Raw genomic sequence first — 144,179 nt, forward strand, 5'->3', positions numbered from 1 at the left:
GAGCACCAGCTAATCACAGCCGGTGCTCTATAAACCGATTACAGCCATTCAGTGATGTCATTCACTGAATGGCTGTGATCGATCAAGCGTCTGCTGTGATTGGTGGACACTCTATCCAATCACAGTGCTTACTTACACAACGCTGACGGTGGGGGAATTTAAAGCCGAGCAAAGAGATGACAGTGGGGAGAATTCTCAAACAGCTTGCCGCATTGCTGGGAAGACCATCGCGCCAGGGGACACAGACGCCAGCTGGGAGGTGAGTATGGTGGGGTTTTTTTTGTTGTTTTTTTTCACTTCACTCAAGTATAAGCCGAGGGGGTCTTTTTCAGCATAAAAAATGTGCTGAAAAACTAGGCTTATATTTGAGTATATATGGTATATTATTTTTTTTCCAAACTGTTTGGGACAAAGAAAAACAATGTGAGAAAACCGTTTTCTTTTATAATCTATTTTTTTTAATTGAAAATACACCTACAAAGTACAATTCTTCAATCCACACTGGGTACATGAAAACAGAACCAGTAAAGGACATGTGGAAAGAAACTTCTATCGTACCCGATTCATGAAAACAGTTAGTTACATGACACAAAGACAAATGATTTAAACAATTTTTTTTTAAACAAATGACAAATTTCAACATTAGGACTTTATCAAAATGTTCATAAAATTCAAAAATGCAGTTACTCTCTAAAGTTAACTTTTGTACATAAAATCTCTTTGTATCTATTATAAAAATATCTCTACTTACATTTCATAAGATCTGTATTTCTCTATTCATATTAGCAAAATAGAACCTTTACATTGTACTGTATATCTCTGACTTGTGTAATGCCTGTAGATGTTTTTTTTTTTAAAAAAAAGGTACCCAGTTAAAACTTTCTAGCATGCGGAGATATTTCTGAGATAGTACATTCTCTGCACTTAAAAAAAAAAAAAAAAAAAAATCTCTTCTCTCACATATTATATATACAAAACAGGTATTACATAACCTTCGAAGAACAAAGGTTGAGATACATTTGGGTTCAATGTCTGGTGAGTATTTGTATCACATTTAAAAAATAAATGTTAATTAACTTGATGGACAGAAATATTAAAAATGTTGGTATATAGATGCTCGAATATATTTCCTACTTAAATACCAAAGGGTATTGGAATTCCGTAAGGGCTCATGCATATGGTTATAATGCGGGTCCATTTTGCATTACTCCATGATACAGCGCTCATAATGTCTTATTTTACACTGCGGTCCACAGAGGCTTTTTCTCAATCCGAGAGAAAAATATGAGGCCTGTATTAGGGTGTGTCATGTGTATTAGGGTGTGTCATGTGTTTTCTGAGCCAAAGCCAGAAGTGCATTCAGAATGAAGGACATCTACTTGGTCTTGCTGGATCCACTTCTGGCTTTGGCTTTAAAAAAAAAAAACAGTATGAAAAACCACGGTTATAGAAGTATTCTTCCCTAGAGGTATTCCCATCTGCATGTACCCTACGGAAAACACTATAAAATTACCTTCTCTCTTATAATTTTATAATCCTAAAACTACATATACACAGGGTGGTAGGGACACTGGCCTTCTAGAACACCACATTATAGGACGTATGGCAGGAAAAATTGCATGTGAAGGACATACATGTGTTTTTTTTTTCAAGACTATCTTCTGCCTTTTGTTGCCTGTGGGGAAAAAAACTGTAAAGCAAAACTACAGTGGTCACTCACTGGTATGGGCCCATATTCCACTTCTAGGACCCAGATCCTATAAGGAACCATAAATTCTAAGGCAATATTCAGGGCTTAATTAACATCAGTGAAGGTCCCCAGGACAAAAAGCAAATTCATGTGATCCCAGACTATACCTAACCCCCTATGTCAACCAAATATAACCGAGGGAGCACTGCATGACTCTCTCCACTAAAGTCTATGAAAGTTGAGCTTTGTTTACATTAGTCAAGTAACTGGACCCAAAAACTGGGGTCAGAACGCAACTTGCCCTTAAATCTGCTCTACCACTTGACCCACCCACTTTTCATTTGTTTACCATTTAATTGACCAATGTGTTTACGCTGGTCAAGTGTACATGATTTTCTTGAAGTGCCTCTTTAGTTGACCATTTACTAGACTAATGTAAACTAGCATTTGACTCCCTTAGACTTCAAAACAGAGAGCCACACTCATGTTCAGCCACTGTTCCACCACTTCTTGAATGGTAGGGATTAGCAAACTGCCTTCAGGGAGGGTAGATGGTGAAGGCCCTTTAGCTCCACAAGGTGGTAGAGTCTCCAGGATATATGTCCTCCCCATAATCCAGTCCTGGCTATATAACCGAGAATGCTATGGACCTATCCATAAAAAAAGGTGGCATATTCCAATACATAGTGCATCAGAGAGATATTTTTCCGTATGGCAGTACATGTACAGGTAATATGCAACCATGGGATTCGGTGTACCACAATATAGGGCTCAAGACTTTGACCTGTGCATGGGTCCTAATACACAAAATCCTAGATCTGATCACAGTGGCAAAACTCCACCATTTAAATGCCACATATGAATATAGTCGAAAAAAAATTCTACATAGACACAGTTGGCATAAACACAACATTAAAGTCAATTAGAAAACAAAAAAGACTCGTCATATTCCCAGTTTGAGACCAAGAGACAATTCAAGGGGGGGTCTAGGATTTCTCTGGGTGGGTGATGTATGAAAACTCATCATAACAGACTGGTGCAAAAAGCTTGAGTCCCATAGACATGAATAGGATCCGTCAGGATCAGATTTTTTTGTTTTTTTGAACACACCCGAAGAATGATTTTGACTCAAGCAGCATCAATATATTGAAAAAACTGCAGTAGCCTTAGCTGCCACCAAGTATTATTGTACCTGATAAGGCAAAGGGAGATGAAGCCTTCAAGTAAATACAGTAAAAATGAATAAAAAATTCCAGCAAAACCCATCATATAATGACAATATAATCAATTGAAATATTTTGGGATTTACAATAAGTTTCCAATAGGGGGTATTTAATAAAAATACAATATCCCTTTTAAAATGTGTACAATTCACAGTAATGGTATTTTAACTGGAGCTCGCATTTAAAGGAGCTGTCCACATTGGACAATCTCTTTCTTTTAGAAGACTCTGTGCATCCTAAGGCTAGAACCTCTAGGAGCGCAGCAGCAAGTGTTGAATTTCCCTGCAGCACCACTTGAGGGGATATGAAGTACTACACAGTGCCTCTTGAAATGAGTGGAGTGCTTGTGAAATGTAGGGATGTGCTGGGTCCTCCAGAAAGGGAGACGCTTCTCTAAGTTGGCTACTTGATAGTAAAAGTTTCTCAAAGTAACAGTGAATTTGGTCCTAGAAATTTCATTTCCTTGGGTAAATTTAGAAGGATTACTACGAGATACTTTTAACATCTTAAGAGCCCCATTTAAAAAGCCCACTGAGAACGGTCTCTTCAAAATCTATGTGGCACGATATTAGAGGCGAATTTGACTTTAGAGAGCTGGGATGTACATAGAGAAAACGGGACCTTTACATGCCTTGACTCATACCATTACATTCCTCTATTTGGGTCAAGAGTGATTTTTCAAGTACCAAACTATCCATCCTTTGTAGGGTTGGTGGATGCCTTCCCTACTCTAGTTTCCTACCTCTTGTTTGCTAATATCACAGAGTCTGTGAAAGACAAACTTTCTCAACTTCCCTCCACCCAACTGGGATAGGACCCCTTCTCCATTTGCTCCCATAGAAGTTCCATGGCCTCTATGATACATATTCCCTTATTAGAGAGTACACTTGTAATTATTACCAATTATTGTAAAGTCCCATCCCTTAGGTTCCCAGTAGATGGTACCCAACATAAAAACCTCTAACAGAACAGGTCCCCCATCTATTATCTGCCATTTAAAATACTGGTGTCTTCTTAAGTAGCAGGGTCTGGTGCGAATACTACCACTGCACCCCCTATCACTATGCTATCGGTTCCCAGTCCATATAAAGAGATAAAAAAACATATTAATAAAATAAAACTCTTGTACAAACATGGCAATATCATCACCTGGTTAGCATAAACTGGTCAAAACCATGTTGGCAAAAATATTATTTAAAGAAACAGGTATTGTGGCACCGGCGATTGGTGGTTGTCTGGTTACACCCAGTGTCACACTGGCACCAGACGATATGTTTGAAAGTTAAGACAAAAATGGAATGGATGCGTTTCCGGTCAGAAGATATTGAAGGATGCCTACATCTTAGTTTCGCTGTCTATGGGTTTATCGGTTTCGTTTTCCTGTGCGATCAGCTGATATGGTTTCTTCATTTCATTTTCCTCAATCACAGAGTTGCCCATTTCAGCATCACCTTTCTTCAGCTCATGTCTGGACAGATGCTCCACTATTCCAGCACCAAGAGAGTCCCCAAGAACGTTTGTGGTGGTACGGAGCCGATCCCTGTAATTAAATAACATGGCCATGTTAGGAAAACTAGTACGTAGTAAGGAAGTCTCCAGCTTTTATCATCATGTCATTTTTAGGTCCAACATCATGTGCTAGTTAATATACAGGGTGTAGTCATTAAGCCTGAGCTCAATACTGGTGTCCTGTATTGAAATAACAATGGCCTACTTGAATAGGAAGGCATGGCTGCGCTATATAATGGTATGGCACATGGGCACATAGGGCCCCCAGAACATGGATTTCAATTTTGGTTATTGCCCCTGTGAGAGATAGAGAGTTAAACTTGCAAAGTTGAGGATAGCATGTGAGAAGCAGAAATCTGTTTTCCGCGTCTTTCTAAGTACTGTAGACCACTTACTAAAGTAAGGAAAGCATACTCTGAGTGGCGGCCTTCAGTACATGCATGGAGCCATTTGATAGTGGAATCCAGGGATAACGCTATCTTTACAAGACCGTGTTAGTGAACGGCGAAGCGCCAATTCAGTGCAGGTGCAATGAAAATTATTAGTAAGAGCGTGACCCGATCAGAAAACAATGCAAATTACAGCAGGAACGAGGGGATTGGAAATTGGCGCAATCGCTTTATTGGATCGGTTTTCATTCCAGGGACTCTCAACACAGATCGGTACTTGAATCTCCAGCAGATGACTGTGGATGACTTCCTGGATGATCTGCCCTTATTGTAGCAGAAAGAAACCATTACATGTACGCTTTTCTTACTTCAGTCATAACAGCGGTGCCACGGGACTTAGAGAGACATGGAAAACGGATTTCTGCTTCTCACATGCTACTCTTCAACTTTGCAGTTGGGTTTTACTCTCTCTTACAGGAGCCACAACACAAATTGAAATCCATGTTCTGGGGCTCCCAGAGGTCCGTGTATCATACCATTGTGTAGCACATTCATGCCTTCCTATTCAAGTACGCTATTGTTATTTCAATATTAGGACATCAGAACTGAGATATAGCACTGGATCTGGCTTTTTTGACTACATCCTGTATAGCAATCGGTACTCTGTTTTTAATATGGAGCCACATACGAGATAAGTGTCCAAATGCTAAGCCAACTGCTTGTTAAAAGCTTTTTATTATTAAAACAAAACCCCGTCACCCAACTGAGGCCTGCCTAAAATAAAAAAAATGAGGGTATACTCCCCTCATCTGGAGCCATAGAATGAAGCTGACAGCTAGCTCTGGTATCGGCAGCGATTTCTGAGTAGACCGGCTGAATGGAAGTACGTGACCACTGCAGCCAACCAGACTCTGCAGCATCACTGTGGTCGCTCCTGGCATCAACACTTATATCTTGGCCACCAGGATGCCAGGAATTTGGGGACAATTGTCTGCAGTGGTCACAAGCTACCGCCTAGTCAGTCCACCTGGAAGTCACCGTCAATGCCAGCGCTGGCTGTCAGTTACATCCCAAGGCCCCAGAAGAGAGAAGTATACCCTTGTTTGTTATTTTAGGCAGGGACCAGCTGGGGGACAGGGTTGTGTTTTAATGACAAAACCAATTTAAGCCTATAGCTATTTCATTTGTCTCCACCATAAACATGCATGCTAGGCTGAATGTGGAATTCAGGCATGGTGGAACCCAACATGCTCGATCTTTTTCTTGGCAAAAGTACTTTCATTGGAGAATCAGGAGAGAGTCATATACATTAGATCCTTGGCAGATCCCACATATATTGTACAATTTCTATTTTATATATATATGACCAGTTATAGATAGATTGCACTCAAAATGACACCCAGAAGGGTGGTTTTGGTCTTGGGGTAGGATCTCCTTCTCTTCCTAGCACACATGTTCTCTGCCGATCCATGTAAAAGTGAAAAGGGGGATCTATACAACACCTGGTCTGAGGACACTTTCCTGTTGGCATGACACAGGACTTATTGTAACGCTCACCTTTTCTTCTCCGGACAATCATTCTTCCAGATGTCCCAAACAGTCTGAAATGGGCTTTAGAGAAAATACAGATGGTCGTGCGCTTGATAGGCGCTCTGCATAGGCAGCCCTAAAGGACCTTCAGAAGGCCCCCGGCTGTCTAGCAACAGCACAGTGTCCCGCGATCTGACCGGACAGGCTTCTTAGGCTTGATAGAAGCCTGCCCGGTCCCTGCATGGTATGATGTAATGCCATAACATTACATTATACTGTGCAGGACAGATTGTTCACATCTTGCGAAGTTCGTAACTCGAACGTTCGCAAGTCGAGGACTATCTGTACTATGCAGAGTTTGGACTGCAGGACTAGGGTAAAGTTATTTTCTCTGATGAAACCCACTTCAGATTGTTTGGGACATCTGGAAGAATGATTGTCCGGGGAAGAAAAGGCGAGTCCTGTGTCATGCCAACAGTAAAGCATCCTCAAAGCATTTATGTGTGGGGTCACTGTTCACCCAAGGGAGTGGCTTAACTCACAATTGTGTCTAAGAACACTGCCCTGAATGGTATTTAAACATCCACCAAGGGCAACTTCTCCCAACCGTCCAGGGCCAATTTGGTGATGAACAACTTTTTTTGCTTTGTATGCTTTATAAAAATAGTTGTAAAGGTAGAAATAGTCTTTATGGTTAGTACCACAACATTTTGGACACTTTTCGTAGCAGGCCTGGTGATGAGACCCTGGATAAAAATTATCTATTGCTTTCCCAGAGACTTGATAGGAACCTCATCACCTTCCATGGAGGTTTGCAACAAAAACATCTAACCTGTCCAGCAAATAATTTATTTGGTCAATACTTACAAAAACCAATCAACTGCAATGATCAAGGTGATGTCTTCTGTTGGCAATCCCACCGATGTCAGCACAATAACCATGGTGACAAGGCCGGCTTGTGGGATCCCAGCGGCTCCAATACTTGCAGCTGTGGCCGTGATACTACAAATGGAGAACAGATTATTTTACACCCTGAGAACATCATCATAAATTATGATAAAACAACTGAAACCAGAAAGCAAGTGTAATTTTACGTTTTCCAATTTAGGGTCCTTTTACACAGAGCGAGAAATCGTTTGAATGAGCGAACAAGGATCGTTTGCTTTAAAATGCAGTCAGTTGATAGATACAGATAATTGTTTCCATTTTTTTGGCATTTGCTTGTTTACATGATTGTTGGTCATTCAGGGCACTAGAACAGTGAATGGGGACCACTGAACGATTACTTTACTTGTAACAACTTGCGAATGACTGAACAATTATTTTTGTGTGTGCATAAAATGAATGCCGAATGATAAGTGAATAAGTTACTATTTGTTGTTTAATCGTTGGGTGTGTTTACACTAAACGATCATTCAAATTCGCACAATCTATCGCTTTTTTGAATGACAATCGTTTTGTGTAAAAGGGCCCTTAGCTGCATTTCCTACATAATGTCTTGCACCATCTTCCCTTTTGTCTTGACTGTTATTTATTTTTCATTTTCTAAAGGCTTTGTCAGTTCTCCTACCAGAGTACAGCAGATTATGGGACTATGGGTGGGGGGTGTTAAAGCTATACACTTTTCTATGGTTTGATTTCCTATTCTCCTTTAAAAAGTTGCTTAACTGCTGTCACAACTCAAATGAAGCCTGAGAGTCCTGCTTCTCCCACCAAGTCATAGAGAAAGCCTTTAAGTCCTGCTTCCCCACCACTCAGAGAAAGCATACGAGTCTTGCTTCTCCCGCCCACTCATATAGAAAGCCTGTGAGTCCTGCTTCCCCATCTACTCATATAGAAAGCCGGTGAGTCCTGCTTCCTCCACCCACTCATATAGAAAGCCTGTGAGTCCTGCTTCCTCCACCCACTCATAGAGAAAGCCTGTGAGTCCTGCTTCTCCATCTACTCATATAGAAAGCCTGTGAGTCCTGCTTCCTCCACTCACTCATAGAGAAAGCCTGTGAATCCTGCTTCCTCCACTCACTCATAGAGAAAGCCTGTGAGTCCTGCTTCCCCATCTACTCATAGAGAAAGCCTGTGAGTCCTGCTTCTCCATCTACTCATATAGAAAGCCTGTGAGTCCTGCTTCCTCCACTCACTCATAGAGAAAGCCTGTGAATCCTGCTTCCTCCACTCACTCATAGAGAAAGCCTGTGAGTCCTGCTTCCCCATCTACTCATAGAGAAAGCCTGTAAGTCCTGCTTCCTCCACCCACTCATAGAGAAAGCCTGTGAGTCCTGCTTCCCCATCTACTCATATAGAAAGCCTTTAAGTCCTGCTTCCTCCACCCACTCAGAGAAAGTCTGTGAATCCTGCTTCACCCACCAACTCATATAGAAAGCCTGTGAGTCCTGCTTCCCCATCTACTCATATAGAAAGCCGGTGAGTCCTGCTTCCTCCACCCACTCATATAGAAAGCCTGTGAGTCCTGCTTCCTCCACCCACTCATATAGAAAGCCGGTGAGTCCTGCTTCCTCCACCCACTCATAGAGAAAGCCGGTGAGTCCTGCTTCCTCCACCCACTCATAGAGAAAGCCTGTGAGTCCTGCTTCCTCCACCCACTCATAGAGAAAGCCTGTGAGTCCTGCTTCCCCATCTACTCATATAGAAAGCCTGTGAGTCCTGCTTCCCCATCTACTCATATAGAAAGCCTGTGAGTCCTGCTTCCTCCACTTACTCATAGAGAAAGCCTGTGAGTCCTGCTTCCTCCACCCACTCATAGAGAAAGCCTGTGAGTCCTGCTTCTCCATCTACTCATATAGAAAGCCTGCGAGTCCTGCTTCCTCCACTCACTCATAGAGAAAGCCTGTGAATCCTGCTTCCTCCACTCACTCATAGAGAAAGCCTGTGAGTCCTGCTTCCCCATCTACTCATAGAGAAAGCCTGTAAGTCCTGCTTCCTCCACCCACTCATAGAGAAAGCCTGTGAGTCCTGCTTCTCCATCTACTCATATAGAAAGCCTGTGAGTCCTGCTTCCTCCACTCACTCATAGAGAAAGCCTGTGAATCCTGCTTCCTCCACTCACTCATAGAGAAAGCCTGTGAGTCCTGCTTCCCCATCTACTCATAGAGAAAGCCTGTAAGTCCTGCTTCCTCCACCCACTCATAGAGAAAGCCTTTGAGTCCTGCTTCCCCATCTACTCATAAAGAAAGCCTTTAAGCCCTGCTTCCTCCACCCACTCAGAGAAAGTCTGTGAATCCTGCTTCCCCCACCAACTCATATAGAAAGCCTGTGAGTCCTGCTTTCCCTACCCGCTCATATATAGAAAGTCTATGAGTCCTGCTTCCCCCACCCACTCCTATAGAAAACCTGTGAGTCCTGCTTCCCCCACCCACTCCTATAGAAAGCCTGTAAGTCCTGCTTCCCCCACCCACTCAGAGAGCCTGTGAGTCCTGCTTCCCCCACCCACTCATATAGAAAGCCTGTGAGTCCTGCTTCCCCCACCCACCCCTATAGAAAGCCTGTGAGTCCTGCTTCCCCCACCCACTCATAGAAAGCTTGTGAGTTCTGCTTCCCCCACCCACTCATATAGAAAGCCTGTGAGTCCTGCTTCCCCCACTCACTCATACAGAAAGCTTGTGAGTCCTGCTTCCACCACTCACTCATAGAGAAAGCCTGTGAGTCCTGCTTCCCCCACCCACTCCTGGAGAAAGCCTGTAAGTCCTGCTTCCCCCACCCACTCATAGAGAAAACCTGTGAGTCCTGAAATCAACTTGTGTAATATGAGCGAAAACTTGCATGAACATTATAAAAACATCATTGGTCCATCACTTCTCTGTTTTAATAAGTTAAATCTGAATATTAATTACAAATGTACATGCTGGCCAGGAATGCTGAAAGATTTTTGCTCTGATGTCTGAAGAATTGTGAATGCAGCTCCGGCTGCTCTAATAATTGCATTAATTACCTGATTGTAATAATCTGTCCAAAATTAAGGTCAAAATTGTTGACTTGAGCAATGAAAATAGCAGCCAAAGCTTCATAGAGGGCAGTACCATCCATATTGATTGTAGCGCCCACTGGTAGAACAAACCGGGTCACCCTTTTATCCACCTTGTTGTTTTCTTCCAGACACTTAAATGTAATCGGTAACGTTGCAGAGCTAGAAAGAGAAAATGGAACATGTAAGCAACATGGTGGGGTGATAGAGAAGAATAGAGTCAACTCAGGATAGCATTTACTAATTACTAAGGCTCTGTCCACAACACACTGCCTTTTTCGCCGCTGAGCTTCATTACAGCAAAACTCTCGACATGGTTACTGAGATTTTGTGCAAGCCACAACATGAACGAAATGAGGAAATGAATGAAGAAACCAACAAAAATAAGAAATCTCGCTGAGAAACAGGGAACCTTCGCCTCTGGCTGATTGCTTGAATTCTAGAGGTTTGGAGCTTAAAGGGGTTTTCCAGGCAGCACTGGCCGTCAGTACCATGATACACCAGGGTCGGAGTGGAAGCTGCTGCTCCAACCCCTGTGTAATGCCGGCGCTCATAATTCCAGGTACAGCTCTCAATTGAATCAATTAGAGCTGCACTTGTAATTGCAGGCTGGGGATTTCAATGAGAGTTGAGCCTGCAATCATGAGCACCGGCTGTAGCACAGGGGTCAGAGCTGCGGTATCCCAGCATTGACAGCTGGTGCTGTCTGAAAACCCCCTTTAACATTACTTGGTCTTCATTGCAGATGTTGCCCTATGGAAGGTTTCTTCTGCTACAAGCCACTACCTAGCCAGTAAACTCGTATCCTAAAAGTGCCCATACACATAAGTTGAATGTTGGTCATAACCATTGATTTTGCCGAGACAAAGTGACCTAATACAAATAGATGTTCACATGGGAGATAAGCTGTCAGAGGTGTCTGGTAATGGCTTCTGTGCCTCTACGCATTGAAAAGACGTATGCTTGGCTGAGCTAAATGTACATGTCTACTAAACGCTCACTGCATTAGGAGCAGCTGGCGCATGACATCTTGTGGTTAGTAACGTGGTACTACATGACAGGGGAGTCGTGATCTGCTCTCAGGTAATGTGCTGACCTCTCCTCTGCACAACAAAAGGCAAAATCTGCCAGTCATTGGTAAATGTGGTGACGAGTGACTGACTGTGGATCAATTGTTGATGCCCAGAGGTGGGGTGCCAGTATTTCTTAAACAGTCGCACTTGCTGGCTATATCCAAACCACAGTATCAAGAGTGTACAAAAACTAGTTGAACCATGCACAGACATCTATCAGAAGATCATACAGCGGCAGGTTATGTGTGGTTGATCCTAGAGGCTAGCATCAGGTGGCTCATCTGGTATCTCAGCAATGACATGCCACAGTGGACCCACTGAGCCTACAGTACAACAGCTGGGAAGTTAGACAAATTTCCAGAATAACCATGCGGTGTACCTTGCGTTGACTAGTGTTCGAAAGCAAAAAAAAAAAAAAAAATAGAAGAGGATGACCCTGATCACCCTGTGTCATCATCAACACCAACTTGCATGGTCTCAGAAAAGACATCATTGGACCTTGGACACATGGCAGAAGGTTGTCTGGAGTGAGGAGTCCTGTTTTCTGCTGAACCATATGGATGGCCGGGTCCACATCTTGCATAAATAGCATGTAGCCATATCCCATGTGTGTACCATTGGGTTTAACAGGCTGGTGGTGGCATTGTCATGGTCTAGGGAATGTATTCCTGGCATGGCCTAGGACAATTGGGTATCATACCGCAATCCTTGAATGGTGAATGCTACAGGGACCTGTTAGCTGACTATCTGCACTCATATCTTCCGGAAGTCTTCCCCAATCACACTGCCATCTTTCAATGCTCTGTGTTAGCTAGAGTCACTAGGAAATGTTAGGAGGAACACAACAATGAATTCTCCACACTGCCTTGGCCCTCATATTCACCGGACTGTAGCAACAACAACATATTTGGGATATGCTGAAAACGTCAGTGTGATCTGCTGCCATTTATCCATAAAATGTGGGCCAAATAATGGAGCTTCTGCAACAGGCATGCGTCAACTTGAGTATGGAGGATGTTCTCCACCTTGTGGAATCTGTTCCCTGACGTCTGAAAGCAGCGATCACCCAAAAAGGTGGACCAACCTGTTATTGAATAGGTATTATCTTATGTGATAGAGGGGTCTTTGTTTCTCCCTTAGAAACCAGGGCTTGAATGTAACTGCTACCTTGGCACCCCAGAAAACTATGCCTCTGGAGGCAGGTCATAACACTACTACTGGGCCCAGCAGGAAGGGGTGGGTCTGATGCAGAGTCTGAAACTAGCTTTGGGTGCTGGCCATTTTTGCCACTTGAGTAGCCCCTCCTGTCTCTTTCTAGATCTACAATGGTGTGCATACGGTGGTAGATGATATCTGACAATGGTAGTGAGAGCTTTCTGGCTGACACAGGGCACTGAGTACATGTGCACAGGAAGGTAGTGGAGTATGTAACTGCTGGGGATTCTATATGACCATATACAGATAGTCCCCGACTTGCGAACATTCGACTTACGAATTTCGCTAGATACGAACTATCTGTTTTGCACAGTATGATGTAATGCTATGGCATTACATCATACTGTGCAGGGACCGGACAGGCTTCTATCAAGCCTGATAGAAGCCAGTCCGGTCACATCGCGGTTGCTGGGCAGCCGGGGGCCTTCTGAAAGGCCCTAGGGCTGTCTATGCAGAGCGCCTAGCAAGCCGTGCGCTTGATAGGCACTCTGCATAGGCAGCCCTGGGGCCTTTCAGGAGGTCCCCGGCTGCCTAGCAACCACATCGTGGGACGCTGTACGGGCCCCCTGAACGTCGGGTGCAGGCTGTTTCTTACAGCGGGCACCTGGCGGCAGCAGTTCCGACGAGCCGCGCTGCTCGTCAGAACTGTTAACACTTTAAATACCGCTGTCAGAGCGGTATTTAAAGTGTTAACAGTTCCGACAAGCAGCGCGGCTCGTCGGAACTGCTGCCGCCGGGTGCCCGCTGTAAGAACAGCCGGCACCCGACGTTTTATGGAGCGGGGTCCACCCGCGATTCCCTCCATACAACCATTTGTTCGACTTGCGAACAAAACGGACTTGCGAACGGGCTCCCGGAACGGAACCTGTTCGCAAGTCGGGGACTAACTGTACTATCAGAGCCTCTGTACCCAACTGATTTTTAGTGGATGGGAGTATAAGTGAAAGAGGATACCAAGAATATAGGTTTGTCATAAGGAAAGTTTGAATAAGGGCTTACCTCGAAGAGGTGCCCAGAGCTGTGATTAAGGCTTGCAGCAATCCTCCAATGAACACCCAAGGGTTTTTACGAGTGACAAGAAAGTAAAGCATGGGAAGAACAATAATGGCGTGGATAAGCAATCCTATAATGACAGTGATGGTGTACATTCCAAGCTGTCCTCCAACAACGCCCATATCTTCCATCTCTGCAATCTTCCCAGCAATCAAGAAGAGGATTCCCACTGGTGCATACCTAGGAACAAAGTAATTCTACATTATATATCAACTTCAGAATTTTAGTTTACCATAATATATTATCTTAGGAGTATTCATGGAAAAAGAATAAGTGTGAAAAAGTATAAGAGGTTTGCCCGGGGCTAAGGGGTGGAGCCTATCCAAAGAGGGTTTTGACCAAATTACATTCATTGTTGCTCAGCAGTGAGGTCACGTGACAAGCCAGCATGCACGGGAAACTGCTACATGATGTATTCTAAGCGGGATGGACAAAAGCAGAGCAACTAATGAATATTTATGTGCAGATAGAAACACAGAGTTCATATATCCAATTCGCTATCTTTAATATGGCATCTATGAAGTCATATCCCATTGTTAGCAAAGACTTTGCCCTGGACCTTCCAGCCTACCAGTCGTAAAAATGGCCGCTGATAGAGGGGCATGTAACCAGATATATCCATCAGCAACCTGCACTGAAAAACACTATGCATTCACTAGTTTCCTGGATGTCTAGGACCCTCACAAGCACAGATGACAACAGTTGTAATCTTAGTACCCAGCTTTAATCTCTTAAGCTTTGCAGGTCCTGAAAATCCAGGCGGTTCAGAGGAAAAGCTCTGCTAACAAGGAAGCATGGCTTCGTAAGGTAGTAATGGAGCTCCCTGCTTCCTCAACTGAATAATAAGTAGCTTTGGTGACGCGAAAGGGCGCTCGGAGCTGTAGGCCGAAACTCAGCCCCTTCTATGACATGGGCAGTGATGTAGCTAGCGCATGATCAGTTCCTAAGACCCGGCAGCACAAGGGGAGGGTGAGCTCCTCTGTGCAACCTTCGGGTGATGAGGCTAGCAGGTCACCCACTTAAGAATGTGAGAAGGGGGCTGAATAAATAATACTGGAGGGAAGCCATTGAAGCAATCCCCTTCAAGAGTGCAGGGAGGTCCAGGAGAAAAGCCCCAGAGTAAAGGCCGTTGCAACAGCTACTGCAACAGGTGAAGGTGGAAGTAAAGTCAAGCCAAGTGTAGCAAAGGGGCCTAGCGGCCAAATCAACCTTCTGACCAGAGGCCCAATGGTGAGTGCAATAAGTGAGGCCAGGAGACCCTCAGAGAAGTCTGAGGGAGAAATGGCCTCTATGGCTGTAGTGAGTGAACGTTGGGTGCTAAGAACTTGGAGTCCAGTATAGAATCAGCACATGGATGAAGACAGGGAGTCTCCCTCCTCGCAATGACCAAGGTAGCAACTGTACAGATGGGAATGGCCTGAAAGACAGAAAGCAAGTAACTGTGTGGCACATGCAGAGTTATTGGTGGCCTTGTGGTACACATCCTGCAGAGTGCAAGTCCATAGACAAGGAGAGAGGTCCGTGGTTCTTTGCCAAAGGAAGCTTTGTTTGGGGAACCAAAAGTAAGCCACAAGCAACTAAGTGAACGCACTGCCGAAGGTTGCCACACAGCCGTACTGGAAATTGCTTCTGTATTGGGGAGGTACTTCTCGGGACTACAAGACTGGTGAGAGACTTTGGGGTACTCATATTTGTGCTTGAGGCTGGAAGGCCTGTGTCTAATAGAGAGTGTACTGTACAGGGTACTAGGCTCGCGAGTGATTAGTTTGCAATGTTTGCAGTAACCATGCCCTCTTCAGAAGTGAGAAAGATGTATATAAGATTTTGCAGTAAAAGTTGTGTGCATAAATCTCATTTTCTACATCTGCACTGCATGGGTTGCACTTTGGCATGTCTATGCCAGTCCCATGCCCCGTTACGAAAGGTATTCTCCAGAAATATTGTTTCTAAGATAGGAGAGGAGCTATATTTTGCCACATGGAGTACCCCCATATAGGAAGTTATATGTCTCTGCTATGCCCATCAGCCTTTTTGTATCATCAGCACGAATCGATACTCACCACATAATTACTCCCACCAATCTCATAATTGCCTCATTGAGGCTGTCAAAGAAGTCCTTCAAGGCTTTGCCATGTTCTTTCATGTTTCCTATCACCAGACCAAAGCACATTGAGAACACCACAAGTCCCAGTGCATTAACTCCATTCACTGCCCCTGGGACGGGCACCATCTCTTCTCGAAATTTGGTCAATGTCTCCATGGCATCTGAGACATTGTTCATGACGGAGGACAACAAGCTTTCATTTTCTGGCACAGGAATCTTGAACTGTTTCTTCTCGTAGTAGGTCTTGAACTAAACAATAAAAACAGCAAGGTTTAGGAAAACAATATACACATTTATATAAAATGTACACTCTAATCTAGTGAATCATTGCTATAGGTCAGTTTTAATTGCTCCAAATACATCTAAACTAAAAACGAAGCAACTTTGCATCTAGTCATGGTATAAAACAAACAACCGTTTTGTATCTACAGCTCCTGTGCAGACCTATGTGTCTCCATAGTTACAGACTACAAACAAACCCCTGTAGTCTGATCCTGCAGTCACACTCTCTTCCATATTCCTTACTTCTTGCAAACACACATTTGTTAATACATGTGTGGATACACATTGGTCTGCATATGAGTTGTATATACAAGCTCTGTCATAAGCCTTTTTATTGGCTTGTTATATCAGTTTCTAGGTGACAAGCGATATGGCTGCCATTACAGTTCCAATAAGGATTATTACTCAACTTCCAATATCTAAATAGGCCATTAATGCTGTAATAGACTGGCTTCTGGAATATGATAATAGGTAAAACAGCTTTGTATACTATGTATAGATCATATAGAGGTTACTATGAAAATCGCACCTGTTTGAAGCACGCTTCCACCATATTCGGAGGGAACATATTCCTGTCAAAAAGATGACGACAGAGCTAAATGTTACAAACACATACAAAGAACTGTCATAAACAACCAGTATCATAATGTAATATACTGAATGATTGCTTTCTTAAAGCCCCCACTAGTAGCCCGATGGGCCACCTTCCGCCTTCAAAACCGTAGAAATTCGTTGTGGCATACAGTATATCCCACTAGGTGATTAAACAATTCTGCAAGAATATCAGCCCCTGCAGACAGGAAGCATCTTGTAGTTGCTGCAGACATGTTCTGATCAGCTGACAGGAAGGGGTCATCCATTCATGCTGCTTGTACCAAATTCTGGTCTCCCATCAGCACGGGGCAACAGAGATCTGGATCCATCTGACCAGGAGATGTTTCTCCGCTGCTCAGTGATAACGTTTTTTGCACTCTTTTGCCCCATGAAGTCTCACCTTTCTGTTTCTCTTAAGACCCTTTTACTCATAACGATTATCGCTCAAAATTCAATGAATGGCTGTGATTGGTTCATCGAGCACGGGCTCTGGTTGGCTGAGCCACAGCACTCGAGAACCAATGAGAGGCAGCGCTTCCTGGAGGAAGGTTTTTTCAAAGCCCTGACCAGGAAACTCTGCCAGAGGACTTCAAACGAGTGCCGGAGATACAGATGAGACGTGCGGCAGAGCTGGACAGCGCCTCTTGGTATTTTTGTTCATGCAGCTAGGGCTTATTTTAGGGGAAACAGTAGGATTTCCTACTGTAAAAGTTGCATCGCACCGCACGAAAACCTGGTTTTCATGCAATGCGATGCAACACAAAGGAAGGCTCCATAGGGAAACATAGGGGTGCAAATTGCGGCAATATTCAGCAACCTGCAAATTTTTTTCTTGCAATATAGCAGGCTACAAAACATTACTAATGTGAAGGAACTCAATGAAAAGCATGTGATTTATAGCACTATCGCATCACGAGAAAATCGCGCTACTTTGTCACCCGTGTGAAACCAGCCTAAGAGCAATTCCCAACATCCTCCTCTAACCCCTTTTGGTAACAAGTTTTTTCCAGTCACATGATCCCCTATAGCTGCATGTTTTTACTCGATCACGCCATTTTCTGTATACATATCACACTGTCACAGGAGAAAACCCCACATGGTCAGCAGTGACTACTTGTGGCAGCACTCATCTTCAGAGGGAACACAGGAAGCTATGTTTTTTCTCATAGGGAAACTTAAAAAGTTTGCATTTATGGAATATCCATCTGCCAATAATAATATAATAATCCCACTCCCAGTAGCCTTTTTACCAAGGGAAGTTAGATTTACATAAGCTTTCATAAACGCCTGCCCCAGATCTGGTGTGTGTTCAGCCGCTTTTTGCTATAGGATTCTCTATAGGACTTCAAAAGCACCAAAAAAAAAATAAAAACACAAAAACTAACAAAATAAAAATAAGCCTCCAAAATCACTTGTAAAACAAAAGTCTAGAAGCCGAGGACTGTGCAGAGACCCCAATTATATAGGAAACGCGATCAGAAAATGATACAGCCACAGATTATGTGCCAATATTTAATTTTTGGGAGCTTTTTTCTCACCTACTCAGTTAAATGTTTTATTTTTTTTCCACGACTGTCCAATAATCCAGAATATCTAATAATCTGGTGCCGTATTAGACTGTATTCAAATTTGGCAGTTTTGGTGCATTTACGAACCACATAAAAAAAACGCATAAAAAAAAAAAGCACATTTTCCGCAGTTCAGAAACGTACTAAAAACACCAAGTGTGAATGCAGCCTTAAAGAAAATTAGAGCTATCCATAGATATTAACGCACCTGATTAAATCAAGAAACGCGTCAGCAGCGGCAACTTGCTCGATTTTGCCCTCTCGATGCATTTTTTCTTTGCTGCCCTTTCCGGGGTGGATGATAATGACGATGATAATTCCAATGATGACAGCAATGACTGTTGTTGTCATGTAGTAGACCACGGCTCTTATTCCCATTTTCCCAGAAGCCTTACTGTCCAGGGCGGCCATGCCTGAAAGGAGAAAAAGTCATTTACATTTGCTATCGGGGTGCTGAGGGTGTGGTTGCACCTGGGCCACAGAGCCCAATGGGTCCCAAAAGGTCCTTCTGTGACCTAGAATGACACCAGTATTATAAATGGCATATGACAGGGGCCTGGTATAGACTAAAAGAGTTTTCCTTGACTTTTACTATTATTGACCTATTCTCAGAACTCAGCACTATCTGCTTCTAACGCTGTTCACACAGCGGGCCCAGCGATCAGCTTTTTGGGGAGGGTATCCCTAGCTGTCAACCCCTATCGACCAAATATTGATGACCATACCTGAGGAGAGGTCATCAACTGTAAAAGACCTGGAGAATCCCATGAAGTTACCCCTCTTCTCACCCCTAGTTGATTCACAATTTTTTGTCATTTTTAACAATTAATCAGGTATTACAGTTGCATGTAAAAAAGAAGGGGCACTAATAACGGTTATAAACCATAAGTGCACCTTCCCCAGAGTCCACTACCCCCCAAAAAATAGTATATTGTAAGCTGTGATATAGACAGACATAGCGGCTGTAGTACCATGTTGGGCCACCTCTAGCATGGATGCAAGTTGAGATACGGGCAGGCATGGAGGCACCAGTACCGTGTTGGGCCACTTCTAGCTTGAATACAAGATGTGATACGGGCAGGCATGGAGGCATACAGATTCCATATGGTATACTGTGGCATATCGGGTACACATTTGCTGTAACTGAGCCTCTACACCGTGAAAAACTCGTAGGCTGTGGAAGTTGGCATCCCAGATGGTCCCATACATGTTCTACTGGCGATCAGGTGACCGGGCAGCCACGGAAGTGTGACAATGTTGTGGGGACATTCCTGTGACCCCCTTGTGTGTGCGGCCGAGCATTATCCTGCTGGATGCCTCTTGAAAGCCACCATGAGAGACAACACCCCCTCAAATTGTTAACTGGGTGAAATCTCTTCTCTACGTCGTAGAGGTGTCTATTGGTCAACAAGCTCTACACAAGCGGAAGAAGAGGTCACTACACACAAGGAGCCTCCGAGAGCCTTTTATAGGCCAAGGGGGGAACCACTTTTAGGACTTCAGGTGACAAGACCGTTTATCTAATCACGCCATACCGCTAATGATTTGCATATCTGCCTGAGATGTAACTGCATGCAGAGTTTTGCAGCAAAAAGACAACTTCTTCTAGGAACAGGATTGTTTTTTTTGACAAAGAGTGTAGTTGGGAAGTTCTGTTGTAGTTTTTGAATTAGGACCCAAGAGCTTCAAGTTACACCTCTAAATTTGCCCATCCAGTACAGAAGAGTCTTGTCTTTGCTTCCCACTTCACACACTTTGCATGACCCTTGGGCCAATTCCCACTTTTGTTTGCAAATCCTCTGGGGAGAGGAATCCTGCAAGGTTTTCTTGCCCAGTAGCAAAGGGAATGGGGTGAACACCCTCTCTCCCGGGGGCCCCATAGCAGCCACATGATCTGTGAAAAGCTGGATACAAGCGCATACACACTATAGAGGCAGACAAAGCAGCTGTTATAATGGTCCTTGGAGAGAGGAATTCAGCTGTGATTGATCCCACCCAATTGGCTACTTGGGTTGGCAAATCAGTGCAGGACTGCCCGCCCCAGAGGAACTGCGTCAAAGGGAGAATTAGCCCAATAGTCATGGAGGGGAAAACAAATACCAGGCTCTTCTGTCAACAGGAGTCCCATTTTGATCTCTGCAAGAAGGCATGCTCTCATCTAATGCAATTTAGTGACGACACTGAATTTACGAAGTAATTTATATACTATTGTTGATAGTTCGGGATGCTGGACAATTTGGGCTTTTGCCTTCAATATGGGGAAGAACATTGAAGAGCTGAGAACTCTTAAGTGAGGACATCCAAATAGAAAACATTCTGTTCAGCGTCTATTCACCCAGGTTTTGTTCTGGGCTGATGTAGAGTGAAACTGGATTTTTTTCCCTACCCCGGAGCCCACAGAAGGGCTTGTTATGTCTTTATATCGGCTCAGCGTGACCGTTTCACACTCACTTAAGGAGAAAGGGGCCAGAAGCCCAATAGAAAGAGAGGGGATTGAGGGAGATTTTTCTTGTTTTGCAAGTTCTGTTTGTCCCTCACGTCATCCCTTTTCACCATTCGAGTGTGTGTGAGGCAGCGCGGGGAGAAAAATCGCCCGGGCTACACTTGGAGTTGCTGTGGCAACAAGAGAGGCATCGTTGTTTGTGGTGTCCATTGGCGCTGCAAGTTTCCCAGGGCCCGTCAGAGACGAGAGAGGGGAGGTGGTGGGGGCCACCGTGCATGGCGATGAATACACTATTAGGGATGTGGGAGAGAGATTTGTTGGGGATTAAAGGAGAACATACATCTACTCACAACAATGGAGGCTTTAGCTAGCTGCCTGTGAAAGTGAGATCGGCTGACATGACGGATACAGAACAAACTTATTGCACCTCCATCAAGTCAGATTTCATTCAGCACTGGCAGTAGTTAGTACCTTATATAACACTGAGCATTTGTGACAGTCGCAGTTACGACACAACTCTGCATTGTCCGTCACAATGTACAATATGTTTATATAGTACGGTCTACATTGACTTGTTAATGAGCATGCTTAAAAATCAGCCTGGACTCCATACTGACTCCTTGCAGCAAACTAGAAGAGAGATTTGTGTAGCTTCTGCTGATGTGTTTAGCTCACAGAGCATTGTCTACACTGGATGCAATTGTATCCACTTCTCAGCTAAAAGCAGGACTAACTATGTACAATGTATCAGTCTGCAGTCCAGGCTGTTTATCTCACAGAGCATTGTCTACACTGGTTACAATTGTATCCACTTCTCAGCTGAGAACAAGACTAGCTATGTACAATGTATCAGTCTGGAGTCCGGGCTGTTTAACTCACAGAGCATTATCTACACTGGATAGGACTAGCTATGTATAAGTTTACTGCCTCTGAATATAAACAGCAGTGTGTTCATGCATTGACAGTAAACACATCCCATCTAGACAATGCTCTGTGCTACAATATATCAAGCCAGAGTTTGGGCTGTTTAGCTCACAGAGCATTGTCTAGATGGGATGTGTTTACTGTCAATGCATAAAAACACTGCTCTTTATATTCAGAGGCAGTAAACTTATACATAGCCAGTCTTGCTCTCAGCTGACGAAGTGGATACAATTGTATCCAATGTAGACAATGCTCTATGAGCTAAACACATTGGCAGCAGCTGTACAATCCTATCTTCTAATTTGCTACAATATGTCAGTCTGGAGTTTGGGCTGTTTAGCTCAAACTAGCAGAGAGGTTTGTACAGCTGCTGCTGATGTGTTTAGCTCACAGAGCATTGTCTACATTGGATACAATTGTACCCACTTCTCAGCTGAGAGCAGGACTAGCTATGTACAATGTATCAGTCTGGAGTCAAGGCTGTTTAGCTCACAGAGCATTGTCTACACTGGATATAATTGTATCCACTTCTCAGCTGAGAGCAGGACTAGCTATGTACAATGTATCAGTCTGGAGTCCCGGCTGTTTAGCTCACAGAGCATTTGTCTAGATGGGATACCACTATATCCACTTCTCAGCTGAGAACAGGACTAGCTATGTACAATGTATTATTGCAGTTTAAATTAAGTCTACATATTATTACACTTACTGAGGATTGTCCCACCAGAGTTTCTCAAACTTCCAGCAACCTAACATGGTCATTGTGACATCTCAGAAGTTTAGATCTATAGAGATCAGAGTGCTGAGACCCCAAATGATCACTAAAATAAGGAGTAGAAGCTGCCAGCTGAGTATGTGCCCAATCATTTTTTTTTGCTCTTCTCAGAGCAGTATGCTGGATCAATAGAAAGTCTAAAACTGTACACTGCTTGCCAGTCAAAGCCCAAGGGGCACATCACTTAGTACTTCTGCCTCTTCATTTCAGTGATCGTGGGGGTTTCCACACCTGGGCTCCTACCCATCGAAACTCTGACATGTAAGAAGTTTGCTGAAAGTTTAGTTACACTTTAAACACATCAGCATGCACTACTAGCAGTGATTAGGCCCCAGTAGAAGACAACTGAGAAGTCCTAGGGTAGAATTCGAGAAAATTCCCATCTGCAAGAACAGATTTGTAACAAGGATGCATTCATACACTGACAGCAAGCAGAGGTTTTCAAAAACGGATAAATTGAAAAAAATATTTCTATTTCTGTCTCCTATTACTCTTTTAAAACATTACTTTTTGATATTTGCCCGATTGCAAAATTTATGTTCTGATGCAGAGAGATGTATTCGTTGATCACATCTTGTCTGCTTCAACTTCTGCAAACTTCCAAAATGACCGAGTACCCAAATTCATTTGGCAAGACCAACATTGTGAAGAGCTGTGAAACAACATTGTAAGCCAGGAAATTTCTGCCAAGATGCCAACTCTAACAGCCTCAGCCAATGTGCCCTGGCAACTCTGGAGTCTTGAGTAAAAGAGAGAGCTGCAGAATGGCTAATAACAGCAGCAGCCCCTAATGACTGCCACATAATCCCAAATGTGATGGCGATGAAAAAAGTTTGAAAAATTGCTCTTGCGCCGTCTCAACAAACAACTTTTTTACCAGAAAGTTCTAGGTTCCATACTGTGTACCGGGATGGCTTCCTCTGGTCGTCTGTGGAGCTGCTGTAGCCGGCGGGGACGACCAGAGGAAGCCATCCCGGTACACAGTATGGAACCTAGAACTTTCTGGTAAAAAAGTTGTTTGTTGAGACGGCGCAAGAGCAATTTTTCAAACTTTTTTCATCGCCATCACGTTTCCGTGGGTCCAATTCACCATTTGGACACAGAGGCTCTGCAGCAGACTCCAACAACTCAGGAACCAGGACAACACCAGAGGAGTAAGACCCTTCAGAGGTCTGACAAGCAAACTTGGACTAGGAGGTGTTGGTAGGACCCCTCTCCACAGGGGTTTCCACCATACACCGGGTAAGTCCCATTTTATTTTATTTTATTTTATAGTACATTTCCTTTAAACTTTATTTTTATTCACCTATTCGGATCACCCAGTGACACACCCCCCAGTTAACCAGTTGAAGCGCCTCCCTGACTATCTGTTTACATAATCCCAAATAACACTCACAGGACCCCCGGTTACACAGATCACTATAGGACCCTAGTTAACATTGACCACCATGGGACCACTAATGGTGACAACCATAGGACCCCAAGTAATACTGACTACCATAAAACCTCCAGTATTATTGACTACCAACACCACTAACTTCCATAGAAGCCCTAATAATATCCACAAGATCCCCAATAATAGTGACCATCATTAGACACTTGGTAACAACCATAGAACTCCCCAAACAACACCCACAAGACTCCCAATAACACCAACAACCATAGTAACACAGAAAACCATGGTGCCCTCAATGACAACCATAGGACCCCCAGTAACATTGATTGCCATAAGACCACCCAGTAATACTTTTTGCTGATAACACTAACTTCCATAGAAGTCTCAATAAAACCCCCAAAACCCCCAATAACAGTGGCAACCATAGGAGCACCAATAACACTGAAAACTAAAACTATAGGACTCCCAGTAACACTGACTGCCAGTGTTACTGGGGATAGAAACCCCAATAATACCCGCAGAACCCAACACTGACAACCATGGGGCTCCCAGTAAAACCCGCAGGACTCCCAATAATAAATGACCATCAGTAACACTAACTTTCAAAGACACCCCAATAATACCCACAAGACTCCTCTAATAACACTCATAGGACCCACAGTAACAATAACCATCATAGGACCCCCTAATAAACAGTGACCACCATAGAACCCACAGTAACTGACCACCATAGGAACAACAAAAGTGGCAACCATTGAACCCCCAACAACATTAGCAGCCAAATATTCCTAGTAGCCGTGGCCCCTCTTCCACACTGGACCGAATAAATGGAGGACTCCGGCAGTGGCAGGAACTTAGCAGCTAGAAGTCACTCAATGGCACCATCTGATTGGTGATTCTCCCCCCCCCTCACCCCATGCACGACATGTCATTGGTTCGACACTCATGTGCTGAGAAAATGACCACTGTTAAGAAGAAGACGATGACGAAGACAGGAAAGAAGACGACAAAGAAGACAAAAGAAAACGAAGAAGGAAAACAAAGAAGTAGTAAAACATGAAAAATACAAAGGAAGAAAGAAGAAGAAAAAATGAGAAGGAGAAGGAAAAAGAAATAGAAGAAAAAAATATATATTCTTTTTCCGACTTTCTTTCTTTTCCTTCTTTTAGCAGGTCGGCTGAGATGAAGTTCCCAAGGTTCTCATTGAATCTTATTTTTAACAATGTTCAACCTGAAGCAGGGTTCTACAGTTTTGGTTTGCTCAACACTAGCCCGTAGGCTGCAGGGTTCTCCATAGCTGTCACTCATCGGCTGTACCCAACCTTTCAGAATCCAGGGCCCTTGACAACTCCCATGCCTGGAAAGGCCATCAGTAGTTGATGGGACATGGGTCCTCCAGTCGGGACCCCCGTTCATCAACTGAACGTCCATCTGGCAGACGCCTGTCCATCAATTACTGATGGCCTATCCAAAAAAAAAGCCTGGAATACCCCTTTAAGTGCACCCAATTTCTCCTGATAAAAATTCAATACATTGCCATGACATGCTAGCAAAACCCTCAACAAGCAGCAATTCACATTGCCACCACGAGGTGGCCACAATAGACACATATAGGATGGACATTTCCCAGCAGAGTATCACAAAATGCTTTTTTTTTTCAAAACGCGTTATCTCTCACTACACACCAGTATGTAGAGTAGAGAGCAAAGGTAATGAAGGGCATATCTGTAATATTTATTATCTATATTTTTTCTTTAAAAAGGAAAAGAAAAATCGTGCACCCATATAAGGGGCTAGCACTGGCCACGCTCCCCCTGGCAGTAAAGTGGCTCATATCTGCTGTGACATGCCATGCTAAGCTACACCCCCCATCAGGCATGAGTTCCAGCCGGGAAGAGGGGGGAGCTGTCAGAGGGGCTCAGGGTACAGAATAAAGGCCCTTTCTTCCCTGCCAGTCCCCCGGCAGGAAGGGGTTATGAGAGGCACTGTGAGAGCCAGAAGGAGGCTCCGCTCTATCCTTGACGTTGGGCTGCTAACCACCACCACCTTCGAGAAATGACATAAAAAAAAAAAAAAAGAGGACATTTCACTTCCACCCCGCTTAAATGTCCTGGGACTCACTACGACTACCTCTGTGCTGGGGCTGTGAAAGAGGACTAAGCCCAGTCCCCTGGTGATGTCACAGCAGCAATGCAGCAGTGACACAACCCAGGAGAATGGCTCAGAGAACATGGCAGTGGGCATTGTGGGGATTGCAGAATATGCTTCACGTGAGACCACAATCTCTGCGAGAGGCTGGCAGCAGGAGGTGGCTTGAATAGACATAGCGGCGCGAGTCACAAACGCGATTGTTCATCCTGCTGGGAGATGGTTAGGGGCCAGGTGGTGGGAAAGCCTTAAATTAAATGACTGCAGGTGATGGCAACTTAGACTGCTGTGAAAGGGCCCTGATGACCATGGGGCTGAAAGGAGAGACGGGCCCTGATCAGGAAAAAGGACAAGCAGCGTGAAAGGAAAAGGAGGCTCCCTTCCCATTGTGACTTGTTTCCAAAGCAGAAGATGACACCATGGATCCAGATATACAGCTGCAGGACCTGTAATGAATACATTTACATATAACAGAAAATTACGGCAAGATCCGTGTAATTAGAAACTTCCATGGCAAATTCCACAGCATTTCCGCTACATGTAAATGTACCCTAAGACTGGTCCAACGACAATTAAGTGTGCGCACATTAGGGACTATGGACGGACTAACATGGACTGGGGAAGTATCTCCCCGCAGAAATTATAATTATGTGGCAATTATTACACAATATTTATGGTCAACTGGTTTATGAAAAAATTGACGTTTGATATTAATATGTGTAAAACACTGCATAACTAAGTGAAGTCATGTACTGATGTCAGGTGTATATGTTGTACCAGGGAAGACAAAGCATTTCGGAAGTAGTGGCGTTAGGCGCCAACAAGAGAATATGGGTAACGGAAGTATATAATAGATGTCCCTCTGCACCTATGGTGCATTGAGTGTGCAGTGACGTGGAACAACTAAGTTAGTGATGCACTCTGGCACCTATTGTGCGTGAAGCTGCGACATCATGGCGCAGAGCTTTAGGAAGGTAGTATGGAATATGACAAATATGGAGAACTATGAGAACAGTGGTTAGTAATGACGAGTGAAAATTGAAGTACCCTGTCAGCTCAATGGCAATTATAGAGATGCACCCTACACTTGTGGTTCGTTTCGTCAGTACGGTGTTTTTCAGTACTCAAATACCCCCTGGGCTTACAGTAAAGCCAAATTGTGTAGTAACTGGAGAGTCAAATTATCATTACGAAGCACGTAACAAGAATGCAAGATTAGGAATTCACCAATAGACAATAGGCACAGAATGGTAATCAGAGAATGGGAGAAATGGATGAATATGATCATGGCAGTCAGGTAATGGAGTAGATGGCTGTTGGTGAACAGAAAAACTGACTATAAGTTACCCTAACTCTAGCTTTCCCCAAGTCTCTCCCTAATTTATTTCAACACTGACCCTAACACCAGACAGGACTGTCTCAGAGTAAAACTAAATATAGGCTTAATAGCACTGGCATAAGTATAGATGATGCAGGGGATGCAGTTGCACCCGGGCCCAGGAGATTTGGGGGTCCATAAGGCCTCCCTTCTGCATATAGGGAGCCCAGTATTATGAATTAAGCATTATAGTTGGGGGCCCTGTTACAGGTTTTGCATTGGAGCCCAGGAGCTTCAAGTTACACATCTGTGTTAAGGGGTTAAGAGACATTGCCCCCCCTCCCCAAGATAATAGACACCCTATGTGAAGACGACTGATGAAAAAATGAGAGGGCACCAAAACTAAGGACAAAAAATCCAAACCCAGCAATGCTGAACAAATGGTGCCCATACACCACCAACAACTGTTAAGTAAATGATTGTTTGTCCAACAGCCATTTCCATCAGCTCACCCATAACATATGTCTGGCTGAGACAAAGGTTTGTGTTTAAGGAGTTATGCTGCAGTCACACAGCTCTGACAGTAGCTTATCTCTTGAAGAACAAAGATATGGAACCTTCTCAACATGATTTGTTGGGGGAAAATTGAGCTACAGATTCAAATGACTTAACTCTAATGTGTATGGCAGCCTTAAGAAGCAAGGCAAAGACAGATACAAATAAGGAAAAGGTAAAGCAGGAAGCTACAAAGTCAAGAAGCAAAGACTGGACTAGAAATAACCACAGGAAAATGACTACACTGATAAGAAACAAAGCTAGACTAGAAACAAGTACAAGTGTACCAGGAATACTGGATATAAATGCATATAGCTTACACTGTAACCAGCAACACAATACAGAAGCCAGGAATATTCAAAGAGAGACTAACCAATGAGGAACTCCTCTGCACACAAGGCTGAAGTGCAGCTGTGTGGTCAGCTGGCCCAATCTAAAGGATTTGCTGTGGAACATTACAAACTGCCCCAGCAAGAAACTAGTCAAGAGGAGATGACAAAACAGCAGGAGAATGCCAACTGATCTACTAATTCTCACCTGTATTCCTGAGGACTAACATCATTACCATCTCTTGTAGATTTCTGAATAAGAAAATATCAGACAAGATGTGTCTGGGCCTTTACATAGCTACAGTCCAGAAATACATTGAGTGACAACTACACTCTGTTAAAAAAAATTATTCCCTAGAAGAAGTCATTATTTTGCCCCAAAACCTAACATGCAGTTAAATCTCAGTCAGATATACAAATGATGAGAGTTGTGGTGATTAGATGATCAGTCTTGTCACCAGAGGCCCTAAAAGTGGCTCCAACCTTGGCCTATAAAAAGCGCTCAGAGGCTCCTTGTGTGTAGTGACCTCTTCTTCTGCTTGTATTGGGGTTTGTTGACCACTAGACGCCTCTACGACGCAGAGAAGAGATTTCACCCCGTTACCAGAGTCTGAGAGGGGGGGCATTATTGGGATGTGAGAAGCTGAATGGTCAAATCAACAAATTGCCCGCCACCTAGTCCATTCTGATCTGACGGTTAGGAGGTGATGGGACCAGTGGATGCGTGAGGGCATGCACATAGGGCGACCGGGTTCAGGACCCCCTTGACAGAGCACCAGTAGAAAGGATCGTCTGATCGTTCAATAAGCACAAACACCGCCAACTGTTTAATTGTCTGCCATCTGGAGACAGGTGACGCCATTGTTACAAGTCCCTATGTCTGTCAGAATAATTTCTAGGCGTTTGGCTGAAGGACATTTGGTCCCACAGTAACCATTACATGTATGGCCTTTGACACCCACTGTCACCTTTATTTGCAGTGGTGTTGTGGACAACAAATCTGGACTACTATGGAGTGGAACTGGGCTGTCTTCAACAACAAATCCAGGTTTAGTTTGGGCACTGGCGATGGCCTTGTTCGTGTCTGTAGACCTAGAGGTGAGCGCCTCAACCCTGCTTTTGCTGTGGAGTGGCACACTGCCCCCTGCTGGTGTGATGGAACCGGTATACCAGGGGTGTCAAACTCGTCTTCACCGAGGGCCACATGAGGCTTATGGTGACCTTCAAATGGCCGATTGTGAGGCCACCTGCAGACGGCCGGGTTGGATCCCGACCCAAGCCCCTGCAGGGACCAGCGCGGCACTCACCTGCTCCCGCAGCTCCAGCTCTGTGATGTGTCGGTTGCCGGCCAGCCGGTTCATGCGCAGAGTGTAGCCAGTGACTGGGGAGTGACATTTCTGTGCGGGGCTCTGCGAGCCCCCCACAGTAATAGAACGTGCCACGCTTTGTTTTCCGCGAGAGATTTCGCGCGGACAAATCGCAGCCGTCTGCATAGGATTGCGTTTTCTAACGCAATCCTATGGCAGCTTCCATGGGCGGAAATTCTGCGTGAAATTCCACCGCAGAATTTCCGTCCGTGAACAGGGGGCCTAAGACTGTATAGTAAGGGCCTGTTCGCACAAGCATATTTGCGTACATAATATGCAGTGAATAGAAGCCATTGATGTCAATGAGTCATTCACATGATGTATATTTTCATACAGCATGACCTATTTTGTTGCATATGATGCACCCCAATAGGCCACTGAAGTGAATGGGCCGTGCAAATACGTGGTGAATGCGCAGGAAACCTCTGTATTCACTGCATATTTGTGCACCATTTCAGTGGGCCCATCTGCGTTCCTTTTTACGTACGCAAATCTACAGGCATAGGCAATTTTCGATACGCAGCGTATTTGTGCGACCAAAATACAATTACACCCGTGTGAACGAGCCCTAATAGCGATCCTGATAGTGGCCACAGTAAAAATAATGACCCCCACAGTGGCCCAATTAGTAATATTAACCCCCTCAGCAGTAATACCCCCCATAGCAACATTAACCCCCCTCAGTATTAATAATAAGCCCTCCTCAGTAATAATAAGCCCACCTCAATAATAATAAGCCCCCCCCTCAGTAATAATAACCAGCCCCCCCTCAGTAGTAAGCAGCCCCCCGCTCAGTAGTAAGCAGCCCCCCCCGCTCAATAGTAAGCAGCCCCACGCTCAGTAATAGTCCCCCCCCCAACCCATATACTTACCTCTTTCTTGCTGTCAGCGCCGCTCCCCCTCTGCTCGCGCTGTGTGCCCGGATGCACACTGACATCAGTGTGTAGCCTGGCACGCTTCCTCCCCGAGTTCTCTCCTGTGGAACTGAAGAGCAGGGGACTCAGGGGACGAGGATCACAGCTGCACACTGACGTCAGTGTGCGCTGGGATCAGCGGTAACAGTGCGATTACCAGCGGGGAGCTGCGGCACCCCAGCTGGTAATCGCTGCAGTGGTGAGTGGCGTCAGCACACCGCGGGCCACATAACACAAGGCAGCGGGCCGGATTCAGCCCGCGGGCCTTGTGTTTGACACGTGCTGTATACCTCCATGCCCTCCCATATCAAATCTTGCAACTAAGCTAGAAGTGGTACAGCAGGGTACTAAGAGCATCCATACTGCCCGTATCACATCTTGTGTCCAAGCTAGAGATGGTACAACAGGGTACTAGAGCTTCCATGCTTGCCCTATCACATCTTGTATCCAAGCTAGAAGCGATACAACAGGGTACTAGAACCTTTATGCCCACCAGTATCACAACTTGTATCCAAGCTAGAGGCGGTACAACAGGGTACCAAGAGCCTCTATGTCTGCCTGTATTACATCTTGTATCCAAGCTTGAGGTGGTACAACAGGGTACTAGAGCCTCCATGCCCACCCGTATAACATCTTGTATCCAAGGTAGAGGTGGTACAACAGGGTACTAGAGCCTCCATGCCCGCCTGTATCCTATCTTGTATCCAAGCTAGAGGTGGTACAACAGGGTATTACAGCCTCCCTTCAAGTGTTCAGTTCTCCACAATAAATTCTCCTTTTGCTCTGATATGTAACCACTTACTTATATCATTGTTACAATCACACAGAGAAAGTTTCATCCATCCGACAACTTCCAGGGGAGGGATTGGTGCTGATAATGAATATACAAGTGATGTGAGGCTGCAGCCAGTAGATTCTGCCCCATCCCTGCAGTCTTGTTGCACACTGCTTGTGACATGCATGCTGCTGTACAGTGCAGTCTGCAGCCTCTCCTGTGCTTTGCATGGCTGTTCACATCCTCATCGTTTAGAATGATTTATTGTACATTTATTATGTTTCACGCTTCCTATTCAGACTTCTTAAAAATACATTTGAGGCCTTAAACTCCTGCTTAGCAACAGGCAGAGCTGCCAACGGATGACACTGATGTCTCTACTTCAGTGGAGATCTGGCAGAGTCACTAACTAAAGAAGAAGAAGGTCTGGTGGTGAATAGTGATAGGATCCATCCACTCCCAGCATGTACTGTTCGTGGAGAGGTGGCCACTGGTCCTGCTATGTTTGGACTTAGGGTAGGTGGGTGGAGGTGCAACATGGCAGACGCTGACTCCATGGTACATTCATCATCACTGATAAATATTGAATCTTTGCATCATTGCTGTAATAATATTTTGGCTGCAGGGAATTCCATTAGCCTCTAACCTTTCCGGGATACGTATGAGAGAGAGTCAAGGACTTCCAAGACAAAAACAAGTTTGGGTTTTAGGCGTGTAAAATAAATCTAACACTCCCATCATTCTGTGTTTTCATGACCTTGTAGTCAACCTAAGCCCTTTGAATCAATTATACTATGAATATACATATATGTGCGTCCTATGACTTGACCACGCCATCATTATGCACATTGTGTTTCCACTACAGAGGAGGAGATGCTAGCAAAGCAAGGGCAATGTACAAATCTGCAGAGGTGGGAGGAATCATCATGATGGTCTGGGCATAATAGAGGTAAAAGTGAACAGAGCTGAGATGTAAAGTGCCAAGAATGGCGCCATGTTCTGGTCATGTCAAACAACATGGAGTGTGGAATAGGTGAATTTGGCGGGAAGATGGCAATCTGTTCTAACTTCATTCCTCTGAAAGGTAGAAGTCTAGTATGTACGATGACGTTACTATAAACCAGTCCTACATGGAACAAAGAACACTTCAGATCAAAGTTGCCTGAAGGTGACGGCTACAAGAATCTACAGATATAAACTCAGATGTAAAGAAATCAGAGACAGCGGGGAGATAAATTGTGTTTGCTGATGTTCCCGTTCATTTCTTTTTAACCCCTTCAGCTTTCTCTATGGAGAGGAGTAATACTACATGCAGCCATTGATATGAATGGTCGTCTGTTCTATCATAATGGACACTTTAGAACTACCTGCTCTTTTGCACTCGTGGCTTCCCTGATCTTACTTTTTATTGTTCATTTGCTTCCTAAATGCCAAATTAAACACCAAATAATCTTCGTCATTTACTACCATTTTTTTGTTATAGAATTTGTGTAACTCTTATACATACAGTAGCTGGTTGTCCTGACATATTCCAAATAGCCCTGGCCCACGGCACTTCCCTGAATTAGTAGATATGTGACCTCGGAGTGCAGCATAAAGTCACATGACAGTTTCAGTGTGAATTCACATGAGGATGTATTCACACAGGTGCACTGGCGTAACTATAGGGGATGTGGTTGCACCTGGGCCCAGGAGCCTTAGGGGGTCCATAAGGCCTCTCCTCTCCATGTAGGGGCCAGTACTATAAATAAAGCATTATAGTTATGGCCCCTGTTACAGATTTTGCATTGGGGCCCAAGTTACATCTCTATGCTAAGGGGTTAAGGGAAGTTGGGGGGTCCCCAAGATAAACTTTTGCACCCAGGCCCATGAGCCTTTAGCTATGCCCCTGCACAGGCGTTTTCCCATGCGAGTTCTGTCTGATTCCATGATGGATAGAACTCGCATAGGAAAAGAACCCATTCAAGAAAGAACTCACATTTGATTTTTCTCTCAAAGGGTGCCTACCCACTTGCGTTTGCGATTTTCGTGCGTGAAAAACGCAGCGTTTTCGGCACATTTTTGGCGCGTTTTCCACACGTTTTTGGCGCCTTTTCCGTTAATTTCCATTGACATTCATGGGTGCATTAAGAGAAAAATAAGGACACATATGCAACTGACAGTTCCTATGTGAAAAATTGCAACGGACCGAAAAGAAAAATGCAAATGGACAAGAACACATTCTATACTAATTGCTCTTCAGAAAAAACGCAAAACGCAAAGGAAAAAAATAAAAATAAAAAATCGCAAGTGGGTAGGCGCTCTTAGACTGATTGAAAAATTGATGCATGTCTATTTTTGTGCAGAATCGACCATTATTTGCTATGGGAGCATGAAAAAACTGAATCGGAATCACATGCCATGTGAGTTGCATGCGATTCTAACCCATTTTGAACACATTACTAGTGCAGAGCAAAGAAAAACATGCGTGAAAAAAATTGCATGAAAAATAGTCAGTTTTTCACTAGCCAAAAATCACATTTACCCGTGTAAATACGGCCTAGCTGGGGCCAGGATTTCACCACCAAACTTGTGGGGGTTTTCTTGTGCAACAGTGTGGAGAGAATACAGAGAATGGTGTGATGAAGGAAAAACATCCAGCAAAAGCGGATATTGTGGATGGAAACAACTCATCACCTAAAGGGGTCATTGGAGGATGTCAGGAATCGTTCTGATCAACAGGCGCTGCACAGTGAGGAGCAACAGAGTAGAGCACTGGTGTTCCAACTAACATGTTTGAACACACAATCCACTTATAGATGGGCTATAACAGCAGACAACCTGTTCCATCACCTTTTTGTCTTAGAGGAACAAAAACAAGACGCTCCAGGGGGCAAAAGAGCACAAAAATTGTATCACTGAACAGTGGAAAAACATCTCCTGGTCAGATGGATCCAGATCTCTGTTGCCCCGTGCTGATGGGAGGTCAGAATTTTGCACAAGCGGCATGAATCGCTGACCCCTTCCTGTCAGCTGGTGGAGGTGGAGTAATGGTGTGGGGAAGGTTTTCTTGCCCCCCCCCCCGGGTCCTCTGATACCTGGTTGGATGGCATGACAAATTGCTGCAGTTTTAATGACTAAAGAAGGTCCAACACGCTACTATATGGGGTCTCTAGTATGACTAGCGTTGGCTGTCATACCAGGTCAGCCAATACTAGTCTTTTTTTGCTCTGGCTTATAGAAGACGGTTGCTATCTATGGTTTTCATGTATTCCAGTATGGCACCTTGAAAGGGAATGTTGTGATGAGACTAAGAATTGCCACTTTTACAGAAGGTGCATGGTAAGTGTACCCTACCTCCAGTGCCCGCCTCTTCCCGGTCACATATCCTTACTTCTCATGCAGGCTTCTCTTCACCATGTTTCTCCGTAGTCTTTCAGCTCTGTCTCAACTATAATATTTTTCCATAAAATCTAGGTTTTCCCGGCAAACAGCTCTATTTCTTTTACAAATGTTATCTTTTAAAAAGCAGAGCAAATATTAGTAATTTCTCTGAACCTGGACACCGTGCCATCCTTCTACATACTCATCACAAAGTGGCTGTCTGACATTAGAATCAGAATTTTGTTTCTCATGAAGAGCGCCAGTCGTGTCCACAGGTTGTGTTCAGTACTGCAGCTGAGCTCTTCACGGTTCACTTTACTCCCTTAAGGACATGGCCCTTTTTTTTTTTTTCATTTTCGGTTCTTCCTTCCCATTTTGAAAAAAATCCCAACTCTTATTTATCCATCAACACAAATGTCTGAAGGCTTGTTTTTTGCAGTAACAGTTGTTTTTTTAAAATGGTACTACTCAATGTACCATATAATGTACTGAAAAACCTTTAAAAAATTCTAAGCGGAGTGAAGTGAAATAAAAAAGCACAAGTGTGCCATCTTTGGGGGTCTTCTTTTTACAGCATACACACTACAGCAAAAATGACATGATAACTTTATTCTATGGTTCAGTAGAGTTATGATGATACCAAATGTACGTTTTTTTTTTTGCTGTACTACTTTAAAAAAAAAAAAAAAAAAAAAAGGTCTTTGGAAATAAAATAAAATTTTCTGCCGCCATCTTCTTTTTATTTTTGCATAGACATAGTTGTGTGAGGGCTTGTTTATTGCAGGATGTCCTGTCATTTCTATTGGTATCATTTTGGAGAGCATACAGCTGTTTAATTGCTTTTTATTAACTATTTCTTGAAAACAGGGTGACCAAAAGAAAAAAAAAGTGCAATTCTGGTGTTGTGTATATATATATATATATATATATATATATATATATATATTTTTTTTTTTTTTCTTACAACATTCACTTTGTGGGATAAATAATTAATTGCTTTGATAGTTTGGACTTTTACGGATGCAGCGACATCAAATGTATTTTTCCCCATATTTCTAAAGAAAAGAAGTCAATAAAAAAAACAAATCCAAAAAGTTTTTTTTACTTTTATTTCCATTTTATTTTTTCCAATAATTAATAAAAGAAATTTTTTTTCTTCTTTACACTTTTTTAAATCCCCACAAAGGACTTAAACTTGCGATTGTTCGATCGCTTCTACAGTATAATGTAATACTATAGTATTACATTATATGATCATCTGACAGGCAGTCTATCAAGCTGCGCTACAGGCATGGCTTCATAGGCAATCTACAATGGAAGCCCTGAGAGTCTTCAGAAGACTCTACTCTCTGATGCCATGCCAACCAAACAGCACCCTCATTGCGGGGGGGGGGGGGGGGGGAGGGAATCCCAGAACTCCAATTGGGGAATTTAAATGCCACTGTCAAAATTGACAGCGAAATTAAAAAGGTTAACAGCCACAACAAGTGTGAACACTAATCAACTGTAAGAAACAGCCGGAACCTGCATTGTACAGAGCGGTATCCGCCCGCTCCATTCAAACCCTGAACCTCTATAACATAGCTGTACATCATGGAGCGTTAAGCGGTTAAACAGGTTGTCCATTTCAATTAAGTTATCTCCAACCCACCGGATAGGGGATAATTATCTGATCAGTGGAGGTCCGACTGCTGTTACGTCCACCAATGACAAGAACAGGAGTCCCGTAGATCCCTGAATGGAGTGGTAATCATACATGTGCACCGCCGATCCAGTCATTTGAGTGGATTTCCCAGAGATAGATTTCAGGCATTCAGCTATCTCTGGTAGTCCCACTGAAATGAATGAAGTGGCAGATATGGACCTTGGTGTCTGAGTGGGCCGATGGCCCCTCTGCCACATAGCAAACAACAGCAGTAATATAAATGACACATTGTAGTTGGGGTCTTGTCATGGCGACCACGCACCTCCTATAGCTATTCCTTCCAAACCTCCCCATTTACATGCACTTGATGAGCATGCATCCATTTTAAATGGGGAGAGGGGATCAAGCGTCTCCCAGACCCCTCTAGTCACTAATTACTACCTGCAGGAAAAATAAATAAATTCGGCATGCTGAAATCTAACACTTCCAATCCCTCCTTGCCAACATCTTCCATCAGGACACCTCCATATGCATTAGTTAGTTGGCTGATCTCGCCAAAATGGGCAGGATTGGGCAGCTTTTTGCTAATATCTATAGGCACCTTTTTGCGTCAAAGCCAAGGAGCTTCAAGTTAAAGGGGTTGTCCCACGGCAGCAAGTGGGTCTATACACTTCTGTATGGCCATATTAATGCACTTTGTAATGTACATTGTGCATTAATTATGAGCCATACAGAAGTTATAAAAAGTTTTATACTTACCTGCTCCGTTGCTAGCGTCCTCGTTCCCATGGAGCCGACTAATTTTCGGCCTCCGATGGCCAAATTAGCCGCGCTTGCGCAGTCCGGGTCTTCTGCAGTCTTCTATGGGGCCGCTGGTGCAGAATGCCGGCTCCGTGTAGCTCCGCCCCGTCACGTGCTGATTCCAGCCAATCAGGAGGCTGGAATCGGCAATGGACCGCACAGAAGCCCTGCGGTCCACGGAGACAGAGGATCCCGGCGGCCATCTTCAGCAGGTGAGTATGAAGACGCCGGACCGCCGGGATTCAGGTAAGCGCTGTGCGGGTTGTTTTTTTAACCCCTGCATCGGGGTTGTCTCGCGCCAAACGGGGGGGGGGGGGGGGGGGGGGTTAAAAAAAAAAAAAAAAAACCGTTTCGGCGCGGGACAACCCCTTTAAGTCTCAATCTATAGACAAGACCATCATCAGAGAGATGAATGATATCAGTGCTGAACACTGATGGAGACACTTCTTTATTGGTGCTTGATTTGATTGGTCAGATAGGAGAGGTGTATCCCGGCTGGCCAATCAGCTTTAGCTTGTACACATTTATTCTGGCTCTTCCTCACAGAGGATGCTGGTTATACTCTGTTTGAAGGAGTCTGTCGTCAAGTCGGCGGCTTATGGTCTAATTTTGTGCCTCTGTTCAGATAAGTCTGTTTGGTTACCAATGTTATGTGGGGTGTTACAACTTATCTCCTGAACATTTGTGGTTCCTGTACTTATTTAACATCTTACTTTTCATATATTATATAACATCTATTGCAGCAACATTCCCTATTTTCAACTAGGGTCTATGTCATCCAGGTTCCTGGCGTGGGGTTGCCCTCATCAGTGCAAGCGCTCATATATATTTAATTTTCTGTTATCTGTGTTTGTACCTCGTGTGTATACTCATCGTATTGGGACATAATATTATGCCCTTTCTGGATGTGGGGCTTTGCATTCAGCTTGGATATAACAGTTCCCATTTCCCAGACTGTTCAAAATAGAATCACAGGCAGGAGAGACACTGATTGTCTTCAGTGCTTCCCGAAGGTATAAACATAGATTCTGATAAAAAGCAAAATACTTAGAGGGGTTGCAAAAAACATTTTGGAACACTTTTTAAAAATTTTCTAGCTTGTATGTAAAATCTTATGTAACCATAGTCCTTGTTTTAGAGGGAAACAAAAAGGCACTAGAAATAATTGCTAAATGGGTCTAAATGAACTAGTTCAGATATGGAGAAAGTGCAGCACCCAAAATAGCCATGGCCAGAAATAACTAATTGTCCTTTATCAAGTGTTTGTGTCCTGTCATCCACAACTAATATGTGGCTGAAGCACCCTAATTGTAATGCTCTTCTTTTAGATCGTTCACATAGCGTCAGGGCGGAAAAGGATACTTTACCACTTCATCAAGTTTATGTTCCTGCTTTAATTGTGTTTATATTGTTACAATTTTATGTCGGCTCTTGGTAGCCCCACTAGGAATGTAGCTGTAAAGAGATACAGAGGAAGTAGCATCTGGTCCCGGAGAGAACTCAAATGCCTGCATGCCATATAAGACACTTGTACTATAAATGGCACATGGTGGGTGGCCATGTTATAGGTTTTGGATGCCCCCCAGCTTCACGTTCTGCTTCTAGATTCAACTTCATTAATAGGTAGCTGTATGGTTCCCTAACTACTTGTTCATCGAGTTTAAGCTTTGATCCAGAAATAACCCCCCCCCCCCCCCCCGTAGCCAATTTTGCCTCATATTGGGTGGGGGCAAATTCTTTCCTGACCCCTGATAGCATACGGATAATTTCCTTTGGTCAATTAAACATCATACATTGCTATATTAATGACAACTCTCAATGCGTTTATTGCATATGCCATTACTAGAACACTGCAGAGTTGGACTGCTCTAAAGTAAAGAACCCTTTCCTATATTAAGATTATTGCACCAAGCACACAGTTATGCATGTTAAGAAGACCAGTTTTAAGTAGTTGCGTGCCCCCAGTGTAGGCAGACCATACTACTGCTATGAGGGCCCATGGAGTAAGGGATATGGGACTGATTGACCTTGCGCTTCTTCGCACTTACAGTATATAGTGAGGGCATTATTACTCTGGGGGGAATATTGAGAGGAGGGAGTAGTGGCTGGATGAGGAGATTGTGCTGGAAGAAGCCTTTATGGAAATGTGGCCCAGATACATGGCCCAGAAGAAAAGCAAATGGATGACACCTAATCAGAGAAAACATCACCTGTGATCACTGGAGGGAACTGCACTGTAAACACTATCACTTTGTAGAAGTGTTAGTGGCTGGCGCATTACAAGGGGTTAGTACCTATAGCGTAATGCCATAATATAAGAAGGGTAACAGTCAGTTGTCATTTTGTCCATACATTTCCAGGTAGAAAAAACATAAATAAATCAAATCACATGATGTGATAAGCCACGTCCCAATCCATGCCCCGCCTTTTATCTTGTCTGGCAGTTTTTGGTGGCAAAGGTGGCAACCCTATACCCTATGTGTTATAAAAGGTATTTTATAGAACATATATGTAAATTTGAGGGATGAGGGGCTAGCTTGGATTTTTCCTCTGAAGCCTCATAAGTTCTAAGTACACCCCTTTTTCCCAATTTTAATTTTTGCAGCCTCCCATTGTAACAGAGGCCATCCATACAATTCATATTAACCACCTTTACGCTTTCTTCACACGAGCGTATATAGGCCACGCTTTCACGCCCGGCCGATATACGCTGCCCATCTGGTTTACAATGCATCAGTTCAGATGGGCATTTTCCTGCGGTGTGAAAGCGCCCAGCTGGCCAAGATAACGCATACAAGTGCATTTCAGCCAAACGCTTTTACATCAGCCAGGAAAGATAGTTTAGGAACTATCTTCCTAGCCGGAATACGGTGGTGGCTCCCATAGACTCCAATGGGAGCCAGTGGTAGCTGCTGGAGAAGGGAGGTGGGAGGACGTTTGCTGGCTGTTTGCAATGGGAGGGGGTGGGACAGGGCGGGAGCTAGTTGCTAAGCTCCCGCCCCCTCCCATTGCTGGCAGCCGACAAGGGGCGGAGAGGGAGTGGGAGCTTTAGCGCACTAGCTCTTGCCCCATTCCGCCCCTTCCCTTGCCGAGACCCGGCGAGGGGGTGGAAAGGGGGAAGGCAGTTTAGCAGCTAAACTGTCTTCCCCCACCTGACGACAATCCGGGCTCGGCGTATATGCACTGAATCCAGGCCGTCTGAACGGGCACACAAATGGCAGATTTGTACGCCTGTTCACGCGATTTTTGGTCATGCTGTGGCCGTGACTCAGCCAACCGAAAATCGCTCTGCTCCTGTGAAAGAGCCCTTATGTCTATAGGGCCAACATATTCTGCAGCATTTTACAAATCAGACAGAACATGAAGGGCTCGCTCACACCGAAGTCTACAGTGTTGGTCCTTGAACTAGGCAGCATTTTCTAGGACCGAAAATGTGCATGTCCCCTTACTTATTGAATTTTTTTGCGAGCGCATTTATTACGTTTTTCACGCAAGCAAAAAAAATTCAAGAAGGCTCCATTGATTTCATGCCTCAATGCACAGTCAATACGCCTCTCAGGGCTCGTTCAGACGAGCGTAATTTTCGCACTGTTAGCAAAGCACAGAATGCGCTTCTATTAGCAACCAATAGATTCCTATAGAAGCGTTCACATGAGAGAATGTTAGGCGCGCGAAACGGCGTGCGCTTAACAAAGATAGGACATGCGAGTGCTATGCCGCATCTAAAGATCCATGCTGCTAGGAAAAGGTAGCACCTAATCTATCTTTGGTGCGTGCTGTGCAGGACTTTCCATTGACCACTACTGGGAACTGAATAGTGCGCAGCACGCACCTGTGGTCGTGTGAACGGGCAAAATATGCGCGAAGTGCGTACCTTCTACACCATGCATGCAATTTGCGTGTGAGTGGCAATTGTTTTGCGCGGCTATTTGTGTGTAAAAACTACGTTCGTCTGAGCGAGCCCTCACGCGTATTCACTGTATATTTACGCAATCCCATTGACTTTAATGGGCAATTTCAGTCCATAATACGGACCAAAAGAGACATGTATAAAAAGCGCAGGTCTGTATACCCTAATGCAAGTCAATTCAGCCGACAGGGGTTTAACCCCTTAGTGACCAGCTTATTTTGTGCCTATAGGACCAAGGTATTTCCACTGTCGTAGTGCAAGAACTAGAACTCATTGACATAGCCGTATGAGGGCTTGTTTTGGGTTGGACGAGTAGTATTTTCTTAATGGCACCACTGTGGGGTGCATATAGTGTATAGTATAACTTTTTTTTTTTTTCGGGCAGGGGAGATGGAAATTTCCCTCTCCCCTCCCAGAAATTCCACCAATCTTTTTGGGATTTTTTTTTTTTTTTACACAGTATCCATTAAATAAGGGTTTTTGCGGGGGGAAAAATGCATATTTTTTTTAAAACTGGATTAGCAAAAAAACAAACCAAAAACCACTTTTTTGAAGATTTTTCACACTATAATTTGGTTATCCCAGGTGGACTTGAAAATGTGATCATTTGATCTCTAGGACAGTACACTGCACTACTTATGTAATGCATTCTAAAAGGTCTATGAAGGCAGCCTATTAGACACTGCTAGAGGCAGGTTACATGGTGGCTTATATCATGCCTACGGTTGTCATGGGAATCCATCGGTACCTTGTGATCGCACTGCAGGGTGCCAATAGGTAACGGGAGGAGCCACCTTCCTCTGTCATCTGCTTACATGCTGCAGTTGCTATTGGTTGTGGCATGTAAAGGGTTGAACTGCCTGGATCAGGAGCAGGAGCCTGGCTGTCAGCATTCAGCCAAGCCATTGGCTTAAAAAGACTTATTTGCATATTTAAAGCCAATTAGGGAGGTCAGTAAAAAGGCGTACTGTGGTCACTAAGAGGTTAAAGAGTGTCCTTTTGAGCTCCACCAGACTGGTATATGTATAAAAAAGTATAGCCAACTATACCTTTATTATAGATTTATTTTTGTGGCATTCCTTTGTATATACTTGGTATAGGGATTTAAGCATGAGAATCTATGGAAAAAAAGGGGTTTTCGCTGAAGGTATAAATTAGGGAATAGTCCTGACCTACATGTCTGACAGAAGGCTCAGACATGATATGAACAGAGCCTTCATTTCAATGCCCAAGTAATGGGATTTTCCCAATAAAGACATTTGTCCCCTATCCACAAGTTAGAACATCTGATCACTAGGGATCTTACTGCTGGGACCCTCTGCCATCCCTAGCCAGCGCACCCTAAATGCCCCATGTGAATCGAGTAGCCATATGTATGCTCAACTGGACTCCATTCACTTCTGTGGGATGGATAGATATGGCTAAATACATCAATCTCTGCCTATCTCATAGAAGGGATATACACAGGCATAAAATGGCATAAACAGGCATATCGTTGCTACATTCACATGGGGGAGTTCACCAGTGCACCAATCTCAGGATAGCTGTGGGTTCTAAAACAAGAAATTAGCCACTTTTCAGTGGATGACAACCAAACATGGATCTGAGGTCAGGGGGGTAACTATGGGGTTGCAGAGGTAGCAATCACAACCAGATCCAAACATTTTGGGAATCCACAGCCTACCAAACCACATTAGATAGCAGAATTAAAGGTAGGTGATACAATGGAGGTTTGCTAAGAAAAATGCTCCAGAATTTTGGCAAACATTGCAACAAAAAAAGTGTATCACATGGTGTCTGTCATATTTATTATGTGTTGTACACAAGTTTGTAACCATCCTCGACAGGAAAGTATTTAAGCCAAGAGGTGGTGTAAGGAAAAGTGTCATACAAGTCACACAACATGTATCATTTCACATACGCCATTTGGATACATTTAACACAATTTGCGTCTCCTAAAATCACTCCACTGGCTGTAAGGGCAGATTATAGTTCTTTGTGATCTAGAAATCTCTTGTTATAACGAAGCGAAACATAGTTCAAATGATAAAACTCCTTCTCAGCAGCCTTCCCCTTGGCTCTCCATGGGTGTCATCCTATTTCTCCTCTGGGGATTTCCCCTTGTCCCTCCATGGGTGCTCTCCTCCTCTCATCTCTCCCTGGGTGTTGTTATATTCTTTCCCCTAGCTCTCCCTGGGTGTCCTCCTCTCCCTTTGCAGCCTTCTGCTTGTCTACGCCCTTTCTCCCAGGTGTTAGCCTCCTCCGGAGCTTTCCCCTTGTCCCTCTCTGGCTGGCCTCCTCCGGAGCTTTCCCCTTGTCCCTCTCTGGCTGGCCTCCTCCGGAGCTTTCCCCTTGTCCCTCTCTGGCTGGCCTCCTCCGGAGCTTTCCCCTTGTCCCTCTCTGGCTGGCCTCCTCCGGAGCTTTCCCCTTGTCCCTCTCTGGCTGGCCTCTTCCGGAGCTTTCCCCTTGTCCCTCTCTGGCTGGCCTCCTCCGGAGCTTTCCCCTTGTCCCTCTCTGGCTGGCCTCCTCCGGAGCTTTCCCCTTGTCCCTCTCTGGCTGACCTCCTCCGGAGCTTTCCCCTTGTCCCTCTCTGGCTGACCTCCTCCGGAGCTTTCCCCTTGTCCCTCTCTGGCTGACCTCCTCCGGAGCTTTCCCCTTGTCCCTCTCTGGCTGACCTCCTCCGGAGCTTTCCCCTTGTCCCTCTCTGGCTGACCTCCTCCGGAGCTTTCCCCTTGTCCCTCTCTGGCTGACCTCCTCCGGAGCTTTCCCCTTGTCCCTCTCTGGCTGACCTCCTCCGGAGCTTTCCCCTTGTCCCTCTCTGGCTGACCTCCTCCGGAGCTTTCCCCTTGTCCCTCTCTGGCTGGCCTCCTCCGGAGCTTTCCCCTTGTCCCTCTCTGGCTGGCCTCCTCCGGAGCTTTCCCCTTGTCCCTCTCTGGCTGGCCTCCTCCGGAGCTTTCCCCTTGTCCCTCTCTGGCTGGCCTCCTCCGGAGCTTTCCCCTTGTCCCTCTCTGGCTGACCTCCTCCGGAGCTTTCCCCTTGTCCCTCTCTGGCTGACCTCCTCCGGAGCTTTCCCCTTGTCCCTCTCTGGCTGACCTCCTCCGGAGCTTTCCCCTTGTCCCTCTCTGGCTGACCTCCTCCGGAGCTTTCCCCTTGTCCCTCTCTGGCTATCTTACTACTTCTCTGCAGCATTCCCCTTGTCTCTCCCTAAGTGTCCTTTTCCTCCTCTGGATCTTTTCCCTTCTTCCTCCCTGGATGTCCTCATCTGAAGCTTTCCCCTTGTCACTCCATATCTATTTTCTTCATCTGTAACCTTTTCCTCATCTTTTCCTTGGGTTCCTCCTCCTCTAGAGCTTTGCTCTTGTCCCTTCATGGGTGTTCTACTCCTCTTCTACAGCCTTCCCTTCATCTCTCCCCAAGTATCATTCTCTTCCTCTGGAGCTTTCCCCTTGTCCCTCCATGGGTGCTCTCCTCCTCCTTTCACCTCTCCCTGAGTGTCCTCCTTCCCCTTTGCAGGCCTTCTCCTTGTTCCCCCCCAAGGTATTGTCCTTCTCTGGAGCTTTTTCCTTGACCCTCCCAGGTGCCCCCCTCTGGAGCTTTCTCCTTGTCCTTCTCTGGCTGTTTTCCTACGCCTTTTCAGCATTCCCCTTGTCCCTTCCTAAGTGTCCTTTGCTCCTGTGGATCTTTTCCCTTCTTCCTCCCTGGGTATCCTCATATGGAGCTTTCCCCTTGGCACTCCATATCTATCCACCTTCTCTGTAGCCTCTCCCTTATCTTTTCCTGGGTGTTGTCCTCCTCCACATCCTTTCCCCTTATCTCTCCTCAATGGTCCTTCTCCTCCTCCTCCAGAGCTTTCCCCTTGTTCCTCCATGGGTGTCCTCCTCCTCTTCTGCAGCCTTCCCTTTTTACCTCCTTTGGCATCCTCTTTTCATCCCTACTGAACCGTGATTGCTTAATATAAACTTCCATTTACTGTACATATGGATAAAAACTATTCAGTATACTTATATACAAATTCTCACTTTAGTGCTTCATTCAACCACCATGGCCACATATAGTCACAGGTTTACCATGCATATAGGTAAATCCATCCCTGAATAAACTGACTCTGGGTTACAGTATAAAAAATGTAAATGAAAAATCACTTGAATTTTATTTTCATGACCATTGCTGGTCTTCAGGTGTGGACTGGGCATAGACTCCACCAGGAAAAAATCCTGGTGGGCCAGGCAGGTCCTGGGACCAATGCCATTATAACTGAATGGGTGTATAAGTAGGTATCATTACTGAGTGGAAGCATATAATGAAGCATTATAGCTGAGTGCAGGCATATAACTGAGTAGAAACATATAAGGGAGGGGAGAGAGGCACCATTACTGAGTGGGGGTAGAAGGGGGTATGGTTACTAAGTGGGGGCACATTTACTGTGTAATCGGCATTAAAAGCAGCACTTATTGTGTGGAACCTACAGGAGACACTAAAAGGGGATAGTATTATTGTGTGGCACCATGGGTGGCATTATTACTATCTGAGGCACTATGAATGGTGAGAAGGCACTGGAAAACAGAAGCCAAAGAGGTCTCTGTATAAAATGCTACCAAGACACATTGTCACCAGGAGAAGTCATCATAGGAGTCTGGGCAAGATAGAGAAGAAAACAGAAAAATTAAATCACTCGTGTCAGAGATTTCACTAGTTATCACTGGATACAACTGTGCTGCGATTATACAGACTGCAGAACACCAGTGTAGGGCTGGTATATACCACTATATGGTCACTGTATAGCATTTTTTTCAGTAACAGTACGGTGGCGATATATAGCTTTGGTCTGGGGGTATTATTTGGCTGCCATACAGTGTTATTATTGCTAATACTAATCTTTGCGGTGGTTTTAATTCCGTAGAAGTATGGAGGCTGTATGGGATCATGGCGAGTTACACTTTTCGTTCTTTAGAAGTTGAGAGGCATTTGTTTTGTGCTTTGTGGGAATTTTGCTGCAGCGAACTAGGCATGCTGCATAGGCTTCTCACCTCCTACCACTAATGTGGCTGCATCTAGCAGTTTTCTGACCATCTACCGGTTTTTGACCCACCTACAACATGGGGCCACTTTGCATTTTTCTCCCCAGTGTCACTTCAGGCTGCCCCATTGTTTATGCTGCAGCAATGATGTCAGTAACTTTTATTATGAATTTAATCAATAGGCAATTTATTAAAAATAAGATATGGGACTTGAAAATCCTTTTAAAATAATTCTCATACCATTGTTTTTTGCATTAAATAACAAAAAAAAGCATAAATGTAAACTTTTCCAGGTTTAAAAATAAGGAATCAAAAAACAAAAGCTGGCATGAACTGTGTGGCACGGTTACAGTCTATTACGTCTTCTTTGTGGAAATAATCCCAAGTATTTAATTAAAACCACGACTGCCACATTACATTAATGAGAAGAGAAGCAACGAGGCATGCAGAATTTTCTTTCACATGTAATAGTGCCCCTTCCCTTCTTAACATTTGGACATATTAACCCCTTGAGGACGCAACCCTTTTTTTTTTGTTCTTCATTTTCGGTTTTCCCTCCTCACTTTCAAAATATCATAAAACTCTTATTTTAATATTGATGTAGCTGTCTGAGGGCTTTTTTTGCGGGAGGAGTTGTATTTTTCAAATGGTACTATTTAATGTACTGAAAAAAAACAATCTGAAGAACTTAAAAAAAAAATCTCAAAGTGGAGTGAAATGGAGAAAAAGCAACAAAAATAAATCCCAAAATCTATACCAAATATAGATACTTTTTTTTTCCGGACTACTTTCAAAAAAGTAGAATAAAATACGGTATATCTTTGGAAAAAAAAAGCTAAAATTAATTTCTGACAGCCAACTTCTGACAGCCATAACTTTACGATTCTGTCAAGATAGTTATGCGAGGGCTTTTTTCCGGACATCCTATAGTTTCTATTGATACCATTTTGGAGTTCATGTGACTTTTTCATCACATTTTAATTATCTTGGAGACAGGGTGACTAGAAAAGTGTGATTCTGGCGTTTTTTTGTTTTTTTTTACTGACCTAACCATACCAAAGATGCTTTAATTTTTATCAGCATCGGAAAAGGCAGGAAAGTGTGAGTGTGGGTGTGGGGGGTAAACTGTTAAGATTATCGGAAAAAATATACATATATTTTTGTTTTTATTTTTTACTTTTTTTAGTCCCCATAGTGGACTTGAACTTGCGATTGCTCATCCAGTTTACTTTAATACCACATTTCGACAGGCAGTCTATAAAAGGTGTTCCACAGGCACACCTTGATAGGTATTAATTCGTAGCCTTCAGAAGGAGCAGGTATCAGCTTGTGATTCTACTCCATATAAATTCCGCATACCAAGGATGTAACTCCATGTCCTCTGGTGTTGAGAGGTTAAAATAAAAAAAAAAACTCTGTCAATGGGCAATTAATCATTTCATAAGAGTGTCATCGACTGCCGGTAATAATGCTATTGGTTTTATACAATCTCCCAGTAGCTCCTGGACTCCCCATTTCACGGGCACAGGGGCGTCACATGCTGATATTCTATTCAAAACTCCACTTAACTCATTAACATTTTCTACTGTTGAAATGTGGATTTTTTTTTTGTAAAAAGGTTTTTTTTACATTTTTCCTTTTTTTTTTTTTTAAGAGGGGGCGGCACTGTACTCATTTCTTTACTGGGTGAGAAGCAAGCAGGGCATTCTCAGAAAGCCATAGAGCAATGATTAGTAACAGCTGACAGTCTCAGGCTGAGACTCTTTTTCTTTGGTTACCTCATTGGAATCGCCGAGTACAATGGGACGATTGTCCCCAAGCCAAGGATTAAAATCCCAAGAACACAACAAAAAAGTATCAGCACAGATTCCTGTAATGAGATATCGCCGCTACCTGAACAATGGCGTTCCCCAAATGATACCTTTTTATGTATTCACACTACATAAGATACAGTGTGGAGGCTTTTCCTAGGGCCGTGGAAGCCATTGGTGAATAGACATATTATCCCGCGCTATATTATACCCCACTTCTTAATGATTCACAAAGAGGATGAGCGGAAGTGTATGCGTCTTTTGTGACGGGCGGTGACTGCGCCGGAGCAATGGGGCCGGTGACATCAGATATTACATTTCAAGTTTGCTCTAATTTTAAGGACATTCATATTATGTTGGAAGCGAGCAAAGCTATTTAGAGGGATGGGAAATCATGGAAGGTAGTACAAAAAAGGGTTAACTGGAGGGACATTTAAAGGGTTATCCCCATGGCGGCAGGTTATTCCCTATCCATAGGGGACAGCAGGATAGGGGACAAATTGCTGATCCAACCAGTGGCGTACATAGAAGATATGGCGCCCCATAGCAAAAACCTAAATGGGTCCCCCATTACAGAAGGGACTGGTGTTTGTTTCCCATTCCATACCCTTTAAAATGACCCTTGCTCCAATTCTCCATCTCCTTGCTTGCTAACAATGAAGTTTGGAGGAAGGTTCTGTATATAGTCTTGCTACCTTGCAATCACAGCTGAGCCCCCTTTCTCCAAAGGCCCACAGCAGTTGCATAGTCTGCCTCTATGATACATATGTCCTTGGGTCCAACCACTGGGACCCATAGCAATCCAGAAAAAAAGAAAAAAGATGCCCCTGGCAGAACCCAAGGTTTTGATGGCGGTGGCGGCCACCATACCATTCATTTAATGCTACTGCTGGAAAGAGCAGAGTTTAAGGGATAGACTTGCGCAATCAAACATCAGGAAGCTTCCTGTGTAGAACGATACACGTGGGGTTTTTCCTGTCCCATCTTCAAAAATTTTTTCTTATTTCCCTCCCTGGCAGCCTCTCCGGCCCTCATCATGGGGTTTGGCTAAGGTTTATTAGATTATTTTCCTTTATATTGGGTGTCAAATCTTGTTATATTATTTGTTGTGAACTTTGTATTATTAGCACTTTATCCGTTGGCTAGTTATTTATTACTGGGGGAAGTGAGGGGTGCCATTTTTGTATTTATATTGTACCGTAGATACAGGTTTATTCATTTATGGCAATATGCTGTTTTGTGTATATACTTTTTGGAAGGTTGCTTCTCCTACGTCCTTCTTGATTGCACAGGTCTATCTACCCCATATTATGTGGGCAGCTTTTGTTTCTTGTTTTTAAATGTTTTTAAAAAGTGTGTTAACCTCTATGGTCATGGGTGGTGCCACACCCCAATTGCACAATCCATCTCTGCTGATTACACATCTGCTATGATATACTACAATGAATAGATGTAGGCTTACATTTGCAAATAAAAGGTTAGTGATCCTTTGGAATTCCCTGGATTTCTGCACTGATGACTAATGCAATGTGGTCTGATTGTTCTGCAAGTCACAAGTATAGACAAACACAATGTAACTAATAATTCACACACAGTTGTACCGCTCATGTCTGTTATTGAGTGCATTGGGTAAGGGTGCCTTTAGACACAAAGATGATCACTCAAAAGATGGCTTTTGAGCGATTATTTTACATAAAACTACTACTTGGTACTAATGCCTATTAGTATCAATTAGTAGCGTGTGAGCTGCCGGGAGCTGTATTCAGAGAACAGACCGCCCGCTGTTGTCTGAATACATTCCCTTTTGTTCTGCCGCAGCGCTGACAGCTGAGACAATGTAATCAGTTGTTATCAGCGCTGCCCAGGCAGAACACAGAGTGCGGTCCTTCTTATCAGCTGTTCTGCCGAAAGATGGATTTCATGCAGAACTGAAATCCTTCATTTGGCAGAAAGGTGAGAGATGGGCACATTTATACACAGCACTTATTGGTCAAAAGATGGCTTTTAAGCGAATATTGTTGCATCTAAATGGGCCTTAAAGGGGTGGTCTCGCGAAAGCAAGTGGGTCTATACACTTCTGTATGGCCATATTAATGCACTTTGTAATATACATCGTGCATTAAATATGAGCCATACAGAAGTTATTCACTTACCTGCTCCGTTGCTAGCGTCCCCGTTGCCATGGTTCCGTCTAACTTCGGTGTCTTCTTGCTTTTTTAGACGCGCTTGCGCAGATGCATCTTCTCCCTTCGGCTGGTCTTGGAAGCATCGGCGTTTTGGCTCCGCCCCCTTTTCGCGTCATCGCGTAGCTCCGCCCCCGTCATGTGCCGATTCCAGCCAATCAGGAGGCTGGAACCGGCACACGTCATGGGGCGGAGCTACGCGATGATGCGTACAAGGGGGCGGAGCCAAAATGCCGATGCTGCCGAGCGGAGCCGAAGGGAGAAGAAGGGAGAAGACGGATCTGCGCAAGCGCGTCTAAAAAGGCAAGAAGACACCGAAATTAGACGGAACCATGGCGACGGGGACGCTAGCAACGGAGCAGGTAAGTGAATAACTTCTGTATGGCTCATATTTAATGCACAATGTACATTACAAAGTGCATTAATATGGCCATACAGAAGTGTATACCCCCACTTGCTGCCGCGAGACAACCCCTTTAACATTCACAGAGCAGGGAGAAAAAATGAGCAACTGCATTTAAATAACCTATAGCTCCTCCTTTAGCAGCAATAACCTCCAGCACAATTTCCTGTAACTGTAAAAAAGATTAACATAACATTGAGGAGGAAATTTGCACACAACTGCAAATGTGTTTCAGTTGATCAATATTTCTGGGATGCCTTGTGTGCACAGCGCCCTTCAGGTAGTGCCACAGCATCTCTATAGAGTTACGTTCAGACTCTAACTTGGCTATTCTAAAATGCAAATCTTCCTTTACAACCATTCTTTAGGGAATTACTTTTGTACTTTGGATTGTTGTCTTGTTGCATCATCAAAGGTGTCTTCAGTTTGAAGTCATGAATGACCACTCTTACATTCTCCTGTAAGTTGCTTTGATCCATCTTGGACTTCATTGTTCCCTCAGTGATCACAAAATGATCAGGCCCCGAGGAGCACAGCAGCCCCAAAATATGATGCACCCCTCCACCATAGCTCTAAACCATATTGCCACCCTCCACCATAGCCCCAAACCATAATATGCCCTCCACTGGGATTCACAGTTGGATGAGATTTTGATTGTGGTGTGCAGCCTTTTTTCCCACTGTAAGTTGTGCATTCATGCTAAAATTTCCACTTTTGTCTCATCCATCCATGTAGCATTTCACGGAAACATTATGGAACCTTCAGGGGGTACCAAACTTGAGATGGGCCGCAAGTTTGTATTTTTTTTAGATAGCACTGGCTTCCTTTGTGGTGTCCCATCTTTCATGTCACCATTCTTGGCCAGGACACATGAACAGAGGTTTCTGCTGTCTGTTGAGACTTCTGTAGATGTTTGGTTGTTCCTCTTGTGTTCTTTCTCACCTATTTCAGAATTACTAGTTGTGCTGTTTGAGTGATAACAGGTCACTCCTGAATGTCCTCCATCTGTAGATAATAACTGTGGCATGATGTGCACGTAGGTCTTTAGCTTTCGTAGCTTTGCCAGCTTCATGTGTCCCGAATAAGTCTCCTGAAATTTGTTTTATATCAAGGCATGGCTCACACTAATCAGTCTTTCTTGAGAAAAGCAAATTTGTCAGTAATCAGGCCTTGTGCACCTTTATTTAATAGGTAAAACACCTGCGACGCCCACTCTTCCATCTCATCTCAAACACCTTTTGCTAATTACTGTAGCTCTAGGACAGCGTTTCTCAACTTCAGTCCTCAGTCCTTGAAGACTGCTCTAGGAGAAACCAATAACTCAGAAGTTCACTTACTTTTCCCCCCTGCACTGTGGATGATTAATCAATATGCTCAATAAAATACATTAGCAGTCCAACTGTCTTGTGCGTAGTTAATAATAATAATCTTTATTTGTATAGCGCCAACTTATTCTGCAGCGCTTTCAAGCATGGGAGAAATGCAAACAATACAACCATTACAATGTGAGATGCAATCAGTTTGAAACAAATGAGGTGGGGGTGATACAGGAGGCATAAGGAGGGGGGGCGAGGCATGGGGAATACAGGCAGTAGGGGATTTATTGTGGAAGTTATTAGAAAGCAAACAGGATGGGGCGGTATGTAGGTGCAGGGGTAGAGGTTGTACGTGATAGGCAGGGTGGGGAGCCATAGGGGGAGACGGGGAACTAGATCACGGGATTTGGTATGCCTTCCTGAAGAGGTGCGTTTTCTATCATAGAAAGTGAGTGGGTGCTGGATGCAGTCCTGTGGAGACCGGGATCGGGGCTAGCCGGGCAGTATTTGGAGATTTCTTTTCGAATGTTGTCGATTTTTTCTTTGAAATATGTGGCTAGTTCTCCAGTACCGAGGTCCATCATGGGGGCCTGTTCTTTGAGGCGGAGGAGGGAGTGGAAGGTCTTCAAGAGTTGTTTAGGGTTTTGGGATAGGGAGGAGACAAGGGAGGTGAAATAAACTTGTTTGGCATGGTGAAGGGCTAGGTTATATGTTTTAGGCATGAATTTGAAGTGGAGGAAGTCTGCAGGCAGCGTTGACTTTCCCCACAGCTGCTTGGCGCACCTAGAGCACTGCCGGATGAAGCGCATTTGGGACATGAGTCAAGGCTGCTGTGGTTGATGGCTTGGGCCATGGGTGGTGGTGCCGCTTCATCCAGGGCATGTCTGAGGGTGGTGTGGTAGTGTTTAGCTGCCAGGTTAGGGCAGGGGAGGAGAGAGATAGGGGACAGGGAGGACTGAATGGTCTTGGCGAACTGTTCGGTGTGCACAGACTGGAGGTTCCTACAGGTGCGATAGATAGGAGGGTCAGGGAGATGCTAGGGTGCCTGATGGAGAAAGAGGATGTTGTGATTCGTAGCGTCAGGGGTTGCTGGGGTCGCCATGGCGACCTGGCCCCTGCGCACAGGGGACCCTGAGGCCGCCCTCCCCCATACCCACATGCACATTCAGTGCATTAATGGCTGGCCCTTCTGACTGCAGCAAGATTCCCATCATGCGGCAGCCAGAACAGCCAGTCTGAGAGGAAGAGCAGGGAGGAACTTACATGGGCCGGCAGGGGAGGAGGGATGAAGTCACATGGGCCGGAAGGGGAGGAGGGAGGAAGTCACATGGGATGGCAGGGCACAATGATCATGTGCTGCCCCTGCTTCTTGCTGCACGGAAGCCTCTGAGTTTGCCTCTCCTGCTGCTGCTGCCACATGAAGGAGAAGTGGACCGGGCCCTGGGGTAACTCACTCTCTCAGGATTTACTGTATATAACTTTACACACAATAAAAAAATGGATCTAAACCGCATGCGGTTATTAATTGTGTCTGCAGCTCCTTAATAACGTACACGGTCTTTAAATTCTGCATGCAGGTTTTTTATGTTTTTTTCCTTTATTGTGGTTCTAAAGTACAACATAAACATGAACCACCCTAAGGCCGCTCTCACACACGTGTTCAGAAAACGCAGCTTGTAATTGTGGCATTTTTACCGGAATTTCAAGCAGCGCTTTCGAAACACAGGTTACAGCGAGTGACAGCCTTTTTTAATGCACCCCATCATTGTGATGGGTGAGGAGGTGTGTTAAAAACCACAAAAATGCAAAAATAGAACAGACAGCTCTCGAAAATCACAGCGATAGGGACACTGCGTTCCAGCGCGGATTTGAGTAAGCTCATTAAAATCTATGGGAGTGTTGTACCGCGGTTAGTACGGCGCTCTGGACGCCATGCTAATAACGGTAAAAAGCAGTGTGTGTGAGAGAGTGGCCTACGGGGCTACAAACAAATTTTCATGTTCAGGAAATGTGCCATGTTTGGAAAGATTACGCCAAGGGGCAGATCATGTATGCAGCACAATCTAGCTTTGGGTACGGGGGAGTGTGAGGTGGAGGCCCAAGGGGGGGCCCCCGAGCTGAACTTTTGCACCCGGGCCCCTGAGCCTTTAGGTACGCCCCTGGGAGGGAGTTAGTAAAGTGGGGGGCAGAGCAGAGGCGGAGAAAGAGTAAATCGAGAGTGTTGCCATCTCTGTGAGTGGGGGAGACAGAGATTAGTGATAGGCTGAGGGAGAAAGTAAGCATTAAAAGCCAAGAGGAAGATGAGGAGCTGAGATCAGATTAGGGTTGGGATTTCACAGGATAGGAAGTGGGGGAGCCAGGTGGCGAAGTGGCCTAAAAACAGGTGGGTGGGACCTGGGGGGCGGTAGATAACTGTGACACGCAGGGGCACTCGGCGAAAGAGTCTCAGAGTGTGGACTTTGAATGACTGGAAGGTAAGCGAGAGAGCTAAGAGAATGTCCTGCAAAGTACAGTTAGGCAAGAGGATGACGCCTACTTCTCCACCGTGCCTGTCGTCTGATCTGGAGGTGTGGGAGAACTGCAGGCCATCATAGGACAATGCAGTGGGGGATGTAGAATCAGACCGCTTTATCTAGGTTTTGGTGCAGGTGAACAGGTTAAAGGGTTTGGTGGTGAAGAGGTCATGGATAGTTGGGAGTTTGTTGCATGTGGATTGGGAGTTCCATAGAGCGCATTTGAATGGGGCAGGTGGGGCATTTTGGTAGAGAGCAGTACGGGGTGGGCCTGGATTGGGGGATATGTCCCCAGTGGCTAGGAATAGCAGGGTAGAGAGGGTGAGCACATGGTTGGGGGATTTGTGTGGGTCGATGAGGTGTTTCTTGGCAGTATGGGGGGGTGGAGGCATCTAAGGGAAGTTGAAAAGTGTATGGGAGCCATGCATGGGTGAGAAGAGGAGGGAGGGGCTGATGTGGATGGAGTGTTTTGGGGCTGGGCGTTGGAAGGAAGTGTTAAGGCTTGAAAGGAGGATAGTGATGGAGATCAGTGCAAAAAGAAAAGTATTTTCCTTCAGGCTTTGGACGGTTGTGGATTTTACCTGTCTCCTGCTGTGTCGAAACGCGCTGTAAAACTGCATCATTCTACAGCATAAGACACTTGTTTCTGGACACTTCTAGCTGGATAAGCCATGCAGGGAAGCCACATGGGAGGCAATGAGGCTATCACTAGCTTTAAGGTTGTGTATGCAGGACTGCAGCTGGGAGCGGCCTGTTACATTTCACTAGTCAACCAGCTGCCCCATCTTTGCATGCCTAATGAACAAGATGGGGTGGTGGTGGTGGTGGGGCGAATATTACCCTCTAAAATAAACAAAATATGCCCAGTAACTAGAAATGAGCCAGCATACTCGCTAAGGCAAACTACTTAAGTTAGTAGTGCCTTATTCGAGTACCTGCCCGCTCGTCTCTAAAGATTCGGCTGCCGGCGCGGGTGAGCGGTGAGTTGCGGGAGTTAGCAGGAGGTGCGGGGGGAGAGAATGAGAGAGAGAGAGATCTCCCCTCTGTTCCACCCCACTCTCCCCCGCCACTCCACACTCCCCTGCCGGCAGCCGAATCTTTAGAGACGAGCGGGCAGGTACTCGAATAAGGCACTACTCGCTCGAGTAGTTTGCCTTAGCGAGTATGCTCGCTCATCTCTACCAGTAACACTAAGATGAGACTATTGGGGGAGGTGATGAGACTATTGGGGGAGGTTACATATGGTAACAAATGGAGTCAATTCAGTTTACATGAAGCAATGGGACATACCATTGCACACAGATTATGACACAAATGAAAGATTTCACAACAGATTCAGTAGGGGAGGCTGAGCAATCAAATTCAGATGGAATTACATTGGATTTGTCTAGAATTGTGACTCAGATAATAATCAGACCACAATGTATTAGTCATCAATTCAGAAATCCAGGAAATTCCAAAAGGGTTCACTTACTTTTTCTTGCAACTATATTATAAGAGTTAAAAAGAATCTGTTAAGGACCATTCAAGCAGAAATCTAGACACTCCCAGAAGGTTGACATTTTTTTTTATCATATCCTTTCACCTACATGGTAAAATCTAAGTAATTGGCTACAATTGTATCCAGTGCAAGCAATCTAAACATAGCAGCACAAATCCATCACTTTGTCCATGAGTTTACTACAATGTATCAGTCTGGAGTCCGGGCTGCTTAGCTCACAGAGCATTGTTATACTGGATACAATTGCATCCACTTCTCATATGTGAGCAGGACTAGGTATACAAAGGTTTACTACTAGGGATGAGCGGGCGTACTCGGAAAAGCACTACTCGCTCGAGTAATTTGCTTTATCCGAGTATCGCTGTGCTCGTCCCTGAAGATTCGGGTGTCGGCACGGAGCGGGGAGCTGCAGGGGAGAGCGGGGAGGAACGGAGGGGAGATCTTTCTCTCCCTCTCTCCCGCCTGCTCTCCCCTGCTCCCCGCTGCGACTCACCTGTCAGCCGCAGCGGCACCCGAATCTTCAGGGACGAGCGGGGAGATACTCGGATAAAGCACATTACTCGAGCGAGTAGTGCTTTTCCGAGTATGCTCGCTCATCCCTATTTACTACCTCTGAAGGGAAACAGAAGTGTTCTCATTCATTGGCATCAGATTGTGTTTCAATTTCTCATCTGTTTGGTGTCAGTGAATGAGGATACTCCTATTTTCATTCAGTGGCAGTAACCCTATACAAAGCAAGCCCTGTTTCAGCTGAGAAGTGGATACAATTGTATCCAGCGTAGACAATGCTCTGTGAGCTAAACAGCCCGGACTGCAGACTGATACATTGTACATAGCTAGTCCTGCTCTCAGCTTAGATGTGGATGCAATAGTATCCAGTATAGACAATGCTCTGTGAGCTAAACACATCAGCAGCAGCTGCACTAATTTCTCTGCTACAATATATCAATCTGGAGTCTGTGTTGTTGAACTCACAGAGCATTGTCTACACTGGATACAATTGTATTCACTTCTCAGCTGAGAGCAGGACTAGCTATGGACAATGTATCAGTCTGGAGTCCGGGCTGTTTAGCTCACAGAACATTGTCTACACTGGATACAATTGTATCCACTTCTCACCTGAGAGCAGGACTAGCTATGTACAATGTATCAGTCTGGAGTCCGGGCTGTTTAGCTCACAGAGCATTATCTACACTGGATACAATTGTATCCACTTCTCAGCTGAGAGCAGGACTAGCTATGTACAGCTTCCTGCCTCTCGATATAAAAACATTAATGTTTAAGTACTTGAAAATGCTGAAGATTTGAAACAAGGCACATTTGAAATCCACAGAGCTTTCCATATACAATTATCGAGTTTTATGAAAAAGTAGTAAACCTCTTGAATTTTGCTACTCCTCCTACAACTCCATTTAATAAGAATACAACTTTGTGGCAGTCTCCATACCATTTACTATTAATTTTACACAAAAATTAGTTCTGTGATGGGATAGGAGAAAGAAGAGTGCCAACTATAGTGGGGGGCCGAGTACTCAGCCTACATACATGGCGGTAATACATTACTGTACGGGAGAGATTTAGCTCACCTAAGCAGAAGGTAATCTGCTATTATCCATGAGAGATGTGATACCCGGGCACCACGACAGCTGCTGAACGGGCTCACTGTAACATTGACATTTGTAGCACACAATGCACTGCTCTCCAGGAACGATAGAAACGGCTTTGTGAGCCACTCCTGAGCGGAGAGCTACTACATGTGATCTGACTGCAAGCAAACGTTTTCTAACAGACAGATGAGACTCCGGGGGGCAAAAGAGTGCAAAACTTGTATCACTAAGCAGCAAGGTTGGGACATCGAAAACCGATATATCGAAATATCGATATATCGCTAATGCTTTGGCGATATTGTCATCGATATTGTGATGTCCGATATATCGGTAACATGGATAGTTTAAGACGATATAATATCCATTTTTGAAGAAATGTGTCTTGTGGTCTAAGGACCATGTTTTCTCTCTTTACATTCCGCCCTTTCCTCTGTGTTGTACAGGATGTAGTTTTGTTCGCGGCACTAGTGAACTTATAAACAAGTTCTAGAAACTTTTGGAAAGTGTGAGGTGACTCTTTGTCACCAATCAGGTTTGCTCCAGGCAAAACGACTCTCAGAAGAAGTGGGGTCTTCAGCCCCGTCTCCACATGCGTTTGTTCATGGCGTTAGACGAGGCTCTGAACGCTTGCATCTAACGCCATGGCTGTGGGCATTTCCACATGCAGATGGAGGCCTGGGCTGAACGCATGAAGGTCGCGTCCAGAAAAAGAGACGCGACATGTCGTGCGTTCAGCGTCTAACGCGAATGCAGTGCCTATAGAAATGATAGGAGACCCATCTAAAGCAATTACAATTGCGTTAGGGGCACTGCGTTCGTGTTACCAGTCCCTGCATTGTTTACAAGTTGCCAAGGAGACTGTTGGTCCCTCAGCGGCAACTCGAAAAAAATGCAGGGCACGCAGCCCCACACACCCACAGAGATCATGCTCACATCCCGTCAGGTCCAGCGGCCATCCTCTGGCTTTAGAGATGAGCGAGTATGCTCGCTAAGGCACATTACTCGAGCGAATAGTACCTCAGCCGAGTATCTCCCCGCTCGTCTCTAAAGATTCGGGGACCGGCGCGGGTGACAGGTGAGTTGCGGCAGGGAGAGAGGGAGAGAGAGATCTCCCCTCCATTCCTCCCCGCTCTCCCCCGCCCGCCACTGCCCCCCCGAATCTTTAGAGACGAGCGGGGAAATACCCGCTCCAGTAATGTGCCTTAGCGAGTATACTTGCTCATCTCTATCTGGCTTCCTTGTAGCTGGCAGGACCTTGTTTCAGTGTGTTTGTTGGTTCATTAGATAACGATTATTGGGGCCAATGATAAAAAAACTTCCTTTCATATACCTGATTTTTATTATATGTTTCATCTGTAATTTTTTCTTTTCATCTGTAACTTTAATATATCTTCATGTCATTAATAGTTAGAAGTTTAAAATAAATTTAACAGTTTAAAGTTTTAAAAGAAAACTATAATTTTTTTTGTTGATTGCTGCTTTATGAACCCTAGACCTGCTTTATTTTATACAGCATTAAAAAAGTTGATATATCGAAATATCGATAGTTTTCCACCGATATTTTACAATAATCGATAGTTTGTTCAGCGATAGGTGATACCATCGACTATTGATATTTTTGTGTGAATGTCCCAACCCCACTAAGCAGTGGGAAAACATCTCCTGGTCTGATGGATCCAGATTTCTGTTGCCCCGTGCTGATGGGAGGTCAGAATTTGGCACAAGCAGCATGGATCGATAACGCCTTCCAGTCAGCTGGTCAGAACATGTCAGCACCGCCATCTAATGTGCAGAACTACAAGAAGTTTCCGGTCCGCAGGGGCCGATATTCCTGCAGGACATTGTCATCACCTAGTGGGATCTGTACCATGATAAATTGCTATAGTTCTCAAGGGCAAAGGAGGTCCAAAGAACTATGAGATGGGGGAGGTGGGGGTCTCTAATAAAGGAGCCATTCAGTGTAGATCTTTATTGTAATCAGAGCTTCATTTTCTGTTTCACAACTCCAAATCTCCTGCATCGTTAACAAGCTTAGGAAATTAATGCATGCCGACTAAACATTGAACAGTATACAGGCACTTATACACGAGTTCCTAAACCGCCATACGCTACAAAAACATTTTGCTGTAAAGTTCCTGAGTATCAGTGCCACACAGCGCAGGGCAGCATGCACAGTCCAGGCTGCCGTAGGCATTCAGCTGGAATAAGCCCCCATTAACCCCTTCTGGATGCAACCATTTTGTTCCTTCAGAAGACAGAATTTTTTCCTTATTTGGGGGCCGAACGGTAGTTTTCATAAGTATATACAACATTTTTAGTACTTTTTATTCTTTTTTTTGGGAGGCATAATAAACAAACAAACAAAAAAAAAAAAAGCAGGAGAGAGGGGAAAGAAAGAGAGGAAGAAAGAGCCAGCAGGCAAGTTGGAGAAGTGTGAGCCGGTGACCAGGCAGTCTTTTTCCACTTTGGACTGTGCTGAGTGATGCAAGTCAGCGCACAGGGTGGTCTGCGGAGGATACCATGCAACTGAAAGGCTGATTGGTGGAGCAAAAAATTACTACTAGGCACTGGAGGTACTAATCAGGGGTGTAACTATAGAGGGTGCAGGGGATGCGGTTGCACCCGGGCCCAGGAGCCTTGGGGGGCCCATAAGGCCTCTCTTCTCCATATAGGAAGCCCAGTACTATGAGTAAAGCATTATAGTTGGAGGCCCCGTTCCAGGTTTTGCATTGGGGCCCAGGAGCTTCAAGTTACGCCTCTGGTACAAATTGTTTACTGATTGGTGGAGCGACCGACAAATACAGTCCTGACATAATGCAAAATAAATACCGCCATACCGTGCTCAATTCTTTTAACGTACCAAACAACACTTCCCCACAGATGCCTAGACAACAATGCTATGCAGTGCTGCCACCAGCATAGACTGCAAAAGCCAATGCCATCATACAGTGCTTAAATAATACCAATAAACAGTTACTGCGCCATACAATTGTCTCAATAGCAGTCTTATAGGATTTCTACTGATCTACCCCATTGACTGCTCATTCCTAAAAGGTAGTAACTCAAATAATAGATATATAGGAACATAGTTGAAAAAGGTGCAACGATAACAGTAGTACCTGCGCCCTGGTGCATGAGGGGGCTCAAAGGTTTCTCTATCACACAAGACGACACCAGTATTATAGATGGCACATGGTAGGTAGGGGCCCTAGTACAGACTTTGCATTGAGTACAGAAGCTTCAAAACCCATACGGTTGCTTAATAGTTCCAGGCTCGATTCAGGTACAAAGTACAGTCAGAGTTTGTTGTTAAATATTCGGGCTGTTTTATAATTAGAATGTACCCAAAGAACAGAGTTCGTCTTACTATCCTAACAGCAGGCTTGTTTAGGCCCTAGAAGACCCTGTTGATATGCAAACCATTTGGCTTTTAATGAGGCAGACCTCACTTACAACTGAAGAAGTTCTTGAGGTCCTCAGGAGTTTTGAACTTGAGCTCAAACTCTCTCCTGCAGCTTATTGCTCCCAGGATGGTAGTGTCACTATAGTCCATGGCATCTCTGGAGTCCATCTTGTACAGCCTACCAGTCAGCTTTGGTTCTCAATTTGGGGGTCCTCAGCATCTTCTATGCAGCCATGGCACAAACTCAGCACCCTGCTTTCCTATGCAAGCCCTCCAACAAAAGCTGCTATCAGCACATCTCTTCACTGTCTCTGTGCCCTGTCTCAGCAATTTGGTCCCTGCACCACCTACTCTGGATGACGGAGTTCCTTTTTCTTGTTATAGGGCCCGAGAATGCTCAGGTGAGCTCTGGAGAAAGGACAGGGAGCATCCCTATGCTCCCTATGATGGGGGGCGGCAGTCTCTAGGGTAGTGAAGCACTAATCATGTCACCAAGTCACAGAAGGGGGCAGAGCCTCCCTTCCACCTCTTGCCCAGTGCTCCACGGATCTCTGTTACAGGTGTTGTACTTGTTTCCCCCTCCTGCAGCTGTACTGGCAGGGAGGACAGTGCCAGCATCGGCGCTTCTGCGCCTCTTCACCCCTTCTCCCCAACCCACCTTACGATACTCCATGCAGCGGTCCTGATCAGAAGTACAGCTTCTACCTCTATGCACACAACTTTTTGCTGCTGAATCACATGCTGCTATTACGCACAGTTCACCTTTTTATATCTAGGCGTTACCTAGTTTTGGTGGTATCACCCACAAGCATGTTCCTACCTCTGCTCGCTATACCGAAAGAATACCAATAGTTTTTAAAGAAACAGTACACCATATAAGACAAGAAAAGAAAATATTCTTCTGAGGCAAAAAAAAAATTACCTTGACAATGAGTCCCTCCTCTTACATGTATATCCCTGTAGGTTCACCATTTGTCAGCGGTAGATACTTGACCCACCACATGTCATGTGCATTTGTAACATCATCGGCATCATGTACATTGTCACATATTTGTCAATGTGTGTGAACAGCTGACGCTGAATCCAGGGATCGCTCTACAGTCTATAGCTACATATAGAGCACAGCTGGTGGAACCGTCTAGTGTCTGCCTATAATTTCACATACTTCGATGCCTATTAAGGAATTCTAGATTAGTAGATGTGTCTCTCAATTCAGGAGGACCCTTTAGGCAGATCAGAGAGTGGACTAAAAGACTTTCTGGAGAACCTGGCGCATCAGTGCATTACACAAACTGCCATTGATTTCAATGGATCTAATGTAATACTTCATTTTGCCTGTGGGGGTGCTGCAGGAAAATTGAACACTTGCTGCTGGATTTTGCCACCGTTAATAGGTCATTGCTGGGGATGGGAGCGCAGAAACAGGATCACCATTTTGTTAGAGGGTCATTCCATCAGGAAAACATTGTCTGGAACATACTTATTATCCCATTAAAAGGCCAGAGTATTTGGGGTCTAGAAAAACAGACATCTTTAAGCAATTTTATGCCTGTGATTGTTTTATGTCCCTCATTATGTCATACAAGGCCTCTTGGGGACATTCACAATGTATTTTTATTTTTCAGTTTTTCACAATACCTATGGCGTCTATAGGAGTAGCATCCATAGGAGCCCCAGTTACAGGAGAAAACAGCCTCCTGTGGTGACAAAAGTCATTGGCGGAACTGATCTGGGTCTGCTAAGACCCAGCAGCTTTGCAATGCTGGGGTCGCCAGCGATTATGTGACCACAGGGCCAATGGAGAAAATGGTACTGCCCATTCCACTACATAGCAGTCACTGAGCATTGTATAGGTTGGAAAAGAGAAGACAGAAGCGGTTAGGATACTGAGCTACCCTTTGATTGGCTGATGGGCTGGGTATAAAGAGCAGGTCCTATTCCCAGACTGGGTGGTGACATAGCAGTTTTTGAAAGGAGTCTTGTAGGGAGTGAGCTGCACTACGGCTGTTGGAGAGCAAGGTTATCCTGTACCAGAGAGAGAGCGTGAAACTTTGATTCCTGGATTGGAGCTTACCTAGCTCAATGCAAGTGCCAGTATCTGGATATCCAAGTACCCTGACCCAGGCTGATCACCAGTATAATGGATTATTCTACTGTACAGCCTCTCCAAAGGTCCTGTTCAGGGAACAATGACTGCAGATTTCAGGTAATGAATATAGTTATTTGGTTAACAGAAGTTCCAGTTACTTCAGAGGAGCCTCCAATATTTAACAAGAATCTGTGGAGATTTTTACCCCTAGCCAGGATAACAATTTTTGGACTGAGAATTCTATATTAGGTGCACACAATTAGGGACACCCTTTCACAGGGTATGAAGAGAGTTAAGCCCTGTCCATGGACGGGATTTTGCCAATGGTAAATCGCCAGCGAATCACGCCGTCTGAAGCTTTCCAGAGCACTGCTATGGAAAGCGCCGGCCCCCTGTGCATGAGCAGAGAATCATTGCGACTCTCCGCTCGTGGCCGGCAATTCGCAGCATGCAGCGTTTCTCCGCTGTCAGCCTATCTGATAGGCTGACAGCGGAGATCCGTCTGCCGGCTCCTGCTCCCAGGTGGCGGATACCGCAATGCCCATAGACAGGGGGCCTTAGGCCGCCTGCAGACGGGCGGGTCAGATCCGGCGGCGAGGATTCTCGCCGTGGGACCCGACCCGAGCGCCTGCAGGAACCAGCGCGTACTCACCCGCGCCCGCCGACTCCGGCTGTTTGATGTGCCGGCGCATGCGCAGACCGGAGCCAGCGGCGGGTGAGTGACATTTCTGTGCGGGGCTCCGCGAGCCCCGCACAGAAATAGAGCATGCCGCGATTTGTTTGCCGCGCGATATTTCAAGCGGCCAAATCGCGTCCGTCTGCATAGGATTGTGTTTGTTAACACAATCCTATGCAGGCTTCCAGCAGCGGATGTTCCGCGGGAAATCCTGCCGCAGAATTTCTGCTCGTGGACAGGGGGCCTTAGAGCGGTAATCAAAAGTTAGTAAACAGTTTGCTGTGTATCCAAATATTACTCTTGCATGTAATTGCCATATTCCTTGTCATACATTTCAGTAAAGTATTGTTTGTTCAACTGAACTGGGGTAAAGTCTCTCCATCACCGACATCATATTCTCTTCCATATTTATGCCATGAGCTTGGTTCTGGTACTGTCTCTATCTGCCAAGCTTGGCTCTGGTGTGGGAATTCTGCCACCATGCTGCTTTCTGCACAAGCAGAATAGAGGCAGACTGCTCATTAGTGCAAAATAAAAAAATTTAATGTATTTTCTTATGGGGAAGAGATTCCACACAGGGTGCCTTCTAACCTGGGGCCAGCCGTGGTCAGCGGCATATATAGAGGAGAACAGGTTCACACCAGAGGGGCCCACCTAAGTTCATGATACTACACCCACTTTCCTGGGGGGCACAAAGGCCCAGAATTTTTCTGGCTGACTTTTCCTTCCTTTGTATACGAGACGACCGCGGTCCACTAATTCTCTCTCCCTTGTTTGCCAAGATTGTTGTGCCCTGTGCATGGTCTGATCACCCATGTGAAGGGGCAAACTGAGCTGTGCCCCCCTCCTTTTTATGCACACTGTAGCATCTGCTGTGTTTTATATACCCCTGATTTAGTTCTTGCATTGCTCATGCGGTACTTTATACTACTGTACTGGCAGCATTATCATAGTGCCCAACACATTCTTCCATCTGCTTATAGCCAGGACCAGACAATATAACCCTACATAACAGCGCGAGTGATACCATCTAAGTATGCCAGATACAACGTGCGGGGGCGTCTGCCTCAATCGCCGCCATTGTGGATCTATTAACGCCTTCTGGCTGCAGCCCCTTTTGTTTTTTGGTTTCCCATTACTTTCAAAAATCATGAGCTTTTTATTTTTCCTGCGACTCGGCTATACGGGGCCTGTTTTTTGCAGGATGAGTTCTAATTTTCAATGGCGCCATTTACGATATCATATAGTGTATTGTAATACTTTTCACAATCTCTAAGGTCTTGTTCATACGGGTGTAATTTGCACCGCAAACTAACCGTGCAATTTTTGCATGTGTAATACGCAGTGAATAGAGCCCAACGATTTCAAGGGCTTGTTCAGAAGGACACATATCACACGCATACGTTTTGTTCAATTATTTATTGCCAATGTGACCAGCATTCACCGTGTGAGATAAATAATGGGATCGTTTATTAAACTGGGTGTTTACGGACACAACAGTACAGAATTTTTCAAATTAAACTTTTAAAAAAAATCTTAATATCTTTTAAATAAAAAAAAAAAACACAACTTAAAGGGGTATTCCGGTTGTGAAGAAAATTTTCAAGAATTGACGGGTGTTTGCCCCATATTTATGTACAGCTGGTTACAGGTATAAATCGAATAGCCATTACTTTGTTATCCTGTTCTTCACTTCTGAAGTTTCCCCATCATCGCTATTTTCCAAGATGGCTGCCACATCCCTGCTCACTTGCAGCTTGAAACTACATTTACCACAATTCCCTGCTCTGTACTTCCTTGCTGCGCGATTCCCTGCTAAGCGCTGCCATGCTATTGGTCAGCAATCGAGTCCTAAGAGCTGAAGAGATAAAAGCCATTCCCGATTGTTCCTACTGAGCCTGAGCAAGCCCGACCAGTACCGCTAGAATGACTACAGGACGTATCCAGGGGCAACCTGGAAACAAACACTTGTGAAGTGCTGGGAGAAGGTGATGGAGCAACAGATACAAAGTCCAAAGCAGAACTGCACTGCAAAGTTGAAGAACATTTGATTAGCATTGAAAGACCCCTTTATTTTAGTTAACCTTTTTTTTCATCCCTCATAGGGGACTTGAGCTGGCTATTGTCTGATTACATATACAGATGTAGCAAATGTTAACCTGACATTTCACATGTTAGGATAGCTTAACTACAATGTGATGAATTACGCTATCCACGATGCGGCATTCAAATTAACAAATGCTACATTTGTAGAACATACTTTTACAGGCATTCTATTAAGCCCTGCCGCAGCCACAGGAAGGGTTTAATAGCAAGCTATGCATGGCAGACTTTCAAAAAGCCCCAGGCTGCCATGCTAACTGAACGTCAGCCTGTGATCGAGGGGAGGCCTTTTATATGCTGCTGTCACCTAAAGAGTTAACCGGCAGGATTGGAGTAGTCAGCTGTCATAGTGTTGCTGTTTTTGGAAAAAAATTCACTTCTATTCCTGAACAAGCACTTTTAATTATTACATAGGGAGTTAAATGTTGTATTATTTCAAGTGTCAACCTGATGAGGCTAGTTTTAACCCCTTACTATCCTCATTCATTAGCTGCTGTTGGACCCAGAATGTTATATAAAATTTGAGACTCCTTGGGTTGGTGGTTTCAGAGATGGAACACGGGTTGCAGCAGTAGTCTTTTTGTGGGCAGCAAAGAAGGAAAACAGAACTTGGCAACATAGTCTCGTCCTTACGTCTCACATGACATCATGTTACAACCTCTTTAGTTGGCCTGGCGTGGCTCCGCGGTCACAAACGTGAGCACGCAGGAATATGTGCTCACAGTATGGTCGCGAGGCTACTAGCCTCTCAGCAAACGGCAAGTAACTGACTGGAGCTCATGGTGCTTTCACAGCCGGGAGGCTACGGGGTTTTCAGACGCTCGTACTCGTTGGCTGCACCCAACCTCTCTAACAGACTTCTTGTACTTGCTAGCGCACCCCACAACAATGGTTCAAATAGCAATGCAAGCATACCACACCCAGCCAATTGTGCATCTATAGAAACCTCCCTTGCAGGGTCCGACATACCCTACAAAGAGTCTATAAGAGCCCGGACAGTAAACCACTGATAATTACCCGCAGAGGCCGGTGAATGTTGGAGTACTTTATAATTGGCAATAAGGCTACTGGGACCAGAGTTCTCTCATGTTTCCAAATTAATTAGGGATAATCATCAGAGAAAGAATAAGGGACATCAACTGTGTGTAAAGTTGCTATTGGCCACTTTCTGAGGAGCTAACTCAGTGCTAACTTTATTAATAGTGTAAAGTAGAACAAAGGAATGTGCAGTTGTCCAATTGTAGGGGACAGCACCCCAAGTTACAACTACTGCAGTAGAAAAGTAGCAAGACATTACAAAACTTTAGTACTGACAAATGAAATCATAATATGACCTGTACATACATTAACTACACTAATAAGAGTAAGGAATGCGCATACAATGACAATATGGTCTCCCGGAAATGCTCAAGCCCCCACTACCGTACCAAGGACAGTGCTGCTTTAAGAGCTTCGGGCTAAACTGTATTAACGCCTAAATAACAAGTGTAACATGGATGATCTTAATACTTTCACATACAGGTAATTATTGTTTTACCAGCAATATTAAAATAATTAACCCGTGAAGGATGCTGTGCCAAACGGCCACATCTTACAGCTGATTCACCGTCACCCACTCATGAACATCTGACCAGGCAACAACCTCTTGACAAGCACATTCTGTCACACTCACAAAACACCAACACTTGCGGGCAAGTATGTCACCTGGCTTGTATTAGAATTGTGGCATCAAAAAGTCACAATTTTGGCGCAAGTCCCTAAATCGCAACTTTTTCATAGTTTACTCTGGTCCCTGGCGCGCTTTCAAAAAGTGGGTGGGGCCTAGGTAAAGGGGGCGTGACCTATCCAATTCACTATATGTCAAAATCTGACAGCCTCTGCCAGCTCATAGTGGTCATAGGTTTCAGTCTGACCTATGGAGATGCCACCACATGCAACAAATATATTAAAGATGTGTAAGCTTCTTAATACATTGGTCACACTTATGCCAGCATATGCTTTCATATATAATGCCCCGTTATATATTTCTTCTATAGACTGACATTTTATGAATTATATACGAGAACTACATGCGAGAAATTGGCTTTAGGGTGTGTTCACATGGGCAAGTGCAATATTGGTCCAAGAAACTACGATTTCTGTTGGAGCGCAATGCGTCTTGCAAGAAAAATGAATCACATCTCTGCAACATGCAATTTTCACGCGTGCAGAATTGACCAAAAATAGGATGTGCAGGGATGACCATCGATCTGAGAGAAAAAGCTCTCATGTGAATAAACGCATAGAAAGCAGTGTATTATTTGCAGGTGCAATATTTAACCATATTGCAATCAGTCAAATATTGCACATGAAACTCGTCCATGTGAGGCAAAAAAAAGGGGTTGTACGGCTACCACCTTTCAAGAGCACTGCCAGCATTAAGATAAGCAAAAAAAAAAAAAAAACGCTAGGATCCAATGTTTATGCTCAGCCCTGTACCCCAGTTTTGGCCCTTCTGAGATTCAGCCCCTGGTAATGTGAATGCATCAAGTGGGTGGTCCCCACAGCTATCCCGCCTGCTTGACACATTCACAGCACTAAGTAAGAACCAAATCTAAGAAGAGCTGGTATGGGGGAGTAGGGCTGAGCATAGACATCAGAAAGACATCAATTGCAGTCAGCAGGATTGCGGATACAAAGTTATACAGCCAGCCTTGCTGACATGGGGGTCCTCTAAGTCTACTGTATGTATTAGATCTTCTAGTTGAGTCTCTCTCGAAAGAGAACATCTGAAGAAGTACAGAACTTGACTCATTGTCCCCAAGTCTTTGAAGTCAGTTTGTTCCTTTCTTACCCTTTCATCGTTAAGGAATGCTGATTATAATGTGACCAAGAGCGCTTGCCATTAGTGGGCAGCGAGTGTGGGGGGCAATCCTCGCCTTTCTTTTCTATCCAGTATTAAAATTTCACACGACCTAAATCATTGTGAAGACCAATCAATAAGAAGCCTTAAGAAGAAAGAAGGGGACAATGGATGTTCCTGAATGAGTCACTGCCACCTCCAGTAATGGGGCACCGACTGCAACCAGTGTTTGTTGATGAGGGTCAATCAGTGTTGGGGGTCATGACTTTGCTCTGGATAATGAAGTTATGTAAGATCAGAGGTCAGGTGGTAAAGTTTTGGTCACGAATCTCCACAACCTTTAGAAGACTGATGACAAGGTTTGTCTTCCACAGCAAAGTGTTTTCTATTATGTGTGGATTCTTAGCTATACCGGTTTCCAATATGGGACGCAATTTGTTAAATCTGGTCTGGTATCTGTATATAGAGTGTCTGAATTAGACTCGGAGGTCTAGTCTGTGGTCTGTATTAGACTTGGAGGCCTAGTCTGTGGTCTGTATTAGACTTGGAGGCCCAGTCTGTGGTCTGTACTTGTCTGAAGAGCTACTCCCATTAAGACGTTATCCCATGCTTATCCATGGGATGGGAGTTAACTTACTGATTGTTGGGGGTCCGACCAGTGGGATCCTCAACGATCTCTAGAACAGGGTGCATCTGAAGTGTGGGCTATGATTGCACTGCCAGTCCATTCATTTCAATAGGACTGCCGGAGACTGCCCACAATTCCGGAAACACTGGAGGCCCATATTTGGCATCAGTGGTGTTCCCAGGGGTTGGACCATCAACAATCAGCAGGTTATCCCCTATCCTGTGGATAGGAGATCACTTGTTTGAAGGGTTCTGGTTTGGGGATCCTATATATAAATATGGGGTCTGTCCTGGTGTCCATTTATATTTTGAGGTGTGATAAAAGGGGGTCATAGTGGCTTCTCGTGACTTAATACTGTAGGTTGAAAGTATAATGTGTGTCCTGTATAATGCCCTGTTCACAAACAAGGGTAATCAGCAGCTGCATTACTTGGTGTACATAGATCTGCATAGGAGCTGCATACCCTGAATGTCGGGAGATTTGTATACAAGACCATCTACAAGATTCCTGTTTCATTTTTTATGCGAGATGCAAAAAAAATGGAAGCAAAGCAGAATATACCTGTACCCTTTGGTCCCTTTATTAGGTTGGCCATCAAAATGATAGTCATCCTAACTCAGTCCAGAATGCAAAAGTAATAATTACAACTCATTGGGTAGGAACTTCGGAAGTAGTCAGGATTTAACACTAATAACTTTGTAAATACTTCCCAATCCCTCTAATAGGACACATAGATGTGACTCCCTCTTGATTATATGAGGAGCATACAGTTGTGCTGAGCATTATTTCTCCTCTGCCTCGAATATTAAGAACATTATGTAAAATACCTCCTGGTATAAAGGGATTAGTGACGCTCCTTGGGAATATGCTCAGAGGTGTATAGAAGCTTCCTATACACTTCTATGAGGCTGTCATCGGTTGCCTGGGGCCGCCGAAAATGAGTGAACATAGCTGAGGGGGCACAGCACCCGGGTGAGTGCTGCAGCCCCCCTCATTCTAGCGATCAGTGGGGGGGGGGGGGGGGGGGGAGTGTCTCACAGAGACACGTCAAAAGTTTTCTGAAAGTCCAGGTACTCTTTAGGTGCTCCCAATACTGAAGACAAGAGAGCCATCTGAGCAGAATAGAAATGCCATTATCACCAGGCACTGGCAGTGTAAAGGGTACAAGACCATCGCCAAGGACCTTGGCATCTCGGCTTCAACAGTGAAGGCCCTTCCATGACGCCATGGGAGAGAACCTACAAACTTTGGTTCAAAATATGTCAAAGAAACCGCACACAACATTCAAAGAGCTTCAGGCTGGGCTGGAGTCCAGAGTTATGGTTTTACCCAGTACCGTATGCCACATATTGAACAAAACCGGGCCCTCACTGCCTAAAGGGGTTGTCTGGGCTCATTTCAACAGATAGCCTATCCTCAGGAGAGGTCATCATTAGTTGATGGATTAGTAGATCAATAGGACTATATCCAGAGGAACTAAACATTGCCAAAAGTTACATAGACAGACCAGAATGCCTCTGGGAAATGTTCTATGGACCTATGAAACACAACGAGAGCACAGACCAGTGTTAGGTTTATAAATGACAAAGCCTATAAAGAACAGCGCCCCCTATCTATAGAGACACATGGTGGAGGAGCCATAATATTGGGGGGCTACTCTGCTGCCTCTAGGACTGGAGGCCCTAAATATGTTGCAGAAAAAAGAAATCAGAGGATTATCAGAGCATCTTAAAGTGAAATATGCTCCTGAGAACTAATATGGAGTCCTACAGCAGGATAAAGCCCCAAAGTTTATCCAGAAGTGCACAAGTAGGGTGAAGGATGAAAGAAATGGACAACCGGCAGCAACAAGTCCTCATCTCAGTGGCGGGAACTGAAATCTGCTACTGGGAGAAGGAACCTGCAAACATTCAGGAGCTGGAGAGAAGTGTGGAGGAAGAACTACCAGCAGATGGGGGAAGACGCTCACAGAGGGGGCTACAAAAAGGCTTGGAGGAGTCACTGTTACCAAAGGCTGTGTAATCAGGTATTAGGGAAGGTGGTGGTTATCTTCACATGCCATGTACTTGGTGTAATCTTAAGTTCTCACGTAAGGTTGGAAGACTACTTTGTTGAATGTATTTGGAACGGCTACTAACCCTTTCCAACCCAGTGTCTGATGTCTAAAGACATTCTGATTGAGGGCTGTACAGCTCCAATGTCGGAAGACGTCCGGCAGGGTATTCTTACTGTATATTACTGGCCGCTCTGTTGTCAGGGGCCTCTCCAGCATGTCCCATACTACAGTAGCCAGCAGATGGCGCCCTTGCATAATGGCAGAAAGAGAAAGCCCCCTAGGCAACCCGGAATCCAAAATTGGATTGCAGAGGGTTAAATACTTTCAGGATAAAAAGTTGCTACTTAGCCACAGATTTCTGGGGAAAATGGCTTTGTTTTTTTAAACTTAACAACGTGCCAAACTTGAGGCTCATGAGCTGAATCCGTCCCGTGATGTCATTTTATGAGGTTGGCGATGAAGTCCGAAAGCAGGACTGGCTCTCCGCTTTCTTGGATTAGGAGCTCCGGCGCACCTCCACACTAGTCTGTTCAGCCCCTCCCAGGTGGTGGCTCAGCTCTGACAGCCCTACCCAACAGCCTAGCTACCCACCAAGGTAGGAAGTTCAGTGATAAAGAGAAAAACACATGTCTGAATACCCCAATGTAAATCAATGATGGTTAAGCTGTCCATATAAGGCACATTAAAAAAAAATGTGTGTAACGTGAAGCGCAAATTTGCCCTTATAAACAGCCTTTTGCCGGCAACCATAATGCTGATGTGGCCCTCGGTGAAAATGAGTTTGGCACCCCTGTACTAAACAATTAGGAGGTTAATCATGTTCACCACAACTGTACATACTGATGGAGTAATATTTCAAGTGTATTCCAAAAACAGCGCCAAACCTGTCCACAGGTTGGGTTTGGTATTGCAGCTCAACCTTGAAACTAAGCTGCCATGCCGGATACAATTTACAGACAGAGTTGGCGCTATTTTTTTGGAAGAAAGCAGCCATGTTTTTTGTAACTTTGTTCTTCCCTTGTAACTGAGGATATTGTTGTTCCTACCTGTAACCAAACTGGATACAATGAGAGGGAGGACGAGCATCTGGAGCATTCTCATCAGCAGCTCTCCAGGGAAGGAGAAGTACTTGACTTCTCGGTAGGACATTTTATATGATCGGACAGAAAATCCCAAGATGATGCCTGCAGGGAACAAGAAGACAAGTCACATTGAAAAATGGCTCCATATAATACCCAAAGAACTCAGACCTGTGAGGGAAGGTAACACTTCTGGGTAAGAAGCGCTTAGGTACATTCACACAGGCGAGAGCGAGTCGCACACAAAACGCACACCATTTTTTGCTGTGTGAATGTACGTTTAGTTGGTGATCTTTGGATCCCATCATAATGGCAGAGTGTTGTAGTCACTCACAGAAAGCAGTTAGAGAAGCCCCTTTAAAGGGAGTCTGTCAGCTCAAACATGGTGTCCACACTGCAGCCATGATGTTGTAGAGCAGGAGGAGCCGAGCAGATAGACATATAGTTTTATAGGGGAAAGATTTGGTATGAGTTGTACGATTGAGCTAAAGAGTCCAGTGGGCGGAGCTACCAGTGATTGTATGTACAGTACTACAAAGCTGTCAGTCACTGATAGCTCCGCCCATTGGACTGTGAAACAATGAAAAGGAAGCACAATGTCATAGTGCATGTAGTAGACCGTGGAAAATTGTATTATTTTTTTTTTAATCTACACCATGACCCTTCTGTGCCAAGTCACACTGTTTGTGTCCTCTCAGTACTAGTGCCATGGCATGTCTACCCTGTCGCTTAGTGATTCAATGATAATGCCTCCCTCCCTCTGTATGTCTCCCCTCCCAGTTATAATGGCCCTGAATAATCAGATTAAGGCCAGGCTCACATGACCGGGTCGATTCCGCATGTGGTAGGCCTGCACCAGATTTTAGCTCGCACACCTCTATTGACATCAGTGGAGGACATTGGAAGCCTCCACCACCTATCCACATTATCGTTAAGTGATTGTATTTGGCCTACAAGAGGTTACCATCTCCATAACATCCATAGACTTCCTAGACGATGGCCATGTGCTTCCATGGACATCATTTATATACATGGTTGCAGTAAGGGAACGGGTAGAGCCAGAGTCCTAGAGGTTGGTTGTGGATCCTATGAAGCTCTTTGCCCATGGGCTTCCAAGAGCCTCGAATTCGTTCTGAAAATATGATAAAGTGTCAGGAATTTATAGGGAGGGAATGGGCCATCTGCATGGGGGTGGTAACGCAGGCAGCAACCCAACAAGCAAGAACATACAGTAGTTCTGTGTACTCTCGGGGATTCATTCTATCCTAAGCCCCTCCAATATAAAGTATGTATAACAGGGAAGTAATGTGGTCGCATCCAGTATGTCCGATAACACGGTCTTAGGGTTTATCTACATGAACGTAAATACGCTATAGGTTACGCAGGCAATTTTTGCACTTGTAATACGCAATGTATTGCAATGGGTTCGTACACCGGGTGACACGATACGCAGACTGAGGATTGTTACTCCCACAGGGTCTGAGGTCAAATGACTGGAAGAGGAACGATCCTCAAGGTGTGTGCTCAGTACGCCGCAAGTAAGCGAGAGCTGAGGTGCCCGGGCATGGGCAGGGCTGCTGTAGCAAAGAAGAGAAATCAGTATGCATGCCAAGGTGTGACTGGCGCAGCGTTGAGGGAAAATTCTGACTCTTCAACTCATGTTAATACAGGGCAGGAAAACTTCTGAAACAGATTGTAAAGTTACTGCAAAACTAATCAGTGATAAGGAAATCTAATTAGCAGCACTGAAGAAGTTTCATCATAGATTGCATTGTAAAAACTTGATGACGGCTTCCCTTTAAGATAACTTTCTGTATCAGTTTATTCGCCCTTTCAATAATATTTGTTGTGGTAGAAGAAGAGAACAATAGCTTTCCAATGGCTTCAGATAACGGGCAATCATCACACAAAATGTGTTTAAACAATTGGAAATGCAGAATTATCAGTACTTCTAAATGCAAAAACATTGTTTACTATTCGTTTACTTGTTGTTATGGATGACTTTCAACTAGCATGAAAATCAGTCGCTGACTTCTCGCTGCATGTAAGAAGTGCACTGAGTGAGAAGGCAGCGGTGATCTGCCTGTCTAAACGCTCCACACGAGCGCTAAGGAGTAGCGAGGATATGCGCGCTCTGGCAGTCGTGTAGCCGACAGTTGTCCCGTGTAAATCCAGTTAGTTGCAGAAAGTTACCACAGTCAATTAAATTTTGCCTTTACCATACATTAGAAAATGTAGCAGAGGTGATACAGTATCTTGGGGGTCAGCAGCTGACTGTATCTGTTACAGGGCCCCCCCATAATCATATCACACGCGGAGGGTTTCCCATTGTGTTTCCCAATGCAGTTCTTAAAGGGACAGATGCAGCAACTATCAGTTTCAGTGCAACCCCCTATTAAGATAAAAGTAGATCCAAAGCCGATTTCACATCCGTGCTGGAACCTCCGTTGCATATCCAGCGCAGAGTACTAAAATACTAGGCAGCTGAGCAGAATCCAAACGGATCCAATTATAGTCAATAGGGTCTGTTCGGATCCCTCATAAGACGGAGTCATTCGGCCAGGGTATTCGCCTTCTCTGCTCCCCGAGTGTTTTTTTTAGCGTTTAGCGCTACATTTTCAGCGCTGCGCTAAACGCTGTACAACGCTGCCATTCATTTTAATGGGACTTCTCAGACAAGTTTTTAACGCTGCAATTTTAAAGCAGCCTCTGTTGTATTTTGGGGCATTTCACAGTTTTTAAATGCTGTGCGTTGCCCATTGAAATGACACGACTTGGTACAGTGTTGTTGACAGCATTAAACGTAGGTCCCTAAGACCATCAAGCTTGCTTAGCTGCGTTTTTAGCTGTGCCGTGGCAAACCGCGGATCTACTATGGGACATAGTTGGGCGGTTACTTCTGCATGTAGTCCCAATAGGGTACAGTCACTTAGACCAGTGTGTCATACGCTGCTCTATAGAAGTTGTGCGCCCAGCTGTGGGTGACAAACGTATTGCACAGCACAAGCCACTTCATTAATTAGTCTGATCTGGCGCCAGATGGAAACCATGGCAATATCGCAATTTTATGTCAGTTTGTAGCGCTGTTTTGCCGGGCTTTTCGGGGGTGTGGGGGGGAGCTAGAAGCATTCACAGCCAGTAATTGGTTTATCGAGCCATGGCATTCAAGAACCAATCAGAGGCAGCGCTTCCTGGAGGTGGGGATTCTCAAACTCCTGAGCAGAAAACCTTGCATGAAGACAAGTGCCGAAGATGCAGAGAAGACGTGCGCTGGAGCCGGACAGCGCCGCTTCGGTGGTGTTTTTTTTTAATGCAGGAAGGGCTCATTTTAGGATTTCCTACTGTAAAAGTTGCATCGCACTGCATGAAAACAGCGTTCGCATGCGATGCAACAATAAGGAAGGCTCCAGAAGAAGTAATAGACGGTCTTGAACTATGTAAACAAGTAGAGAGAACATAGGTAAAGAAACGTGGAAAAGATGCTAAATAATGTAGAGAAATGTTCAAAAACTTTCTTAGGGTAGATTGACTTGTAGCAGAAATGGTGTGAATATTCCACAGTGGAAAATACACATTACAAACGCACAATTGGGGTGGATTTTGACGCGAATCCACGGCAGATTTCAACCTTTCAATTGAGCTTGTGGGCTCACGGATTCTAGCTAAAATATCAGCTAATACCTCGCATTTATCAGCATTTATCTATAACATGCAGTGCGGCTGTGAGTGTTGGGGGGGCCCAGGGTATCAGCGCCGGTGTGGTGTACCTCTGGGTGCAGGGCAGCCCGCTGGCTTCACATCTGGCGACATTAATAGGTTTCACCCCTGAATGGTGCACTACACTTATCATACGGTCTGACATCCTGTATTGACTTTCTTGTGCAGCAAATAACACTAAGCAACCACCCCCTCATTATAAAGACGGATGTGAGTGGTTGTCTCATCAGGGTCCTCACATGTGTCTGTTTTTGGCTCCTCCATATATCATTCTGCATGACTGAGGGATATCTGGTCTATATACCTGCCCTCTTGTATCAATGAGTATGGCCCCTCTCTGTGATTTTCATATTATAGAGCAGGTGCAGCTGAGCAGATTGATATATGGTTTTGTGAAGAAACATTCAGTAGGACTTGTATTTTACTCATTCTGAGATTTAGGAGTCCAGTGGGCGGTCCTAATCAAACAACCATCTCAGTATCAAGGCTGTCAATAGTGATAGATTATACTGAATATTTCCCCACTATCTATATACAGTATTAACCTGCTCTGCCCCTCCAGCTAGTAGATTAGAGCAACCCTCTGGCCCTGAGAAACAAAGATGGCCGAACCGCTTCTCTGACTACCTGATGCACACTGTGTATAGCATGTATTGATAGTCTAAGACTCTTCATGCTGATGTGACTGGCCAATAACAGCAATATTGTCTCAGACTACCAACACATGCCAATGCACAACTTGCATCAAGTAGTCAGAGAAGCTGGTGCAGCCATCTTTGTTTGTCCAGGACCAGAGGGTCACTTTAAATAGTCTTTTCATGGCGACAGCTTCCCTTTAATAATGCTAATTAGAGAAAACCCTACTTACCCACAATAACAGCAATGATAGTGAATATGACAAAGCCATTCTTCAGGAGGAAGCCTTTGACATCGTCCTTTGTTATGTTCTGCATCTTCTTCTTGGCCATTATGGAGCGCTGGCGCACACCTTGCTGGAAGCGTTCCATCCTGTTCCCGGATCTTGGGTCTTCTCCGTTGCTTTTAGTCATCTGTGCTGGATACAGACGCCTCTCCTCCCAGTTTAATGGCTAGTGGAAATTCCAGTGGATGATCAAAGGCAGCGGGTCGAGCAGGCAAGTAGAACTGTAACACAAGAAGTGAATAAGCTTTTATAGGTATCCAGAAACAAATCACAGTCCTGCGATCTAATGTAACCGCTCTACACCGCGGGAACATTCCCACTATGTGATTAAGAAGGGCTTCAAACACGTAAACAAGTAGAGAGAACACGGGCAAAGAAACTTGGAAAAGATGTTAAGATAGAAAAATGTTCAAAAACTTTCTCAGGGTTTATTATCTTGTATCCACAGTGGAAAATCCACATTAAAAACGCACCATTGGACTTTGATGCAGATTTTCTTCTTTATGTGAACCTACGCTAAGAGGGCGAATATTGCTGCAGATATGGATCAAAATCCAAACTAATAGTGCAGATTTTAAAGTGGTTTTGATGCAAATTTTACACGTATAATTATATTATATGTGAATGTACTCTTAAGTACTTTCTTAAAGGGATTGTCCCATGTTACACTTTTATCACCTGATACATGATAGCTGTGAGACCCCCACTGATCAAACTTCTAAGATCCCCAGGACAGGATCAGGATCCTACTTTCTGCCTTCCTCCTTTCTGCAATCCCCACAGCATTGAATGGAGCGGTGGTCGCACATACATGGTTCCACTCCATTCATTTTCAATGGGACTGCCAGAGATAGCCGCACACATGCATTTAGCATTTCTGTTAGCCCCATTGAAGTCATTGGAGCGGTGATGTGCATGCTCCATTCAATCTGACGTTACTGCGGGTGGATGCTGCGAGACCGCCGTGACCGAAGAGGGAGAAATGAAAGTCCAATTTTCAGGATTGGAGGGGGGCAGCTGTGAGACCCCCACAATCAGACTATTGTCAACTGTATCCTGAGGATAGGTGAGAAAAAGGAGTGTTCATACAAACCCTTCAACGTAAAGCAACCCTCCGGCCCTGGAGAAACAAAGATGGCCACACCAGCTTCTCTGACTGTCTGCCGCACACTGTGCATTAGTATGCATCGTTAGTCTGAGACAATACATCTGCTTCGATTGAGCAAAATGGCCAGTCAGAGCAGCGCATAGGGTCTTAGACCATCAATACATACTATACACAGTGTGCACAAGGTAGTCAGAGACGCGGTGCGGCCATCTTTGTTTCTCCAGGATCGGAGGGTCGTTGTAATTCGCTTCTATTTCCCTGGAGAGGACAATGCACGTTATAAATAAAAACTCTGCCACATTTAGTTAGACCAACATCTCATATGTTACGTCTGAGTAACATATGCGCAGGCGTGAGTGTGACGGATATAAGAGGCACAAGCGTATAAGTACATTTGTTGCACCCAGCGGCATCTTCAAGCTACAAGTTGGCATAGGTATCAACTATAATTTTTGCCAGGTTCTGGTGTAAATTATGGTAATTCTGCCAAATCCACAAGGCCCTGACCCATTTTAGCATAGCCCCACCCACTTTTAGAAATGTGTTGGAGGTCAGTATAAAAAGGCAAGAAGTTACAAAGTGTGACATACACCATAATTTGTGACTTTTGTACACCAAAAATGTGGTGTACAAGATTTAATAAATCTGCCCAACAGGGAAAAAAAAAAAAAAATCAACCTTCTTGTGCAAGAAAAATTGCAACTTTTTGAAAAGTTTATGCAAAACCCTGTTTTTTTTAAGTGGGTGGGGTCTATTGTTACGGGGTGGAGCTGCACGCATCCTGTCAGATAGGCATACACATTCATTGTCAAAAAAGAATCCTGCCTCGAAGAAGTTGTCATTTTTCTGAAAGACTCGTCCTGCAGTTTCATCTCAGGCAGATATACAAATGATTACAGTTGTGGTGATTAGATGAACGGTCTTGTCACCGGAGGCCCTAAAAGTGGTTCCCCCTTGGCCTATAAGAGGCTCTCAGTGGCTCCTTGTGTGTAGTGACCTCCTCTTCCGCTTGTGTAGAGCTTGTTGACCACTAGATGCCTCTACGACGCAGATAAGAGACTTCACCCCGTTACCAGAGTCTGAGAGGGGCGCATTATTGGGATGTGAGAAGCTGGATGGTCGTATCGATGAATTGTCCCCCACCAACTATTCTGACCAGACTGTTAGGAGGTGTTAGGGCCAGTGGATGTGTCAGGGCACACAAGGTGATCGGGCTCAGGACGCCCCGACAGACCACCAGTAGAGAGGAGTGTCTGATCATCTGACAAGCAGGAGCACCTCCAGCGGTTTCGCTGTCCGCCATCCAGAGACAGGTGGTGCCATCGTTATACCCTTGTGTCTGTCAGAACTATTTCCAGGCGCTTGGCTGAAGGACATTTGGTCTAATGGAACCCATTACGTGTACGGCCTTTGACACCGTGCCTTTAATTCAGTGGTGTCATGAATGACATAACTAGACTGCTACGGAGTGGAACCGGTTGTCTTCAGTAATGAATCCAGGTTTAGTTTGGGTGCTGATGACGGCCATGTTCGTGTCTAGAGACCTCATGGTGAGCGCCTCAATCCTGCCTTTGCTGTGGAGCGGCACACTGCCCCCTGCTGGTGTGATGATCTGGGGGGAGGGCAATCGCATATGACAGTTGGTCACCCTGGTAGTGGTATGAGGGACAAAGACAGCTCAGTGATAGATTCAGGACAACCTGCAGCCACATGTGTTCCTCTCATGGCGGCTTCCAAGAGGCATCCAGCAGGATAATGCTCGGCCGCACACACAAGGGGGTCACAGGATGTGACAATGTGGAGCAATATGCCATAGGATACCATACTGAACCTTTATCCGCATGTATCACATCTTCTATCCAAGCTACAGGCGACCCAACAGGGTACTAGAGCCTTTATACCCGCACGTATCATATCTTGTATCCAAGCTACAGGTGGCCCAACAGGGTAGTAGAGCCTCCATGCCCACCCATAACATATCTTGTATCCAAGCTAGAGGTGGTACAACAGAGTAGTAGAGCCACTATGCCTGTCCGTATCACATCTTTTTACCAAGCTAGAGGCGGTACAACAGGGTACTAGAGCCTCCATGCCCCCCGTATCACATCTTGTATCAAAAGTAGAGGTGGCTTAAAAGGGTACTACAGCCATCATGCCCATTCATATCACACCTTGTATCGAGCTAGAGGCGGTACAACAGGGTACTAGAGCCTCCATGTCCCCGTATGACATCTTGTATCCAAGCTAGAGGCAGTACAACAGGGTACTAGAGCCTCAATGCTCCACGTATCACATCATGTATCCAAGCTAGAGGTGGTACAACAGGGTACTAAAGCCTCCATAACCTCCCGTATCACATCTTGTATCCAAGCTAGAGGCGGTACAACAGGGTACTACAGCCTCCATGCTCGCCCGTATCACATCTTGTATCCAAGCTAGAGGCGGCCCAACAGAGTACTAGAGCCTCCATGCCCGCCCCTATTTCACATCTTGTATCCAAGCTAGAGGCGGTACAACAGGGTACTAAAGCCTCCATGCCACCCGTATCACATCTTGTATCCAAGCTAGAGGCGGTACAACAGGGTACTAAAGCCTCCATGCCACCCGTATCACATCTTGTATCCAAGCTAGAGGCGGTACAACAGGGTACTAAAGCCTCCATGCCCTCCCGTATCACATCTTGTATCCAAGCTAGAGACGGTACAATAGGGTACTAGAACCTCCATGCCTCCTGTATCACATCTTGTATCCAAGCTAGAGGCGGCCCGACAGGGTACTAGAGCCTCCATGCCCCCTGTATCATATCTTGTACACAAGCTAGAGGCGGTACAATAGGGTACTAGAGCCTCCATGCCTGCCGGTATCACATCTTGTATCCAAGCTAGAAGCGGTACAACAGGGTACTAGAGCCTCCATGCCTGCCTGTATCACATCTTGTATCCAAGCCAGAGGCGGTACAACAGGGTGCTAGAGCCTCCATGCCCCCCGTATCACATCTTGTATCCAAGCTAGAGGCGGTACAACAGGGTGCTAGAGCCTCCATGCCCCCCCGTATCACATCTTGTATCCAAGCTAGAGGCAGTACAACAGGGGACTAGAGCCTCCATGCCTGCCTGTATCACATCTTGTATCTAAGTTAGAGGCGGTACAACAGGGTACTTGAGCCTCCATGCCTGCATCCAAGCTAGAGGTGGTACAACAGGGTACTAGAGCCTCCATGCCCATCTGTATCACATCTTGTATCCAAGCTAGAGGCGATACAACAGGGTACTAGAGCCTCCATGCCTGCCTGTATCACATCTTGTATCCAAGCTAGAGGCGGTACAACAGGGTACTAGAGCCTCCCTACAAGGGGTCGGTTCTCCACGATAAATTCTCCATTTGCTCTGATACGTAATCACTTACTTATAACAACACTACAATCACACAGAGAAAGTTTCATCCATCCGACAACTTCTAGGGGAGGGATTGTTTGACCATGAGTGTATATATTATAAGTAAAGATACTTGTAAAACGCTAATTAATGTAGAAGGATATTCAAAAACCCTTTCCTCCTGATCATGTGCCCGGAGGTATCCTCCTTTCCCCTGCAGGGAGGTAAATGCACCTGTTGTAATTAAAGGGCCGGATTAGACCGCAGAACATATTTTAGGAAGTTTCTCCCTTTCACAGATAGAATCATTTCTAGTTCTGCATTGCAGTAGTGTCAGAAGCCTGTGACCCCCCAACTATGGTAAAACTTCTACTCCCAGCATGACTGCATTCATCATTATGGCGCACAGGTGTGATCAGCGGCTTAACCTATGGGTGCAGCAATATAACTTGACACTTCATGCACAAATGCCATTGAAAAGGCAAGTTAAAGTTGTCTGTAACGGTGTCTCTAGGGCCGCACAGCGACATCAAATCTCAGTTGCGCATTCAAAAACTTGTGTAACTTGCTGTTTCAGACCCGCAATGTGACAAGGCGCCTATAAAAGGTAACTTTACATTCATGTCTATGGTACAATAGTCACAAGTTACTTTCACCCAAAATCCAAGTTGTATTTCGTATGACTGTCGTGTCGCAGCAGCAATATTCCGCTATAGGGACACCGTTGACATGAGGTCACGGTGTGACGTGGTCGCCCTTGCCGAAGGGTGCTATTACACGATTACCATTAATGCTCTTATAATAGCCCCAATTGCCGGGCTCCACCTGTGCTTGTAATTCAGCCCGGCATTCGCCAGAAAAACGCGAACGCTTGCGGCAGCAACTAGTGCCCATGTAATAGCAGCCGAGTGTCAACGTGACATTTGCTATATCTGTAGGACGGGAGGAAAACCTGCTACATATCTGGGAGTCATTATCGTGAATCAACAGCTCAACCTAAAGACATTTACGCAGATGCAGCAGAGTTAAGTTAGCAGTTTAACTCTTTGTGCATCTTCCTAGTGCCGAGTCAGAATCATATAGTAGATTGTACCTGCTCCCTTATATAATACCACATTGCAATGAGGTTGCGACAATCTCAGCTCTGCTACATCTAAATACAAGCCATTAATGCGCAGTTAAAAGTTTTTGGTTTGGAGCAACACATCTTAAGATAACATGGTAAGATGAGCGACACAACCACAGCCCGAATCTCTTTGGTGTAGCAGAGTTGAGTTTGTTACTCAACATAACTCACGGTTTGCTTTGATTTCACAGCTGCATTGTTCGATTACTAATATCACATGCACAAAGAGGTGACAAACTCAACCATACTACATCAGTACCGTTATCTGCAACGTCGTAGAGTAGAGTGTTTGAGACTTAGCAGCGGATCTCAAACCAACCGTGATGAAATGCGTGAGACTCAAAAGCACAACAACCGAGGAATGTTCATTCAAGGGGACGCGGATTTATTTGCATTCATGATTTTTGATTTCCAAAATTTAATCAGATCAGATCTAGCAGAGCCGATTTTGTCACCGAACGCTGGATTGAAATATGTGCAGATGTAGCAAAGCTTAACTTGACTCATTAAAATAAACTGTGTCGCTTTTAATAGCTTTTCAGTTTCTTAAGATAACTTGTTGCAGAAAGTTTTAAAAACTTTGTTACATCTGTAAATAAATAAACACAACATCACATAAACTCATCACTGATACATCTGAAAGACAACCGATGCATTGTAAATCATAGCCAGATTCTGTATTGATAGGGCATCGTCCTCATCTGATGCAAGCTACGTAGTGAAAAAAAAATGTGAAAAACCAACAGAAACAGGCAACTAATAAAACACAATGATACAAATGCAGAGATAACTGGATACAGTAGCAGCTAGAGCTCTGACCACAGAAGCTTACCATCTAATTGCAACTTTTGTAACTCCTTGAACTACACAATATGTAACGTTCCGCTGCTGCCGGTCACCAAAATCATTGAATTTCCACTTTTTCTGCACAGGATAAAGATTTTTTTTAGGATTTGGACTCACCTTTGTGTGCAGAAGGCTGCAGATGAGGTAAAGAACCTCCAAGGAGTAAGACTCACAGAGGACAGAGACTTAGGCAACAGAGCATGTGTTCTCATACAGCAACCTAGTGCCCCTCTATGACTTAAGACAAGGGGAGGAGACTGCCCAGCCAACTGAGTGTCAGAGGGGGAAAAAAGTTGCAGCTGAGGAGGAGACCCGGCTCATCGCTTCCAGAATATTGATCAGTCTTCCTGACCTTGTTTTTTTCTTACCCCAGTTTAACGCTGGGATATAAAATCCTTGGTTTCTTGGGACTTGCAGATAGAAGCGGTCGCCCGGACGAGGCAAAAAGTGACCCTGGGAAATCTGGAGCATCTGCAGACTGGCTGGTTATACGCTGCTGTGATAGGATGCCACAGGAATATGCAAGTCCATATGTGACTGGCTGGGCTGGTTAAATGGGTGAGGGGGCTACAGAGAAAACCCGTAACAAGGTCCTTTAAAAAGTCTCATGGGTCATTATAAATGCCCCTTAGGGCAAACTCGGAGCGTGAAAAATCTGCAGCATTTACAGTAGCAGCAAAGTAGATGAGATTTTAATCAATGTCACAATTGCACCCTGCAAATTCTCAAAGCAAAGGGTGAAATCTGCGCAAATCTGTAGCATTTCAGCGAGGAAATCCACAACAAAAAGCGCCACATTTGTTGCGGTTTTTGTTGCTGCAAATTGGCGGCAGATATGATGCAGAATCGCCAGTGCAAGGCTATATCTACAAGGTAGGGATTTGCTGCGGAATATCCGTATCAAAAACTGATGTGGATTTAGACGCAGATGTTGGTGTGGAACCCCCCCGCACCATTGGAAAAGGTGGAATCCGCACCAAAAACCCACTGCTATCATTGACATGCTGTAGATCCTAAATGCACTCTGCAGGTCAATTTCTGCACAGGCTTTGTGCAGATTTGTTCGGCAGTGTGTGGACGAAATTAGGACAATCTCATCCATTTTGCTGCTACTGTAAATGCTGCGGATTTTCCATGTGGAGGGTACACAGAGAAAATCCACAGCAAACCCGCCCCATGTGAACATAGCCAGAAAAGTCTGCAGTCAGTCTCCCAGGAGCTGACCCTAAGTATCTAGAAGAGGTACACTGAGGGCAGCACACTTGTTCCACCGTCCATCCACACAGCAGCATCCTTCAGTCCTACATCACTAGCACTGTAGTATGTCTTCCAACCCTCCTGGATTCTGTGGGACAGTCTCAGATCTGGGGGTCTCGCCACCATCCTGGGAAGCAGGAGACTTGTCTTGTGCCAGGGATGGAGTAGGAGAAAAGTAAATAAATGAAAGCTTATACTCACCCATTTTCTCCCTGTCGCACCAGTTTCCCCAATCACTTTCTGGTAGTGGGATCAGGTAATTACTGCAACCAATCACTGGCCTCCGCTATATGCTGAAGCCAGTGATTGGCTGCAGTGATCACCTGAACCATCTATCTGGATGTGAGCCGGGGACAGTGGCCCAAACTGCAATTGGGAGCAAGAGAAGTGAGTATAAGCTATTTTTTTTATTTTACTATATGAAAGGGGTCATGTGGGGGCACTATTACCAATATGTATGTACATGCAGGGGCACTATAACCAAGAGGACATGTGGGGGCACTATTACCAATATATATGTACATGCAGGGGCACTATAACCAAGAGGACATGTGGGGGCATTATTACAGAGGGGTGCATTTTTACTGAGTGAGGGCATATGGGGCACTAGTACTATGCAGGGGCAGTATACAGAGGGGGACACGCGGAGACACTATTCGTATGGAGGGACATTATGACTGAGTGGATTACTGAGTGATACTATAGCGGTTACTGAGGGGTGCTTTTACTGTGAGGCTGGCCACTGAAGGGCACTGTTATTGTGATGGGTTACTGGGTGGCACTATTTCTGTGAGGTGGTCATTAAGGGCAGTATAACTGTGAGAGAAATACTAAGAGGCACTGTTACTGTAAGAGGGGCACTAAGGGGCATTAGAACTGTGAGGGGTCAGTGAGGGGCATTATTACTATGAGAGTGTCACTGAGGAGCATTATTACCATGAGAGGGTCGCTAAAGGGCACAATTTCTATGAGAGGGACAATAGGGGGCACTATTATTGTGAGAGGGTTCACCAGGGGGCACTTACTGTGAGGCAGTTACGAATGGCACTATTACTGTGAGAGGGAAACTAAGAGGCATTATTACTGTGAGGGGTCACTGAGCAGAACTATTACTGTAAGGAGGTCACTGAGGGACATTGTTGCTGTGAGGCGGTCACTGAGGGGGACTATTACAGTGATGGGGCCACTAAATTGCGCTAGTACAATGAGGTTGTTACCAAAAGGCACTAATACACTGAGAGGGTCACTAAGGGGCACTATTACTATGAGAGGGAAACTAAGGGAAACTGTTATTATGAGGGGGTCACTAAGTAGCAATATTACTGTGAGGGGTCACTGATGGGTATAATTACTGTGAAAGGGTCAATGAGGGGTACTATTATTTTAAGAGGGGAACTGATGGAAGTCTATTACTGTGAAAAGGGCACTACTGGGCACTATTACTGTGAGGGGGTCATTGAGGGGCACTATTACTGTGAGGGGATCATTGAGGGGCACTATTACTGTGAGGGTGTCATTGAGGGGCACTATTACTGTGAGGGTGTCATTGAGGGGCACTATTACTGTGAGGAGGTCATTGAGGGGCACTATTACTGTGAGGAGGTCATTGAGGGGCACTATTACTGTGAGGGGGTCATTGAGGGGCACTATTACTGTGAGGAGGTCATTGAGGGGCACTATTACTGTGAGGAGGTCATTGAGGGGCACTATTACTGTGAGGGTGTCATTGAGGGGCACTATTACTGTGAGGAGGTCATTGAGGGGCACTATTACTGTGAGGGTGTCATTGAGGGGCACTATTACTGTGAGGAGGTCATTGAGGGGCACTATTACTGTGAGGAGGTCATTGAGGGGCACTATCACTGCGAGGGAACACAAAAAGCGTGACTTAGGGGCATGGGCTATTAAAATAAATCTGCCACTGTGTGGGCTGCAAGTGCTGCCCCTCTCTTCATTATTCATAAATTGGGAGGTATTGCTTGCCATAGAAAAGTGAGATTTGATATCAGCATTCCATCACTGCAAATGTATTGTGCCAGGAAATACACCCAGAGACATTTCGGCTCCGCAAGAACCTTTCTCAGGCAGCATACATAGAATAAATCACACATACAGTATATTTATCTAGTATAAAACCTGTAATGTCATTAATTATCCTCATTAGAAACATGCATCGTAATAACCATGTGGTAATGAACATAATCAAATGCTGTAAGCAAGTGGCCGTACAATGGACAGATTTGATAGATGATGCCGTTTTAGTGCTCAGTCCCGGTCAGTTGTCCATGTCCTGAGGCTCTACCATTGATGTGGAATGTTGTATTTGCTTTACACCAGACATGTTGGGACCAGAGTTACCCTGAATTCCATCTGTTCACGGACCAGTATACAACGCAATCCAGGGATTATCTGTAATAGAGATGGATAGATAGATATGAGATAGATACATAGATACATAGATAGAGCTGCAAAAACCCTTCGGAGTTCCCTGGATTTCTGCATTGATTACTAATACAATCTGATTGTATCTAAGTCACAATTATAATTCAAATCATCTTTATTGGAAATTTTTTTCCTTTTAACAACTTCACAAAGTTATTCCCTCGCACGCGGATTACAGAACGACGGCCTTGTGGTCATGTCCACTGTAGCCACTGTAGTAGAAGTTGTGTTCAGGGGGGGGGGGGGGGGGGTGTTCATGTCAGGTGACCTTCCAACGATTCTTTGGGATTCTGGAACTCCTGTTGTATTTCTCAAACTATCTTGCATGGATGCAAGGGGAAGGGGGCAGGGGGGTGTGGTAAAAGAGGGAAAAATGAAGGGGCGGCTGGCACAAACTTTGGATCTAATTGTTTAACCCTTTCTAACAATACAAATAACAATAAACTAAGTTGACGCCCCATATATTACTAGTTCGATTTCTTGCTTCTCCCCTCTCTCGCATATTTTCAGGTCAGCCCGGGTTATTATTTTCAATCATGCGTCTCTAGCCAACACGCGGGTCGTCCCCACACCTCCCAGGGCACGTCATATCCCCTGGATCAGGGGGTCCCCGAATATGGATCTTTCCACATACCATTTGGACGTTTTCAAGGATTCCTCTATGGCCCTCTTCACTCTGTTTGGTAGGATGTCTATAAAGCTTTCTCATACCTCAAAGAACCTTTTCACCTGTGACTCCCTCTGGAGGAAGGCCTCCACCCAGTCCATTCATATAAGGAAGGAGAGTTTCCCCAGAAACAGTTTGAAAGGAGGGGGGGCTGCGCCAATCCACGTCTGTAGGATTGGTTCGACCCCTGCCATGGCCACCATGTGTGGGAGCTTTCGGCTTCCTGGTGAGCATTTTAGTTTGTCTGGGTCTATATATCCAAAAACTACCCATACTGGATCAAATGCAGCTCCTGAAATTAGGTTTGGGATAGTAAAGAGATGCGTCCTAGCCCAGAACCTTTGGACCACGGTGCAATCCCACAGACACTGGCGGAGGCCCGCCCCCACCTCCCGGCACCTGAAGCACCTATCATAGGGATACATTTCCATTTTGTGGCCTTGCTGGGGGGTTATATATGCTCTGTGGTAGAGCTGTAGGTTCATCTCGGCATATCTGCTTGAGGGGAGGGAGCGCAGGCTATATTTTAGTGCTTTTAGCAGTTGTGGTACTGTCAGCTCAGGAATATCTATGATCCATTTGGTAAGTGCTCTTTGGAAGCTTCGTGATCTATTTGTGTTTTTAAGAAGTGGTAGAGTTTAGTCGTGTGTCTGTGTGTGTTGGTGGGATACTTTAATTGTGACTGGTTTGACTCCGGCCACTCGCCTGGAGGTACTTTCATCAATACTTTGTCCACATAGCTTCTTGCCTGTAGGTACGGGAAAAAAGTTATGGGAACCTGTGGATATTTAGCCTGTATATCTCCAATCGATAGCACCGCATGCGTGTTTTTATGTAGTAAGCACCCAAAGTTAGTTATCCCCCCCCCCCGTGCCAGGATCGGTATTCGCTGTGTGATGTATTTGACTGAAAGTGTGGATTGTTTGTCAGCGTTCGATATGGTGAGAAGTTTTGGTGTAGAAAGGTGGTCCTACGAAGTTTCTGCAATGCCTTCCATGTAGACGTTAGCAAGGGGTTGTCCCTGTGTTCTTTCGAGATAGATTGGTATGTTAAGTGTAGGAAATTGGGAAGGGCGATCTGAGGGGTGAGTTTCTGTTCTATTTGTATATCCGTGAAAACCAATGTTTGTTGTAACCAATCCACAATGATCCTGGTTATCGCCGCGACATTGTAGATTCTTATGTTGGGGAGATTTATTCCACCATTTTGTTTTGATTGTCTTAAAATATTAAATGGGATTCTACTTCTTCCGCCCTTCCAAATAAATGTGCGCAAGAAGTAGTTTATTCTTTTCTCATCCGCGGGAGTGAGATATATTGGGAGAGTGTGTAATCTATACAGAAGACTTGGGGATTCCACCATTTTGAATAAATGGCATCTGCCTATATATGAAAGGGTGAGCCTCCGCCATTTTCGGAGCGTTTGTTATATATGGTTTTATATTGGCCTGATATCTTTCGTGATATTTCCTCGGTACACGGACCCCCAGATATGTAATGAGCCGTGAGCGCCATTGGAAAGGGTACTGGTGAGTCCAATTTGGGATACATGAGCCCTTCAATAGTGATGCTTCTGTTTTCCCCAGGTTAAGAGTGTGTCCTGAGAGCGGGCCTAGTTCCGCGAGATCTTGAAGAGTTTCTGGAAGTACATTAGCTGGTCACAATTATAGACAAACACTATATAACTACAAACACAGACAAAAATTATGGCACATGACATAATTTGTGACTTTTGGCCTTTTCATGTCGAGCTAAGTGTGGAAGATGGGATAATATTCTACAGAAGAGATGTGAATGATCGACTGACTGAGGGGAATCAAAACATCTTACAGGAAAATGTAAGCGTCCGTGACTTCAGGGTGAAGAGATGTTGGGTGATGCAACAAGATAATAACCCAAAGCACACAAGTAATCAATTAAAAATGGTTGAGAAAGAGGAAGATTTGTGTTTTGGAATGGCCAAGTCTGTGGCATTACCTGAAGAGGGCTGTGCACAAAAGGAATCCCAGAAATATTGATTACCTGGAACAGATTTGCAGGAAGAATGGTCCAAAATTCCTACTCAATTATTCCCAGCTACAGGAAACCTTTAGTAGAGGTGATCACTGCTAAATAGGTATTAAGAGGTTATCACATTCAAAGGTTCACATACTTTGTTGTCCTGCACTGTGAGTGATTACTCAATATGCACAATAAAAGATGAACGGTACAAGTGTCTGTATGTTATTAGTTATATTGGGGCATATTTATTAATTTTTATGCTCCAAATTTATGGCATACAAAGGTGGCAAATTTTGACACACGCCATAATTTGCAATTTTGGCCTTTTATGTTGGTACTTTTCTAAAAGTGGGTGGGGCTAAAAAAGGGGCATGGTATTGCAGGCCTTTAATTATAGCTGAAACCTACATTTGGAGTATGTTTCATTATGGCACATTAACCCTTTCCAATCCACTGTCTGACCTCTGAAGACATTATGATTTAAGGCTCTACAGCTCCGATGTTGGAAGACATCTGTCGGGGTTCTCTTACTGTATATTGCCAGCCTCTCTGCTGTCGGAGCCTATCCAACGTGTCACCTCATGCAGTACTGGCTTTAGCCAGCATATAGTGCCGTTGTATAAGCAAAAAAAGAGTGTGCCCCCTAGGAAAACCAGGATACAAATTGGATTGGAAAGGGTTAAGAGGCTTCCCATGGAGAACTGACCATCATTGAGGTGACCAGGAATTCTGCACTTCACAGAAAACAAAAGAGGAGTGAGTGGGATAATATTCTACAAAACAGATGTGAATGAATTACAGACTGAAGGTTATCAAAACATCTAACAGGTGGATATAAGGGTAGTCGTCCATGATCTCACGTTGAAGAGACATTGAGTGCTGCAACAAGACAATGAACCAAAACACACAGGTAATAAATTAAAGAATGGATGGAAAAAGAAGAAGATTTGTGTTTTGAGTCCTGCCCTTAATGCTTTGGAGATACTGTGGCATGACTTGAAAAGAGCTGTTCACACAAGGCACTCCAGAAATATTGATGAACAAGCACAAAATACTGCCCAGGCGGCCACAATTAAGGTATGTTCAAATATGACAAATGATGAATGGAGCAAAGAACAGAGATATTCTTAATGAAAACCTGATCCAGAGCCCAAGTGTCGGTAATTGAACCCAGGCCTTCCTGCACTCTAGTTGGCAGCTCTCTCCACTTTTCAATCCAGCCCTTGGACAACTCCCCTTTTGAACCTTAGCCTTATTCCTGTGACCCTGATCCAGTCTCTGCTTTGGCTCCACCCCACCTGCTAATTGGACATGCTTTAGAAGCCCGGCCCTTTCTCCAGTACCTTGCAGGGTTACTGTGCTGTGCAGCCTTAGTCAAGCTCCTCTCCTGCCTGCTCCTCTGGAAATCGAAACTGAGACCTACCAATTCCAACCTCTGTCTCTCCTCTGACAACTCTCTGGACCTGCATGGCTACTACACCCGCTGCTCCAAACCCAGCACTAGAAATGCTACAGCGAGGGACCTAAGACTGCGCAGAAGGTTCACCTCCCAACAAGACAATGACCCTAAGCACACAGCCAAGACATTACAGAAGGGGCTGAGGGACAACTCTGTGAATGTCCTTGAGTGGCCCAGCCAGAGCTCTGACTTGTAACCAATTGAACATCTCTGGAGAGACCTGAAGACTGCTGTCCACAGACGGCCCCCATCCAACCTGACAGATCTTGAGATAATCTGTGAGAGAAGAATGGCAGAAAACCCACAAATCCAGGTGTGCAAACCTTGTGGCATCATAGCTAAGAAGCCCGGAGGCTGGAATCACTGGCAAAGATGCTTCAACTAAGTACTGAGTACAGGGTGTGAATACTTATGTCAGTGTAAATTGTTAGTTTTTAATTTTTTTTAAATTTACAAAGATTTCTAGCATTCTGTTGTCACTTTGTCGTTATGAGGGGAAAAACTTGAAATGTTGTTTTAATTTGCACAAGGCCACAACATAACAAAATGTGAAATGTCTAAAGACTCCCAAATGCATTGTTAATTCAGCACCGGAATGAATCAAACTCGTTACATAAATGCATCACCAGAACCAACATGAATATTGTACCAGAACTCTGCAGCTAAAACCATATCCCACCCAAAGAGGTTAAGGGGGGAAACCCAGGGGACCCCTAGGGTGCGGCCAGTTGCATCACACTATCTTGTGACGGTTCTTCAATCCAAGCCTATTCATGTAAATTATAAACAGATTCTATAACAATCCACTCTGGGTTTTCTGACTCTGATCTTTCATTATCTGCACAGTCAGCTCTTAGCATGATATACACAATCAATGGCCATAGGGTGAAAAGTTGATGTAGGGAATTCTAGCATTTGGCTTTGTTTTGCAAGATTGCTGCCTGAATTTAGTAAATCTGATAACAGATAATTCCAAATTATAACATTTTATAGCATTTTACAATGGATGATGGAAAATGATGTAATAGGCTGCAGCAGTTGTAACATTTGCATCAAATAAGAAACATTATGCCATCAATAGTATAGTAAGTATAAGAAGCATGCATGGCGGGATGATGGAACAAAAGGTATCACCCAAGGGCAGACTGGCAACCCAACCATTAACCCTTTGCAATCCAATTTTGGATTCAGGGTTTTCCTAGGGGGCTTTCTCTTTCTGCCATTATACAATGGCACCATCTGCTGGCTAGAGCCAGTACTGCAGTATGGGACATGCTGGAGAGGCCCCCCGACAACAGAGCGGCCAGTAATCTACAGTAAGAAAACCCTGCTGGACGTCTTCCGACATCAGAGCTGTACAGCCTTCAATCAGAATGTCTTTAGACGTCAGACAGTGGATGGGAAAGGGTTAAAGAGTACCCATACTTTCACCTTTGGTGCGCTTCTGCTTCGTCTTCCTTCCGGCATCTGAAGACGGCCCCATATAGTGCTATATAAGCGCTTTATGGGGCTTTATGGAACTTTCCTCAGCTGCCGACGGAGCAGAAGCGCTCTGAAGTGCAAGTGCAGGTACACTTAAAAGGGGATTTCCAGCTTTAAAATATTGGTGACCTGTCCTCAGAGTAGATGTAAGGAGGATGAATAAAGTTAATCTTGTGTAGTCAGGTTGATGCTATAAGGGAATGCTGATAAGTCCTTGGCTTTGACCCCAAAAAATTGACATAGAACATTGAAATTTTATTTGATGTTGCAACTACTTCAACCCATCCACATAGAATTCGTTTGGTGGAAAACTAGGTATCTGTCACTGCAATTGCCTTAGACACAGAGGCAAATTTGGTTTCCTTGAGTTGTTTCTTAAATTTTGAAAACAGAAAAAAATCTGAGGGTGCCAGGTCAGGCGAATATGGAGGATGATTGAGCACTTCAAAGCCTAGGTCAGCCAGTTTGCTCTGAGTGATGGCTGTTGTCTTGGACATAGCATGCCATGCTAGAGCACAACACCTTGGGTCAATTTTCCATGCTTTTTTGCTTCAATTCTTCCAGATGTGTTGTGTAATACACAGATGTGATAGTAGACGCCTTCGGAAGGTAGACTTCTTTATCCCAGAAGACAGACGCCATCACCTTGGATGATGTGTTTTGCACTCTAAAGCTTTTTGGACATGGGGAACCTTGCAGAATTCCCTGTGAGGCTTGCACTTGGGCATACTTTTGATCTGTTGACCAACATTTCAGGACCCACTTGGCAGACACCTTCCTCATGTCCAGATAATCATGAATTATGGATTATGGACCCAACTCTTTCTCTCGAATTTCCAGAGCCTTGAATATTGTCTTACTAGAAATTCTCCAGTTTTCCAGAATCATGTCAAGGATGGCGTCTATGGTTTCTGGAATGGTACCACTGGAGGTATCCCAGAATGGTCTTCGTGGTCGATGTTGAAGTGGCTAGTTTTACATTTGGCAACCCAATTTTTCACCGTGGCGTACGAAGGGCAGCTTTCACCTAATGCTCGCACCGTGTCACTGTGAATGTATTTGGCCAACATCTTTTTCAGAAACAGGAACTTCATCACTGCTCTGCTTCCATCGCCAGTGAAATCTGGTGCAGACTTTGCCGTGTTGTCTTCAGAGCTGCATAACATAAGAACGGCACATGAGATCACAAAGCATTGCAAAGACTGAGCTTTTAAATGATAGAAAGTTCATTGATGTCAAAACAAATGAAGATTGCAATGCCAAGGACTTATCAACTCCCCCTCCTGTAGATACAGAAGGTTATTTACAGAGATAATGTAAATCCCTGCCGAATACTGAGAAGATGCTAGAAATACCAATGCATATGAGTGTAAAAGTGGTAAATACTGATGTCTATTGGGGAAAATGCTGTAGTGATTGATATTGGATATGCAAATTGTCACTGCAATGAAGGTGGATCCTCTGTGCCTCACAACTGAGACTGGGACTAGATCTAGGAGCAGCACCCAGGGTTTCCAGGTTTTCACTCTTTCACCCTACCACTTGGGATCTGGTCTTCGCTGCAGGGACCCCCAGATTGTTATCCTAGAAATAGTCTCAGTTAAGGCACCTGATGTGGTTGGTCAGATCTTCTGTAATTCGGTACCAGAGGATGTAGACAAGGACATAGTTGTACAATAGAGCTAGAGTCAGGGCAGGCATAATACATTCACAATGTAGATCAAGCCAAGAGTCAGAACAGGCAGCAGACAAGGAAAGCAAAGTCAAATGATGAGCCAAGGTCCGAACTGAAGCGGTCGGGAAAGCTGGGCTATCCATACAGGGAGAAAATACCAGGAGATCAGACAGAAAGACACTTTTAGCTTCACACAATATAGCGACTGATTGCTGAGACACTTGCTGATGGGCGGATTAGCTCTAAATAGCCCAGAACTTTTAGGAATTGGTTGTGAGAGTATTTACAGAGTCATGCCAGTACTGTGAGTACCTAATGGAACTGAGAATCTATAGAGACGGAGACTTAATTCAAAAAGGGCCAACAAGCCAAGTAGTTAAAGTAGTTGCTGAGTAGTTAAACCAGCATTGCCAAAGTACTGAAACTATGCTGCATCTTTCTGAAACTATGCTCTCTGTGACTATACCACTAATTCAGCCATCGAGTAAAGATTTTTGTTGCTTTCCACAGCATGTGCTCCATCTCTTTATCTACCTGCACTGGAGACCCGTCTTTCATAAGTCATCAGTAGTGGACTGGCAGGTGTCAGATCATGAAGGAGATGGTGAAGCCAATATTTGCCTTAAATGAAATGTTCACTTTGCAACCACTTTTATTTTTTTGCCCCTTGCATCTAAAATGTAAAACAGGAAAAAGCTTTACATTTTGTATCCACAGCTCCTGTGCAAAACTATGTGTCTCCACTGTAACAGACCACAAATGAACCCTGTGTAGTCTGATCCTACAGTCACACTTCCTTACTTCTGTCTTCTACATCCAGGTTTCGAAGTACCCCCTACACTAATAAATTACATTAAAGCTATGATCATACACCGTGCTGTACATTAAAAGTACGGCATGAGTGCAGCGACCGAAAACTAGGCCTTCAGCTGAGGAGACAGCGGGGTACAAGATGGCAGCGGTTCACAGTGGCTCTACCGTCTCCTTTTCTCAAAGGCTGAAGCGTAACCCGGTTCAGCTACTAGCAAGGGAGATAAGATTTTAGCAGACTTGTTAACTGCAATACAGTCCTGGATTACAATCGTGACGCCAGTGTCCCTAGATGAGTCATCAGTTACTCGCAATGAATAAATGAGTTCACAGACAAACAAATCGCTTTTCAAAACCGGGGACATGCGGTTTTCTTTTACTCACATTCTAACTTGTTTTTCCAATAAAGGCAAATTTACTAGTCCTTCTTAACATGAAGTTACAGGCTTCAGAACATTTTCTTGAACTCTACTTTTCTAAACACTTTGACAATAGACGGTTCTTATCCCAAAGCACACACATCCTCAGTCATTGTTATCTGAAGGGCACTTGCATGGGTTACATGGTCTCTCATATCACTCTCACTTTAGTCGTTAGCTGTAACAGACTTCCATGCTTCCCCTCTATGTGCAGTTCAGCGGGGGCACGTATGGCTTTTGCACTCCCATTCCGACTCTCAAGCCGCATCTCCTATGCTTTCCTTTCCAGCTCGGACAAACATTGCGGCCGCAAAGACAAAGCTGCGGCCTAGCCCTGGTTGGAACATCAGCCCGCGTCTCCTGCACACACCTCCCTGTCCGACGACACACACCACCACACTACCCACTTCTCTCTCTAGCTAACTCCTCCCTATTCTACTCAAACCACCAATCACAACACACTGATGAGACAGAGAGACAAACAAACTTACTTAAAGACAAACAAACTTAAAAAATGATGGAGGGACCCTACTCTAGGTCACTACATGAACATAGTGCAGGTACCCCTTAGATATATGGTGTGTACCCCCTTGTACCACAGGCTGAGAATCTAGACTCTACATTATACAGTGGGTTAGTAAGCAGTAGGAGACATAAAAGGAAGTGCAGCTGCAGGATCAGACTACATAGGGTATCTTTGTAGTCTGTTTCCATAGATACACATTGGTCTGTATAGGAGCTGTCTACCGAAAATAATAAGACATTTTTAATGTTTGCAAAGTTGTTTAATACTGCATTGGAACAGGCAGGCTTTGAGAATTTTTTTTTCAATTATTTTTGGCTTACTGTATAACGTTTTAATGCTTTTGTGCCATCTAATGTTTATGTACATCAAATGTGGGTGGGGTTTATATGTTAGAGGGCTTGGGAGCTGAGCCTGCTCTATACTTGGCGGGTTCCAGCTGTAAAACACAGTTGACACCTGGCCATAGCGTTCCGGATCAGAGATTGTTTCTTCTGTCCTCAATTTGCCTTGTCCATGCCTACCATGGATTTCAGCTGTGCCTGTGGCAGGGCTTAATAGTCTGACTATACATGTACTATATACTGCAATATTGAAGTATTGCAATATAATGTACAAGCAATCAAATGATTTCAAGTTCAAAAAGTAAAAATAAGTTTCATTGTTTATTTTTTGCAATATTTAAAAAAAAAAAAAATCTTAAAATAAAAAAACAAGCTTTTCTTATTTTTTTGCATAAAAAAAAATAAAACCGATCCATAACTGGTACCGCGGCACCCGCAAATGTCTGATCTATTAAAATATCATATTATTTATCCAGCATGGCGGGCAGCATGATGAAAAAAATACAATCCTTTGTTTCATTTCTTGCTCATCCTGCATCCCTAAAAATTGTTTTAAAAAAATTAGCAAAAAAGTCATATGCCCCTCAAAATAGTAGCAACAGAAACTACAACTCCCCTGCAATACACAAGCCCTCTCATATCGCCAGCAACAGAAAATAAAAAAGAGATGGGAATCAGAAGATGGCAATAGAAAATAATTTTTTTAAACAAAAAAAAAAAAATATATATATATATATTTAAAAGTAACAAAACATTAAACAAGTCTATAAATGTGGTTCTACTCTAAAAACAAAACTGTCCAATTGCATTATTTTCCATTATACCCCACTTATGTTATACGTTTTTCAATATACTATATGGTACATTAAAGGAGATGTCCCACGCCGAAACGGGTTTTTTTTTTTTTTTAAACCCCCCCCCCCCCCCGTTCGGCGCGAGACAACCCCGATGCAGGGGTTAAAAAAACCACCCGCACAGCGCTTACCTGAATCCCGGTGGTCCGGCGTCTTCATACTCACCTGCTGAAGATGGCCGCCGGGATCCTCTGTCTTCATGGACCGCAGGGCTTCTGTGCGGTCCATTGCCGATTCCAGCCTCCTGATTGGCTGGAATCGGCACGTGACGGGGCGGAGCTACACGGAGCCCCATAGAGAAGAGGAGAAGACCCGGACTGCGCAAGCGCGGCTAATTTGGCCATCGGAGGGCGAAAATTAGTCGGCACCATGGAGACGAGGACGCCAGCAACGGAGCAGGTAAGTATAAAACTTTTTATAACTTCTGTATGGCTCATAATTAATGCACAATGTACATTACAAAGTGCATTATTATGGCCATGCAGAAGTGTATAGACCCACTTGCTGCCTCGGGACAACCCCTTTAAATAGTGCCACTGGAAAATATACCATATTTTTCTGATTATAAGGTCGGATTCCCAGGTCCGTATTTTGGGTGTGCAATCACATAGTGCAAAAAAACCCACACCATGCTCTATTTTACTGTTTATTTGTGCAGGAAAATAACACATCTGGCACTCATTAAGGAATTTGGCCATTTCAATGGCTTGGAGCATCGGTACAAATTTCTTCTTGCGTGTGCAGTTGTGCACGACTTGTGTGCACAAAAAGTACAGTAAAAAACGCAGTTGCGTGCGCAGATACGCAGCTTTCATTCTGCAAAAGTGCAGCATGCAAATATGTTTACATACGTGGGAATCCGCCCTTAGATGCAATTTTCAGCAAGATACTGAAAAGCCTCTGCGCCTTATTGTCCAAAGGCAGGGGGGTCTGGTGGATCCAGAGACCCCTGACCGCTGCCTTAATGATACGGCAGTGCGTGCATCGATCATCGGGAAAACTCTACAGCCATACATACTGCACTGCCTAGTTCTCCTCCTTGCCAAATCATTCCCCTTCAGCAGATGACACTGGAGATCACTCACATATCTCCCCTGGGGTGCAGGTCCTCCTCTGTACACCCAGGGGCAGACAACACTAAAGACCAAAAAGCTTGCATGAGCAACAGAACTGTAGATGATGTCATAACCAGCTAGTGGGGGTCATGTATTATTACTACACTTGTATGTGGGGATCTAGTATTAATAAAATCAGTGTTTAAAGGTGACCACACTGGCGAGGGTGACATCAGGCTGTAATTCACGGCCCAATATCGCCCTCGCAATCCTTCTGAAAAGCCCTGGATGTGAGGCGTTTTCACATGGAAACAGCCTTGCATCCCTGCGGGGGTTCCCTTCATCCCCACCATGGCTTAACTGTTGTGATGTTCTCCCATTGTTTCCAGTGGGATCGCCGCCGTCGGCCACATTGAAAACATGTGGAAACCCCTGGATGCGATAGCTTTGCATCCCTGCGGGGCTGAAGGAATCCCCTGGCACAGCTGTCACAGCAGAGGCAGGGGATCGCAATGTTCTCCAATTGCTTTCGATGGTGTCGGTGCTGCTGTAACCGGCCCCATTGAAAACAAGTGGCGATATCACAAAAAGAAAGTACATGCGGCAATTATTTTTTCACGCAGCATCGCAGGAGTAAAAACATCGCAAATGAGAATGAAACCATTAAAAATCTTGGTTTCATAATTATGCGTTTTCATTCACCCTTGCATCACGAGAAAATTGCGCAATTTTCTTGCTACTTTAAAGGAGCTCTAAGGGTGACTTTACACGGGCATATGCACAACTGCGCAGAGTATTTGCGCTATGAATGAAGTTATTTTGCACGCGTGTCGGCGTATTTTACCGTACCTTTTGCTAATGCGTAGTGTTTCACGCATCTTTTTGAGTACAGCGCTCATTCAAACAAGAAATCCTTCAGTCGTTCACATTCGCGGTATAATTAGAATGACTGAACGATCCGTATTTAAACCGAACACCTAGTGAATGAGCCAACCATGATTTTTATGCCTGCATGAAATATACGAAAAGCGAACAATTTATCATTCGTCATTGGATCGTTGGCTGCGTTTTCACTGAATGATTATCGTTCACTTTCACTCGTTTGAACGCTATTATGAACGATGTAATCGTTCCATGTAAAAGGGCCTTCTGCAGATGTGTGTGTGCATGCAGCAGAGCTGTATGAGCTGTTTATGTACAATGTGCGAGCATTGGTTCTGTGTACGTGTATAATGTACAGTTATGTCCTTGCGCCATTGTTTGGACACTCTAGGTTTAATAGAAGCGGACTGCTCACTGTTCGCCCCCTTTTCTATACTGGAATACCAAAGTCCTCAAGAGGCTCTTCAGTATCTGTCAGGTCATGTCTCAGGAATTCCCTACCAGATACCATCAGAGCCTGAGGGTCCTAACCTCACCACAATGCTGTCACTAGAAAGCCACCAGTCCCAACACTCATAATGCTGGGGGTGAAACAAAGATGCTAAGTGTTGAAGATGGCATCTAAGGGGATAGAGTTCTGGGGCTGTGAGGATTGGCCACTGCATCTCTACAAGTGATTGTATCTCCAGGACTGACCATAATATCAAGTATCTGCTAGCGTTGTTTCCATGCCCAGTGTAAGTATGAGGTGACCTCACCTGCTATTACAGTAACAGTTCTGCTGAAGGACTGGGATTCTGTATTCTTCTTGAAAATCTTGAAATGATGGCATCTGCCAAGGATTCAGGATACATACACTCATTGTCATATTAAAATCCAGTGCCCATTACATGTACGGCCTTTGATACCTACCGTCGCATCTGTTTGCAGTGGTGTAGTGAACGATGAAACTGGACACTACGAAGTGGAACTGGGTTGTCTTCAGTGATGAATCCAGGTTTAGTTTGGGCGCTGACGACAACAGGGTACTAGAGCCTTCATGCCCGCACGTATCACATCTTGTATCCAAACTAGAGGCGGTATAACAGGGTACTAGAGCCTCTATGCATGCCCGTATCACATCTTGTATCCAAGCTAGAGGCAGTACAACAGGGTACTAGAGCCTCCATGCCCGCACGTATCACATCTTGTATCCAAGCTAGAGGCGGTACAACAGGGTACTAGAGCCTCTATGTCCACCCATATCACATCTTGCATCCAAGCTAGAGGTGGTACAACAGGGTACTAGAGCCTCCATACCCCCGTATCACATCTTGTATATAGATGCGGTACAACAGGGTACTAGAGCCTCCATGCCTGCATGTATCATTTCTTGTATCCAAGCTAAAGCTGGTCCAATGGGGTACTAAAGCCTTCATGCCTGCCTGTATCACATCTTGCATCCAAGCTAGAGGCAGTACAACAGGGTACTAGAGCCTCTATGTCCACCTGTATCACATCTTGTATCCAAGCTAGAGGCAGTACAACAGGGTACTAGAGCCTCTATGTCTACCCATATCACATCTTTTATCCAAGCTAGAGGTGGTATAACAGGGTACAAGAGCCTTCATGCCTGCCCATATCACATCTTGCATCCAAGCTAGAGGTGGTACAAGAGGGTACTAGAGCCTCCATGCCCGCCCGTATCACATCTTGTATCCAAGCTAGAGGCAGTACAATAGTGCACCAGAGTCTCTATGCTGGCCCATATCACATCTTGCATCCAAGCTAAAGGTGGTACAACAGGGTACTAGAGCCTCCATACCCCCGTATCACATCTTGTATATAGACGCGGTACAACAGGGTACTAGAGCCTCCATGCCCGCCTGTATCACATCTTGTATCCAAGCTAGAGGCGGTACAACAGGGTACTAGAGCCTCCATACCCCCATATCACATCTTGTATATAGACGCGGTACAACAGGGTACTAGAGCCTCCATACCCGCACGAATCACATCTTGTATCCAAGCTAGAGGCAGTACAACAGGGTACTAGAGCCTCTATGTCCACCTGTATTACATCTTGTATCCAAGCTAGAGGCAGTACAACAGGGTACTAGAGCCTCTATGTCCACCCATATCACATCTTTTATCCAAGCTAGAGGTGGTATAACAGGGTACTAGAGCCTCCATGCCCGCCCGTATCACATCTTGTATCCAAGCTAGAGGCAGTACAATAGCGCACCAGAGTCTCTATGCTGGCCCATATCACATCTTGCATCCAAGCTAGAGGTGGTACAACAGGGTACTAGAGCTCCATACCCCCGTATCACATCTTGTATATAGACGCGGTACAACAGGGTACTAGAGCCTCCATTCCCGCCTGTATCACATCTTGTATCCAAGCTAGAGGTGGTACAACAGGGTACTAGAGCCTCCATGCCTGCCTGAATCATTTCTTGTATCCAAGCTAAAGCTGGTCCAATGGGGTACTAAAGCCTTCATGCCTGCCTGTATTACATCTTGCATCCAAGCTAGAGGCGGCCCGACAGGGTACTAGAGCCTCCATGCCCACACTTATCACATCTTGTATCCAAGCTAGAGGCAGTACAACAGGGTACTAGAGCCTCCATGCCCACCTGTATCACATCTTATATACAAACTAGAAATGGTACAACAGGGTACTAGAGCCTCCATGCCCACCTGTATAACATCTTGTATCCAAGCTAGAGGCGGTCCAACAGGGTACTAGAGCCTCCATACCCGCTTGTATCACATCTTGTATCCAAGATAAAGCTGGTCCAACGGGGAACTAAAGCCTCCATACCCGCCTGTATCACATCTTGTATCCAAGCTAAAGGTCATAAAAAGGGGCACTAGAGCCTACATGCCCACTCAAATCACATCTCATTCCAAGCTAGAGGCGGTACAACAGGGTACTAGAGCCTCCATGCCCCATGTATTACATCTTGTATCCAAACTAGAGGTGGTACAATAGGGTACTAGAGCCACTATGCTCCCCGTATCCCATGCTGTATACAAGCTAGAGGCGGTACAACCCATATCACATCTTGTATGCAAGTTAGAGGCGGTAGAACAGGGTACTAGAGCCTCCATGTCCCCCCAGATCACATCCTATATCCAAGCTAGAGGGGGTACAACAGGGTACTAGAGCCTCCATGCCCGCCTGTATCAGATCTTGTATCCAAGCTAGAGGTGATACAACAGGGTACTACAAGGGGTCGGTTCTCTACAATGAATTCTCCTTTTGGTCTGGTATTATAATCACTTACTGTATAATCACTTACTGGACATTGTATTAAACCACCTGGGCCTCTCAGGATTGGTGCTTCCCTGGTTGGATATTACATCTGTGACCCCGGAAAGCAGCCATAAAATCACATGACAAGTTCTCCATGGATCCGTTTCAGTGTGAATCCACATTAGATGGGAAAACCCAGCGATCTGAGCGACGTCCAACGAGGCCGGTCATTGGGGCTAGACTAGCCGGGGCCGGGATGTCACCGCCAACATATAGGGTTTTCTCATACAATGTGTGGAGAGTATACAGAGAATGGAGTGACTGAGAAAACACTTGCAGTGCGAGGGGATCCTGTCGACGGAAAGAACTTGTCATTGAAAGGGGTCAGAGGAGAAAGTCACTTTCAGGGGGTGAATACTTTTGCACTTTAAATTTTTAAGCGTTTTATCTTAATTCTTGGTTGCATTACAGTAAAAAAATATTCTGCACCTTCAAAGTCGTTGGCATATTGTGTAATCAGATGGAACGAACCTCCAAAAAGCCATTTGAATTTCAAGTTGTAATGCAACAAAACTGGTAAAACACCAAGGGGGTGAATACATTGGCAAGGCATTGTAAATGTGACTTTTGAGTTTCTCATTCCATTGCTTAGGTTGTATGCAGTGAAGCATCCGTCTGTATCGCTCTATTTCTGTATATATGTACACATACATCCCACAGCGAGGACCGTCACCAGCAATAGATCAAATATCGTTGAATTTCCCATCCAGTTGTCCGACCACAAAGGCCCCCTGTTTACATGGGAGGCGGAAAAGCTTTCTTATGTTGGACGGCTTACACTAACCTACACATAGGAAACAAGAGGGGGCCTGTCTCACGTGGGCCCATTGTACAGGAGAAGCCCTCATCCCCCCTCTTCATGTGTGTAAACAATCCCAGTCTTTGTATCCGCAGGGAGGTTTCACTGCAGGCAGCGAGCGAAGGAAGTGTGCCCCGAGGAAGATGCTCGTCCTACAGAGCGGCCTCCGCCATCTCCAGACGTTCTTATAGGCCAAAAGAAATATATCATCTGTCGGATGCTGTGATATTTTCTCTATATATGATTTATATTAGCTTTTTAAAATCAATTTAGTCAGGACTTAGATATCTTATATTGCATTAACCCCTCATGGACCGAACCGATTTGTAGCCTCAAGGACCCCAGGAAACATTTTTTCCCGTTTTTATCTCATCACATCTTTCAGCCATAGCTTTTTATCTTTATATTCACACCTCTTTAAAATGCAGTCACCATATTATGGTCAAATACCAGCTCTACACAGTGATAGTGACTACAGTGCAGTTACCTCCAGTGATAGTGATTGCAGTGCACCTACCCACAATCATTACAGGGCATGTCTTCTGTGATAGAACTGTCTGTTTTTCTTCTCCATCAGGGCGCAGACTGCCATAAAGACTTCTTCTAAGCATAACTTATATCTGCACACTTTCCTCATTCTACTGTTACTCCCTACGCCCCTCTCGGTGCCTGCACTATTATAATAGTGCCCACCATTGAGCCCAATACAGTTCTAGTGCACCCACAAGGTAATATTTCCACCATACTCTCCACCATGAGAAACAATGCCTTTTTTGTAAATGTGATTCCTTTTTGCCCCCACAAAGTAATTTTGCTCCTTCTGTGCCACCACAAAGTAACTTTACCCCTAATTGCCCCCAAAAATAGTGCCCCTCTATGTTCCCAAAATAACAGGACCTCCTCTGTGGCCAAAAAGTAACTGCCCCACAAAATAATAATTCCTCTCCATATCCCCACAAAGTTTGAGTGCCCCCTTTGTGCCTGCCAAAGTAATAATCTCCCTTCATGCTTCCACAAAGTGTCCCCAAAGTGACTGCCCTCATAAAGTAATAATTTCCTTCCGTACTCCACAAAGTAATAGTGCCCTCTTTGAGTCACTCAAAGTGTTAGTGCTGCGACAAAGTAATTTTACCTTCTCTGTGCTTCCTCAAAGTAGTAATTCCCCTCTGTGCCCCTAAAAAGTAATAGTGCCCTTTCTCTGCCCTCACAAAGTAATTTTATCCATTCTGTGCCCACATAAAGTAACAGTGGCCCTCTAAGTAAAAATGCTCCTTTTGTGCCCCTCTAAGTAAAAATGCTCCTTTTGTGCCCTTCTAAGTACCCCCAAAGCAATACAGGCCCTGCCAACTTTATCTCTATGAGTGCTAGTGCCTCCACCAAAAAACTGTGCTAGGACTGCTAGGATGTGCTAGGACAGTCCGATGGGAGGCTGCGCACTCCCATCGGACTGCTGCTTGGACAAACCTAATCTCTGACTAACTTACTGCATAGCAGCGTGTATAGCATAGCCTGACGACTCCTTCCTCTGCTGTCTGGTGCTGTATACTCAGAAAGCAGCTAGGGAAAAGTCACCAATAGAGATGAGCGAGCGTACTTGGTTCGGGTGTTTTTGCACTCGAGCACCGCTTTTTCCGAGTAACTGACTACTCGGACGAAAAGATTCGGGGGGCGTCGGGGGGCGGTGTGGTGGAATGGGGGGTAGCAGTGGGAAACGGGGGAGCTCTCTCTCTCCCCCCCCCCACTCCCCTCTGCAACCCGCCACTCACCCCTGACGCCTCCCGAATCTTTTAGTCCGAGTAGTCAGTTACTCGGGAAAAGCGGTGCTCGAGTGCAAAAACACCCGAACCGAGTATGCTCGCTCATCTCTAGTCACCAAGGTATGCTCTACACTCATCTGTGATGTAAGACAGCTGTGTGAGAGATGAGGTTTGTCCAAGCGGCAGTAAGGTTGGGGAGCGCAGCAATGGCAGTCCTGGTGGTGAAGCCATGCATGGAAGCTTATGAAGCCTTGCCTATGGCAGGTATTATTAGGCAACATTTAAAAGTACTAGACTGCAAATTCCAAGCCCATTAGTGGGCCTAAAAAATTAGTTGGAGAAAATATTTAATATAAATTTAAAAATATATTTTAAAAATCCAATTTTTCCCATAAAAATGTAAACAATTAAACAAAAACAAATTTGATCTCACCATGTTCATAAAAGGCTAAATTATTAAAATATCACATTTAGTGAGGCCCTCTCTCTGTGAATGGGTTGCGGAGGTGTGATATATATATATATACATATATATATATAGAGAGAGAGAGAGAGAGAGAGAATATGAATATGAATGAATTGAAAGGTAAGATCTGAGGCATTTATGGCTACATGGAGCTTTTTACAGACTTTCATGGACTCAGCTGAGTAAGGCTGCCTGTCCACGGGCGTTTTTGCATTGCCTTCCCCGCGGCGATAATCCGGCCGTCGGGAACGCAATGCACGCTTTCCATAGCGTTGCCATGGAAAGCGCCGCCCCCTGTCCACGAGCGGACAATCATAGCGATTCTCTGTTTGCCGGCGGCAAATCGCCTACTGACAGCAGCATGGAGGAGTGAGGGAACTTACTGCACAGCCGGCGGGCCACAGAAAATGAGGCGTCGGGCCGGATTCGGTCCGCGGGCCTTGTGTTTGACACCTGTGTTATAGATTGAAGGATATGCTTGAATTGATAGAGAACATCCCATCTCTGCCTTTGACCAGGTTTAGAAATACAATCCTGATTTCTTTCAATGACCCTAATTTTCCGTGCCGGGTTTTGTTTCACTGTTTTATATGTGATTGTTCCCAGTGAGAGAAACCAAGTAAACGTGTAGATGTGATACCTTTAAATGGCTAACAAAAATACATGATGTTACTACAAGCTTTTGAACCTACTTAGGATTCTTCCTCGGTTTTAATGGAATAGACCACATACATAGGAAAAGGCACAGACATGATGTGATTAATTTGCACTTAAAACAATACCAAAAGAGGATAAATAGAGGAGTAAATACTTAATTAGTCCTCTGATAAGGATGTGAAAGTCTTATGGTCTCTAAATTGGTGTTAGGTGGTCACCAGGCCTGTGTATTATCTCTGCTCCAGATTTCTCATATAGCCCACTTCACCATGAAGCCTTTTTAAATATTTATGCTTGTGTTGAGAGCGTCAAAGATAGTTATAAACTTGTACTCCCAAATTCTTCTATTGAGATTTGAAGCTACCTTTTAATATAGTAACTAGAGATGAGCGAACGTACTCGTCCGAGCTTGATACTCGTTCGAGTATTAGCGTGTTTGAGATGCTCGTTACTCGTAACGAGTACCACGCGATGTTCGGGTTACTTTCACTTTCCTCTCTGAGACGTTAGCGCGCTTTTCTGGCCAATTGAAAGACAGGGAAGGCATTACAACTTCCCCCTGCGACGTTCAAGCCCTATACCACCCCCCTGCAGTGAGTGGCTGGGGAGATCAGGTGTCACCCGAGTATATAAATCGACCCCTCCCGCGGCTCGCCACAGATGCGTTGTGAGATAGCTGAGGGACAGTGGTATCGTGTTGGAGCTGCTGTAGGGAGAGTGCTAGGAGTTAGTGTAGGCTTCAAGAACCCCAACGGTCCTTCTTAGGGCCACATCTAACCGTGTGCAGTAGTGTGGAGGCTGCTTTTAGCAGTGTTGCACATTTTTTTTTTTTTGGGTATATCGGCCGTGCAGAGCATTGCGCCCTGCAGTAATACTCCAGGGATAGAATTGTGTAGGCAGGGCCAGAAGACATATATTATAGATTGAATATACGCAGTGGTCCTTTAGAAAAAAATATTTGAAAAAAATCTATTTGGCCTGCCTGTCACTCTGCTCAGTGTTCTGGGTCTGTGTCTGCTGGGGGTAGTAGTTCTCCAAATAAATACGCAGCCAGCTAAGTGTTACAGCAGGCTTGCGCCAAATTATTTCCTGGCTCTGAAATCACCGGTCTGTTGCAGTTAATAACAGTGCAACACTGCAGTTCCGTCACACAGTCCAGGGACAGAATTGTGTAGGCAGGGCCAGAAGACATATATTATAGATTGAATATACGCAGTGGTCCTTTTGAAAAAAATATTTGGAAAAAATCTATTTGGCCTGCCTGTCACTCTGCTCAGTGTTCTGGGTCCGTGTCTGCTGGGGGTAGTATTTCTCCAAATAAATACGCAGCCAGCTAAGTGTTACAGCAGGCTTGCGCCAAATTATTTCCTGGCGTTCCGTAAGCGAACTCAGCCTCCAACCACAGGCCAATAAGCGGCACATTTAATTACAGTGTTGTGTTTCTGCATTCCTGGTAATACAGCATGCTGAGGGGTAGGGGTCGGCCTAGAGGACGTGGGCGCGGCCGAGGACGCGGAGGCCCTAGTCCGGGTGTGGGCACAGGCCGAGCTCCTGATCCAGGTATATCGCAGCTGACTGCTGCGGGATTAGGAGAGAGGCACGTTTCTGGTGTCCCCACATTCATAGCACATTTAATGGGTCCACGCGGTAGACCTTTATTAGAAAATGAGCAGTGTGAGCAGGTCCTGTCGTGGATGGCAGAAAGTGCTTCCAGCAACCTATCGTCCACCCAGAGTTCTGCGCCGTCCACTGCTGCAACTCAGAATCCTCTGGCTGCTGCTCCTCCTTCCTCCCAGCCTCCTCACTCCATGAAAATGAGACATTCTGAGGAGCGGGCAGACTCCCACGAACTGTTCTCGGGCCCCTGCTCAGATTGGGCAGCAGTGGTTCCTCTCCCACCAGAGGAGTTTATCGTGACTGATGCCCAACCTTTGGAAAGTTCCCGGGGTCCGGGGGATGAGGCTGGGGACTTCCGGCAACTGTCTCAAGACCTTTCAGTGGGTGAGGAGGCCGATGACGATGAGACACAGTTGTCTATCAGTGAGGTAGTAGTAAGGGCATTAAGTCCGAGGGAGGAGCGCACCGAGGATTCTGAGGAAGAGCAGCAGGCCAATGAGGTGACTGACCCCACCTGGTTTGCTACGCCTACTGAGGACAGGTCTTCAGAGGGGGAGGCAAGGGCAGCAGCAGGGCAGGTTTCAAGAGGCAGTGCGGTGTCCAGGGGTAGAGGCAGGGCCAGACCGAATAATCCACCAACTGTTTCCCAAAGCGCCCCCTCGCACCATGCCATCCTGCAGAGGCCGAAGTGCTCAAAGGTCTGGCAGTTTTTCACTGAGAGTGCAGACGACCGACGAACAGTGGTGTGCAACCTTTGTCGCGCCAAGATCAGCCGGGGAGCCACCACCAGCAGCCTCACCACCACCAGCATGCGCAGACATATGATGGCCAAGCACCCCACAAGGTGGGACGAAGGCCGTTCACCGCCTCCGGTTTGCACCGCTGCCTCTCCCCCTGTGCCCCAACCTGCCACTGAGATCCAACCCCGCTCTGAGGACACAGGCACTACCGTCTCCTAGCCTGCACCCACACCCTCACCTCCGCTGTCCTCGGCCCCATCCAGCAATGTCTGTCAGCGCAGCGTCCAGCCGTCGCTAGCGCAAGTGTTTGAGCGCAAGCGCAAGTACGCCGCCACGCACCCGCACGCTCAAGCGTTAAACGTGCACGTAGCCAAATTTATCAGCCTGGAGATGCTGCCGTATAGGGTTGTGGAAACGGAGTCCTTCAAAAGTATGATGGCGGCGGCGGCCCCGCGCTACTCGGTTCCCAGTCGCCACTACTTTTCCCGATGTGCCGTCCCAGCCCTGCACGACCACATCTCCCGCAACATTGTACGCGCCCTCACCAACGCGGTTACTGCCAAGGTCCACTTAACAACGGACACGTGGACAAGCACAGGCGGGCAGGGCCACTATATCTCCCTGACGGCACATTGGGTGGCTGGGACAGAGTCAGAGCCTGGGACCGCTCACGTCCTACCCACCCCCAGAATTGCGGGCCACAGCTCGGTGGTGGTATCTGCGGCGGTGTATGCTTCCTCCACTAAACCACCCTCCTCCTCCTCCTCCTCCTCCTCGAACGCAACCTCTGTCTCGCAATCAAGATGTGTCAGCAGCAGCAGCACGTCGGCAGCAGTCGGTGTCGCGCGTCGCGGCAGCACAGCGGTGGGCAAGCGTCAGCAGGCCGTGCTGAAACTACTCAGCTTAGGAGATAGGAGGCACACGGCCCACGAACTGCTGCAGGGTCTGACAGAGCAGACCGACCGCTGGCTTGCGCCGCTGAGCCTCCATCCGGGCATGGTCGTGTGTGACAACGGCCGTAACCTGGTGGCGGCTCTACAGCTCGGCAGCCTCACGCACGTGCCATGCCTGGCCCACGTCTTTAATTTGGTGGTTCAGCGCTTTCTGAAAAGCTACCTACGCTTGTCAGACCTGCTCGGAAAGGTGCGCCTTTCTAATAGTAACTAGAGATGAGCGAGCACCAAAATGCTCGGGTGCTCGTTACTCGAGACAAATTTTTCGCGATGCTCGAGGGTTCGTTTCGAGTAACGAACCCCATTGAAGTCAATGTGCGACGTGAGCATTTTTGTATATCGCCGATGCTCGCTAAGGTTTTCATTTGTGAAAATCGGGGCAATTCAAGAAAGTGATGGGAACGACACAGAAACGGATAGGGCAGGCGAGGGGCTACATGTTGGGCTGTATCTCAAGTTCCCAGGTCCCACTATTAAGCCACAATAGCGGCAAGAGTGGGCCCCCCCCTCCCAACAATTTTTACTTCTGAAAAGCCCTCATTAGCAATGCATACCTTAGCTAAGCACCACACTACCTCCAACAAAGCACAATCACTGTCTGCATGACACTCCGCTGCCACTTCTCCTGGGTTACATGCTGCCAAACCCCCCCCCCCCCCAACGACCCAGTGTCCACAGCGCACACCAAACTGTCCCTGCCCAGCCTTCAGCTGCCCTCATGCCACGCCACCCTCATGTCTATTTATAAGTGCGTCTGCCACAGGAAAAGCAGGCATACACTGCAGAGGGTTGGCACGGCTAGGCAGCGACCCTCTTTAAAAGGGGCGGGGTGATAGCCCACAATGCTGTACAGAAGCAATGAGAAATCCAATCCTGTGCCACCTCCATCTGGAGCTGCACACGTGGGCATAGCAATGGGGAACCTATGTGCCACACACTATTCATTCTGTCAAGGTGTCTGCATGCCCCAGTCAGACCGCGTTTTTTTATATATAGTCACAGGCAGGTACAACTCCGCAATGGGAATTCCGTGTGCACCCACAGCATGGGTGGCTCCCTGGAACCCATCGGCGGTACATAAATATATCCCATTGCATTGCCCATCACAGCTGAGGTAGTAATGTCATGTTTAATGCAGGTGGGCTTTGGCCCACACTGCATGCCCCAGTCAGACTGGGGTTCTTTAGAAGTGGAAACAGATGCATTTACAACTCCCTGTGGACCCACAGCATGGGTGGCTCCCTGGAACCCACCGGCGGTACATAAAAATATCCCATTGCATTGCCCATCACAGCTGAGGTAGTATTGTCATGTTTAATGCAGGTGGGCTTCGGCCCACACTGCATGCCCCAGTCAGACTGGGGTTCTTTAGAAGTGGAAACAGATGCATTTACAACTCCCTGTGGACCCACAGCATGGGTGGGTGCCAGGAAGCCACCGGCGGTACATAAATATATCCCATTGCATTGCCCAACACAGCTGAGGTAGTAATGTCATGTTTAATGCAGGTGGGCTTCGGCCCACACTGCATGCCCCAGTCAGACTGGGGTTCTTTAGAAGTGGAAACAGATGCATTTACAACTCCCTGTGGACCCACAGCATGGGTGGCTCCCTGGAACCCACCGGCGGTACATAAATATATCCCATTGCAGTGCCCATCACAGCTGATGTTATGTCAGCTGTAATGCAGGTGGGCCAAAAATTAATTGGATTACACTGTAGGCGAGGGCCCACAAAAATTGGTGTACCAACAGTACTAATGTACCTGAGAAAAATTGCCCATGCCCAACCGAGAGGGCAGGTGAAACCCATTAATGGCTTTGGTTAATGTGGTTTAATTGGTAACTAGGCCTGGAGGCAGCCCAGTTAAAATAAAAATTGGTTGAGGTGAAAGTTTCAACGCTTTAATGAGCATTGAAACGTACAAAAATTGTTTAGAAAAATTATATGACTGAGCCTTGTGGGCCTAAGAAAAATTGCACGTTCGGCGTGATTACATGAGGTTTCAGGAGGAGGAGCAGGAGGAGGAGGATGAATATTATACACAGATTGATGAAGCAAAAAGGTCCCCGTTTTGGATGGTGATAGAGAACGATGCTTCCATCCGCGGGTGCAGCCTACGTATTGCTTAGGTATCGATGCTGTCCGCTGGTGGAGAAGAGAAGTCTGGGGAAATCCAGGCTTTGTTCATCTTGATGAGTGTAAGCCTCTCGGCACTGTCGGTTGACAGGTGGGTACGCTTATCCGTGATGATTCCCCCAGCCACACTAAACACACTCTCTGACAAGACGCTAGCAGCAGGACAAGCAAGCACCTCCAGGGCATACAGCGCGAGTTCAGGCCACGTGTCCAGCTTCAACACCCAGTAGTTGTAGGGGGCAGAGGCGTCACCGAGGACGGTGCTGCAATCGGCTACGTACTCCCTCACCATCCTTTTACAGTGCTCCCGCCAACTCAGCCTTGACTGGGGACCGGTGACACAGTCTTGCTGGGGAGCCATAAAGCTGGAAAAGGCCTTAGAGAGTGTTCCCCTGCCTGCGCTGTACATGCTGCCTGATCTCTGCGCCTCCCCTGCTACCTGGGCCGCGGAAATGCGCCTTCGGCCACTAGCGCTGTCGGATGGGAAGTTTACCATCAGTTTGTCCACCAGTGCCCTGTGGTATAGCATCATTCTCGAACCCCTTTCCTCTTTGGGAATGAGAGTGCAAAGGCTCTCCTTATACCGTGGATCGAGCAGTGTGTACACCCAGTAATCCGTAGTGGCCAGAATGCGTGTAACGCGAGGGTCACGAGGAAGGCATCCTAACATGAAGTCAGCCATGTGTGCCAGGGTACCTGTACGCAACACATCGCTGTCCTCACTCGGAAGATCACTTTCAGGATCCTCCTCCTCCTCCTCTGGCCATACACGCTGAAAGGATGACAGGCAAGCTGCATCTGTACCCTCAGCAGTGGGCCAAGCTGTCTCTTCCCCCTCCTCCTCATGCTCCTCCCCCTCCTCCTCCTCCTCTGGCCATACACGCTGAAAGGATGACAGGCAAGCAGCATCTGTCCCCTCAGCAGTGGGCCAAGCTGTCTCTTCCCCCTCCTCCTCAACGCGCTGAGATATAGACATGAGGTTGCTCTGACTATCCAGCGACATACTGTCTTCCCCCGCCTCCGTTTCTGATTCCAAAGCGTCTGCCTTTATGGTTTGCAGGGAACTTCTCAAGAGGCATAGCAGAGGAATGGTGACGCTAATGATTGCAGCATCCCCGCTCACCATCTGGGTAGACTCCTCAAATTTTCCAAGGACCTGGCAGATGGCTGCCAACCAGGCCCACTCTTCTGAAAAGAATTGAGGAGGCTGACTCCCACTGCGCCGCCCATGTTGGAGTTGGTATTCCACTATAGCTCTACGCTGCTCATAGAGTCTGGCCAACATGTGGAGCGTAGAGTTCCACTGTGTGGGCACGTCGCACAGCAGTCGGTGCACTGGCAGATTAAACCGATGTTGCAGGGTCCGCAGGGTGGCAGCGCACCTTTCCGAGCAAGTATGACAAGTGGGGGTAGCTTTTCAGAAAGCGCTGAACCACCAAATTAAAGACATGGGCCAGGCATGGCACGTGCATGAGGCTACCGAGCTGCAGAGCCGCCACCAGGTTACGGCCGTTGTCACACATGACCATGCCCGGTTGGAGGCTCAGCGGCGCAAGCCAGCGGTCGGTCTGCTCTGTCAGACCCTGCAGCAGTTCGTGGGCCGTGTGGCTCTTCTCTCCTAAGCTGAGTAGTTTCAGCACGGCCTGCTGACGCTTGCCCACCGCTGTGCTGCCACGCCGCGCGACACCGACTGCTGGCGACGTCCTGCTGCTGCTGACACATCTTGATTGCAAGACAGAGGTTGCGTAGGAGGAGGAGGAGGGTGGTTTAGTGGAGGAAGCATACACCGCCGCAGATACCACCACCGAGCTGGGGCACGCAATTCGGGGGGTGGGTAGGACGTGAGCGGTCCCAGGCTCTGACTCTGTCCCAGCCTCCACTAAATTCACCCAATGTGCCGTCAGGGAGATATAGTGGCCCTGCCCGCCTGTGCTTGTCCACGTGTCTGTTGTTAAGTGGACCTTGGCAGTAACCGCGTTGGTGAGGGCGCGTACAATGTTGCGGGAGACGTGGTCGTGCAGGCCTGGGACGGCACATCGGGAGAAGTAGTGGCGACTGGGAACCGAGTAGCGCGGGGCCGCCGCCGCCATCATGCTTTTGAAAGCCTCCGTTTCCACAAGCCTATACGGCAGCATCTCTAGGCTGATCAATTTTGCAATGTGCACGTTTAACGCTTGAGCGTGCGGGTGCGTGGCGTCGTACTTGCGCTTGCGCTCAAACTGTGGCGCTAGCGACGTCTGGACGCTACACTGAGAGACATTGCTGGATGGGGCCGAGGACAGCGGAGGTGAGGGTGTGGGTGCAGGCCAGGAGACGGTACTGCCTGTGTCCTCAGAGGGGGGTTGGATCTCAGTGGCAGGTTGGGGCACAGGGGGAGAGGCAGTGGTGCAAACCGGAGGCGGTGAACGGGCATCGTCCCACCTTGTGGGGTGCTTGGCCATCATATGCCTGCGCATGCTGGTGGTGGTGCCTCCCCAGCTGATCTTGGCGTGACAAAGGTTGCACACCACTGTTCGTCGGTCGTCAGGCGTCTCTGTGAAAAACTGCCACACCGTAGAGCACCTTGACCTCTGCAGGGTGGCATGGTGCGAGGGGGCGCTTTGGGAACCAGTTGGTGGATTATTCGGTCTGGCCCTGCCTCTACCCCTGGCCACCGCACTGGCTCGGCCTGTGCCCACACCCTGACTTGGGCCTCCGCGTCCTCGCCCGCGTCCACGTCCTATAGGCCTACCCCTACCCCTCAGCATGGTGTATTAGCAGTAGTGCAGAAACAGAACGCTGTAATTAAATGTGCCGCTTATTGGCCTGTGGTTGGAGGCTGACTTCGTTTACGGAACGCACAGCAGAGCCAGGAAATAATTTGGAGCACGCCTGCTGTAACACTGCGTATTTATTTGGAGAAATACTACCCCCAGCAGACACGGACCCAGAACACTGAGCAGAGTGACAGGCAGGCCAAATAGATTTTTTCCAAATATTTTTTTCTAAAGGACCACTGCATATATTCAATCTATAATATATGTCTTCTGGCCCTGCCTACACAATTCTGTCCCTGATGTGTGTGTCACAGAACTGCAGTGTTGCACTGTTATTAACTGCAACAGACCGGTGATTTCAGAGCCAGGAAATAATTTGGCGCAAGCCTGCTGTAACACTTAGCTGGCTGCGTATTTATTTGGAGAACTACTACCCCCAGCAGACACGGACCCAGAACACTGAGCAGAGTCACAGGCAGGCCAAATAGATTTTTTCCAAATATTTTTTTCTAAAGGACCACTGCGTATATTCAATCTATATATGTCTTCTGGCCCTGCCTACACAATTCTGTCCCTGATGTGTGTGTCACAGAACTGCAGTGTTGCACTGTTATTAACTGCAACAGACCGGTGATTTCAGAGCCAGGAAATAATTTGGCGCAAGCCTGCTGTAACACTTAGCTGGCTGCGTATTTATTTGGAGAACTACTACCCCCAGCAGACACGGACCCAGAACACTGAGCAGAGTGACAGGCAGGCCAAATAGATTTTTTTCAAATATTTTTTTCTAAAGGACCACTGCGTATATTCAATCTATAATATATGTCTTCTGGCCCTGCCTACACAATTCTGTCCCTGGAGTATTACTGCAGGGCGCAATGCTCTGCACGGCCGATATACCAAAAAAAAAAAAAATGTGTAACACTGCTAAAAGCAGCCTCCACACTACTGCACACGGTTAGATGTGGCCCTAAGAAGGACCGTTGGGGTTCTTGAAGCCTACACTAACTCCTAACACTCTCCCTACAGCAGCTCCAACACGATACCACTGTCCCTCAGCTATCTCACAACGCATCTGAGGCGAGCCGCGGGAGGGGCCGATTTTTATACTCGGGTGACACCTGATCGCCCCAGCCACTCACTGCAGGGGGGTGGTATAGGGCTTGAACGTCGCAGGGGGAAGTTGTAATGCCTTCCCTGTCTTTCAATTGGCCAGAAAAGCGCGCTAACGTCTCAGAGATGAAAGTGAAAGTAACTCGAACATCGCGTGGTACTCGTTACGAGTAACGAGCATCTCGAACACGCTAATACTCGAACGAGTATCAAGCTCGGACGAGTACGTTCGCTCATCTCTAGTAGTAACCTTCATATGTTCTTGTTGTGTCCGTGGCTAGAACAATGCTCGGCCACAGGTAATTTTGTCTTTCTCTCTTTAATTGTGTTGCGATGAGATCTCATCCTCACTTTATGTTTGTCCTGTTTCTCCAACATAAAGCCCCACAACAGGACATTTACTGCAGGATCAGGAACACAACATCAGACTTGGAACATGTGAATGTCCCGGGATCTTATAGTCCTGCTGTGTGTTGGGGATCCGTATCCTGTCCGCAGTCAGTATATGTGAGCAGGTCTTACACCTCCTTACATTACAGGCATAAGTTCCTTTTTGTGTGTCAGAGGGTAATGCACTCCTGATTATAAAGTTCCTCAAATATGGAGGTTGCCTGTAGCACAGAAGAGGAGGGTCTGGGAATATGGTTTTCAGACAGTCATCCTTGTGTCGGGTATAATAGAGTTTCTTTGCGTTTTTCCTTAATACCTCTAGCTGGGAGTTGTAGGTCACTACTAGAGGTACACAATCGTTTCCTTCCTTCTTTGTGTATTGGAGTAGTTGATTTCTGGGTATCCTGGTGGCTCTGGTGATTTATTCATCAATTGAGGTGGGATGGTAGCCCTGGTTTAAAAATGTCCTTTTAAGATGGTATAGATGTTCCTCTTTGTCTGTTGGCTTGGAGCAGATCTGGTTGTATCTGATGGCCTGGCTGTAGACAATGGACTTTTTAAATGTATTTTGGAAGCAAACTGTCCCATCTGAGGTATGTGGGCCGATCAATCGGTTTTCGGTATAGGGATCTCTGTATTGAGTAGTTTAAAATTTTTATGGTGGTGTCCAAAAATTTGATTTCTGTATACAAGTAGCTCAATATCAGGTTTATGGTGGGCTGAAACGCATTAAATCTCTCATGGAATTCTATTAGTTCTTGTTTATTTTTGGTCCAGATGATTATAATTAGAGATGAGCGAATGTACTCGTTTCGAGTAATTACTCGATCGAGCATCGCGATTTTCGAGTACTTCCGTACTCGGGTGAAAAGATTCGGGGGGCGCAGGGGGCGGGGGGAGGCGTGGCAGAGCAGGGGGGTAGCAACGGGGAACAGGGGGGAGCTCTCTCTCTCTCCCTCTCCCCCCCACTCCCCGCTGCAACCCCCCACTCACCCACGGCGCCCCCCGAATCTTTTCACCCAAGTACGGAAGTACTCGAAAATCGCGGTGCTCGGGTGAAAAAGGGGCGTGTCTGAGTAGGTTCGCTCATCTCTAATTATGATGTCATCAGTGTCGCAGAAGTTGGTAAGTGGTTTGATGGACCTGGAGGCCAGATAGTCACTCTCCAGTTTTGCCATGAAAAGGTTGACATATTACGGTGCAATTTTACTACCAATGGTGGTCCTGGTGGGATAACACAAAGGCCTGGTGATCCACCTGCCCGAGGAAGAACCCCAAGTAGGTTCGAAAGCTTTCTGTAACATTATCTTTTTATGTTAGCTATTAAAAGGTATCATATCTACAAGATTACTTGGTTTGTCTTACTGAGAACAATCACATTTTGCTTTACTGGCTAACACGGTATCAAACATTTTTCTTATTGTTTGACATAACATAGTACTGCAGTGTATTCATGCTATTGTGCCTGAAAGACCGGTCCACAATGCCACTCAAACATGTTTATTGCACTTCATAATGTATAACTAAATATTTTCTTACTTTGTAACCTACTTAAAATTTTAATAAAATAAGATTATACATAAAATACCACATTTATCCTGCGTGGTGAATGTCATTAAAAAAATGCCAGGATTGTGGAGTCCGCACCCCCCCCCTCCCCCAACCATCCCTGACTCGCAAAACAATTGAATCTAAAGTTATCAAAAACTCATACAGTATATATACCCAAATGATACCATCAAAAACTATAACTCAAGCTCTTACACAGTCCCATTAACAAAAAAATAAAAGTTATGTGTGGCAGAAGATGGCAACAACATTTTTTTTTAATTTAAATAGGTTTTCTTTTAACCCCTCAACGTCTTCAGGTTTCATAAACGGTGTCAGGTTTATTATTACTATGTCATGCCTCACAGGTTTTTTAAATGTGTCAACAATGCAAGTAAAAACCCCGGAGGATTTCAGATAACTGTTTAGTGCTCTGCATATTTCAGCACTAGAGCTGTCCACTGAAATCTTCTGGTTTTGACTGCATGCAGATTTTCTGGGTGTGCCACTAAAGGGGTTAAAAGCGTTCAGTCATTAGGAAAAAAAATCCTTACCTACCTATTCCTCCAGCTTTCTTACCACATCTTCTCCTCACCGATTTTTCTCCTGGCTCCTGCATTCCCCCGGGTCACCTCACCTCCAGCCGGCTAGATCCTCTTCTTCCTGTTATGTAGTGTCCATTCTCGGCATTCTGCTTCCTGCAGGTCAGTGTACAGAAGGGAATGCTGAATCCTATGCCGGGCTATGGCTGACACAGTGATGTAGCGTACATTGACTGGCAGGAAGAAGTAGATCCGGCCGGCTGGAGGTGAGGTGACCCAAGCAACTGCAGGAGCCAGGAGAAGATCGTCGAGAAGAAGAAGACTGATGGGAAAGGTATAGGTAAGTATTGTTTTTTTTCTAATGACAGAGCCTCTTTAAGGGATGACGGTGTCCAAGAGGAGGACACTGTTTAGTGTTTACCGATGTGGTGGTTTTACTGCCTTATTTTTTTTCTTCAGCTACCAAATTTAGTTTTGCTGAATTTTTTCCATGACATATAGGGCTATTTTTTAGATTTTTTTTTTTTACTGTTTTTTAGTTTTATTAAGGGGTAAAAAGCTGAAAAAGTTTTCTTAAATTTATAGCTGTTTATTTTTAAGATTTGTATATTTACGCTAAAATAAAGTATGAGAATGGGTTCCTCATTTTGTTATGGACGCTTTGCTATATAATTTGTATAGTCTTGGATTACAGGGTGCAAATGGTAACAGTTTTGTGTCATTTTCTTTTTTATATAAATATTTTTATTTTATTCTGTAATTTTTTAAAACTTATTTTTGTAACTATTTTTTAAAAATCTATGTCCCTCATGACATCATATAAGACCTCTGGGGGTCATTCACAGTGTATTTTTTATTTATTTCCCACTTTCCGACTGTAGCTGTCGTATCCATAGGAGCTGCAGTTACAGGAAAAAACATTCTCCTGTAGTAACAGTAGTCACTGTACGAGCTGGTCTGGGTCTCCTAAGACCCTGCAGCTCTGCCATGGCAGGGGCACTTCCGCTTTCTCTACTCACTACATAACGCACATTAAAGGCTATCTTGTCTACAGGAGCAGAAGCTTTAATCACGCACCAAATTATTACTAATGACCGGGATTACAGCCTGGGACCAAGCACCGTTAATTTACAGTGCTTAGTCCTTAATGGGTTAAAGTAGTACAATCGCTGTAATTGTACTGACCCACAGAATAAAGTGAACTTTTCATTTTTACTGCAAAATCAATGTCGTAAAAAGTCCACCCCCCACACACAAAATGATGTAATTACATGTTTTTAAACTTCGCCCTGCATAAAAATTCTTTGAAGTTTTTCAGCACATGGTACCATTGAAAAAATACAATTCGTCTCTCAGAAAACAAGAATGTTGTTTTATTTATTTATGTTTGTGAAAAGTGTTAAGAAGTTCAATGCAAGAGCCTTAAAGGGGACTACTGGGATCATTTTATGAATGCAGAGATATGGCGGTGGGATAGATGGTGGGTTTGACCCTTTGTGCAACCCAATTTATGTCTGAGTTTTCCCTTTAAGGCATCTATTGAGGAGCTGCTGGTGGTCACATTTGCCTTTGATCTCATCTCAGACCCTTCATGAAGACACGGTCAATTTGCAAAGAGGAATGTTCTTTTCACCTGCAGGACAGATGGACTCAACTCTCCGATGATTATAACTAGAGATGAGCGAGTATACTCGCTAAAGGCAATTGCTCGAGCGAGCATTGCCCTTAGCGAGTACCTGCCCGCTTGAGACAGAAGGTTCGGGTGCCGGCGCGGGGGAGCGGTGAGTAGCGGCTGTCAGCAGGGGGGAGCAGGGGGTAGAGAGGGAGAGAGAGATCTCCCCTCCGTTCCGCCCCGCTCTCTTCCGCAGCTCCCTGCACACCGCCGGCACCCGAACCTTTTGCCTCAAGCAGGCAGGTACTCGCAATAAACATTTAATTAGAATGCCTCACAGTTTCATTAATGTACAACAAAAGCAGTTCGCAATTATGAAGATTGGGGGGAGAGAAAAAAGAAAACATGGCTGAAATTCAAATTATGAATAATCTTCTCCTTAGTATCCTGGTCCAATCCTGAAGTTGGACTGTTATAGAAAATAAACAGAATACTAACGACCTGACCAGGGCTTAACCTGATTTAAGGGGGAATAGGGAAGATTTAGGTAAAGGTAGGGATGGGGACCAGGGTGACTCCTGAGACAGGGGGAGGTTTTCCCATTGGGTGGACGCTGCAAAAGACAGTTTTGGGCTATAAAGTGACAATTTAACAGGCATTTTATACTACTGTTGTTTTCACAGAGAGGCTCTATCACTTTGTGGGGGGAGAGTGTATTCTAGCCATTGGGTCCATATTTTAAAACATTTTCCATGTCTATCAGCTAAAATAGAGGTCAGTTTTTCATTTATTGGATACCAGTCCATCCTGTGCTGGACCTCAGTAAAGTTCAAGGAGGCTTTGCGCCACGAACGGGGCAATAACTTGTTCCGTGGCCAGTAAAAGGCAGGAAATTAGTTTCCTGGAGTCGGGTGGGAGGGCAGGGGAACACACACACACATTACTTATACGTTTGTTTAACCCTTTCTAATCCCCTGCCTGACGTCTGAAGACATTATGATTTAAGGCTGTACAGCTCTGATGTTGGAAGACGTCCGTCCGGGTTTTCTTACTGTATATTGCAGGCCTCTCTGCTGTCAGAGTCTATCCAATGTGTCACCTCATGCAGTACTGGCTTTAGCCAGCAGATAGCGCCATTGTATAAATGGCAGAAAAAGAGTAAGCCCTCTAGGAAAACCAGGATACAAATTGGATTGAAAAGGGTTAATAACGCTTCCCTAGGTTTTTTGCATATATTGTGGCCTGTGACTGAATACATTAGGGAGTAAATTGAATACATAGTCTCTTAACCCGAGGACAAGACCACCAAATGTGGAGCATATCTCCCGGAGTCCACCATCGGCGAAAACAGTTGGGAGAGCGTCCGGGTTTTGCATGGGCTACTCGGTCTGAGGTTAAGTACCAACGGAGCAAGGTTTTAAATGAAGGTTCTTGCATTAATATACTTCTGGCGCTGCTGTTAGTAGACGCCCATATGTGGGGCCAGTCTTCTTCGGAAAGCGTTTGTCCGAGGTCCCTTTCCCAATGCGTTACGTAGGCAATTGTGTATGATAGGGAAAAAGCACCAATCCAGAGTAAATTTGCGAAATGAGGCCTCTTCCGTGCGGGCAGAGGCGTAACTTGAAGCTCCTGGGCCCCAATGCAGAACATGGAACGGGGCCCCCAACTATAATGGTTTATTCATAGTACCTATATGGAGAAGAGAGGCCTTATGGGCCCCCCAAGGCTCCTGGGCCCAGGTGCAACTGCATCCCCTGCATCCTCTATAGTTACGCCCCTGCGTGCGGGTATCTATAACAATATCTTTCAAATGGGGTTAAGGTCAGTGGAGAGCATGTGTTCTTAAGAAGAGAGGATATAAAATGTTTTAGCTGTGGGTATCGGAAGATTTTTCTTTTGCTTACGGCATATACTTTATGATCAATATGTTCAATTGATTCTGTTGGTCAGTACGAATACGTCTACGCCAAATTTATGTATCTTATTTGTTGTAACTTTTCACCCTTTTTTTAAATGCATTTCTTTCTATTGCTGCAATCATAGACCTCTAACATTTTCCATTTTTCGTCAATGCTGCTGTGTGAGAGGTTTTTGCGGGACGTGTTATACTTTTAATAGTACTATCTTTTGACCCACATGGCTTTTTGATCACTTTATATTCAGTTTTTTGTAAGGTGATTGGGCAAAATTTGCTATTTTCTCCATATATTTTGCACTGTGAGGGTTAAATAATGTACCAACTCTTTTACTTGGATCATTACAAAAGTGGTGATACCAAATTTGTGGTGGTTTTTTACATACTAAGGGGAGAAACGTGGGGTTTTGACTTTTTTATTCTTATGTCTTTCTTTTTTTACATTTTTTTTTACTTCTGTCCAACTGGGGAACTTGAATTTTACCTCTTTTCATTGTTCTTATAATACACTACTATACTTCAGTATGGCAGTGTATTTTAAAACCTTTGCAGCTGAGTCAAAGGCTAAGACTCATAGGCGTCCGGATGCTATAGCAAGCCATTGGGACCCCATGATCACATAGCAGGGGTCCGATGGGTGAGAGAGCGCCCCCCTATATTGCCTCCCTCATCTCAATACATCACCCAGCCCGGGCTCTCCGCTCTGGTAACGAAACCAGACTGAGCGCCCCTTTAATTCGAACTTCTCATTCCCACCTCCAAGACTTCTCCAGAGCAGCACCGGTCCTCTGGAACGCACTACCAAAGGCTACCCGAGCAATCCAGGACTCGCAGAACTTCAGGCGTGCTCTAAAAACGCACCTCTTCAGGGAGGCATACCGCATTCCCTAAACAAACCCCTCTGTACTCTGCCTGATAACATGCTCCCTGACCTACTGACTGCAATCCCTGCTAGCCGTCATAAACCGCTCCTGCAGTCATACCGATTCTGCCATCACACGGCCAAATGTCTGACCATTGTCTATGTGTATAGCATCCCTCACTCTCCACCTCGCCATACAGTGCACATCTCCAGCCCCTTTACCTTCTGTATCACCCCACTATTCGTAGTATGTAAGCTCGTTGGAGCAGGACCCGCACCCCTATTGTTTCCATCAACTGATTACTATATGTAACCGTGGTTCTGTAATGTTTGTATTTTGTCTTTCTGTATTCCCCCTGTCTATGTAAGCGCTGCGGAATATATTGTTGCTATACAAATAAAGTTTATTATTATTATCTTTTGACCTTAGAAGGAAATAATCTAGGAAAGAATGAAATCTTGATGTTAGCTAGATTTTTCTTAATTAGAAGTCCAAAGTAATGGAAAGTAAGAAGAAAGAAGCAAAGAACCCCATTTATTGTGAAATTGTCCCATAAAAGATTCTACTACAGCAAAAATAAAATGATTCAGTCCTTATTTATTCCTCATCTGAGTTGTCTGAGTTGCCCATTCTACTGTGCAGTAGAGTATCTGCAACCATTCGCTGCATACAAGCACACGACACAATATAACATAGAAGACCAAAAAAGTTCCCGACTTTCAGATTCTTCCTGGAGACCAAAATTCAGGGGGCTCTATTTAGAGAACAGTGTTGGGGGCTGACATAAAGCTTCAACAAGTCACACTTTTTGACAGTTGTGCTAAAACTCTTTTTGATGTCACAATTTTGATGCTAGCTTGATAACAAATGTGTCCCAACATTTGGATGGATGGATAGAATAGATATGAGATAAATAGATAGATAGATAGATATGAGATAGATAGATAGATAGATATGAGATAGATGGATAGATATTAGATAGATAGATGGATAGATAGATATGAGATAGATAGATAGATAGATATGAGATAGATAGACAGATATTAGATAGATAGATGATAGATAGATAGATAGATATGAGATAGATAGATAGATAGATATGAGATAGATAGATAGATATGAGATAGATAGATAGATACGAGATAGATAGATAGATAGATAGATAGATATGAGATAGATAGATATGAGATAGATAGATAGATAGATATGAGATGGATAGATAGATAGATAGATAGATATATGAGATAGATAGATAGATATGAGATAGATAAATATCAGATAGATATGAGATAGATAGATAGATAGATAGATAGATAGATAGATAGATAGATAGATAGATAGATAGATGTGTTTATCTTTGGTAAGCCTCTGCAACCTTCCTGGGTCATTTCTCCCAATGTCCTGTGGTCCTCGGTATGTGACCTCTCTGTAGTACCAGCCTTATGTGAGAAGGAAGCCTCAGGCTACATCATCTGCTCTTCTCATTATAGGCTTGTTCTATTTTAGTGGTTTCTGTGATTGTCACCATTGATGAAAATAGAGTATCAAAGTTGCTACTTGCTGACACATGTTGCATCAATCAAGAGACATAATATCCCAGACGTGTAAGAGAATGCATTTTCCCAGAGTCTTCAGTCTTTAGCTCAATCATGGTGTATTAACAAGCCTATGCTAACTGTGAAGGTGATAATGTGTGATGTTTCTGCAATGCACATGCTGGATATGATGCAGCAGAGTACCAGCTAACATCGGTGCCCCCAGGGCATTTTTGTCCAAGTCCCACCGGTTCCACCATGACTTCAATTCCTTCCAATGACCGATTTGCCCCAATGAACAGGACATTAGCGTATTGGAGAGTGCCTTCCTTCTCCCACTGGACCCAAGTGAACAACCATGTTTTTAAATTGAACTAGCAGTTTCCCCATATATATCATTAAGTAATTTGGTAATTTTTCCATTGTTCTTTATCTTCAACTTGTAGGAAAGGAGAGGGGTGGAGCAAACCCAATGATATTGGACAGGGGCATACCTAAGGGCTCAGGGGCCTGGGTGCAAAAGTTCAGCTCGGGGCCTGACCCCTGGGCCTCCACCCCACACGCCCCCGTACCCATACCTAGATCGTGCTGCAAACATGATCTGCCCCTTGGCGTAATCTTTCCAAACATGACGCATTACCTGCATATGAACATTTTTTTGTAGCCCCGCAGGCCACTCTCACACACACACTGCTTTTTACTGCTATTAGCACCGTGTCCCGAGCGACGTTCTAACCGCGATACAACACTCCCATAGATTTTAAGGAGCTTACTCAAATCTGAGCTTGAACGCGGTGTTTCTAACGCTGTGATTTTCGAGAGCTGTCTGTTCTATTTTTGTGTTTTCGTGGTTTTTAACACATTTTATCACCTATCACAACGATGGGGTGCATTAAAAAGCGCTGTCAAACGCTGTAACCTGTGTTCACAAACGCTGCTCGAAATTCCGTTAAAAATGCAACAATTTCAAGCTACGTTTTCTGAATATGTGCGTGAGATCGGCCTTAGGGTGGTTCATGTTTTTGTTGTACTTTAGAACCACAATTAAAGGAGATGTCTCGAGGCAGGAGTGAATTTTTTTTTTTGCCCAGTCCCCCTAATTAAGCATACATTACTAAGCCCCCCTGTAAATGACTTTTCTAGCTGGTTTGTACTTACCGTTCCAGCGTTTCAGCAACTTATAAAAATTTTCCCAAGATGGCCGCCAGCTCTTTTCCTGTCGCTTGCTGCAGCCCGACGTGCGCGCTCCCGAGATGCTACCAGGTGTGTCTCCATGACAACCAGACGCCCTGCAGCCGCCGACTGGACCCCTGGAGTGAACACGGCCGACCAGTCACCCACCGCCAGGCAGCAGGTAACCGGCGCAGCCCCCCCCCCCCCGACACAGCGGCAGCCCCCCCCATCGCAGCGACAGCCCCCCCATCACAGCGGCAGCCCCCCCGGCACAGCGGCAGCCCCCCCATCGCAGCGGCAGCCCCCCCCATCGCAGCGACAGTCCCCCCATCACAGCGGCAGCCCCCCCCGGCACAGAGGCAGCCCCCCCATCGCAGCGGCAGCCCCCCCCGGCACAGCGGCAGCCCCTCCCGGCACAGCGGCAGCCCCCCCATCGCAGCGACAGCCCCCCCATCGCAGCGGCAGCCCCCCCCATCGCAGCGACAGCCCCCCCATCGCAGCGACAGCCCCCCCATCGCAACAACAGCCCCCCCGGCACAGCGACGACAGCCCCCCCCCCGGCGCAGCGGCAGCCCCCCCGGCCCATCACTTACCAGGACGGCAGGACGGCAGGACGGCGGGACAGCTGGGCGGCTTCTCCGGACAGCTGGGCGGCTCTGCACCTTCCTCTAACAGAGGATGGTACAGAATGGCCGCTCCAGCGCGCTCCCGAGCAGTGACAGCTCGTCTGCGCATGCGCAGAAGAGCTGTAGCGGGGAGCACACTGAAGCGGCTCGTGCTAAAAGGAGAAGACCGGACTGCGCAAGCGCGTCTAAAAAAGCAAGCTGCCAGCGAATTTAGACGGAACCATGGAGACGAGGACGCCAGCAACGGAGCAGGTAAGTGAATAACTTCTGTATGGCTCATATTTAATGCACGATGTATATTACAAAGTGCATTAATATGGCCATACGGAAGTGTATAACCCCACATGCTTTCATGAGACAACCCCTTTAAGAAAAACACATAAAATACCTGCATGCAGAATTTAAAGTCGCGATTTTGATGCATTTTTTTAATTGTGTGTAAAGTCTGAAATTATATACAGTAAACCCAGGGAGATGTATAACTTATACCAGCGATAGATAGATAGATAGATAGATAGATAGATAGATAGATAGATAGATAGATAGATAGATAGATATGATGTTAGATGGATATGAGATAGATAGATAGATAGATAGATAAATATCAGATAGATATGAGTAGATAGATAAATATCAGATAGATATGAGATAGATAGATAGATAGATGTGTTTATCTTTGGTAAGCCTCTGCAACCTTCCTGGGTCATTTCTCCCAATGTCCTGTGGTCCTCGGTATGTGACCTCTCTGTAGTACCAGCCTTATGTGAGAAGAAAGCCTCAGGCTACATCATCTGCTCTTCTCAGATAGATAGATAGATAGATATGAGATTGGAGATAGATAGATAGATAGATAGATATGATGTTAGATGGATATGAGATAGAAGGATCTGAGATAGGAGATAGATAGATAGATAGATAGATAGATAGATAGATAGATAGATAGATAGATAGATAGATAGATAGATAGATAGATAGGATAGACAGATAGACTGATACACACACACACACATACCCCGGGGCCCGGACCACTTCTCCTCCATGTGACAGCAGCAGGAGAGGCAGACTTAGCAGCTTCCGTTTAGCAGGAAGCAGGGGGCAGCACATGATCACATGATAACTGTGCCCTGACAGCCCATGTGACTTCCTCCATCCTCCTCCCCCCTGCTCTTCCCTACCTCCTCTAAGGCTGGCCGTTCTGCCTGCCGCGTGATGGGAATCTTGCTGCAGACAGAATGGCCAGCCATTAATGCACTGAATGTGCATATGGGTATGGCAGAGGGCGGCCTCAGGGCCCCCTGAGTGCAGGGGCCGGGTCGCCACCACGACAACCCCAGCGATCCCTGATGCTACACCTATGGTATTGGAGGTACAGATGGTGCCTGGAGACCAAAAAAGCCTTAGAGTGGGCTGTGAAAGTTGAAGGTGTTGTAGAGGTGCTGCCAACCAGAAGAGCCCTATGCTGTGTTTTAATATACTCAATAAAAGAGAAGTTCGATAATATATCCTCCTGTCCCACTATCTTTACTGGAGAGTTGCGCCTATCCACCAGTCTTTTCTCTCTTTATCTTCAACTTGGGCTGCAGGAGCACAGTATAGTCCTGGTGTACCCATCAAGCTCTCTCTACAGGCTAACTCTGTCTGCAACCCCAAGGCCACATTATACAAGTGGATAGGTAAGGTAAAGTCCCCTGGTGCAATCAGTCACGACCGACTCCTAGGGTGACCTCACATCGTGACGTTTTCTCAGCAGACTGTTTTTGTGGGGTAGTTTGCCATTGCTTCCCCCCCCCCCCCCCCGGCTGGGAACTCATTTTACCAACCTTGTAAGGATGGGAGGCAGGGTCAACCACTCTGCGGCAAGTGGATAGCATGCTGTAATCTTGCTACCCAGTCCATAGGCCTCACATTATGCCCATTTAATTTGGAAAGGTGGCTTAAAATAGCGCCCACTGATAGTACCCTTGCTGGGGTTCTGCCACTAAATGAGGTGCTGTCTGCTGCAATTTAAATACATTAGCTGTAAACCTCCATCTTTGACCTCATATCCTGCCATCTATACTAAGAAATGTCACTTCAGATGATGTTGTGAGCAGATGGAACTTCAGTGTTCAAACTCCAGTTGCCAGGTTTCTATTATGTAGACTCACCCTCCTGAATCACTATCACAGTCCATAATGTGAGCAATGGAACTTAGCTAAATAGTCCAATTACTTTGGCGTAATGCCTTCCTACAAAATCCGGCCTGGTGGTTGCTAACTGTGTCTCTTACTAAAATCTGCATGGAGGCCGGCCTCACTTATGATTTGTAGTGTGGCAATCACTGCTACTACTAACCCAGGCTGGTTCAAGGTCAGGAACACAACTCTATCACAGCTTCCATAGTTCCTTGTCGCCGACCAGATGCCCCACCAGGTTGGGGATATAATGCGGTCTCTGTCTCGCTCTCCGGTAGCAGTGGTCTCTCAGTCCTCAATCCTGCACCGGCTCTCCTCTCTCAGCACCTCCTGCTGCTTCTCCCCTCTCACGAAAGCCGCTCTCTGCAAAATATTGCGCCCCTCTTTAGCAGCGCTCCAGCTCTGTGCAGAACACCCTGCACTCTCCTATGGCGCAGCGAGAAATTGTCCCTTTTTATGTGGGAGTCTCAGCCAATCAGCAAGCATCCATTAGACATTCTCAGCCCTTTGGTGCAAAAATTTGGTGCCAATTATGGTACATGTGATCATTTTGGCACTTTTCGTGCATTTTACTGTCCATTAACGTAGCAGCCTTTTAACCCTTTTGGGGGCCCCTTACAATGGAAAGCCATTTTATATGTATGTTAACTGCTAATCAGGGGTCACATAATTAAGTCACCAGATTTGGGTTATTTTCCTTTATTCCTTAAGTTATTCATATTACAACATGCATTAGCAGATCCTCATTTTGCCCCACAAGTAATGAGGCAGATTTGCCGTTCAGGAGTCTATAAAGTCCGGCTAACTACCCTTATTGTAGCTATAATGGTGACCACTTACTGTTGTCGGTCCTTATACGGAAATAGGCTGCATTGTATTTACCTCTTGTTTCTGAGACATTTCTTGGTTCAGTGTTATTTTCTTGGAGTTATTATTTCAAGATGTGGATGTTTTCTTCTTCTCTGCAGGGGCTCCGTCTTCTTCTTTTCTTCTTGCCAAGTATTTTACATTTTGTTTTAACAGCTGATTAGCAGGTGAGGGGTCGTGGGTGGGAAACACAAGGATTCTGCACAATGTCTGATGGTGCCTCTGTGTAGCAGTATGCTAGCTGGGGGACCCTGTTGCAGATTTTGCACTGGCCCCCAAATCAGACCCCATAATTAATACAGACCCCTTATCTAATACTAAGATTAAGGGCCCTTTTACATGGGACAACCTATCGGGCGCAGATGCCTGACAGGTTGTCTCAGTCATTCCTGTGCTTTCACACAGGAACCATCATCGCTACTGAATGGAGGCAGAGTGGGCCGGGGATCATTCTGGCCCATCCGCCTCCATTTACAGTAAATGGGCAGTTTTTATGCTTGCAGAATGGATCGCAGAAATCTCAATGATTATTGGCCCGTGTAAAATGGCCCTAATCTGACCTTAAAATGATCAGCCCCCATAATTAATATAGACCCCTTACTAACACCACAATTAATATAGACCCCTTGTCCTACGCCAAAATGAATACAGACCCCAGATCAGCCCCTATAATTAATATAGACCCCTTACTAACACCACAATTAATATAGACCCCCTTACTAACCCCACAATTAATATAGACCCCTTCTCCTACGCCAAAATTAATACAGACCCAAGATTATTCCCCATAATTAATACAGAGTCCAGATTGGACCTCATAATTAATACAGACCCCTTATCCGACTCCCAAAATTAAAGGTGTACCAAGATCGCAAATTATCTCCTATTCACAAGATAGGGGATTACTGGCTGATCGATGGGGGACTCACTGCTGAGAAACCAACTGGTTCTAAAAATGGGGTTCTGTATTCCCCTCTGCCTGTCACTATGGGGTCAGGCCGCTGCTTCATTATTTTCAATAGGGTTTACGGAAATACCCGAGTGCTTGCAGCTCAGCTATCTCCGGCAGTCCCATAAACCATCAGCATGGTTGTGTGGCCAACACTCTATTCAGTCTTCTCCTCACTATTAAGGGTGCAGTAAGCCCACTGGAAGGAGGAGCAGGGACATGGGACTGCTGTTCTCAGTATATGTAGGGTCTCAGCAACGAGCCCCCCACTGATAAGCAAGAAATCCCCTATCCTTTGGGTGATACTGCCATATAACCACTACTGCCACTGACGCCACTCCAGTTCTCTGGGTCCTCCTCTGCTATGGGTGCTGTACCCCATCCTGACGCCAGCGCACACTACATCTAGACATGGGTGGCAGCGCAGCTCAGTGCAGCGCCGGAACATGGAGCAGAGGAGGACCAGCTGGAAGAGAGGATTGGTGAGTAATAAAAAAGATGCTCCCGGGACTCCTGTAACATCACTGATGTACGAGCTCATTGTATAAAATGTTGAGTGTGGCAAAAAAGAAAAAAAAAACATTTTAACCAATAAAACTGCAACAACCCCTCCCCCTCACCTATGGCAAGGGTGGTCACCTACCCTCACTCACCCCTCATCCCAGGCCTGGGCTGGAGAAATGAATCTTTGTGTTATGGAAAGCCTAGTTCTGACTATGATTTATTGTCTATGGACAGCTTTGGGGTCATTGTGTTTAGTTTGATGCACATATTTTTGACTGACAATCAGTCTTGCAATAGAGTTTGATTCACAATTTTGACCATTTGTCTTCTGCAGCTTCTACATATCACTGTATATAGAAACTGCAGTCTATGTCTTAAGAAGCGATCCATCAGTGTGCTGAACTAATGACTTAAAGGGGTTGTCTGGCTACATACTTAACTTTTTAAAATTAAAAGCTTTATTAGAAAAAAAGGTTACAGTGAAAAACATATAGTTTTTCTTCTAAAAAAACAGATCCAAACGTATATAACACTCATAGGACTTTGAATTTGTAAATGTATGCTTAAATTTCACACCTTTTACATGTTTTTTCATGTACGTTTCTCACAAACATGACAGACCCTTGATACCAGGTAATCTTGTAGATATGAGACCTTGTAATGGCTAACAAAAATACATGATGTTACAGCGAGCTTTCGAGTTCTTGTTATCAACCCTCCATCAGGCTTTTGAATGGCCTGATGAAGGGTCTATAAGAAGAACTCGAAAGCTTGCTATAACATCATGTATTTTTGTCAGCCATAAAGGTATCATATCTACAAGATTACTTGGTTTCTCTTACTGGGAACAATCAAACTTTACTCTACTGGCTAACACTGTACCAAACCTTTTTTTTCATATGGCCCCAAGATATAGTCAGACCACGTTTTATGAATCATCAGTGCAGAAATCCAGGGAATTCCAAAGGGTTCACTTACTTCTTCTTGCAAGTGTAGGGATAAAATATCCAACTACATGACAGTACAGTTACAACCAACCGCAAGCAACATGTCCCTGAGGTTAAACTCATAAACAGGAGACATCGGGGACCGTTATCCTCAAGAGAATAGTGATGAGTCTTATTGAAGTCATTGAGAAACATGTCACGTCTGCGGACGGCTTTACTCTGTAGTCAGAGAGGGAGACATGCCGTCTACAAGGAATTAGAATTGGAAGGGAACATTTAAGGTAAAGATGAACTATACAGTAATACCACTGAACTGCTACTTAAAGGGGTCGATTAAGATTACAAAAAGGGTCTGCTTGTGTTCCAGGAGCAGCGCCACTCTTGTCTATGTTGGGTATTGCAGCATTCAAATGAACGAGGTCAAGCTGCAATACCATGGAAGCTGCAGGTGGAGATGTGTGAATGGCGCGGCAGTGAGCAAGCAGATGCAATTAAGCTGTAGCAATAATAAAAACTTTACGGTACACATTGTATCATTCCATAGGAGAGCACATTGTTGCTTGTATGTTGCAAACCTATTAGCATCCCAAACTCTATAACCAATTGTGCCTAGTGCCATGCTGACTGTCTCTTAATACATCGGCTTGCCACCCATACATTCTGTCTCACATCTCACCTCTAGGGTAGCTATGTACAATCAGGTCTTTCCCCAGGCTTGCTATGAGATGATGTTCTACCATAGGTAGATATCCAACTGGCAATGGTGGTGACCTTTTTGGTTCTCCCTAGAAGAATCGACTCCAGTAGCCTATTCACTCCACGGGCAGCACTCATCCGATGGAACTTGGGCACAATGACAGCGACTCTTCATGGCCATGGCTATAACCATAATACCAGTTACATCCACTCACTTGCCACATTACTCAACACTACTCTATTCAGTTCAGTGCATCTTCCATGGGAACTCCGCTTTAGTGACTCCGTGACACGCACCACAGCGCTCCCAGCTTGCCTCCGTGACACGCACCACAGCGCTCCCAGTTTGCTTTGCTCTGAGTCTCACAATGCAGTCATCTGTAGCCGTCATCTTGTCTACTGCAGCCACTGCACCAGATTTTACTACTCTGCCCTCTTATGGTCATTTTTACTCAGGTCGTTGAGCTTTACTAGCTGTGACAGCCACCATAAGGCCTTTTCAGGGATCTGCACCTGTCCCTTAGGCTCCTCTGATAGCTTAGGGCCCACACCAACAAAGAGATGCAGTCCCACATATGGCATACGCCACACACTTCAATATTGGTCGGCCTCCACCACTTTCTTCTTCAACTGTGCCACAACACTCCTGTAATGGTGCTCCTTTGGTGCTTACCTTTAATCCCCACCTATTGTATTTGTCACTGATAACGCGTTGGCCACGTCACCAGCTGGGTCAGATACTTTCATGAGAAGTGGGGGCTGCAGGCATAAACTCCTAAGGCCAGTATGGGTCAACATTCTCACTACCCTGGTTAACTCCACAAACCGGGGCCTTGTCTTCCTTCTTTATAGGCAAGGGGGCCACATACAGTTGAGGTCCTGGATCTGTTTAATCGGCAGCCAGGTACAAAAATAACACAAGACCATTGCAGGTAACAAGGAACTGGATATGGCATATGCCACACACTTCGATATTGGTTGGCCTCCGCCACTTTATTCTTCTTCAACTGTGCCACAACACTACTGTAAGGGTGCATGTCTGGTGCTTCTCGTTAATCCCTGTCTATTGTAAATTGTAAATCCAATTTAACCAGGTATCACTGCTCCCATGGATTACACTTGGTCTCTGATCCAAAGAACCACTGGCTACACTGCATCACTCACAGGAGGAACTCCTTTCTCCTGTGCCTATCTCTTTTGCTGCTCACTTCCTGTTTATTTAGTGCTTAAACTTACTTCTTCATTCCTGTCCCCTTTTAAAAGGTGCAATTACCAAAAGAGGTCCTTATATGGACAAACGTACTACAAATTACATAAACCTCTCCCCCCATTGTACTTAATGTAGGGACAGATCTCCAGGGACGTCATCACCGGCATCATTCAGTGGTGGCCATTGGAGCAACCATCTCATTAACCGTAAATAGGGTTTCATCCTGCCTTTGCCATCTCAGTGGGCGAGTCTTGCGACTGGGGCTCATTGGAACCGCTACAACCACACAGCCTTTTCTGGAAAGAGCAGGGAGCTCTTCTCATTACTTATGGATAAGAGTGGTGTTGTCCTGGAAGAATATAGACTCTTTTTCTACTCCTGGACTTCCCCTTTTAGTAATTTTCTGTAAACCTGGAGCTTTAACTAAGTTGAAAGAAGATTTAAGCCAAATTATTTCAGGGGAGTTTTCTTAGAGACAATACGGTCCATATTCCCAAGCGATTTGGCATCTGTACAAGCAATTTATAGGACAATCAACGATAAAGAAGACAGTTCCCAGGTTTTTAGTTGGTGCAACCTGGAGAAGAATAGCGGCACAGTGTTAGTATGCAGATCAGAGCTGCTCCCACTGAAGAACACGGCATTGATATTCCGGGCACATGGGACCCCTGGCTCTAGATAAAGTCCTGGAGTTCACTCACACAATTCTGATCGTTAATCCTCTTTGTGCTGCTCAATTTACATGTTAGAAGATCTAAAAGACAGGAAGTGCCCAGTTTGGCTTTGAATTTCATTCTTTAATCCAAACTTCTCTATTGCCCCACTTGTAAAAGAAGGAGCGAGAAAGAGAGACTCCAAATTTACTGTTGGCTGTTATGAGAACTTCCACGGGGGCTTTCAGACGTCCCAATGAACCGCAGATCTGGAGACAAGAGGAAATATGTGAGACCCAAGATGAATATTCATGCACTTCATACTTACAAAAACATCAATTCAACGCCAACAAACAACTATTTTCATACAGTGGCGGCGGTGCGAGATGGAGAACACATCTTAAGGTTTCAAAAGTTTTCCAGAAAGATGTCTTTAACTCAACATTTTTGGTCACGTTCTAACAAACTCTGTGTGACAGATTTCATATTTCCCAACCACCATGACCTTGCATATGTTGACAAAAGAAGGCGTTCTGGAGGGTTTTGTGGGTGGAGCTTAAAATATCCCACGATTTGAGATTCAAGAGTTGGTAGGAATTTGATTCTTTTGGTTATAGCTGGTGACACTGAAAATGGTCACAGCAACAGATCCCCCATAATAATGAAATAACAAATACCTATGTGTTACTAATTAAAAGGGTTTGCTACCTTGTATAACTCCCTACGTCTTAAGATGGTCCCATGCCTTGATAATAATCTGATCACAGAGTGTCTCCTGCTGGTATCCCCAGTTGTATTACCATACGTAGGAGAATCTGGTAGCAAGTGTTCAATTTCCCTGCAGCTCCCCCACAGGGCAAATAAAGTATTGCACAGTGTCCATTCATATCAATGGGACGTTTGTGTAATGCTACACAGGGCAGGTCCTCCAAAGCAATAAAGGTTCTTTATAATCAATCTACATTCTAGTCAAGACATGAGGTTCCTACATAGAGGACCCCCTCTATTAACTTAAAAGTCCCTAACAGAGAGTATGAGAATGTCTTTTTCTAAACAGTGTCCCTACTGGAATATGTAGATTTGCCAGTTAGGGCACAAGGGGGATGCAGCTTTTATCACATCTAATGGCAGACACTAAAATCAGCAATGTGGGGCTGAATAGAGCCCAGACCTGATTCAACTTTAGGCACAGTAGGCACATGCCTAAAGAGTGCATGTTATAGAAGGACCATCTACATATGAATATGCATATATATATTGTGTGCTTAGAAGACCGTTCTCATACGAATGGATTACTATTGCAGAATCCACAGTCGGCGACTGCACGGAGGATATTGATAGGTATATAAAAATAGCTTTCTCCTTCATGCTAATGGAAACGAATTGCGTATTTCATGAGCTGGAAGGGGGAAGGGGGGGTCGGATGGTTTCCATTGAAGTCAATGGAGACTGTCCAGACCGTAGCCCGTCCGCAATTGACATTTTGAATACCTGCATCATCACATAGCAATGGCGAAATGGGAAATAAAAATATTAAGAAAAAAAAAATCTGCTCACGCATGACCGATGGCGAGCGTCCGCAGTCATCCACAGTACAGAAATAGCAGGTACGCGTGGTTGCTGGCCGGGGTCACTGCCGGATTCCGTTAGTGTGAGCCCAGCCTTATACTTATGAAGGTATGTGTGCGCTTTTCCATCAGCTATAGTATGCAAATAGGGAATGAAAAACTGCCTCCACAGCGCCACCTGTTGGAACATGACCGACTTCCTAATAAGTTAGTGTTCAACCATTGTGATGGACAATGTGTCCGTTGAACATTGACTAAGGGTTCTCTCACTGGAGCGGTTTTTACCATCCATTATGCTCCCAGGTTTTGCGCACGCAGTAATAAGGAGCTTTATTTGTATAGCGCCAACTTATTCCGCAGGACTTTCCAGGCACGAGGGGAACACAAACAATACGAAAATTACAGAAATGACAAAAGTTACGTGTGGTATTCAATTATTTGGAGACAAGGGGTGTGGGGTGATACAGAAGGTACGGCGGTAGGCTTACTCCTGTGGAAAGTCTGCAGCAGATACGCCGTGTGCGAAGGTACGCTTTACATAGGCGTTAAAATCGCGCAGGTTTGTGTGTTGCGAGACGCACAAATCCCACACAAATATGAACTCCATTTTGAATGGGGTCGTACACATGAACGGTGTTTTCCTGTATGGCACCGCGATGTGGAAAACAGATCACAGCACGTTCTATCTGGCTGCGTGATCTCACATAGCCGGCCCCATTGAAAGTAATGGGAGAGCTCCACGATCCTCTGCCGCGGCCATGAAAACGCCTCGCATCCTCGGGGATGTCACATGGATGGTGAGTACGATAGGGGGGCAGGATTCACGGCCCCATATCACGCTTCCTGTTTGAAGTTAGCCTTAGTGTTCAGCATCACAGGGTAGCACTTGCGCTATAAGGCTGGGTCCCCATGGGACGGAAATCCAGCGAAAAACTCGCAGCTTGGCCGCACCGAAAAACCGCGAGATTTCCAAGGGAGAGCCGCATCTTCAAATTCTGTCCCGTGTGAACCCAGCCTAAGGGATTTTTATGCACTGTGTCTTTTGGTTCCATATCACCTTTACAGATCAATTGTTGATTGAAGGACGCTCAGGACAATAGATGGACTTTTAAAAAGTTTGGTTCAGTCCAAATCGGTATTTCCCCGATACCCTTATAGTAATAATCCTGGCCAAACGGTGACAACAACACTTTTCCTCCTCCTGTGGCTCAGTGGTTTAAGGGTTTTTTCAGGCAATTTTTATTGATGCCCTATCCTTAGGATAGGTCATCAATAGCTGATCGCCTGGGGTCCGCTGCTTGGGATCTCAACCGATCAGTTGTCCCAGTGCTGTCATTGATTTTAATGAGACCTCAGCCTGCACTTACCAGTGTCAGCCACTACATAGGGTCGGAGCCATCTACTTCCACTCTGTACTGTGTGTGTTTTCCTAGTGACAGAGGGCACTGGAACAGCTGATTGGTTGGTATTCCAGAGCGGTGGCCCCCATCCGACCAGCTATCAATAAAAATTGCTTGGAAAACTCCTTTAACCCTCTCCAATCCACTATCTGACGTCTAAAGACATTATGATTTAAGGCTGTACAGCTCAGATGTTGTAAGACGTCCGTCATGGTTCTCTTACTGTATATTGCCAGCCTCTCTGCTGTCGGAGCCTATCCAATGTGTCACCTCATGCAGTACTGGCTCTAGCCAGCAGATAGCGCTGTTGTATAACGGCAGAAAAAGAGTAAGCCCCCTAGGAAAACCAGGATACAAATTGGATTGGAAAGGGTTAACACTGTTGCCTTGCAGTGACAAGGTCCTAGGTTCAAATCTGACAACATCTGCATGGCATTTGTATGTTCGCGCTGTGTTTCATAATGATCATTCTTAATTATATACTGCATAAATATTACAAAGCGTTTTACATTACTTGATATTTTCTGTTCCTATTGGAATTCACAATCTAGATTCATCTTTTAGAAGAAACTCACACCAACATTGGGAGAACGTACAAACTCTATGCCGATATTGCCCCCAGCACTGCAATGCAACAGTGCTAACCACCATGCTTCTTGCTCCTCCTTCTCCTCAATAAATGTATACACCATATCACACATCAAACACAAGACCCAAGGGCCAAATCCAGCCCATTACTTCCAGGCATCTGCATTCGTCTTTCTGTCTGCAGCGTACATGTTGAGGTGGGAGATCAGTGGTCACAATCTCAGCAGTAGCTGAAGATGTCGCCATCAGACTGCAACTGCAGGCAGGGTCAGTGGAATGCCCATAAGAATGCTGCCTGGCAAGAGGCTAATGGGGGAGGTGGGAGGTTGCTATTACTACTGTACTACTATGCCAGTGACTATTACTAGTGGGGCAAATATAGGGTACACTATTACTAGTGGGAATCACTATTACTACTGGGGCCACTATGGGATCCACTATTATTATTGGGTCCACAAGGGAGGTCACTATTACTATTGGAGCCACTATGGGGGTCACTATTACTACTGGAGCCACTATGGGATCCACTGTTATGATTGGGTCCATTATGAAGGTTACTATTACTACTGGAGCCACTATGGGGGTCATTATTTCTACTGGGGCCACTATGGGATCCACTATTATTATTGGGTCCACTAGGGAGGTTACTATTACTATTGGAGCCACTATGGGGGTCACTATTAGTACTGGAGCCACTATGGGATCCGCTATTATGATTGGGTCCATTATGAAGGTTACTATTACTACTGGAGCCACTATAGGGGTCACTATTTCTACTGGGGCCACTATGGGATCCACTATTATTATTGGGTCCACTAGGGAGGTCACTATTACTATTGGAGCCACTATGGGGGTCACTATTACTACTGGAGCCACTATGGGATCCACTGTAATGATTGGGTCCATTATGAAGGTTACTATTACTACTGGAGCCACTATGGGGGTCATTATTTCTACTGGGGCCACTATGGGATCCACTATTATTATTGGGTCCACTAGGGAGGTTACTATTACTATTGGAGCCACTATGGGGGTCACTATTAGTACTGGAGCCACTATGGGATCCACTATTATGATTGGGTCCATTATGAAGGTTACTATTACTACTGGAGCCACTATAGGGGTCACTATTTCTACTGGGGCCACTATGGGATCCACTATTATTATTGGGTCCACTAGGGAGGTTACTATTACTATTGGAGCCACTATGGGGGGCACTATTACTACTGGAGCCACTATGGGGGTCACTATTTCTACTGGGACCACTATGGTGGTCACTATTCCTACTGACACTGATATAGAGGAACTATTACTACTGAGACTACCATGGGGCCACTGTTACTACTGCAGCCGCTATGTGGGTCAGTATTAGGGCTCCTTTATTGGGCAGTTACCACTCTTCAGTCATACAATACGCTGCGTATTTGCGCAACCAAAAATCGCTTCTGCCCATGTTTTTCAACCACTCCGATGTGTTTTTATGTGTGCAAATACACTGAGTATTAATGCAAGCAAAAAGAATACGGACCGGCCCATTGAAATGGTGCAGAAATACGCTGTGAATATGCAGGTTGAAATCTATTCACTACGTATTAGCGAGAAAAAATTCTGCACATGTAAACAATCCCTTACTATACAATCGGCCCTTTGAAGGCAACCATAAGGGCAGAAATACATGAGCGCATGCACTAATATGCCCGCCACTATGGAGCATATTAGAGCATCAACCGCTTTTTTGGGGTTTTTTTACTATTCAAACACTACACCAAAAAAAGCGGGAAGGTAGGTCAACTAGTTTTCCTCCGTGCGACAAAGAGAGGGCAACATGATTTTCACTCCTAACGGGACTAAAACACGCTGCTGTGTTTAAGTCCTAAGGCTGATGTGACCCCCGGTGAAAAGGGGTTTGACACCCCTGGACTATATAAATAAAGGTGATCATTATGAAGAAGAATCCCATACAAAGAGCCGCCGTTCCTCCTCCTCGTCATGTGATCTTATGCAGCGCTTCGGGGTCACAGCTCAAATTCTATGAGAATCCCGGGCGTTCAAGAAGCAATTAACCCCACCGAATGCCCCCAGCTCGTTAAACTCCTGGTTCTCAGCCTGTATGTCCCTTCGACTATGCAGTTGACATTAAACCAGTGCCAACTGATTTGATCAGAGATCAACTGCCAATCACAAATTGGCAACGTCATACCAGTGGGCACATTTGAACATAGCGGTATAGATATACGAAGATGCACCAACAGGTTAAATGAAAAGGAAGCCCAGAGATGGGAGGATTGCATTATGCTAAAGCCTGGTTGACTCTGTGACTAGATAACAGCACTATAGCTATGGAAAGGTCCGGGTCCGGTGACTACTTTCTCCATATGTTTAATCTTTGGTTTTTGGAAAGATGTCAGTCTGGTGCAGAGAAAGCCGCAGGGGGTTCAGACATATTAATCAGGCAGTCACTTCAAGTACATTCCTATAAATACAGAAATGTCACCGTGGAGGAAGTAGGTATAGACAGACTTCCTATAATGAACCTTTCATACATACGTAACTAATGGCCATTTTATGCCAGTTCCGGATGAAATAAAAAAGCGGATGAATAGTGAATGCCATGAGTGGCGGGACACTGAATGGGCACAGTTGAACTAATTACGATGCTTCAGTAGATATGAAATAGTCAGAGACAGATAAAGCAACAGGAGGGCCTGCGAGTCCCACAAAAAGAACATGATGCTCTTGTAAAGCTCAGATAATAATGTGACAGGATGCTGCTGAACGGGGAGGTCTGCATGGTTTTCTAATGAGAAGGTACAAAATACAGACAGCCCCCTATCTGCTTCTTACATGAGATATTCCCCGAGTGCCATGTGATGTAAATGAAGGTGAATCGCTGTATAATGAAAGGTCTACAACGCTCTAATAAACTTCAGGTTTCAATATATTTTCTGATATCAGTGAATGAGAACACTGCTGCATCCATTCAGAAGCAGTAAACCTGTACATAGCTAGTCCTGCTCTCAGCTGAGAAGTGGATACAATTATCACAGTCTAGACAATGCCCTGTGAGCTAAACAGCCCGGACTCCAGATTGATACATTGAACATAGCTAGTCCTGCTCTCAGCTGAGAAGTGGATACAATTGTGTCTAGTGTAGACAATGTTCTGTGAGCTAAATAGCCGGACTACAGACTGATACATTGTACATAACAAGTCTGCTCTCAGCTGTGAAGTGGATACAATTGTATCCAGTGTAGACAATGCTCTGTGAGCTAAATAGCCGGACTACAGACTGATACATTGTACATAACAAGTCTGCTCTCAGCTGAGAAGTGGATACAATTGTATCCAGTGTAGACAATGCTCTGTGAGCTAACCAGCTCAGACTCTGGACTAATATATTGTACATAGCTAGTCCTGCTCTCAGCTGACAAGTGGATACAATCGTACCCAGTGTAGACAATGCTCTGTGAGCTAAACAGCCCGGACTCCAGACTGATATATTGTACATAGCTAGTCCTGCTCTCAGCTGAGCAGCAGATACAATCGTTCCCAGTGTAGACAATGCTCTGTGAGCTAAACAGCCAGACTCCAGATTGATGCATTGTACATAGCTAGTCCAGCTCTCAGCTGAGAAGTGGATACAATTGTATCCAGTGTAGCCATAACTCATTTGTATAGCTTTTTCCTAGGGAGCATTGCATGGGCTTTAATATACCCCTTATATCTTTTTGTGCTCTCCACAAAGAGAAATTTTATCTCCCTGGACTAAGAAGAGACAGTAATAACAGAATGAAATTGCTAGAAGCATCAGTTCTGTTTTAAGACTATGCAATTGCACCAAGAGCATGCTATGTTATCACAGTGTACGGTTCAATGTGGCAGTCAGCAGGGTCCAGCAAGACAAACTAAAAACAATCTATGTACAAACGCAGTGACACCTGCAGGCTAATAAAAGAAATGCAAGAGATATTACACCGCAATTGCTGAAAATCTGTAATTAGGAGGAATAAGATTATGGCTTATGCAGCGACAGTCATATGGGGGCCCTGGAAACTGAGAGGGCCAACAGACCCCTCTGACAGGTAGTGATGCTGCCTCCTCTGTAGCCCCAGTTAGTGAGTGTCCCCCCTCTTGGCACACTTGTGACACACAGTGATAGTACCTCATTTGTAGCCCTGCTTAGTGCTAGTGTCTCCTCTGTAACCCCACTTAATTATAATGCCCCCTCTATTACCCTACTTACTGATAGTGTCCGCTCTGTAGCCCTACTTAGTGATAGTGCCTCCTCTGTGACCCCACTTATAGTGCCCATGCTGTAGCCCCAATAACTCATAGTACCAGCTCTGTGGCCCCATTTAGTAATAGTGCCCCCTCTGTGGCCCCGCTTAGAGAAATTGCCACCATTACTACAATTTTATTTATTCACACAATCCTGGCCAATGCAATGCCTCTCATCTCCAGCTCTCAGTATTGTATGTGCCAGAGATGGAAGGGGTTGGAATAAATTTTGTAGGCAAGTCGGTGAAGGGTAAGGGTAGAACCTTTTGGTCTCAGGCATCCCTCCCCACTGAACTCCTGTGCTGCTGAAGCAGCTTCAGAGACAGTATGTCTGCCCCTATTGTGTCATCAGGGGAAGACATATCTAGGCTCACATTAAAATGCAAGTGGTATCAGTCTGAAGTCCAGGTTGTTTAGATCACAGAACATTGTCTACACTGGATACAATTGTATGCACTTCTCAGCTGAGAGCAGTACTAGCTATGTACAAAGTATCAGTCTGGAGTTCGGGCTGTTTAGCTCACAGAGCATTGTCTACACTGGATACAATTGTATCCACTTCTCAGCTGAGAGCAGTACTAGCTATGAACAATGTATGAGTCTGGAGTCCAGGCTGTTTAGCTCACAGAGCATTGTCTACACTGGATACAATGGTATCCACTTCTCAGCTGAGAGTAGGACTAGCTATGTACAAAGTATCAGTCTGGAGTCCGGGCTGTTTAGCTCACAGAGCATTGTCTACACTGGATACAATTGTCTCCACTTCTCAGCTGAGAGCAGGACTAGCTATGAACAATGTATGAGTCTGGAGTCCAGGCTGTTTAGCTCACAGAGCATTGTCTACACTGGATACAACTGTATCACTTCTCAGTTGAGAGCAGGATTAGCTATGTACAATGTATCAGTCTGAAGTCCGGGCTGTTTAGCTCACAGAGCATTGTCTACACTGCATACAATTGTATCTACTTCTCACCTGAGAGCAAGACTAGCTATTTACAATGTATCAGTAGCTATTTACAATGTATCAGTCTGTAGTCGGGGCTGTTTAGCTCACAGAGCGTTGTCTAAACTGGATACATTTATATCCACTTCTCAGCTGAGAGCAGGACTAGCTATGTACAATGTATCAGTCTGGAATCTGGGCTATTTAGCTCACAGAGCATTGTCTACACTGGATACAACTGTATCACTTCTCAGCTGAGAGCAGGATTAGCTATGTACAATGTATCAGTCTGCAGTCCGGGCTGTTTAGCTCACAGAGCATTATCTACACTGGATAGAATTGTATCTACTTCTCACCTGAGAGCAGCACTAGCTATGTACAATGTATCAGTCTGGAGTCCGGGCTGTTTAGCTCACAGAGCATTGTCTACACTGGATACAATTGTATCTACGTCTCAGATTCTCAGACTAGCTTTGCTCAGGCTTACTACCTTTAAATGCTGTTCCCATTCTCAGACAGTTTACAGGTGTCTTGAAAATGTTGAAGAAGTGAAGCACAAAGAATATCCGAAAGTTGTAGAACTCCTCATTTCTATAGAGATGAAGCTTTATTGATATAAACCCCCTATGAGCGGGTGACGTAGTGCATTGGATGTGACTGATGATGAGGATCTCTCCATTGTTTTACATTTGTATTTTTCTGTGTTTTGATGTTATTTTTGAAAAACGAGGACGAGCGAAAACATTATTTAAATTCATGTCACCCAAGCGCTCAGTTCACAGCAACAAAGGAGCTTTTAGCATTCTGCTGAGAGCCAGGCAGTAATTAATGTGCGGATATTAACCCTTCCCTAACCTGCTGACTTGTCTGTGTCTTGGTATCTGAGTGTCGCAGGGAAGGAGCGCACTTTTCTGTATATTTTCCTTGGTGTTGGTGACTGCGGTACTGTATAGTGCCTTGCTGGGCTTATAATTTCTTGTGTGCAGGCTCTTCTCAGTTCTTCTGTTTGTTCTTTAGGCTCCTTATGTTTTCAGCGTTTGGGGAAGTAAGGGCCCTTTCACACAAGACGAAATTACGCCGCAGGACGCAGCCAAATCCACAGCTGCAGCATTGCACACCAAAATTCGATGCAGAATTGCCGGCAGGTTTTAGGGTACCTCCACACAGGGTGGAAATGCTGCAGAATTAGGTGCAGAACTAATACAGCTTGTGGTGCGTCTTGTGGCCTATTCCTTCCCATTTGAAAGGTCTGCAAGTAGCTCTCTAAAATCTACTGTTTCATGCATATTACATAGTAAATGTAGCTCTCCTTTCCGAACAACAAAAGAGTGATAATTCTTGTGGCACATGTAGCAAATTTTTCCATTAGGCCATGCTCCCCCATATGCCCCTCATTAATAGTGCCCCCATGTGTCCCCCTCTGTAATAATGACTCTCTGTGTCCCTGCTCAGCAACAGTGCTCATTATTGGGAGTCCTGGATGTGCCCCACAGTAATGGTGCCCTCAGGTGTGTCCTTAAGTAATACTGCCCTCACGTGCCATCCCTCTGCAATAATAATACCCCCATATCAGGACTGGGCGATTTTTCCACAAATTTAAATTTTTAAAACCTAGACTATTCTCGATTTTAATCTCCTTTTCTTTTTTTTTTTGCTAAACGACCTGGAAAAATAGCCATACAATGCCCTGCTTTTTGCGGGACATGTTGATATTTTAATGGCACCACTTTGGAATACATATAATGTATGGTTTAACTTTTATTACATTTGTGACATGTTACTTCTATTCTGCCGATCCCCATTATGGCGAAAACAAATTTATATATTTTTTTCATGAG

The 144,179-nt window shown here is 45.2% G+C and overlaps 1 protein-coding gene across 1 annotated transcript; it reads right to left on the reverse strand.

The window, feature by feature from the left end:
- Positions 1–435: 435 nt before the first annotated feature.
- SLC1A3 (solute carrier family 1 member 3) lies at positions 436–83,411 on the reverse strand. The gene is made up of 10 exons (XM_066602419.1): positions 83,311–83,411; positions 76,686–76,960; positions 72,068–72,205; positions 18,418–18,622; positions 16,577–16,619; positions 15,722–16,014; positions 13,608–13,841; positions 10,288–10,482; positions 7,209–7,343; positions 436–4,453 (listed from the first exon to the last, which is right to left on the reverse strand). Exons 2-10 carry the CDS (start codon positions 76,864–76,866, stop codon positions 4,249–4,251), a joined length of 1,629 nt encoding a protein of 542 aa, XP_066458516.1. The 5' UTR covers positions 76,867–76,960; positions 83,311–83,411; the 3' UTR covers positions 436–4,248.
- Between the last annotated feature and the right edge of the window lie 60,768 nt (positions 83,412–144,179).

This window comes from Eleutherodactylus coqui, chromosome 5 (genome assembly GCF_035609145.1).
Source record: "Eleutherodactylus coqui strain aEleCoq1 chromosome 5, aEleCoq1.hap1, whole genome shotgun sequence".
Taxonomy (NCBI): Eukaryota; Metazoa; Chordata; class Amphibia; order Anura; family Eleutherodactylidae; genus Eleutherodactylus; species Eleutherodactylus coqui.

Coding starts and splice junctions, on each gene's coding strand:
- SLC1A3 (XM_066602419.1), bottom strand. CDS start 76,866: ATGACTAAAAGCAACGGAGAAGACCCAAGATCCGGGAACAGGATGGAA. Junction 16,620..18,417: donor GCGTTTCTTGATTTAATCAG/GTGCGTTAATAT, acceptor TCTTTTTGACAG/GAATATGTTCCCTCCGAATA. Junction 13,842..15,721: donor TTGGTGGGAGTAATTATGTG/GTGAGTATCGAT, acceptor CTTTGTTCCTAG/GTATGCACCAGTGGGAATCC.